General features: G+C 38.4%; 1 protein-coding gene across 10 annotated transcripts; it reads left to right on the top strand.

Moving 5' to 3' along the window:
• The first annotated feature begins 15701 nt into the window (after positions 1–15701).
• On the top strand, positions 15702–89355 carry ZBBX (zinc finger B-box domain containing). 10 transcript variants are annotated; one of them, XR_010071672.1, is made up of 31 exons: positions 15702–15794; positions 16321–16393; positions 18535–18600; positions 19323–19410; positions 20004–20117; positions 21666–21759; positions 24016–24064; positions 24222–24331; positions 30361–30474; positions 30977–31151; positions 31969–32089; positions 32650–32765; positions 32989–33092; positions 33412–33518; positions 34468–34499; positions 34869–35116; positions 35934–36090; positions 36647–36799; positions 37758–37994; positions 39617–39752; positions 40811–40882; positions 41425–41548; positions 42432–42565; positions 43044–43139; positions 51377–51505; positions 51588–51797; positions 53296–53371; positions 55963–56054; positions 81203–81371; positions 81944–83723; positions 88727–89355. XR_010071672.1 is itself a non-coding variant. In XM_063339177.1 (21 exons), the coding sequence occupies exons 4-20, from the start codon at positions 19343–19345 to the stop codon at positions 39716–39718; spliced, it is 2103 nt and encodes a 700-aa protein (XP_063195247.1). In that variant the 5' UTR covers positions 15702–15794; positions 16321–16393; positions 18535–18600; positions 19323–19342; the 3' UTR covers positions 39719–39752; positions 40811–41023. The 10 variants fall into 10 exon arrangements, 2 of the variants coding, with proteins under 2 accessions (XP_063195247.1, XP_063195246.1); XR_010071673.1 differs by having other exon boundaries at positions 30361–30525; positions 39666–39752; XR_010071671.1 differs by having other exon boundaries at positions 30361–30525; positions 41428–41548.
• Positions 89356–110131: the final 20776 nt, after the last annotated feature.

The following is a 110131-nucleotide window of genomic DNA, read 5'->3' as shown; positions in this document are numbered from 1 at the left end:
GTCTGAAGCTTGATCCTACATCTTGGAAGAATTTTTGCCGTTGGCTTCAGTCCAGGTCAAATCAAATCCTCAGGTGAGGATTTCCTGATGCGTAGTACGAGTGTGTTTGGTGCTGGCAGCCTTGCTGACAGTGGGAGGCGATGGCTGGAGACCTTCATCCTTGACCTTGACCGCTGTGCTGCCTTTCTCCAGCTCCAGCTTGCTCAGGGAAGCTGTAGCTACCCAGAACATCTCAAACGAAGGACTCCCTGTGAAGGGATTATGGCCACACATGCAGTTACCATCTGACATCCAGGATTACTCTGTCTACCAACTTCACCCATGAGCTCCTTGCTAAAACTACTGGGGGAATGAAACATTCGTCACTATCACAAGAGATTTCTGGTGTCAGCTTCTGGTCGTTTGTCAGAACTTGGCTGCAGCTCCGTTCTCTTCTCAGCCTTCCCTAATGAGTACTTTCAACTGTCTTGTTTCAGAAAAGTAAGACAGACAGTGAAAGATTAAAAAAAATATTCAAAAGGCAATTCTGTAGTTTTTGATAATACTTTTAAAATGTGTGCAACTATGGAAAAGATGAATTCATGTTTTTAAAAGCACGGGTATTTGCATGTCAAAACTTACGAAGGCAATAATGCTATTTTAATTACTTTTTATCATTCTAGTACAATCTTAACAAGTACAGTCACTGATTTACACTTAGAATAAAAACTCTACAGCATATTTAATGCTGCTTTGAACCACTGTTTCCTACCAGAGCCCTTTCTAGACTCTCCAAAATATTAACTTACCAAAGCATAACCTGGTTCTTATCATGTGTTCATAGACCAAAGGTCTACGATGCAAGTCTATTCGTTCAGGCTGGTGATTACTAGCTATCACAATTTGTTCCCCCGCTATTAGAAATACTTAAAGAGAGAAGTTGCGTTACACACCGTCTCTCTGGCTGCTGCCAAGCGTCCTGCAGTCAGTCTCTGGCCGAAAGGTCTCTTTTCAGGCTGCCTATTGATACAAGATGGCACAAGCAGAGCACTGGCATTGGGTGGCCGCAACACTAAATGAATTTCCTGCAAAGGCTGTAAAAATGACAACAGGAGAAGAATAGAATGAGTATGGAACTTGAGAGGAACAAAATACGCTCTAATAAACTGAACTACTGATTGACTGGCATAAAGCAGTTTAGCTGTAATGCTAGTGACATCAGTGGAGATGCTTTGGAACTGCAGTTGATTCAGGCTTCGAAAATAAAAATTAAAATCAAACTTGTAATCAATAAGTTGAAGACTTCAAAATATGAGCACTCTCAATAACAACAGTGAAAGCACACAAGTGGCTTAAAAAAAATCACCTGTACCTCTTACGTGCTACCCACACTGAAAAGCAAGCAGTCAAACACTATATTTTCAGGTCCTGGCATCAATTTATTAGAGAACCAAAATATCTCATTGGTACACGATCTTTAAATTGCTTTTTTTCATGTTTTGGTTTCAAAATCAATTTTATTCGGTATTACCCTTTGAAGAAACTCATAAGGTTAACAGACAGATTTGCCGTGCTTATGCTGAGCTGTGTTTTAATTTTTTTGAGTAGTCCCTGAGCCTGTTTGCGATGTTAAGTGCATTTTAGGGGTGGAATGAATTTGGTCATAAATCACTGCACATGTCTGAGCTGCAGAAGGATAGATTAGGTCTTAATGCTGAAGGGGTGGCTTCATTTTATTTTCCATCCTACACAAGCAGGGTCGATAGCAGCTTCAGTACCCATCAGGTTGTATTTATAGGAGGCTCTGAGTGGGGGCAGGATTTGAAGGGTTACCACGTCTGTCTTTCTGTTGTGTTGCTCATCTTGAGGGTCAGATCTGGGGTGCTTTTAGCTGGAGGTGTGTTGGTATGCAGGCAAAGTGCATTAAAAAAAAAAAAAAAGCAGGGAGAAAAAACAGAGGAAAAAAAAAGAGAGAGAGCATTTGTTATTGCTTTCTTTTCACACACTCTTCAGCCTTCACTACTTTGCCTGTATCCGGTAGCTTCCACCTGCTGTGGTTTGCCATAAAACAACAAGGCATCCTCTTTTGTGTGAACCTGACAAGGATGTTGCCAGTTTTCCCGGACATCTAATTTCCTTACCTATCACCTTTACAAAGATCATGCTAACGGGCTGTTTGGAAGGGGAGATCATTATTGATCTCTCTCAACTTTCTGTTTCATTGAAACAGGCCTCCAGGCATAAAGGCAACATTGAGAACATTCCAACTCGTTCACAAAGCAGCATCGGTGGCACCGTACCATGAGTTTCAGGGGATTATGGATGCGTTTTGTGGATGGCTAACAACGCGATCACACAGCTGCTTTATGTTGTTCAAATGAAGATGATACTAGTAACGTTTGGTTTGGGGGTGAGGAATTCTCCCGGTTCCAGCCACTTTTGTCTGTCACACCACCAAAAAAAAAAAAAAAAAAAAGATTTACATTTAATCTTGCCAATGTCCTCTACCTTTCAAGAAGGATTCATGGTGAAAGAATGGTATTGCCATAGCAACGAGGAATTTTTTCAGACGGCTATAAAACTGGTGAATTTCCAAGACACAAAAGCTTGTTCAGAGCCCAGAAGTACCTGGACAGAAAACAAAACAGATGGTAAATTCTTTACAGCTTTTGCAGAATAATTTTTTTGCCAGTTAGTCCCCACTTTCCCCTATGTCCTAAATGTTTGTTTTACAATGAATTTGTGATCCGTGACAGATTCAAGACTTTGCTCAGTGGAATTGGAAGTCAGCGCCACCGAAGCCTGTTCCCATGAACAGCTAATCTGTAAAGGACAGGAAAGCTGCTAAGCTGCTCTGAAAACATCAGCGATCTTCTTTAGATTCTCAGCCATCAGAAGCATTTAATACTGTTATACAGAATGATATTTTCTATACCTTAGGTATTGTGATATTGGGAATTCACCAAGCAAGAAGTCCCTGTCTTGTAAACGACTTCTAATGATGCACCTCGCCATTATGGCAAACTGAAATTTGACTCTTAGCAGGGAAATTTTGACTATATAACGGGTTTCAAACTCTGAAGGGTGGTGCGCTACTAACACATCTCTAAAAGGATACGTACTGCCATGTATTGCAAATTCTTGCCGTGAACGCAAGTTATATTCACATGTATCAATGCTTTGGCTCACACAAGAAAAGAAATTTTTTCTCCTGATAGAAGCGACAGACTTCTGTAGACACATGCCGTGTGGTACCTGCTTTTAGATTTTACTTTTGTTTAAAAGAGAATGGCTGATATTGTTGTGATCTTCTCATAGGAAATGACTGCAAATTTCATTACAACTCTTCCTCTGGGCAAATTAATAATACAAAAATAACTCTGGGTGCAGACTTTGGTCTGGTTAGACTTATTCTGGTGAGTTCTGCTTCCTAAGTGAGTGAAACAGTGTCAGCACAGAGGCTGCTCATGAGCAGCTTGAGCAAGAAAGAGTTCTCCACAACTGAGGCATCAATGTGACATTTTCCCCAGAGAATGAGAATACTATATATATATATATATAAAAATAATATGTGGCATCCTCCACATACATCAAATATTAATTATTGCCTTAATCACTTACCCATTACTAGACATAACTTTTTGCCTTTATTCTAGCCATTTTTATGACAATCATGGTAACTATCAGATTTTGCAACAGCCACAAAAGAGGAGTCCAGCTTACTCTTAACACATCTGCTTGGTGTAGAAGTGGTAGAAAAAAGGTATTACAGTTCAGCTGATTTGAGACTGACTTACTGAAATTCAGGAGGAAGAGGTAAAAATAAGTCTTCAGTTACGTAATGTATTTTCGGTATTGTACTTCTTTCCATCATCTTTTGTTGGTTTCCACTATGTAAAAATCGAAGGCTTAACATAAAGAAATCATGAGGATGTTCACGGTATCAAGCTCTCATCTTGCTTCTCATGATTTAATGGGAATTTTTCCATCGGTTTCGGTAAGCAGAAGATCCAGCTCCTCCTGGACTCATTGCCACCCATCCCAGTGAAGACAAGAACCCTGCTTGCTTGACTGCTGAATATTGCAGTCTGGGTACAAAAAATGTGAATAGTCCTTCAGTGCACAGCACCAGCAAGCCATGGGTTGCTGGGCCCTGACAGTTGGCACCACTTTTGTATTACACCTTGGGAATGTGAATTTTGCCTTTATTTCTGCCCTAGTTTTCTGGTGCTTAAGCTGCTCGTGAACTTGTTTTAACACAGAAGAAGTGATTTACTACATCTAGCAAGGATGCTAATAGGGAATTGGAGAGAACTTGACTTTATTTTTATGATGGAGTTTGCCAATATCACATTTAATTCTTAACCAGCACATTTCAGTTGTAAGCCATTGTTCTTGAGCATATCCATCGTCACTTAAATGGGCCATTTTAAATCTTCCATTTGCCAAATGCCTGCGGGGAAAGTAATAACTACACTTAAAGCAGAATATATTTACAATATGCCCTATGCGTAAGTTTTAAAATGAAATGCCACGTTTTGAGTGGAAAAAGTTACAGCCACCCACTATTTCAAGCCAATTGCTATCAATGATTATTTGTGCTAGGACCCTAAAAAAAAATGCATATTACGCAGCGTCCATATAAAGACTGAGGCAGATTTTCTTCCTTGTAATTGTTCATTTGTCTTTAACTTGTGATTTAACCAAGTATTTTACTAAGCTGTATCACTAGTCTTTGCTGCAGAATGAACTACACAACAGGAGCGATGGGACACATGTATCTTGGGTAGCTGATTTAAAAAAGGGAAAAATAAAAGTTACCTCTTCATTCAGTGGTGAAGACACTTATTCTTACAAAAGAACAAACCATAGGCTCCCATATATAGCAGAAGCCTATTAGGTTATTTTCTTTATTAGATTTAACTGATCTTCAGCTTCTCTTCCTTCTCACAGCAGTCCTTCTGATAAGATTATTCACTGTCTCTAACAGAATGAAGCACTAAAACAAACCAGTACTTATATTGGAATATTTTTCAGAAAGAATCCTAATTCCTTGTCCCAGTTTTCCTTGTTCTTCATCCAGAGACAGTTCAAGTCCCTTAGTACTACTGTACTAGTGTTTGGCACTGCTGAACTGAGGAATAGTAACCACGTTTCATTTCTTTATTTTACTACTGTAATGCAGCATTTTTGGGACTTTATGACAGCACCATACGATGGTAATCAACAAATGAGTGCTGAGGGGGAGACGGGAAATTCCCCACACCCTTTCACACTACCATTTTTAACAATATGCCTTTAATGAAAAAAAAATATTCTACTATATTATGATCTGTGTTGGATTTAAAATGTGAAAACTAAGATACTTCTTGAATTGCAGGTTTGAATCAATTGCAGATCATTTGTAGGAGATGCAAATGGATGTCATAAAAAGAAGAGAAATTCCTGTTTTTAATGATTACACAGTTGGCATTTTTATTGGAGTGTTTTCAGAAATGAATTATGGAGAGTCTCGCGTAATGATAGGCATTTAGAGAACTATGTAGGGTCTCTATGAAAGCGAGGAACTATATGAAGAATGTAATATCAGTAATTGTACCTTAAGTATAGTCGTTCACTACTGAACAAAAGCCGAATAAGCCCCAACACGTAGCACAAAAACAGTCAACTTGAGAGATGTGCATTCGTAGTTTAACCATATTACACATTATATATTTAGATTTTTCTTGTTGAAATAAATAATAACGGCAGGTAAGGTCAGCTTAATTGGTAAGAAAAATGGAATTGTTAATGTTCTGTGACATTACATTTCACTGTGGTATTTTCTAATGCCAAGGACATTTAATAGTTGATGAAAAACCAAAGTTCACAGTAATGATTAGCATTAAGTAATTTTTCCTTTGAACATGTAGGTTTAATGCTTTTTTTTGGGAATGCTGAAAAAACCTTTTAGATGACAAGGTGGAAGAGATATGGAATAATCACGTAAAGAGAGGAAGATGTAATTTTCTGACATTACAATCTAGTTATTAATAGTTAAGTATGGTTTTTATTCATTAAGTGTTAAAAGGATGAGAAAACTTGAATTTCAGAATAAAAATTCTGTTTCTCTAGCAGCTTATTCTTTGCCCATCCAATAATTGTCTCTTCATCTTAATACAACAATCACAAAGATGTATTTGAAATCCATATTGATTAATTCATGCAGACTGTGACTTGATATCTAATTCTTTCTTTTGTCAGCTTGCTGGAATTGGAAGAAAATGTCTGATCTTATTCCTCTGATGGAATGATTTTTACATGAATTTTAAAACAGTGAGATCTTCACTTGTATTTACTTGCAGGACTAATGTTTTGGTCTGTAACTCCGGCATGCCAGCAGAGATGATTAATTTCTATTGCTTTTGGGGACAAAAAAGGACTCCAGTGAAGCTCTTCTACAGTGAAGCTTTTTTTCGCCCCTTTTTTTCTTCTTTTGTTCTTAATACAACAGCTGTTTCATGCTTGCTTGTTTATGTGTTGAATTTTTAGACACAACTTGATTCTTTTTCTTCTTTATTTGTGGTATTGTCAGCAATTTCCTGATAGATATTCCATCTTGTCTTTTCTCGGTAATGATCCAATAACTAGAGTACAGAATTTACACTATAAAGACATTTTTGTTTATAGCCAAATATCTAACATATGCTAATTGCTTCATCTAAAATTCTGGTGGAGCCATGACCGAGGTTATAATTTGAACACAGATGTAGCAACCAGCCAACCCCTTATGTAGTTATAAGACAGTAAGTACTTTTGGGGGGGCTCTACTAGGATTTTACTTGGAGAGAGGGCTCACTTGTAGGGCACCAGTGTTCACAATTATCGTATTAAATTATGTCATTTAGTAAATAGTTTTCTGTGAAAAGCACAGGAAGAAATCTATTTAGTAAAGGCCTTTGGCATCTCTAGTGGTATTCAGGCAGAACTGAGATACCTATGTCCAAAATATTAATGTACAAACATGGAAAAAAGGTCGTTGACATTGATACTGAAGTTCCCTAAGCATCCCAGTTCAGTTCCTCCTCAGAGGTGTCCCAGTCTGATTATTTTGCTTTCACAATCACCTCGCATAACTGAGATCCAAAACCCATCTCCTTTTGAAGTTCTTAATCTCTTATTCATTATCAAAGCAGTCCCAATGAGAAAAAGAATAATAAAGGTGGTCACTTAAAAAGAGGCCAACAATGAAAAGAATAAAGCACAGAAAGAGCCTGAAGGAGACTGGAGAAAACCGACGTGCTAATAGGAGAGAGAAGGATGTTTCTATCTAAATTGCTAAGTATGGAAAAGAGAGTCTGCTGGCAGGTCAAAAACGTTCATTTGAGACCTCTTTGGTTGAGGTGATCAAGGGACAAAATTTTCCTCTTTTTGGATATGGAGCAGAGTATTTTGGAGCTGAATATATTCACACTTGTACTTCCTAAAATGAGAACAAGAAAGAAATTCTCACATACAATGAAAGAATTTGGACAATCATTGCTTTAGATCAGCTTCCTGAGATGCTTACCTCTCCCATTCATTGTGCACTGCATTTAGATAACTTATCCCGAGGTACAGATACTGCTCTAAGAGCCATGTGCTTAAAGGGAGGTAAGCATAGCTGTTATTAAATTGTTGGAGGGGAGAAATCTTTTCAAAGTTTAACTCTTGCAAATTTGTGTAGAACTAGCATAAGTCACTTCTCCAGACTTTCTGAATTTTGAAGGCCTGCTGCAAACAATTCAAGAATTAATTATAGAACTAGAAAAGTTGCAAAGATCTTTTATAATGGAAAGTTTCCCAGCAATTTAAACACAGGAATTGGGTAAGTTCTTTTTTTCACATAACAAAGACTTTGAAGATGCACAAATCAGTTTTGCTCCATCACCTTTTCTGACCCACCTAGCACCGATTTCAATGTCAATGACTGTCTGTTGATCACAGTGCTTTCTGCACAGCTTGTTAAAAGTTATTCAGCAAGTTAGAAATGACAGCAATATGACATGCGCTTCTAAGAGCTGATATCCCTACAAGCCCAGAAAAACAGGATCTGAGCTTTTGATTTTTCTGATTTCAATATGCCATCACAGTGGTTTAGCAACGAAAGGATTTTAATTCAAGCAGACCAAACCACCCTTATCAAATTTTGCACGTAGTCTGCTAAATATATAGGAGCTGGTACAAATGAACAGTAAAAATCTAGCAAAAGTTGGCAGGACTGCAGTCTTGCAAAGCCTAGCAAAAGTGAAACTGCAAACTTTTGCTAGGCAGAATTATTTTAATGATTATATTAAAACCCTTCTTTAGAGAAGCATGTCTCACTTTCCCCTGCAGACCTGCTGAATAAGCAGTATTTCCTCATATTTGTAAGCAATTCCAGTGAAAGTTCTTTAAAAGATGATTTGTTGGCATTCTGGCTGTAAAACTTGACTGTGATCTGCATTCCTTTTTGGGTCTTATTCTTTCACTTTTTTTATATATGTCAAATAGTTGAACTATTTCTACTAGAGCTATGGGAAATAATTTGGTGTTGCTGTTAAAGCTAATCATTATTCACATATAAACTGCCCGATTACTGTTTCTCATATCTAATTTTTGAAGAGAATATTGATGATGCCATAGAAGTACCTTGGCAAGGCTTTGAAGAAGCTCTACAAAGCTATTATAGAAATAAATTGCAAAACTGAGGTGCACTCACTAACCACGTGAAGTGAATGTCAATTTACAAAGTTCAGTTGAGGATTTCTTATTTTCAGTCTTTCTAGGAAGTTCATTCATTTTATTGTCAACAAAAATAATCTTAGACATACTATCTCCTGATTCCTGTTCTTCCTCATTCCAAAATGGAAAGAAGCTGAGACGACACAGTTGTGGCATTTGAAGGAAAAGAAGGAAAAGGTTATTAACCACTTCAAACATCAGAATTGCTCAGTTCAGTTTAGGTAAATGCTGCCCTAAAACAGCTAAGACCTGTATGAGACTTATATTAACAGCAAGTCATGGAAAGGCAGCAAGAGTCTTACAAAACGCTGTAGGAAAAGCAGCATTGAGAGACTTGGGGTATCAGGTAAGAAAAGTAGTGCTGTGAGTCTAAAGAAGAGAGGAATGGATGCAAAGTGAGTTTAGGCTCACATCTGTATAACCTTGGGCATTTAAAACTGTGTTATCATAAATCAGTAACTGGGGAGGAGAAGGAGCAAACCAAATTCAGCCCATCCTTCCGTAAAAACCCATCTGCCAATTCCCTGTCTACCCAGAAAAAAATTGCTGTCCATCTGTTTGAATACAGTACTGACATGGTAATCTTCAGGCTTGATGGCTACACCTCATGATGCACACGCTTGGAAAAAGCCACTGTTGGTACTAAACATGATGGCAAACCCCTCTCAGCCATGGCTATCACTGCGCTTATCTTGCCATCCTGCTCATCACACCGATTCTCTACTGAAAAGCCTTCAAGAAAAGGCTTTTCATATCCAAGCTCCTCAGAGTTTTGGGCATAAAAGCCCACGTTCACATGATGGTGAAGTTTTTGAGCAAAAGGGAAGGACGATCCAGGGCAGAGGTGGAAATTTAAGGGGGCTAAAATGTGGAATGCCTTCAAGGCAACGGTTGCCACCTGGCCTCACCCTGTGATCAGTGAGTAAATCTCTTATTTCTTCCACTGTAATTTCTGCATACAATCAAGAAGTTATGTTTTATCTTTCCTACAGTTTTGGAAAAAGTGCCATTTCCATTTTTAATAATGAATACACCTGAATGCTTTAACACTCTTTTTATATGACAAACCTATACGTCTAACCACCCAGACAAACAAATGATTAGACAAAGAACAGTTGTGTTGTCTTTGGCTATAAAACAGCTACTAAACGGTTAAGTCTTTATAATTTCTTAAGCCATTTTAGTACATCTAGAACTTAATTTGCCTTGTACAGACACTAGCAAAGGCTGCTGTTTTCCTTCTTCTGATCTTTTATTTTCTTGTATTTTCTTAGAGCTTTGCCATGAAAGCTACTTTAATCTTTGTAGATAAATCTTCAGGTTTCTGGCGTGGTTTTTTTTTTCCTCTTAAAGACTTCAGCTGTCTTAAGTCTTTCCATTTCATCATGTTTAAATATTTTAGACAATTTGAAGCCCTATTTATAAATGGATATGATTAAGATTAGGCCCTAATAAGTGCTAATCTTTCCCTCCAACCAGGGAGATAAAGCCTGTCTTAAACCTGAATGGCTTAAGACAAGTTCATTTTTTTTATCCTTACAAAGTGAACAAATAAAACACTATCCAGCAGCTGTATTCACTGGAACCACTAAAGATAATCCCTTCCGTTTATTACTGTAAAGTGCTTTCCTTTGTAGGTATCAGCTTGCTTTACCTTCAGATGTGTAGGCTGCAGATTATACAGCTGCCTGAAACATGGTAATGAAACCTGAAACTCGCCCGGTCTCGCAACAAACCTGAAACTTGGCTCCACTTTTTGATACTTCTGATTGAATTTTGGGTGAAGCAGGGCCACTAAAGGCATTAGTGTTTTTTCTTCAAGGCATTTCTAAGCACAAATTAATTGCCTAGTCTTTGCACCACTCCTCAAGGTGAACAATATCTCTTCTTGTCAGGTAAACTCCGATGCCTAGATCTGCGCTCCTCTGTGCAGTTTTGAGTTCGTTTCTGCGTGTGCTTAGCTGAGACCAAGGTTGAGCCCAAGGTTTTTAATAAAGCAAGGAGCTCTGCCTGAGCAAGGAAATCCCTATTTATGAAGAATGCTAAAAAATTATTGAACATGACAATGTAGCCCTGGAGTTCTGGGAAGCGTGAAGGACAGTTTTGGCAGTAACAAGAGACTTTGATCTCAGGGTTTCTACTGAATGACAGGCTGAAAAGCTGGAGTATTTTATGACACCGAGCACGAGCTTCAGCTCAGTGACCACAAGAGTCATGTAAAATCCTTGGATCACTGGTGGGTTTTCACCACCGTCTTCTTTGAACGTGCACCTTGCTTGGGTTTGTCTTCCCAGCAGACTCAACCAGCCCTGTCCTAGCAAGCAAAGGGGATTATGCTCTTCAGGGGTTGGCCTGCATTTGAATAGCTTTAATACTCCAGACCATCTTAAATGGGATCTGATGTAACTAAAAGTATAACATGCTTCACAGCTGATTGATTGGTGGCTTTCATTCCATATATGCATCTGCAGCCAAAAATGGTGGAGGAGGAGGGAAAACAAGGTTCTTGTTGTATGACAAAATGGAGGAAGTAATGCACAACTAATAACTAATGTGGTCTCCTCCCAAAGACTAAAAATACTCTGCTTTTATTGAAAGTGTATTAGTAGTGCGTGGTCAGGTAAGTAAAACCAATGTTATTTCCATTTCTTGCTTGATCACAAGAACAAGCTGTTCCAGAGCAAATTTAAAGTTCATTTCCTGCAAATACTGGTTTATAAGATTTTAAAACTGGCTTTTGGTAAATGTTCATGAAAGTGGAATTTGAACTGCATGAATGTTTGTGGAAAGTGAACAAAGGGAGCTTGAGGAAAAAAAAAGAATTATATTTTCTGTTCCTTCTTCATTTTCAGTATTAACGTAACTCATAGCTCTCCAACCACAGAAAGCTTGAAATGTCAGGTCTGAGACACCACTTTCACAGGAGAAAATGTCTCCTTATCAGTTTATCAGTCTCTGCTGTGGGCACACTGGTGCTACAGCCCACCGCAGACCCAGGAAGGATGGGGAGAGTGACTTTTCTGAAGAGGAGCCTCCTCTCCTCCTTTGGCAGGAGGCTGGATGGAAGTAAAATTGGCCAAATCAAGCCTCAGGGCCACAAACTGTACAGTAGTCATCTGTGTCAAGGGCTGAGCCTTATGGTATGCAAATGTGGTCAGGGAACATGATGCAGGGAGTTGACTAGGAAGGCCCAAATGTCTGGTCTTCATCTATCTGTAAACCGACCAGTACTGAACTCAACACACCCCCTTATTTTCCCATGCATCTTTCAGCTCTCCGTCTTTCACCTCTGCAATTAGGGGCTATGTCCTATCTACCTAAAGGTACAGAGGGAATCCATTTAAAAACTTTGCAGATTTTCAGAGTTCCTCAGTCCTGATCCAGTAAAAGCTACTTCCAGTTATTCCACATCAGGAATAAATAGCCTTTTATTTTGTTTGCACCTGAAGGTTGAAACAACTTTAAGGGACTGCAAATCAAAGGAGGAACGTGGGTTGGGACAAAACCCTAAAAGTCACTCTTGGCAAGGTTTTTGCCTCTGTGCTCAGGTCTTTTTTCTAACTGTAAATACAGGGTTTCAAAAACAGTTTAAAAATATTTTAATACGGACTGAATAGACAAACCCCACAAAGTTAACAAATCTGTTTTCCCTTGTTGTCAAGAGCAGTATGAGAACAAAGGTAGATAATGGCAACAGGAATAGCCTTAAAAAAGGCAGAAGGTTTATAACTTATAGCACAACTCCACCAGATGGATTTTAGTTGAATTTCAGTCATTTTTTTCCTTATAAACTTTATATTTACTTTCAAGAAAAGTCACTCTGGGAGAAATTAGGCATGCACTCCTTTATTTTGTGTGACCTACATTTGTGAAAGCTGATTGCAAAAATAAAAAATTATGTTTGATTATGAAAATCAGATCTAAGTAAATGAAACAAAAAATAGAACTGAACACCAGAGATGACACATAAAATGGCTGAAACTTAAATAATCTAATTAAAAATACGGTGATGTATAGAATGCCAGCATCAAATTCTGCATTACTTCATCTCCCATTTATGTAAATGGGAGCCTCATACAAAACAGGCTCTTGATGCTCTTCCAGCTAAAGCACTTGATCCAGAGCTCAGAAAGTCAGTATGAATCATTTAAGTTTTGGAAGTTAAATGCCAATTTTTCTGCAGAAAACTACCTTACATATAAACTAAAAGAAAAGTCCTGCATTTTCCTAGTGGAAACTTTGTAATTAGAAGTAGTCTTGAGTACTGTAACAATGATCGTGACATAATTTATCTAGAATAATGTATTACTTTTACATTTTATAAAGGTAACAGGTAACTATGCCATGTACAATGCCTTTCAGTAAGGCATTATTATAGAATATGTGATATGAAGAACTATATGTGGCTTCTAACAACATGGTTTTCCTACAGGAAAGAACATGTTTAAATGCTACAAAACAATGCTCCAGATAAGGTTCAGAATACACATCGGCTATTGCTAATGGCACAGTTACACTGTGGACACTGCTCTGCTCCCTCACAACAAAGACAGGGCAGAAGGATGCAGACATCAGGGTTTAAGACGATAGAGTCTCCTCTGTGTTCAGCTACTGGTTGTTTTTAAAGGTGAGGTTTGTGTAAACATCTTCTAAAAATAGTATTTTTTCCTGATGCCAATAAACAAGCACTTTTTATTCTGAAGTGCTTGTTTACTGCCAGGTAAGAGAGCCTCAGCTGGCTCCGGTTTACACAGTCTTTGGAATGACTTTATTAAAACAGATAATTTATTTCTACTTTTTCACCAAAACATTTTTGGTCAAACAGAAAACAACTCCAAATTTGTTTCCAAGAAGAGAGCATTAGGACATATTTTAGATTCATACACATTATGCAAACGATCGTTCCTACTCAAGATCAAAAAATCCATATGTGTTTCCACAGGCTCTCAACACAAATTGCCTGTCAGGGTAAAATCTTGAAAACTGTACTGTAACCAGGATGATGAAGGAAAATTACTGTCAGACAGATTATATAGTCAAGAAAAACTGTGCAAGTTATTTTGTGCCTCCTAGCTTGAATACATATGGGACAAATGCAAATGTTCCAAATGAAATACAGTTTAGAGTGCATAAATTTCAAACAGATAATAGTTTGCACTTATTAAAGCTTGGCTTGGATCATAAACAGAGTACTTTTTCCTGAAATGCCATCTTTTCTGTAAAGACTGTTTTTTCGCCTAAAGGAGCATCAATTATAAATAATGGTCTAGCCACCAAAATTGGAAGGGCTAGACTCAAAGCAAATAAACTGAAAAAATATGATTGATTAAAAAATTATTATCTTGCCATGCACTCTAGGTATCCTCTGAGGGAATGGTATGGGGGTTATTGCTTATTGGCAGATACAAAAATACCTGTTCTGGCATAGCCAAGAAGTGATGCGCAGATCTACAACTTCACATATCAACAGGGTAGGGTAGGCATAGATAGAGCTTTTCTGAAAAACTGAAAGTCACAGGGAAGCTCTACAGCTCCCTGGGTCCTGGGCACTAACTAAAGGTTAGCGTTAGCAGTGGATAACAGGATAACTTGTATGAAAAGCTATTTGAAACCTCCTTGCACTCGGCTAGGTTGACTTAGATTTCGCTGCGTAAAGCATGGCACTAAATCAGCAAGAAGAGTATATTGGTTCCCCCAGAGGCGAAGTTCTAAATAAATAATGAGTTAGAATGAAAACAGAGAAGATCCCAGATGCAAAGATAAACAGAGGCATGTTTTGCAGTGGCTTTGGGAATAGCGGTTGAAATGAGATGGGAAGACTTGCAGCAGAAGCCGTACGGGTGCTGGGGAGAGGACATGCCTTCCTTTTGCAGCACAGCCAGGCACCAGTTGGGTTTATCTACTGAAAGGCGGGTCCAAGCCAGCTCTAACTCGGCTGGTATGGGAGGACAGTCAGTGCAATCTGAGGCAATTCCCCTCTTGCCATGCTTTTCAGGGCATCCCCTACCGTTTGTGCTGGGGGAAGTGCACTTCACACAAAGATTACCCCATCTTTGGGGTAGCATGAAAACATCATCAGTAGCGTGAAAACACCAGCCACCTGTTTTTGTTTTCACTGTAGAAAAGCCTTTGCACTTACTGAGAGAGTCCAGTGGAGGGCTATGAAGATGCTTAGGGGCCTGGTGCGTCTCTCTTATGAGGAAAGGCTGAGAGATCTGGGCTTGTTTAGCCTGGAGAAGACAAGACAGAGGGGATCTCATTAATGCTTATCAGTATCTAAAGGGTGGGTCTCAAGATGGTGGAGCCAGACTCTTCTCAGTGGTGCCCAGTGACAGGACAAGGGGCAACAGGCACAAGCTGGAACACAGGAAATTCCATCTCAACATGAGGAAAAACTTCTTTGAGGGTGGCAGAGCCCTGGCACAGGCTGTCCAGAGAGGTGGTGGAGTCTCCTTCTCCGGATATATTCCAAACCCGCCTGGACGCCTTCCTGTGCCACCTGCTCTGGGTGACCCTGCTCTGGCAGGGGGATGGGACTAGATGATCTCCAGAGGTCCCTGTCAACCCCCTACCATTCTGTGATTTTGGGGGGGAAAAACCCCATAAAGTACATCCTTAAAACTTAAAAGTCAGGGGATATAAGTGCTGTAAATGCATTACTGAGTCTCAGGATTTTTGGAGGGCCTTGCTCTTGCCTTGGGGGCCTGATGGCCGTTGACGGTGCCTGTGGCAGCAGCAGCCGCAGTCCTACTTGATGCAGAGGGGCTCTGAGGGTCGGCTTTAAAGCCAGAGAGCGGGAAGCTGACGGGACCTGCCGGCCGGCGGGGGTTGGGAACGTCGAGGGCCTGGCTTTGCTCCTCAACCGGTCCCGGCGGAGACCCTCACGGCCCCCCCCCCCGCCGCACGGGTTGGTCTCTGCCACATCCCACCCCCCGCGGCCTCAAATGGACGCTTCCTCTCCCCGCGCCGCCTGCCGGTGACGCAGGCGCCGCCGCTGCCATGGCGACGGCGCGAGGCGGGCGGCGGCAGCGCTGAGGGGGAGCGGGGCCGAGCCGGAGCGATCCCCCGCGGGGGTGAGCCGCAGACCGACCCCGCGGCGGCAGCCCAGGGCACGTTGGGTCCGGCGGGACCCTGTCTTAGGGCGGGGGTGGGCGCGGCTGCGGCCAGGCGGGCCCCGGGGGCGGCCCCGCCATGGCGGGGTTCTCCTCAGGGCCGAAGGCTCCCGCCCGAGCAAGCGCGTCGCTCCCCGGGGGTTGCCGCCCGCCACGGTGGCGGCGCTGAGGGGCTGAGAGAATGTTTGGGGGCAGGTGCGAGTGCCCCCAGGTTCTGGCGGGAATACCCTCGGCACGTACCGTTACAGTTTGAATTTGTGCTCGTCCCCTACACTTTTCTCTTTATTTCCCGACCCTTCACGGCTTTCTGGTTTTAGGTTACGGTTCTTAGGCAGTTTCCTTCTTCCCTGTCCTTCCCGCCTTTCATCAGTCGTCTTGAAAAACACAGCCATCGGTAACAATACAAAAAAGCCCGCTGCTTTGTCAGGAGGGGTTTTTTTAATAACTTCTTTTATCTGCCCTTGTGCGTTGTTCTGTGTTTTTCTAGAGCTGTCGCCTGGACTGATTGAAACCTTTAAGCCTTGCTTAGCAGAGGCTAGAGTTTGGCAGAAGTATTAAAGGCAAGTACTGACTTTGCTCCATTTATTCACCTATTCTTATCCCTACCTGCCTCTTCATTTGCTCTGCTTCTGGGCAGTGCGTCTGCAGGAGTTCACAGGGCAACTACTGTAGCCATATAATGTGGATGATAAGGCATCTATCTCATGAAACAATAATGCGATGCTTTGTTTTTAAGTACACTGCGTGGAGAGACAGACAATTCTGCTAGTGTCTTTTGTGTTTGAAGTTATTTAAAATATAATTGAAATCACAGTTCTTTAAGCAGTGAAGATGCACAACTGGTAGAAATAGGTGTTGACTTCTCAGAGTCATTGAGACAATACATCTTTCCAGTGTGTGACAAAATTGCTAAGTATAGGAAAATAATTTGGGAAAAGTATCATTTAGCTGTTCTAATCTGGTTTTCAACATCTTACTTTGTGCGTGTGTATGGCATTAAACGTAGAAATGGATAATTTGTTTAAAAATAGAAAGCGCAGTTTGAAATGGGTGATGTCACAGATATTGGGGCATGGAGAATATAAATCTATCCCAAGAGACTGAGATTACATTAAAATACCTGACTGGTGGATTTAGACTAGCTGTGAGGAGTGGATTTACTAATTAGTGAAATGTTAAAAGGCATTGTTTGGAAGGACCAAAATTCTCGGTTGATGTAATGAACAGCAAACGGGTGGAGAGCAATGCTAGACAAAGTCTTCGTTACACTAAGAATTCTTCTTCAAAAGAAATAGTTTGGTTTGAATTATTGGTAAGTGGATAGGACTCAGTCTAGCATGAAATCCATGTTCAGGGTTATGATAATTGGATGTGAGCTATTACATATACAGTAGTATCCCTTTGGATTTTATGGGTTTATTGATGTGAGAAAGCTGTCAGAATTTAGTCTGCTCTAGTTAAACTCCTGTAGTTTGAAATAAACTGCAGCCATCTTCAGCTGTCTTTAAGTTATAAAGCTATCTTTAAATTGATTAGGAAGAAATTTGAGCTAAGCTGAGATATAGGTTATATGGGATTTGTGTTCATTTAGCTATGCAGACTTTAAAATTAAATTGACTTAAATTTCATTTAGCAGAAGCGGCATTTTTTGTTTTGTTCAGTTGCACTGTATATCCATTAGCAGCACAGTGGAATCTGCTAGAATGATGAAATTTGAGTACTCATGTAGAAGAGCAAGCAGAGAGGATGTGGATAATTAATGTTTGATTTATTTATGTTGATGAGTTGCTTTACTCTTTGCTTCACTGGAAAATTGTCTTATGTATTAGAAAGAGAAAAGGATTCATAGGTAACCAAAAAGCACACAGAAAAGGCAACTTTTGTCTGTATTTAAATTAGAAGTCTATTTGAGAAATAGAATTATGCTTGAATTCATGTATTAAATGAATTCATGTATTCTCTCAGAAAAATTCAGGCTTTTGCTTGCCTTCTGTCTATCTATATCACCTGTTATCTATAACTTGATGCTTTTTTTTTTTCACCTAGTAGTACTGTATTCCCAAAACTTTGTAGATGGTTTTATCTGTGATACTATCGCAACTTTTAAGTTACATCTTTAAATATTTGCTTCCAGTGCAATATGTTAAAGTTTATAAGAAAAATATCATTTATACTGTCCCTCCTTGAGCTTGGTAAGCTGACTTCAGTCATTTACCTCCATTTTTGCTATGAGGTAGTCTTTGGGCTACACCAAAACCAGTGTATTATCCCTACCTGTCTATATGCTCACTAGAACACGTTTGCCAAGAGAAGAACCTTCTTCTATTCTTAGTTAATAGAAACTTGTTTTATCTTGGAATGTGATTAAAAAAATAAGTGTTTTGAAATGGTAAGAAAGAATGGAGTACTTGGTTTTTCCATCACAGTAAGAAACGTGTTTTGTGCGCACATCTGACCTTTCTGTCAGCACTGAAACGTCATTGCTTTTAGGTTCTGTGGGACCAGATGTTTTAACTGTTCGTAATGTGCAATTGACGTGCGTTTTGCCTCATGGATGGAAGTATTATTTGGACACATTTTAACTGTATTAATGGTTATTTTCAGATTTATGTGCGAGCAGGCAGCTGAGCTTCTGCTCTTGAGCTCAGTTATACATTTGATGTCTTTCAAATACTACTCTTCTCCACATCATTTCATTTAGGTCCTGCTTTCAGCTGGAATCTAATAGCCAACAGTTGAAGAATAGTTTCCAAACATCCTGTCAGCTGTAAGTCTCTGGCCAGTAAAGTTTTTTTTCCTTTTCCATATGCATCCCAGCGGCACAAGTAAATGTTCAGCTTTGGCACTGTGCTTGACATTGATTGTTGGCATGTTTCTTACAGCAGCCTGCTTAGTCAGTACTAGTTATAATGCAAACATTCTAGTGCAGCGATGCTATGGATATTTAGCTCCAGTTTGGACTCTGCTGTATGAACTTGCTTGTTGGAAAAGTATTTTACAACCTGGGGAAAAAAAATTGTCTTTAAAATACCACTGTCTTGAAGTTTGAGGGTAGAGAATAATTCTGCTCTGCAAGTTATTGTATTCTTTTGCATCTATTTGTATATGACACAAGACATTTATTTATCTTTCCAAAACATTTGAGATGGTTTGACTTCGTAGCCATTGATACAATTTTCTCCTTCTCTGTGCTCTCTATGGGTCTGGATCAAGAAAGCTGTGTTTTATTTAATATTAAACTGCTTTCATCAAACTTTAGGGGACTGCCGAAATGAAACATACAAGTAAATCTTTTCCCAGGTATCATAACTGAAAGGAAAACTTTTTATTACATTTAAACGTAATTTAGAGTTGCTCTAGTGTTTTATTGGCACTTCATATAAACGAGTTCTGCATTCTATTTCCTTCCTTCTTTTACTGTTTTAATTTCAATCAAATTCCCATTTCAACAGGTTGCTAACTGTAGATCATTGAAATTCTTTTTTTTAGAAGAGATTATACTGGGAATCATGAACATCAATGCTTTTGTAATACTCCCAGGCTCAAAAACTGGAACCTCGGTGAGATTAAAGGCAAAGTAAGTGCATTTTATCTGATTTTGATAGAGGTGTTTTTTCATAATTTTTAATAAGTTTTAATGTAACATTAAGTAGAAGAGCTTATTTGTGTGTGAGCAAGAAAAATCATGATGTGGTTTTTTCCTAGTATTTTCCCTATGCTTTTATCCTTAAGCCTTTATTTTCTTAGGCTTTAATGTATTTTCTGAGTAAGTTATGGGTCTTATAATGCTGTATATCTAACGCATATACTTTGTAAACAAACAATACTAAGGGATTCACTGGGATAGTTGATTTGAATATATTTCATCAACAAAACTGTCTGAATGCAGACACAATTGTATCAATTTTATGTTGGCCACTCTAAAGCTTATATCTGAGTAGCCATATCACTGTCAGCATACCCCTCTGTAACGAGTTCTTGTGTCCAAGGAGTTTGCATCTGACCTGCCCTAAATTTTCCAGAACTGTTTTTGGTCTTGTTGGGAAATAGAAGAGTGACGTGCCTTTAATGACAAATTTTACAACTTTTTTTCTCGCTGCTTTAAACATCTTCAGGTGCTTTACTTTCATGTAATTTCTAATGAATATTTTACTACTTTAACTTCTCCAGAACTATCAGAGAACTGCAGTTGGAGAAAGTGCAGTTAGAAACAGAAAACAAAGAGATGGAGAAGAAGTTGCAGCAACTACGGTCAAACATGAGCAGAGAAAAAGAAGAGAGAAGGTAGGTTAAATTTCTATTTCAAAAAAAGGAATCCAATGAGATGCTCCCTCCACACCTCCTCCTGCCCCAGATGGGATCTCTTGAAAGTCTGGAATACACAATAGTGTTCAGTCTACTCTCTCCAATCTTTCTTCCCAATGTTAAACTTGCTACCCTATGACTTTCTTACTTTTAAACTCTCATGTGAATTTTTTTTTTTAAGGAGTAAGCTTTCAAATCCGTCTTGGCAGGAATATTCCTTCAGCGGCAGAGATCCCTTTTCCTCATTTATTCCCTCTTCCTTTTTCCCCTGTCTGACTGGATTTGTCACCTTAGTTTTAAAGCAGGAGACAGAAAGTAGTTTCTCTTGCACGATTTCTGTCTTATTTCTGACATTTTTAAAGAGGATGCTGTTCTTAATAGTGCTTTGATCCTGTTTTGTATGCATCTATGTAGCTTCTCAGACATTTTCTGCATGATGGAAGCATGGCTTGGAAACTAAGCATAATGTAATGAAACAAGTGCTAGGGTAGAAATTTCAATCTCAGCTCTGTTGCTGGCTCACTCTGAATTTTAGCAAATCTCTGAAACATCTGCTTCCATTTCTTTGTACTACTGCCTGACATGATTTTTCGCTGGAGATGCAAGTGCCTTGGATGCCTTAGTGCCTTAGTCTTGGTACTGCTAAGGGCCTGCTGTTTGCAGCTCTGTAAACTTTTGCGTGAGCTGTTGAGGCAGTGTTTTCCAAATAGCGTGTGGCACTTTTTTTCCCCCTATATTGTTCTCATGCAGTTGTTCTTGTATTGTTCTCATGGCCTTGTACCTGCAAACAATGATAACGTTGTTATGGTGAGTTCAAATGACAGGTATCATTGGTGTTTGCACCACTCATGGGAAGATCATCCCTCTTCCCTCCTACATGTTTTCCTTACCCTTTGTTTTGTATGCTTTAGTTTGTTTAGCTCTACGTTTGGTTTTCTGTAGAACAAAGTCAGTCAGTCATTTAAACACTTGCTAAATATTATGCAGTAGTGTATTATGCGGTGCGCTAAAGCTGAAAATCGCTGTTTAATCTCTTAGTCTTAAATTCTTCCCTGCTATCTTTCATGTTTGTCATAGTAGTCAATTTCAAAACCAATATTCACTGAAATCTTAATTGTAGGTATGTGTTCCTGGCTTATTAAAAGGTGATGCGTTATAGCTGTGCTGGATGAATGCCCCAGAGTAAATTGGGACAACAAAGAGTTATCTAACTTGTACTTCCGTTACATTTTTATTCTTCTAAAGCCAATCTTAGAGAATTGATGGTATTTTCTTACTTTTAAAGACATAGACCAATTTGATGGTCTAAAAATAAGTACTTTTTTATACATTTGATGTATTTACTACTACGAAAGTATATGTGAAGCAGGTTTCAATGGAAGGGAGATGTTTGTGTTTTGGGGAATTGATGATCCTATAGACAGGCATTTTATTTTCGTGATGCTCTGTTCATATTTAAAAACCTAAAGGAAAACCTTGCTTACAGAAGATGTAATTTGTAAGTTCTTTCTTGCTCTTGGTTTATAGGAAATCAAGTGCTTATCGTTGGAAGTCTGGACGGGCAGGACCAATGACCGTCCAAGCCCGAGTTTTGTCACAAAGCAAAGCAAGCAATAATAAGGTAGTAAACTATCAATATGTTTGCAGGTAAAGCTATTTAAAACAAAACAAGATTTAGAACATCTATGCTACAGAACATGGGAATTTTAAATACTTTAAAAGGTTAAGCACCTTCTGAGTAAAACTTCTGTTTGTTTATTTTCCCATGCCAAGCTTATGTTTCCCTTTGAGCTGGAGGAACATCAAGTTCTGTTTAGTGATCTGTTGTTTTTTTTAATTGCAATAGACAGTGAATTATAATTGCTTCTACAGTAAGTGTCTAATTTGGTAGCGATGGAAATCATTGGGAGCCTATCTTTCAAATGTCTAATGTCTGTTATGAATCTGAAATACAAGGTTTCAAGTTTTGAGTACAACTTCTCTATCTTCACAGATAAAAGCTATGAGAAGGGCACACAACATTAAAAAAGACTACACTTAAAGCTTTTTCTTTAACTCAGTCACTGTGTCATGGCATCTCCATTCACAGTAGAACTCCCATATGTCTCTGATTCATTCTCTTCCGTACACACATGCTTCTGCATGTCTTATAATCTTTCTTATGATGCTTCTGAATTTCTTTCAGTAAGTACAGAAGGAGACTGAGATCCCAATTTGCCACTTGGTCCACAGCAGCTGGAAAAGTCCTACATTCGTACCCTGAGGGCTGATGTTAGTCAGTCAAGTGTGGGTTAAACAGATTTTTGAAGCATTCTCTTGGACAAGGATTGGGCTCGGTCCATCCTCTTGGACTGAGATGGAATGCTTCTGAGTGATTTAAAGTGTGGATTAGGTGTATCAATTGACTCTCGTTTTATGACATCTTTGCTCAGTCCTAAAGGCGGATGTAGAACTTCCCTGTGAAGTGATTAAAAATTTTGTTCTCTTTTTAATATGTACACGATGGAGTATTTTTGCCTTATTTCCTTTTGGAAATGACTTGGGCAAGTTTGCTCAAACTCTCAAAAAATATTAAGGATAAGGTAGATGTGTGGGAATGGTAAAAGTCGGTCAAATTTGTAAGTAGCTGAAGAATGGACCGTGTAGGGAGTGTTATCACTTCCGACTATAATAACCTAGTCTTACTGTTTCATTCTGTGGTGAAATGAATTCATTGTTTTAATAGCTTAGGTTCTTGTCCTCGAGGCTTTATACATCATGGAAGCAAGCATTAGGTGTATCCATCGTGAAATAATGTTCACGACTGCTGTTACAATACCGATTGTGATAACAGAGCTTATGTTCTTTATTTGTTCAATGAATTAGTATGAAAAATCAGTAGGGGATCCCCAAATCCAAACTCATTCAACTTAGAGATATTTCCTCATTCCTTCCTTTAGCAGACATTGATGTGTCTGGAGAGGCATGCAAATTGGACTGAGTGGGACATAGAGAGTTTTCTTTTACGTTTTTGGTTTTTTATTTCTGGAAGCCAAGCTATGTATGCTATGTTGAAATGAGAGCTGTTAATTAAGAGAGAGCACTTGAAACTGGCTGAAATAAAACTTATGTAAGTCTGAAGAGAAAAACAAGACAGTGACAACTTCAGACTAAGCCATAGCAGTTGCTATTTGAAGTCTTTTGAAGCAGCAACAGTTTGGTGTGAAGGTCTTCTCAGCCAACATACTCACTTTCAATGAAATTGCCTAGTTGCCTGCGAGTAGAAGAGAGGATTGGAATGAAAAGGTTTCCTTTAACCCACCTCTTTCTCTTTCCCCTTCTCTGAGACAAGTAACTCAGAGCTGTTACTACTTCAAAGACTTCAGATTTCAGCAGTGATGGCAAAGCAGAAGATGCATGGGGCAGAATTTTCAAAAGGGCAAAATTAAAATTCCTGCAGATGCATAAGAGTGTGGGGGGTGAGATGCGAGGGTGCAGTGTGCACTGTTTGCAGGGAAAAACTGAGGAGCAAAATTGTTGAAAATGATTAGTTATTGGGGTTCTAGATCATAGAAGGGTAATGAGGAGTGTCCTCTAGACTTCACTGGTTGACATTTGAGCTTGAGTCACCATGGTTATGAAAGTTCTGCAGGTGTACGCTTGTGGAAAACCCTCGCTACGGACCTGGCTGGGCAAACAAGGACAGTGTCATTTCATGAATGGGGAGGGAAACTGATCACAGACTTAATGGCTGTCATGCACAATACGTGGAGTTTTCTCTTTACATACATGCTTAGCTGTTTTCCTAGAAAGAGTAACATTTTAGGTCTATAAAAGTTACACTTATATTTATTTTCTTTAGCACCTTATATATATATATAAATATTCTTCCACCTAGGTTTCTTCAGGAAAGGTGAAGTTGCAAATACTCAAAGAACAGATTCAAGGTAAAGGCATCTTTGTTAACTAAATAAAAACTCAGAAACTTCTGGTAGAGCATCTGGTTCTTGGAGGCTGCTGCAATTAAGCAATAAAGAAATCAGAGACCGGAGTACTTGGTTTGTTGTTTGTTTTTCTTTTTTTTTCTTTTTTTTTTTTTTTCAGATCCAGTGAAAGAAACACTTAAGCATGAAATGGCAAATGCTGTAGCTCATGAAAAATCTGAAGTGAAGGGGGTAGCATGTGGACTACATGAAATTAAGAGTGAGCTGCTGGTAAGGAAGTGGTTTAGAAATTAACTCTATAGCAACAGAATATAATGTGCATATATAGTAGCTTGTAGCAGTATCTAGACATATATATATATATAAAAATATAGTATAATATGTTGTAAAATGAATTACCTTGGGTTTATTCAGAGTGGAAGCTGTAAAGACAAGCTGTTTGACCTGGAATTCACTTTCAGGCACCTTCGTGAAGCGATCTGTATATGGAAATAGTATGCACATGCCTAAAACACAGGAGCGGCCTAAATCTGAGGTCAGCTTTCTGTACGTTAGTTTTTCTGTACGATGCAGCTGGATGATGGTAGTCTGTGGAAGTCAGCATATGAGCTGCCTCCGCCCCTTCCGTAACAAGGAATCATTTTGATGGCAGTATTGCCGCTTTGAAATCATGCGGTCAAGGAGCTCATTTGAGCTTTTAGCCTTAGCTATTCTGGTGAAGTTTTTTAATACATTGTTTTTCCAGTTTGTTCTGCTGGGAAAAATAAGACTTCTCTTAAGATGGTCAGCTTGAGGTGCCATATCAACTTAAAAACAGGAAAAAATTACTTACGTATTTGGGATTAATTTGATCCTACTTTATTTAAATATCTTATCTTGATGGAATTGAAATTAAAGTAATAGGGTTTTTTTTCACCTGTTTCCCAAAATGTATTGGTGATATCCACTTTAATTTTAGTATTTCTCTTTGTGATAACTATTTAGTGCACATAAATTTATATACTTATCTCCCTGAATGGCAGGGAAACAGATTAAATGGTTCTGTTATCAGAACTGTTACCAGTTCTTTAACAGAGAGTTTCTTTAAGCTGTATTTTTATTAATTTGCCCAGCATGTGACTGTGCCTGAAGAAGACTGATCTCTTACTTAAATAAAGAACACTGCCATATGATTAAAAGAAGATGTCTGTTTTCAGGCAAATAGGGCAAAATTGAGTGGCCTGTGAATATTTTGTAATTTTAAATACTTTGATAAGCACCAGGGTGCATTTTTAATTCTGATTGCTTTCTGAGCCGGCCCTTGCTGCCTATGGTAGAGTGGAAATTGCTGTCATCAACTATTAGGTCATTTATATTTAATGGAGAGATTTTTTGCCTTTTAACAAGTGTAAATAGGAAACCTAGCCTCCAAAATAGGATGTAGCCCCATAGTATTCTGGTTTTGAAGTAACCTGTGCAAATAGAGTAGAAAATAATATTTAATTAATAAATGCAGAAAATAACATTTTTATTCTCAAAAAGTAGCATCTCTCACAAAGATTCACCCCCAACACATGCCATGATATACTTGTATGGCGTTTATGGCAAAATGAGGAAGTTGGAGGTGCTAACGCTCAAACCCAAGGGAGCAGATACCGTGTTTGTGTGCGTTTTTCATGGTTTTCCCTGGAAAAGCGCAGCTTTCCCCGGGAGGAGCCGCCCGCCCCGCGCGGGGCCGCCGTGCCGGGTCCGGCCGCCAGGAGGCGCTGCGCCCCCGCGGGAGGCTCCCGCCGGGCCCGGCTCGGCCCTGCCCGCGCTCACCGGCGGCGGCTCCTCCCGGCACAGCGGCTCCTTTCCCCCGGGTGTTCAGGTCAGGCGTTTGGAGTAGGGGCTGGGCTAGAAATCGTCACTTCTGGGATGAACTGGCGCGCTCTGATGCTTTCTCCTTAACGCCTCCCCTTCCCCTTAGATGAAGCTGTGCTGCTGAGTACCTCATTCCTGACCGCAGGAAGGCTCGTAGGTCATGAACAGCACTTCTAAGAGTAGGGCAGAGCTGGTGGATAACAAGGCATTGTTTTCACAATGCTTAGGTGACAAAGGGATTACTTTCACACTATCACACGTGACTTTCAGTAGAAAGTTTTTTTAGTTAAAAAGTTTTCATAGAAGCAAATAGCACAGCTGTTTTATTGCAGTACATATTTGGGTTGATACGTGTTGGGGTTGTTCAGCCTGGAGAAGCGAAGGCTCCGGGGAGACCTTAGAGCCCCTTCCAGTCCCTAAAGGGCCTACAGGAGAGATGGGGACTCTTTGTCAGGGAGTGGAGCGATAGAACAAGGGGTAATAGTTTTAAACTGAAAGAGGGAAGATTTAGATTAGATATTAGGAAGAAATTCTTTACTGTGAGGGTTGCTGGCCCAGGTTGCCCAGAGAAGCTGAGGATGCTCCATCCCTGGAGGTGTTCAAGGCCAGGCTGTATGGGGCTTGGAGCAACCTGGGCTGGTGGGAGGTGTCCCTGCCCAGGGCAGGGGGGTTGGAACTAGATGATCTGTTCCCTTATGTCAGGGGAGGTTTGGATTGGATATTAGGAAACAGTTTTTCACTGAAAGGGTTATTAAACATTGGAATAGGCTGCCCAGGGAGGTGGTGGATTCACCATCCCTGGAGGTGTTTAAAAAAAGGGTAGATGTGGTACTTAGGGACATGATGGTTTTTGTCAGGGTAGGTTAATGGTTGGACTTGATGATCTTAAAGGTCCCTTCCAACCTCAGCAATTCTATGATTCTATGATTTAAGGTCTCTTTCAACCCAAACCATTCTATGATATTGAGAAACAAATCATGCTCTCTTTTCTTGTGCCTTGATGGATTTTATAGTTATGCGTGCCTCACGGAAAACTGAGTTAAATTGAACCAATAGTAGTGTTTTGTGGTTGGAGATCTGTAACTGGGTCAGGAGATTTTTACACAGGCTCTTTGAGTTATTATTATTGGTATATTGTTTGAGACTTTTCCAAATTGTTGGATGTCTAGTATTTTGGAAAAAAAAATTTGTAACTACTAAAAGGTGTTTGTTCATTTGTCAAAGGCAATTATATACCCTTGTGAGTATATTTAAGTCCATGTTATCTGCCACTTAAATATTGTTATAAGTAAGCTTGAAACTGTCTGAATTCCTATTTAGAATTATGTCTGTTCTGTCAGATGCCACTTTCAGCATTCCTGATTCTTTCATACTTGGATTCCACTCACAAAGGAATAAACTGTGATGAAAGTAAAATGTTTTACAGTACAGTGGAGACTTAAGTTGTGTGTAGTTTTATTATTCAGCTCAGTAATATTCACTTTCTAACATAAAACTTTGAGTCATATCTGTTATGAAACAATAAAAATTTTATAATTTTATAATTAGGGTAGTAAAGATTCCTCCTAGAATTATTGTATAACACTTAATTCTAACAAACTTAAGTTTCTCATGTGTTATATTTGATTGCATTTCATAAATTGGTTGTAACAAGTCTTTTTTTGCACCAAATTGTACGTGCATTTTGGATTTTAATTTTGGACAAAACCACTGTTTCTGTTCTAAGGTTATTCCAAATTTGATTTTGAGAAATGCTGTGATTTGCTTCTCTTAATACCTTTTCAAATATGTATTATTATGCTTGTTTTCATTTTCTTTCATTCCTATGTTAATGATAACTGCTTTATAGCTGGACTTAATGAATCAAAGAAAAGCGTGTCGGGAATTTTTTATGAAAAAATGTTTGGATTTCTATGTCAATGTTATGATTACAAAGACTCAAAGTTACTTTATTGTGAAACTGCAAGCTAACATAAATGTAGAAAATGAAGATAGGGCCTTGATTAAGTGTATGTTATTAAACTATGTCAGTTCTACCGTATGAGATTTTCTTGAAGGCAAATTTTACTTTTCGATAATGTCACTGGATATGTTATTCTGTTATCCCACTAAAATATATTTATCTCATTCATTCTTCCCAGAAATATAATCCTTTTAGTACTGTAGTAAATTGTCAAAACTACATCTTTGTAAATACATCTTTGTCAAAATGATCCTTGCTTGTAGTATATTAGTAGAAAGATTACATCATTTGATGGAAAAAAAAATTCAGGTGAGAATTTAAGGCAGTTACAGAAGGATACACCATCCTGTAAGTAACAAATAGCCAGCAATAAATCCTCTTTTTGGGATGATGTGTTATCCTGCGTTATGTAGTCGACATAAAAGTTTTTCCATGAGCTGTTTTGCATGGATATAAAAATATTTCACCAAACACATCTAAATGCAGGCTGTTTAGGATTTTTTTTTTTTAATAGACTGTAGCAGAACTTTTAAACCTAGAACTGAAAACTAGGTGGTAACAATAGTAACATAACAATGATAAATCTTGACAATTGTAGTGCATTCTCTTTTAGATGCACACATATATATTTAAAGCATTTATCTCATTTCTGGTGATAAACAAACTGGATTGAGATGTTGGAATTTATTGTGGGGGATTAAAGGCTGGTTCATTGGAAGAATACAAGAATTTAAACTGAGAATCATGGAATGCTGTGATTGCTCCATCTGCATCAGGATAATTCCACTTTAAGTTGTCTTGATTCTACCCCCCCCACACCCTTTCACTTATCTTATTCTCTCCAGTCCTACTCTGAAACTAATTGGAAACTTCCACTGTTATTAAAGGGAGCTAACAAAAGAGGGCAGAGAGAGATGCTAGCCATCAAAGTAGGAGAAAATTAGCATTGAGTTCAGCTGCTGGGAAGTTTAACACGAGGCTAAAACAAATAAGCTTTCCAAGTATGCTCTAAAATCAGTTTTGCAATTCTTGCGTAAGTATTTTGAAGCAATTCAGCAAAATCTCAATGAAGATGTTTATAGAAATAACACAGCAGGGTGAGCCTTTCAAGTATTGATCTGCTGTTACATACCGTGTGCCAGAGTACTGGAAGGAACCATGCATAATGCAACTATGCTTGCTCAAAGGGAGCAGATGTACGAAGCTACATCACTAAAATTATCTTCTTCGAAGGAACGTGACTTCTGCTGAATTCTACTGTAATGTTAAGATCATTTTGTTCATGTGGTGAAAAAGAAATCAACACAATCTTCAGCTATTTACTTTTGAATGCATGTGCCATAGGAAACAGAATAAGCCAAGGAGGGGGGCTGTTACGAGAGAAATTCCTCTTTTTCTCTTTATGTATGTACTTCTGTGATCTCTGTGTGTCGGTGTTGTTAGGGAATAAATATTTGCTATCAATTATGGATGATTATGGGCTATTAGGTTTGAGAAAAAAGACAAAGCATGTGTGTTATACAGTGAACTCTGGACCTTATTCACCCTGTATAGCAGTATAAGAATCAGAGGAAGACTGCAAAAGGCAAAAGTAATGGCTGTTTAAAGTGGTTAGTCTCCCTGCATTGCATGCTCGCTGGCATGTTACAAGTACCATTTAATGTGCAACAGCAACTGCAAAGTCACAGAGTTGATTAGAGTCTAGAGCAGGTGGAAAGGAGGAGATGTAAGTACATTCTGGTTTTGCTGCTTTGACTCTTTCCGATTACACTTTCTGCCTGTATCTTACTGCTCTTGTGTTTTCGTGGTAAGAATGTGTTCCTTACTTTAGGTTTTTGTAGACAAAAAATCTTTCCTTCTGGTCTCTGTGCATTGGGAGGGGGCACAGGGAAAGGATGAACATAATTTTTGTTTGCTTGTTTGTTTTTGCTTGATAATCATTCAAGAGTTGACAATCAAAACCTTCATATTACATTTCCACGGTAATTTTCTTTGTTCTAATGAAGGTTGCAAATCAGTAAAGTCCCAGTGTGAATAAAACTGTTATTCTTCTTCTGTAGCTATTTTCAAACTCATCTAGTTCATCATAGTAGGGACTTGCCTGGACTATTTTTTGTGTGTGAATGGGTATTCCAGTTAGTTCCTTAAATGAACATTTTCCTCCTGTTGACCTCTGCAGGTGTGCTTCTGTCTACTGAAAAGCTTCAGTAAGCAGAACTGCATTAATAAAGTACATAGCTCATAAATTTGTGTATATGATATGTGCTGCATTAAACACCTCACTTAGTCTGTCCTTTGTAGTACCTAATGGAATATTCAGATTATTGAATTTTTGCTCGCACACGTACATACTACTGATTATTGACATTATTATGTGTGTATTTCGCCATCGCTCTTCAATATGTGGTTACCTACCTGCTTTTAATATGGTATTTGGTGGAATGTTTGAGTGTGTTTATAATAAATTAATGGTTTCATAATGTTTCATTAACAGACAGAAGCTGATATACATGTTGGAAAATTGGAAGTCAATCACTTCATGAAGGAAGTAAATCTGAACGAATCGAAAATTAATCATGAGGAACAGAAAGTAAATAGCAAGCATCAGGTAACATCAGACAAGTTTTCATCTCTGCTAGCGTCAGTAGGCAGTGCTGAGGTAGCGTACAGTTCAGAAAAAAAATATTCTTCTTGTTGTTTTGGACATCTTCGATAGTGGCCTGAAGTTTTTACGCAGTGTGCCAAGTGTGAGATCAGACTTGCATCCACCCCTGTTCGTGTCTGTCGACATGATATCCATCCTGCACATGGGATGTGGCTACTGCTTTCTGCCTACTAAAAGCATTTAAGTTAAATGTGGGTTTTTGTGTGCTTGTACAAGCTTTTTTTGTTTTTCTCACTTTGCTCTCGATTGAACAGCGCAATTTAGTTGTGAGCAAGACCACATAAAAACTGAGTGATCTTCATTAGCAGGGTAGGTAGACTAAGCCCAGAAAACAGGGTGCTGTACTTCCGTAACTGATACCAAAAATGTTGTTGCTATTGTATGTAACAGGGGGGAGGATTGTCATCAGAAGCGTTCTATTAATTATGTTGTGGAACTGATTTAGGAACTGTCCTCAGAATCAACCTGTACAGGCCTTGAAAATCAGGATGGAGGATTATTACTAAATGGTACATTTAATGAGGAGGAATCTGCTAAGTCTTTTCAGGAAGCTTTGCTTCAATGGAGAAAAGGTAATCGTGATCACAGAGAACAACTGCATTCCAGTGAGGTCCTATCAGGTATGTTTTTTTTCCATTTTAATTGCATTTTAAAAACATTAGGAAACATCTTGGTGAGTTAGCAGACTTTTGATTAGTGAAGGTAGATGTTCTTTTAGAATATTAAATGGTTCTTAAGTTTCTCTCTGTGTTCCTTCATGAATTAACAACGATCTCTGAAGTTTTTATTAATAATGTGCAGATTAGTGTTTATCCCAATTCTTGTAATGAACTGTGGTGTTGGCCAGATTATTTAGCTTGTGTCTCTGTACTTTGCTGTGGCATTGTTTCTCACATGAGACTTTAATATGAACTATAATGCTTGAGCTTAATGTTACAGCTTTTAACTGAGAAAAGGGATGTGCATGGCTCAGGATTTTGTATGTTATATCCAACTATATTTTCTGCTTGCCTTCCATAGACTCTTAATATTTCTTTGTCCTGGTGAAAAGATGCAGTCAGTTGAAGTATGCATGGAAAAATATGAAAAAAACCCCTGTTGTCTGATTGGATTTGTGGAAGCTAGCCTCTTTCCTGTAGTCCATGGATGGTGTTTGTTCTTTGTGTGGTTTTTGTATAAAAAATATTATACTGATTTCTTTGTTTTCCTCTTTTTTTTTTCTTCTTTCCTGTGAAACGATGGGATAAGGTTTTACTGCCTACACCCACTGCTGTGTTGTGTAAATAGAATACTGCTGGCCATTTGAATTTTGGAATTATGCAAAGACTTAGCTAGGCATAGACTACTAATGCAACATTCATTCAAAAATAAGGTAGTTAAATGGCAAGTTTATAAATCTGAATAGCTGCATAAATCTGTTTTAAATAATTCCAATAGAATCTGTGGGAATTTGTGAGGTACAGACTGATCTTACTGTTATGAAGGAACCTGTCCAAATTGAATTCAAGAACGATGGCCTGAGCTACATGGAGAAACTCTTGCTTAAGAAATACAGAAGGTATTGTTGAAGTTGCTGGCACCAATGAAAGAAGTCAGAACTACTTAAAGGTTTCAATGGAATTTTTGTTACTGCTATTAAAATATTAGATATATTATCAAGAGTTAAGGTGACTGTATACAGTGTGCTTTACTTTGATACAATAACTGTTATAACCAGACTTGATGACTTAATATTCCAGAATTACTGCAGAGGGAGTAGTAGTTGGAAGGATTCTCTTTGCTATCAGTTTGTTGTAGTGTTTGAAGATTGGTAACGATACTTGACTGCTTGATTTGGGGCAGTTTGCTACAGGAGTTTTGTAGAGAAGAGGAAGTATGATCTTCAGGACACGTTTATAAACATTAGAGTTGGGCTGTTAGCCCTGAGGTGTGAGGTCATCTTAATGAAATTAAGAAGAGTTGCTGCTTTTAAGGAGCAGCTAATACTGCTGCGGTAAATAATGTGTGTGTGGTTTTGTTCGGGGTTTTTTTGTGGTTTTTTTTTTTGGAATGACTGATATTACAGAAATAAAAAAAAAAAAGATGACTTTTTAAGATTGGTTTCTCTTCCTTTTTTAGAACTCCTGTTGATCAAATTTCTGGTAGCTGCATTAAAGATTCAAGGCCTGCGCAAACACTAAGTGTACACCAGGCTGTGACTGGAGGAGATGATGAAGATGTCAATGACTTAACAGGTGTAAAAGATTTCTGTTTATTGAATCTAACTATTAAATACTTGAGATTTTTTTTTTTTGCTGGGATTGCTGAACAATTACATACTTAAGCGGTTTCTGCTTAAAGTAACAATAATGAAAGGAGAAATTTATGATATTTCATAATAAATAAAAAGTTTGCATTTGTATAACTGAATCTTGAACAGGAAAAAATGAAATGCATTAAATTAACTATATTTCGTAGTTGAAGAGGTGAGAAGATATTGGACATCTGTTTTCAGAGAGGAAGTACCCAACACTATTGCTGAAAGTTCAGAGTCATCTTTGAAAATTGAGTTCCTTGATGATGTAAGTCTGTAATAAAGAACTTCATGAATCTTCACAGTGATCCTAAGTGATTTGTTTAAATGTTGATCTGTTAAATATTTAAAGTGCCAACAGCTAAATAATTTTAATTTTAAAAGGTGTATTTTTTTCTTTTCCATACTAATGTGTAAAATTTATCTTTCCAAAGTTTCCCTGTAAATTTTTCCTCTTGTGTCCAGGGACCCTTACTATACAAAAACTAAACAAAAATAAAATGTGCAGACTTTTAATGACTTGAGTTAATGTGGTTATTTTAATTTTAATCTATTGCTGAATGTGGTTTCTTTTTTTTTTTAATTAGTCTTGTGGCAAGGACTTGGAAGAATCATCTAACTTTTTTTTGATGGAAGCTGGGACTATGGGAATGAATAAGCAAGGAAAAGGTGAACCACCGAAGCAGTTTGTAAGGTATTGGAAATGCAGAGATTGTTTGGAAGAGAAAAGGGAGTAAACCATCTTCTGACAGTTACACTTCTAAATAACATGTGCTTTTATTTGCAGGCAGTCGTACTTCATATGAATAGGGAGAATCCCTGATCGTAAATTGTTTTAAGGCATGGTTAAGATTCACGTCCTCTCATCCTTGGTGCAAGACACAGACTATGCTGGTGCCATGACACTTAGTTACTGCTTTCCCTTCCTTTACAATTCTTCCAAGATCCTGTCTGTGATTGCTGGTTTTGTGCTTGAAAGTTTTCATTTGAATGACCTAATGATTCGATGACTAATTTGTAAGAGTTTCCAAGAACAGTTTGGCAGTTAATGGGCATGTGGCATGTTTACCATTAAAGTTAGTGAACAGTAAGTCTCCGTCTTCGACTTTTTCAGCGAGCAGCCAAGATGTATTAATTACATGTAACTAGAGAGACATCACTCTGAAATTTCTCTATTTTGTTTGCTTAATCACTCCAATGTTAAACCATGTAAAATACATTTCTTTATGTGTTTACGCCCTGAATTATAGATAGCATTTCTCTTTTGTATGTTCTTATCTCAGTAGAAGCAGGGACTAGCATACAGGCAAGTTGATAATTGATCAGTGTTATGTACTTCTAAGGTACTCTCATTTGACTAGTTGTTTAACTCCAGGCAAAACGAAGAGTCCTAATAATTAATGGTACGTGTGCAATTCTTCTGATCTCCCAGAATTTATTTATGATTAGATGTGATCTGTTTTGTTATATTGTATTCTTCTAGTCTTTCCTCCTTCCTGGGTTTCAAAGTGGTCCATCAGTTGCAGATCAGAATGACACAGTACAAGACCTTTTGCAAAGAGAAGCTTGTAGGCCTAATGAGAAAGTCATTAAATGTCCACAGCTGATACTCAATATTTTTCTTCACCTCTTCCTCTTGACAGAAACCCCATTTCTTCTAAAGAAGTTTCTCAAGGTAAATTTTGAAAGTTATTAGTATGATGTACACAAGTGTATACAGTTATATCATTCTCATAAGGGATGTGGTAGTCAACTATGATGGTTGTCTAAAAAAAACAATGAAAGATTGTTAAATTATGTACCGTTCCCTGACCCATGCAGGTCCCTTGACCACAATTTGATGCGCTGCGTGAGCTATTTTGCTATTATAGGCATCTGCTGTGACAGTAATCTCAAAGCTGTGAGCTCATTTTATGGCTTAGGGATAATTTCAGTGGAGGTTTCATATTTTAAGTTCATGAAGAAAATACAGCAGACTTGCATGTTATAATTCATATTAATTTCCATTAAAAAAAATTATCCTATTTTCATTATTTGATTGTAGAAAAAATGGTTGACTGCAGCTGTCTTGGAAGAAACGCAGTGCAAAAGGAGGGTATTAAACTAAAGACTACGAGAAGATCACTTAGCTCCTGTGAACTACTTGAGAAGTTCTCTAAACCTACTGAACTAATAAGCAACAAGTATCTCCTTGAGACACAGCTGCAGAAAACCAATAAAGATTCACAAGAACTGGACGGTGTCTGCAGCAGTCAGAGTTTGGTTTTGCCTGTAATTACAAAGTGTTCATTGGTAAAATATTTTATCTTTGGTTGCTAAATAGATAAACTATGTTACTTAGCCTACTTTCCCAGTTTAGCACGAGGCAACGTACCATGTTCCTGAATCGGTTTAGAGATAGTGATAGTTATATGGTTACCATTAAATACTCTACAGCTTTTCCCCATTCTCCCCCAGGAGCCCCACCCCAAAGCAATTAAGAATACAGTTTCAATCAGGGGATTGTCACTGCCTACCGTATTTCATATGTAGGGAATGAAGGCCTCTGCTTTCCACTTTGTATTGTCAGTCTTCTATTGATGTTCAAAAAATAAAAACGAATGAAAGAACAGACAACAAAAAAAAATGTGTTGGGGGAGAAGGCAGCTCTTCCCATGTTAGTATCAAGGTCACTTCACCTCTCGACTGAATGACAAAAATTGTAGGTACTCTTATGTAACCTGAATTATTCAAATGTTGTTTTGCTGAAAATATAATTGAAAGCAAAAAAAATCAGGGAGGAAGTTGGGACATTATATTTGGAGTCATTGTTGAACAGTATTACTGTACATGATGTACACAAAGACAAGTGAAAACAAACCAAGACAAATTGCTTTTCATATCCACAGTGGAAGAATAGAGTCAAGCTCTCATGTCATTAGCAACTGAAGTTTATAGGATTTTAAAGCATATGTCATACAAAACCATTATCCTTATGAATATCTATTACACCAGGCTATCAGTATCATTCAAAGTTTTATGAACATTTTACTAATATAAACTTGCAAGAGCAATTTAGGAAGTTTCCTGTTTCTTTTCCTATATCTAATATATTTGGGTTTTATTCAAGTTACAGGATGTAGCCAAAAGGCAGAAATCTATTTCTACGCGGTATTGGGGACTTGAAGGTTTCTTTGTAGGTGCAAACTGTGAACAAGCAACGCTTGAAGCACATTCTCCGCTGTGTGCTGACTCTAGCCCTGTGGACAGTAGTATCCTGTTTCCAGGTAATGGTGTATGAATTAAGTCCTCAAACGATATATACATTTACCACCATTGTTGTAAGATGTCCTTATCTTTGTGTAACTTGGTTCTAGCTTACTTTTAGAAGTCACTTCAGGTAACAGTCATGCCAACACACACAACTGGTGCTGTGGAAGGATAAAATAAACTTACTACCATGAGGTAAATTACATAACATAATGCCATAGATTTATATGCTTCTTTATATCCCTGAGAATTTGGTTCCAGTAGGAATTTCAGCTTTTGTTTGTGCATAATGTAAATCACACACACAAAACATATCATTATCCTGTTGCTTTTAATGGTGTATATGAAACAACATGTGAAATGCTTGCTGAACATGAATGTTAATTTGATCGAGTATATCACTTGAATTTAAGTTTGTTAGTGTGTTAGATATGATTTTTTTTACATATGTGTAGAAAATTTGTTGTATGACTCCTTTAAATCACATACATTAAATGTAGCAAATAGAGTAACAGTAAATGCATATTAACACAAAACCTACAAATGATTTCCTCTAATACTTTTTTATTTCAGGAGATGGAAAGTGGGTTACTGAAAGGAGTTTAAGTGAATATGCTGATGACTCTGTAGTTCAAGGTGTCTTAGAAAGTCAGCTGAATAGACTTTCAAGTGGTTTGGAGACTCAAAATAGAATTTATCCTCTGGTAGAATGGAGGTCATACTCAGGTAAGGATAGAACAGCTTTGAGATCCTCCTCTAACAGGTTAATTTTTCGTACGTAAAAAGTAGAAGTGCTTGTGATGATTCTGCTGAATTCAGGTCATTTTTGTATCTTCGTCTATGTATTTGTATTTTGGGTGTATGGCATTGTTTTCATAAGAATGGTGTTTTTAGTTAAAAATTTCTCTTTACAGCTGTTACTAATAATGCTTTTTATTGTGCTTAGTTTCTACTCCTGCTTCTACCCTATTAATTCCCTCTTAGCTTGATTATTTACATAATAATTTTATCTAGAACAAGATTATGTATTACTGTGTGTTTTGCAGCATCTAGTACAATATGGTTTTGATCTAATAAAAGATTTCCTCATCCTACTGAAATAAGTCTTATTACGTGAATGATAAGAAAGAAGGAAACAAGTAATGCATAACTGCATATGCACTTTTTAGTTACTTTTCTCAATTTCAACTGTCTCCGTCTGAAGGAATGTACCTTACGTTATTTCTCATCTTAAGCAACCAGTTTGGCATTTTAATTTTAAAAACACTATGTTCAGAAATTGAAACTGTCAATTTGGTATCCCAGAAAAAAATCTGAAAGTGTCTATATTCTATTCATGTTGCCTTAAATTAAAAAAAAAAAAAAAGACAGAACCAAAGTTTTAAGCTTTCTACACACATTTTCAGTCTCTGCCCTGCCCCCAAATTTGTTCCATTGCACATAATATATAAATCAAATATTTTTTTTTCTGAAAAATGCCCCTAAGGTGTGAGGTGCTACTTCCCAATATAATTGTAACCCTCTTATTAAAATTTATTAATTCACAATCTTAAGCAAAATTAATAATCTGTTCAAATAAATTAATAATTTTAACTGCAGTTAATGTCATTAATGAGGTGAGATCAAATTCTCTTTGTGTAAAATCTTGAATTCTTAGTAGTTGTGACCTTTTCTGTTATTTCAGGGAATGATTCTAGAAGACCTTGGTCGACAAATGTGCTACACCATGAACTGACTGGAAAATGTCCAACAAACACCCAGCCAAGGCCAAAGAGTTCACCCATGCATATGTTAAGAGTTAACACTGAGATATCAAAACCCAAGTGCATTGATATAACTAAACAAGATGAGTATCTTTGGGAATATATTGCTGACCAAGAAGCCCTACTTATTCTGGAAAAAGAATTATTAAGTTATACAGGTAAGTGACAATACTGTTTGGTTTGGGTTTTTTTTTTTTTTCCCTCGTGTTTAGAAGTAACATAATGAAAACAAGTAGCTATTTCATTTGCCTTTTCAGATCTTAACTGATTTTGGTGCAAAAATGACCTAAACCATTTGGCGATACAAGACTTCTTTGTGGTTGAACAGTGATTTATTTCCGTTCAATCATACTTCAACTTACCCTTTATTTAGTAGAAGCAAAATGTTTTGTGCAACTTCTTTTTAACCCCGTACAATTTTCTTGAAATTTTACCTCTTGCATTTTTGCTGCAGAAATCTGCAAGACATGCTAGGTACTATTTCAGATCATGAATTTCATTTAAATAAGTATTCTTTGCTTGGATGTTTAATAATGAACACCCCAGGTGTAGTTAGAAGCTACATTTGATGCAAGGATAGCAAGAAGGGGGAAAGATGGACAGGAAACTTTATAAATCTGTCCTCACGAGAACTGCCACTAATAAAGCGTAATAAATACAGTATTAGCCCTCATTTTGGGTTTGACTCAACCCCCTTTCCTCTGCCTTTGAAGACCACCTCCTTGTTTTTTGGGAAGGTGGTGTGTGTGTGTGTGGGAACAGTGGCAGGCAGCCAAGGTCAGTTGATTACAGTTGAACAGAACGAGTGAGTTCTGGTTTTGTTCTTTCAATACTGGAAAAAAAGATTGGGATGCTTCTGCTCCATCTCAATGAGGAGATAGGTCAAGTGTCTAAACACTTTGTGCCATAAGCAGCCTTGATAAACTGCATCTCTTGGGCTTTAACTTGGTCCCTCCCTTCTGAGTTGCTATGGTGCGTTTAGACTGGCAGGTCTTGGCTGTGATGCATTTTCAGTAAACAAAAGTAGTCTGGATTCAAGAGCGTTCTATCTTGTAAAATGTTTTTTACCTTAGACTACACTGTATTTTTTTCATACAGCTCTTCTCTGAGGCTTCCAAATACCACGCTTCAGGACAGCTGTCCTTCCTTTTTTGATACGTACTCATCAAAACCCTTGTGTTTGGAAGAGTTCCTTTTGTTAATGCTTGAAGGATTAACATTGATGCTGAAATATGCTCAGAGAAGAGTAGGGAGGGAAGTTACTGTTGAACTGTCCCATTCTTTCTCTCCCTTTTTGTTCCAATTTCTTGGAATACTTTTCACTTATTTATAAGTGAATAGCAGAGAGATAGTTGGGAAACTAGTAACATGCATGTCTGTTGTATAAGGAGCACAGACTGTGATCCCAGTTGAGCATCTTTTTATATTGGTGGATGTGGGATATATCCTGTTGCTCCGTTTTAAATACATACTACCATTAGTCAGCTACCCAAGTTCTACATTTGCTGCTGTATTTTGAGTCGCATTGGTAATAGTGGGCCCTATTATATAAGGTTTCATACTCAACTGCCATAAACATCTTGGAAGCAAACCCTTTCCATGACTTCTAATGATACAGTAACTTATTGGAGGGTTTGTAGTGACATCCTTCATCAGCTAGAGTTGTTTTGAGACTTAATGGCAAGTTTTTGTCGATACTGTGGAATTCTTTGAAATTGATAGTGTAGATACTGCATTTTTTTGTTTACATGTGTTCCTGAAATGACCTAAAATACTTCAGGTCCTGAAAAACGTTACAGCTTAACTTCTGAAGATGTAACCTTCTCCAGCAGACGCTCAGAGAAGACATGTAGAAATACAACAGATTTCTGTAAAAACCTAGAAGTAAAAGACCAAAGCAGAGTTGATACTCTCAGGTAAGTTAAACTTGGTTTTATGATATTGTAAAATGCTCCATATGCCAAACATTTTGCCAGAACTGAAATAAAGACAGTCTTGACTTTATGATTGTGCTTTACACGCTGATTACAAATGTCAGCATGACCTATTTTGTATTTTGGTGTTCTAAGCCAGTGCTCCCAGGCAGCTCAGATTAAGAATTAGGTGATATATTTTTTTGTTGAGACTACAGATTTTGGGATTGTGGTGTTTTGGGTTTTTTTCATAGAATCGTAGAGTGGTTTGGGTTGGAAGGGACCTTAAAGATCATCCAGTTCCAACCCCTCTGCCGTGGGCAGGGACACCTCCCACTAGACCAGGTTGCTGTATTAGCTTTTGTTAATATACAGCACTGAGATTTATACAGTACGTCTATTAGAAATCGAAGTTCTTTGGTCGTAAGGTACCTTTAGAAAGGGCAGTTGTGAACAGGTGAGTCAATAAGATTTAACTCACCATCATCTATGATATATCTGTTATATTGCCTTGGAGACTAAGGAGGTGGCTGGAAACAAAGAATTTCCTTAAAGTTCTGTCTGTCATAGCTTTCATAATAATGATTTTGTAACTAGTAAGGGTCAGTCAGACGCTGCGAGGTTAACTACATGCTATGTGAATACAGGTGATCCAGAGATTTGTGGTTGTTTGGTTTATTGAGTTGTTTGTTTGTTTTTATAATTGTTCGTAATATTGAAATTGCAGGTCAGTAGAAAACTAAACGATATTTGCAAATAGTGCAGATAGTATAAATGAGACCCACTTTCTTAACTTACCTGTTCTAGGATCTATTAAAGCACAAAAGCGACAATGTTGTTTACTTCCTACTTGTTTAAGAGGTGAAAATGTACATGACACAAACTGAGGGGAAAAAATGAATATAGTAGCTACTAATGTATGTATACTTGCAAAATATAGAGCAAAAGTTATTTTCATGCCTTTTAGTTCCACGTGTGTGAACATATGTCACTAAAGCTTAAAGCAGAGTAGCCTGAGGAATTTGAGCTGCTGAAAATCACTGTGATATGTTTCTTTTAAGGGGCTGGGATGAAAGCCAAATGGACGATGAAGAAGAAATTCTGGAGGATAAGCAACAAGTTCTTGCATTACAGTGAGCATGCCAAGAACTTAATGCAATTTCTCTTTTTGCGCATCATACAAAACCAAGAAGCAGACAAAGAGGTGTCTTGAGAGCTGCTCAAGACTTTATTTATTAAGGATTACTTAGTAAAACTGTCAATAAAAATTCTTTAAAAAATCCCTTGATTTTTTTGCTTTTTTATTAGTATGAAGAAGTAACAGAATAAAAGAAAACTGGTCTTCTGCTATTATTTTCTAGGATTTTTTTATTCTTTAATTTTTATTCAATATGAGTTTCCTTGCCCACAGGTTGAATTTTATGTCTCCAAATGCAGTTTTACATTGCCAACCTGAGATGTAACGTGCAGGAAGTGTTAATGGAGTGTTCTTAAACGGGGGGGGTGTCTCAGTTTGGCCAAGTTTATATGGTGAGATGCATAGTAGAAAGTCTAATATACTTTACTCCATATCACATATTTTATCACTAAGGGAGTTTTGCCTTGCAGAACAGAAATCAAGTTTTACACAGTGTATTTTACTTCTACTACTACACTCCTTTCTTCTTAATTTCAGCAGGTAGCATAATACTAGCAGTAAACTTGGCTCCTTGTGCTCAGCATCAGAGAATCATGACCTTTAAGATCATCAAGTCAAACTGTTAACCTAGCACTGTCAAGTCCACCAGTAAACCATGTCCGTAAGTGCCACATTTACACGATGTCATCCACACATCCCCATGTACATCTACACATCTCCATCAACGGGAGGTCAGTTCTTTCTGCACTGTACTACTTCCACTGTTCCACTATGCCAGTTCAGAGTGATCTGTGTTCGGCATGCCCAGTTCAACTGTACTGAAGGTTGCCATCTTACATGTCTTTTAAGATTAAGAGAACGAAGAGGAATTACATTGAAAAGATGATCTTGGGTGGTTTCGATTTCACCAAACCATTTCAATTTCTCTATTTGATCATGACGAGGCCTCAACTGTACTTTCGAACTTGCTGCATCTGTGTTGTATAAAAAGGTTTCTTCTTCCTCTTCTCGCCCTTCCCAGTTAATGTAAGGTTAAATGCAATTAATGTAACACCAGTAAAAGGTCACTTGGCTGTTACATGCTGACATGGTACTTTAATGTAAAGAGAGTTTGGTGTCTTTCTGCTTTCTTTTTGAGGAGATGCTTAATTGTACCTAGTAGTTGAGTAGTTTTCTGTGGAGGTGGCAGGAAGTTACAGTTTTGAAATGATCTAAGTGGTGTCTTTTAGTAACATCTTTGGGATTCTCAGACGCAGCAGCAGGCTTCAGCTTTCTTTAAAGTTTTTTTCTTCATTGTGTTCTATTTGAATGTGGCGGACATTTTTTTTTCCTTCTTTTATTAGTTTCCTCCATTGTGTTTTTTAAGATGGTTTTTCAAAGCACCTTAAAAGTTCTACACACCCCCCAGCCCCACCCCTAACCCCGCTTTTGATCAAAAAAAAGTGTATCAAATTGCAGTCACAAAGATTTATGTCTCATTGTGTTGGGAAATTTTGGGATTAATTAAAAGCTTTTGTCTAACAATTGTTCTTAACCATTTACAGGTAAATCACCAGACAGGACTCTAAAATTATTGGAAATTTTCAAGTAGAAAGAGAAGCTTTATATCCTGTTTCACATCTTCCATCTCTGTTCCACAATTCTCTCATAACTGCTTTAAATGAGGAGTTTATAGCAGGTGAAATTCAGATTGCAACACTGTCTGTACTTTTGACCATTTTATCCATTTTATATTCAATGAAACACATGTTTACTTTGGTCATTTTTCACCACAGCAAGTGTGATCAAAACTTCATGTCAGATGCCTTTTATTAAAGTTCATGATTTCTATCACTAAATTTGTTAATTAGGAAATGTAGATAGTTTTAAGAAATTAATTTTGTTTATAGTCTCAAGTGTTTAGCGATGTCTTTGAGTGCTCATCTCGAAAACCTTGTGATTCTGTATTCAGAGGTGGCAAGTGACCTTCATTAATGTATTGGTGGAAACGTTCCAATGTATTATTTAGGTTCTGACAATTGAACACATACTTGTTTGTATTCTCCCTGTGCCGTAGGACTCTAATGTAGTATGCATTTGTTGTCTGTACCTCCCATCAGTTAAGTGCTAATATTAGACAACATAGACAGTAATCTTTTCAACAATTTCTATTACAGGAAAAGGTACTTCACTAACCCTAATTCATAAAAACCAGAGCCGTCGGGCTGAACAGACCATTGATTTGATTTCCTGCCTCATTTCTTGTCTTTAAGGTGAGGGCATATTTTCCACTTCAGTTTTCTTTATAGAGTTTACCGTATATTGATGTTTTATTACAGTAGTTCTTTGCCGGAAATACTAAGAATAAAATCAGAAAGCGGGTTTCTACTTTGTAGATTAAGGCCAGTGCTTTTCTCTCATGAATGTAACCTTTTCTTTCTGTTCGAGTTACTTTTCCAAATATTCCTGTTACACTCATTTCCCTTGCGCGGACAGGCTGACTGCTTCCATGCTGTTCCCAGCCCTTTTTAACTAGAACACCAATGAAGCAGGTGCATACTGTAGTGTGTGCCTAAAGCCCTCAACAGTCAGGTTAATCCTTTGTGTTTGTGCTTGTTGGAGATAACTAGAAAGTCACTAACTGTTTTCAACATCTGATTTTAACAGTTTTCCCTTCCCATCCCTCTTTCTTGAAAGAAAAAAAACATTTCTGATAACGCCTCTAACAAACTGTGGACTAAAAATAAGCTTACTTCACTGTATTAGTAATCTCTTTGGCTAGTCAGTGATGATTTAAATGCATTTCAGTTTTGTGTTCCTAGGTTTAACACACTTGAAGATAATCTTTCTTGAGTGGAATTTTTTTTTTGTCTTCACGACATAGCGGTGGAACTGATATCCTAACTAAAAGACCAAGAAGAATATTTGAACTGATGTAGTTCTGTGACATTTATCACTTGTTTTTCTGTTGCAAATAGAACAAATCTAGTGTTGAAAGCTTGCTGCTTATGATTATGGATGTGGTTTAATGTATTTCTGCCTTGATGCAAATGGTCATGTTTTGGTTTTCTTTTTTTAATGTTTTTATTTCCTCTTGTGCCTGTGGTAGGGATGTCTAGAGTTAAACCCGTGTCAAGGGACTTGCACAGAAAAATATTTTCTGTCCAATTACAGAAAAGGAGGGGGGAAAGAATGAAAGACCAGTTTATTTTTTTGAGCCTCTACTGTGAGTCTACACATCTTTTTGTGTACATTAACTTTCCATAATGTGATTTTTACAAAACATAAGCTCTGTGAATTGACTTGGTAATCAATTTGGATTTTGAAAGAGGATATCACGGTCGTCGTATACTAAAGTATTCCAGGATTCGTGTGGACACACCTAATTTTCAGTAGTCTGTCAGACTCTGCAGGTCTGCCTGACTCTGCAGGTCTGCCTCTTTTTTTTTTTTTTTTTTTTTTTTTTATTTTTAGCCTTTTTGAACATCGCCATTTTCTGCTTTCCAGCAACTCTCAGTATAATATACATCAATGTAAAAGACTGCTTGGTGGGCAGGTGGGCTTACTGTTTTTGGGGGTTATACAGTACAAGAATGGGTGAACCTGGCAAGGATTGATATACTGGAGAGATTTTGAGGTCTCCTTTGTTACCTTGTGAACAAATGTTTCCTTTCTCTCCTTTCAACTAAACAAAATACACAAGGCATGATTTTCCCATGTGATGTTTAAATATTCCAATGCTCAGCTTTTTTTCCCCATGGTTTTTTTAAGAGTTTGGTGTCAGACCCAGAAAAAATTTGACTCCACCGTTCTGCATAGAGACTTGTTGCATACATGCTTAGTGCCAGAGGATGGAATAACTTGGGAAGGATGAAAACCTAAGAAGTGTCTTGTGTCCATTGTCAAGCTTTATGACCTGTAGCAAGAGTAGACCTGTAGCTTTATGACCTGTACTTGTACAGTTTACATATCAGAGTGCTGCTGATCTATGCAGGATTAGCATATGGCAATAATCAGATGTTTCTAGATGCTTGGAGGAACTCTTGTGCTTCACCGAGATCATTTCCCTGTTCCTAATGGGGGATCTCTACCCATGTATTAATGTTTTGAACTTTACTAGACCCAGGTCATTACAGAATTCTTTCCTATCAGCCAGTATTTCTTTTTTCTTACACTCCAAACTGATGGTGCATCAAGTGGAGCTGTGTTCAGAAGAGTCCATCAAGACTCTTGTCTCATACTGTTCTCTTGAAATTACCTTTCCCACTTACCAGACTGACTGGTACCAATGGATGACTTCTACAGGCAAATCTAGCTGTTAGCAAATAAACAGGTATTTTTTCAGTCAGTTTCTGTATCCTGGTGTTTTAAATATTAATTCTTCCTCCAGCTTGCCGGAAGAGAAATATTTGGCATAATGATAAAGGAATCATGTGAAATTTGTGTTATTCCCAAGTGCTATAATTCCAAGACTTCCTTTTCCCCTTGTCTTTCACTAGGTATCTTAGTGCATTTCGGGGAAGGTCACAGAATCGCTGCTCAGGTATCATCACACTGGCACTATCCAGATTCTGATGTGTGCGTGTAGGTAATTGCTTAATGTGAAACAGCAATGTTTCCATGACCATTAATGAGCAAACTTACAGTGTAAAATGAATGTGCCTTGTTCTCAAAATACAGACAAACTTAACAGCTGTTAACTTCAGCTGAATGCTTGTTTCTAAAGCATTTACCTGGGAGTCCCTCAAATATTTTAATTGGCGGCCATTTGGCTGCCTGCCTGATAATGTCTGATTTATTTTTTTTTTTAATATATAGAAGAGGCAGTCATCCAAGGACTCAAGTTACAGAAACCATGTGAGGTGCTGTCTACTTCTGCTAATGTAGTTGGCTTTACACACAAAAATGTGTTAAAACTGGAAAATGAGAATTGAGATTTTCCTGTTCATGTTTCATTTCAACCAGTTCTGGCAATGAATGAATTGCACTGAAAACACTGTTCATGACTCTACGTGTGCTGGTACTGTAAAGGTCTCTGGTACATACTCTAAGACTCTTCCTTTAACAGAACAGAGCTCTGTTTTACTGTTTGAGTCTAACCTTTAATAGACTTTCAAATGCTGTCATTTGCTGCATCTCATTTGTAAAAATTAAGGGTTGTTCTTTCCTCCATCATAATATGGCTTACGTGCATCTCATTAAATTATCAGAAACACATAAACCCAATTAGTTTTAATTTATCCAGACCCTTTAGATCAGGGAAAAATACATCTGTCTCTTTCATTTGAAAAATGAATTCTGCAAATTGCAAGCCATCAACACAAGGGCATTTCTAAATTATTTTGGTCGAGAGAAGTGTTCCATGACTTTCTATTTAATTAGGATTAATTAGGTTGTTGAATATGCTTATGCTTTTTGTGAGGGAGGAAAACATGATAATCTACTTTATATTAATATTATGGATCAGTTAACAAGCACAAGAAATGGAAGCCTCAAAAAACCAAAACTAATTTTCCATATATTGAGGGATGTAAAGACCCTCCAAAAAAACCAACTCTATCATTGATTTCAGTAAAACGGAGGGATTTCAAATGCTAATTTCCAAAGGAATTAGAACAGTGATGTTAAGGAACAAATATTCATCAGAATATCTTCTCCTGTGGCTTTATTTTACTTCAGTAAAAAAATGGCACTTCCACAGGCTATTTGAGAAGCAGAGGTCAGGTTTTGGAGTCTGTATCAACAGGTCATTTCAGGTTCACTTCTGAGTGGTAGCTAATAAGGAAGACAAAGTGTGCAGTGGCAAGTGTGAAACCTTGGTGGGTTAGAATTAGATTCTGTATACTAGTTTAACTAAAAAGGCTGGAGGGAAAAAAAAAACCAACAACTCAAAAAACCCCTCAGCAAATCCTTCAGGATTTGACCCAATGTGTACATAAAACATTTATCTGAACCTAATGCAATAAGAATTAATATGGTAAAGAAAACAAACATAATTTTTAGGGTTTGGATTTTTTCTTTTTTTTTTTTTGTTTTTCCTGGCAGTGTTTCAGTTATGGTACTTCTACTTTTTTTTCCTAAAAATTGTTTTGAAAGAAGAAATAGTAAAACTCCATTAATTTCGTTTCATTTCCTTTTTCTGGTGTCTTTTGTGTGTTACGTTGACTACAGATTTGTCTATACAAGGTTGAAAATTCCTGATTAAAGGAATTCCTTACTCCTTGTGAGAGGACTTCCATGATTTTCTGCTGTAGTAAGTTTTTCTGTGCCATAAAATAATGGCAGTGGATGCAGGAACTCCCAAATAGGCAGTTGCTTAAAGATGTAGAAGTGATCTTTGTGAATTGGGAATTATGCTTGGTTCTACTTAACATTCTGTTTCTAACAATAAATGGCTGTAAATTGAGCAGTCTATTCTGTAGGAGGAACTCGATGTGATAAAGAAATGACTGAGTCGGTGGAACGAAAAACTGTCTATACTCCAACAAACCACGGAATACATTCTAGCAGGGCTTTCAACTTGGCCCAGTTTTTCTTCTTAGAAAACTATTTTGAGGGGAGAAAGAAGAGGGCAAAGTATTTCTCCATTTGTGTTGCTGGGAGAGCTTCAGAAGATTAACGACTCTATTTTAAAGGAGGATGCCTGTGTAATTTGGAAACCTGTATGAATGAGAAACAGGAGCTGGAGAAAGTGTAGGACAACCTTTGCTAGAGGTTTTGAACAAAATCGGTCCAAGTATTAGTTGGGGGAGAGGTATTTGTAGTCCTTCAATGGTTCTTTGAGTCTAAACCTCTGTTCTGGGTACGGATGGGTTTCTCTGCAGAAACCGTGTTTCCTTGCTTTGCGCCTGTGCTCCCTGTAGCTCTGTGCTCACACTTCCCACAGCAAAGTGAAATTACAATCTCGTCTGGGCAGGTGTATCTCAGAAGTGTGAGAGACTCCTTCTGTTGTGAAGGAGGCCAAGACCACAGGCCTGGAAGGAAATAGTCCCTGAGCCTGTGTCTGCCTGTGGCCTGGAGGTGGCACAGATTCACTGGTCAGGCTCAGAGAGCTCATCTATGGTAATCTCTAACCTTTTTTTACATATAGCGGCCCCTGATGTTGTGCACACAAACTATTTCTACCAATGCTGTTTCTGCACCAGAGCCCTGACAAAGCATTTTTTTTTTTTTATTGTAAGTTTGAATCACAGAAGAAAAGTTAACTGGATGTGGCTCTGTTTGAAAAATGTGAACACTTTTCTTAGTGTACTATGAAAATGTGGTCCCGAAAAAGTAATGCTCAGTTGCATCCTTTCTGTCTGGCTGCTGTAGCTTGCCAAACACATATACTTTCTCCACTACTATATTTCATTTTCCTATTTACTATATTACATTAGAATTACTATTAAATTATCAATTAGAGCAACCATGTGTTGCTTAAAACACAACTACTGCTCTTGGCATTATTTGCGTTTAGCTGTTAAAGTGCTGTAAAAATAGCTTTTATGATAACAGTTAGAACACCAGCTACCCAACAGAAGGAAGAGCGAGCTTTTTTTAAAAATCCCAGAAACTTCTGAGGCAAAGAGGTACCATACTATCTGTCCTCCTTAATTCCAGTCATTCCAAACTTTCACAGATTATTTCACTCTCGGCTAAGCTGTTCTTACACTGTTTTTTGGTGGTTGGTTTTTTTTTTTTCCCTTCCTCCCCCCATGGTTGTTAGTATATCTGTGAGAACATTACAAAAACGTGGTAATCAAGGTTAAAGCCTCATTCTGCTACACAATGTTCTTTGTAGGTGAGATGGCCTGGGCTTCAGAAAAGTTGGACCTCAGAAGTAAGCCAGAAAGGAGTGAGGAAACAGAATTAGGACTTTTTTTAGAATAGAAAGAGCTGCAGTTATAGATACAGCCTTTCCTCTCCTGCCCTCCCCCGCATTTTTTCTTATCTTCTAATTTTTGCATTTTTAAAGGTAACTTTGAGAGTCGCGTTCATTTAAAAGATGACAAGCTGGTTTTGTTGTGTAATTTTTTTGGAGAAGGTCAAAACAGGAGGAGAGAGAAGGACTCATTATTACCATTGGTAAAAAAGAAGAGAATATCCTCTCTTTCAGCACAGATTATGCAAATGGATTAATTTTGAATGATGAAATCTTGAGAACATCCAGGGTCAGCCTATCTGTTCTTAATACAGTCTGTGGGAGTTTTGCCAGTGAAAAAGCACATAATGTTCTTAGTCATATTTTTGCTTTCACTGTTTAAATGACTTTGCAATCCATTTCATAAAATGTACTAGGTAATGCAGTATCTTTCCCATCACTGTGATGGATTCCACTGCCTGCCTGAGCTACTGCATACTGGACTTCATCTGCTTTCACCTGAATCAGTCAATCTAGTGTACACTGTTGCTTGGAAAGAGGGGCTTGGGGTGTCAAACCCGTGTGCTGCCTATTAAGAGAAGAGCTCCTGGAAATGGTTTCCAAAGTCTTTTAACTGCAGTGAACTTTCTCAAGTGTAGGAGACAGCGTTCAGGCTAATAAACTGCCTGAGAAATACAGAGCTAAGGAAATAATTTTCCAAAAAATGTTCTAGTACAGAGAACGTATTCTGTGCCCAGTATGATCTGATGACTGGCTTGATTTCTGTGTAAGCTAAACATTTAAACCTTTTTAGATTACCCAATTTTTACAAACCCCTGTCCATTTTTTTTTTTATTTAAAGCTATGATATGACTTCTAAAATAATTCCCCAGACATGCAAAATTTCATCACTAGCACGTATTGTCATAGTAGGTGCTAAGATTTGTAGTCAAAAAGTTCTCACACTCTGCCATCTAAATTTCATGTGTTTATTTGCAGCACTTGCAAGATTAATGTGGAAGAGAATAAAATGTAGGAAGCCGTAGTATTTAATAAAAGCTTGGTTATAAATTAAACTTTTGCCCTTGTGGTGTAGCCAAGAGTGGGAAAACTAGACCTGAACATGAACAATTCTAATGATGTTCATGTGGCTCTATTTCCCTTTTCAAACTACTTGCTGTTGAATGCTTTGAAATGTCATGCCTTGTATGGGTTTGAGATGAGAATGGGGAAAGAAAAATTCGATTTTGATGGAGTACAGCACTAAACTTCAATTTCAATGTAGATATTAAGCAAGATAATTAGATTTTTTTAGTTTCCAAGCTGGAAAGCTTCATAGCCAATATGGAAAGACAATGTTAAATGAAACAGATTAGAATTTGCTCTGTTTATAGGAAATGCAGTAAGGCTAGAGGCTGTATCCTCCTTTGTATGGAGTATTTTTTGCTGCTTTACATTTTCAACAGAGGTATTGAAGCAACCGCAGGCATCTTCTGCTGTTTGTGTAAGAACTGGTTAGATCATGGAATTCTTTAGTGGGCTGAAGGTTTAAGAACTAATTGACCGTGACATTACTAGCCGGGCCAAAGTTAAGATAAAGTAACTAGCAGTAATGTTAAATAACATTCATAGTTATGAATGCTATTGTTGCTGAGTCAGCTTTAATTTTACTGGGAACTTTTTAGGCCTTGTTGGCAAGAACCTATTTGCATGGAAAATTTTTGAGATTAACAATATAATTTGTATTTAAAGGGTACTGGAAATCATCCAGGTATTTTACAAACTGCTTAAATGAATAAGGAGATTACTGTTCTAGGAGTTTACAGTTTAAAATGCTGCTCACTTTATCAAAAACCAATACAGAAATGTGATGATTACCCTTGATTTTTCTCTATATTGCGTTGGGAACATGAAGTATCTTTTCATAATATAACAGACGTTTATAACTTACAACACTTCAAAAGACAGTGTTTTATAGCTATATGCAGTACCATTCTGCAGTACAAATTAAAACTTGCTTAACTTAGATAAGCATCACCAAGTAACATTTCTTATGCTGCATGAGATGACTCTGTTCTGAAAGTCAAAATAGCTTTCTAGAGAATATTTTGGATGTTAATTTTTCTACCTGAATATATTTGGCAGTGTAATTCTGGGAAAGGTTATGAGTTTGCTTATATAACTTATGTGTATAACACTTGAATATACCAATAGTCTTAAAGTAAACCACTTTCCTCCCACTTCCTTGCAGCATTTTATACTGAAACATTAAAAGTTGGGGTCTTCACCTTCTACATTAATGTCTCTTGTATTTATATTATTCCTACAATGTAAAGCTGCAGAAATGAGAACTGAGTATCAGTACCAGGACCATGATTTATGGCATAGTGGGTAGGGAGTATCACGTATGCTTAGAAAATCCCACTACCCAAACTATTCACAACGCTGGGGTTTGGTTTCATTTACAGGACTTTGATCTGTCTGCAGGGTGTTTAGCATCACTGCTTTGTATGGCATCTACATTTACCAAGGCAGCTGAAGAATGATGAGGATGAGGTTTCTTTCCTGACAATTTTTTTAAACAAAATAGAATGCTTACTGCTCAACAAAAGCTTTTTTTCATTAAGTCAAATATCAGAAAAAGAAATAACTGTAGAGTTTTATTAGTTGCAGATAACTTGCCCAGGCAGCTGTACTCTCAGCATGTTGTCAAAATAAAACTTGTCTCAGAAGCCAAAGCAGCCTAGTAAGCTCATCAATTTAAAACACATGGCAAAAGTTATGGCCCACTCCAAGGTAAGAACGGTGTTCAGTACTTTGCCAAGGCGTCAGAAAATCACTGTCAGAGTAATGCAGTATTTTTCCTGCTTGGTGTTAGGGCTCCGTTACTGTATTCTGCTGTGCATTCTGGAAAGCAAGAAAACAATTGAGTGAGTGCCGTAATGTTTAGTAACAATTCATCTAGTGAAGGAAGATGAGTAGGGCCAGATGTCCTGTCCAGGAAGAATCTACTGGAAGGAGGAAGAGCTCCACTGGAAAACCTCTGAAGCCCTGATGGCAACTCCTTTGCATTCTTCCTCCAAAAGAGGTATCTTAATGATCTTTGAAAAGCCAAAAAAGACGAGCAGATTTGTTGCTCTTCTCTTGGGAGCCCCCAGTTCCGTTACCACCATCGTTGCCCCTGCGAGTTTGATGTGTGACTGTGTCCTGAAAGTCTTAGTTTCCATAATGGTTAACAGGCCTTAAATTAACAATGCCTTTTAAAAATGTTTTATAAATCTCTTAAAATGTCTCTGTATGAATGTGAATAAGCAAAGGAAGGGAGCTAAGCCTTGTGAGGCTAGGCATGAGCTTTGTTTCATGTGATAATGGTTGACTTGTCAATTTGGAGTGACTTCCAAAAGCACGGTTAGAGTTTCACATAATTGGGCAACAGGAATTGAGTCAAAATGAGAAGTTAAATATGGATATAGGCACAAACTCAAGAAATCAAACGGAATAAACTGAAGCACTTTTAGAAATTTTTCTGAAGGCAACAGTATAACAGCAGTATGCGTATCACTGGCAGTATTTGTTTTATGTATGGTGAGGCTAAATTGGGCATGAACGAATCCTCTACTGACAGAGCTTTCAAGTTTTCCAGTTTTCTGCAGGCTCTTGCTACCGTGTTGTAGCTCACGTTGCAGAGCATGGGTTGTGTGGTTGGACGAGTGACTCGTCCAGGAGTTCAACAGGTGCTCGAAGAAAAGTGTGCCACAAAGTGGTAAATGTCCTGATGTGTGCTGTTGCTATTTCTTCTTCATTAAGAAAAGGAGCATAATGTCTCCTTCCTTTGGTGATATCTGTTCTATACTTGACTCCTCATTTTGATTCAAATTCCGTTGTCTTATAACGTGAAGATCTCTCTGTGCTTTTAAAAGAAGTCACTCATAATTTACAAATCAGTTAAACATTTTTTTTCATGAATGACAACCAAGGATTTGTGCCTGCAAGTATCACTGCATGAAATGGGCTATTTAAAGCAAAATCTATTTGCTTCAGAGAGAAGAAAAATGCTCTGAATTTGAATGATGTGTCAAAATGTCAACCAAATTGTCATCCAAATGTGGCAGCTGTTCCATTCTTAGGTTCATGTTATATAAAAGATAACTGAGGAAAGCTCTAGCGGTTTTTATTTGTTTTATTTAGTGAAAGTATTTTTTTTTATTAGAAATGACTTTTTCAGTAATCCTCTTTGACAGAAAACGGCCAAACTTTTATCTAGCTTTCTGAATAAACTGCCTGTTTCCAAAATCTTCTGTGCAAAGTATTGTGGGTGTTGAACACCGTTAGACATCTAGGCCAGTTTCCACCCACATTCTTCTGTGCTTTCTTTTCATGTTCTCCAACTGCCCTTGCCCCCTTTTGTTCCAGTAGTGCTAATTAAGATGCAATATATTGCAAAGTAAAGCAAATAAACCGTTTCTGTGTAAACATTTGCAATTCCTTCTCCTCTTCCTTTATCTCCTGTTATAGGAGGCACCTACTGCTTGTTCCTCAAACTTTGCTTCATGTCCTTAATCTCTTCTTTTCCTTCCCCTTTCTAGCTGGTAGTGAACAAATGGAGAGGAGAGGAGACAAGAAAATGATGTGTCTTATTGCACAACAGAGTTAGTTTTAATGGTAAGTTTTGTGTTTCGGGCACCTGCTACAGAAATTTCTGGTCTCCAGGACTGATCTATTCCAGGCCTCTTCCCCTGCCCGACCACCCCCTCCACCCCAACCCTTGCTGCACTCAAAGGAGGGTTCTCCTGATTTTTTTCTTGATTCCCTATTGTTAAACAATGCCTTGACCTCTGTTCCTCAGCAGGTTCCTTGGCTTCAGCCTTTGTTTTGTTCATCAGTGTTCCTCTTTGGTAGGCAGCCCTCAGCAGGGATGTTGTTAGTACCTTCTAAACACTTTGTATAGATCTTGGGTCAGGAAACTCAAGTAATTGATTGCTATTCTTTTGTGTGTATGATGGTCAAGAACTAAAAGCTCCCACAAGATGCACACAATGTGATTCTTCCGTACCGATTCTAACTTCAGAAGATATGTGCGTTTCGATCAAATGAGAATGATTTACTTATTTTGGCTTATTAGAAACTTATCGTCCAATAGACAAAGCCCTATTAAAATCATCTTGGGTTCCAGGTTATTTTGTTTTTAGAAGATGAGGCGAGCAGGGAAAGGAACGATAGAAAGACAGAGTAGACTTAATTGTATTGATGCATAGAGTATGTGTATACGACTGTGAAACTAAGGAACTGTTGTATATTTTTTGATAGGGAAACTAGATTTAAAATGGAAAGATTACATATTGCCAAAGCAGCAATGTGTTTATAGATGCTTAACCTTACGTTCCTATGTTTTCAGAGGGTGCATGTATAAAAGCAGTGTAAATGGCGTAATAAAGGCAAATGATTTGTAGCAAGATCGTGGAATATATAGCAGCTTTAGTATTATGACTTTGGTCAGATTCCCTTATGATACCTACCTCACTTAACTCAGCTGGAAAGATGGCAAACAAGCTATGTCTTGTAGAAAAACAGGCGCCACATCTGTAGTTCATTTTTCTAGGTAAATGATATTGCAAACTGTGAGTTTTCTGTAGGGTTTGTTGAACTGAATTGACCTTTGTAACACAGCTTTATTCTCTTAGCAATCCTCAGGTTTTGAAACAAATCAATAAATTGAGCAGTAAGACTTCACAAAGACCAGATGGTCTTCACCCAGTACTTCTAAGGGAATTAAAATGCGAAATTACCAGACTGCTGCTGTGGTATACCACTTAAATCTGCCTCAGTGCAGAAGGAATGGCAGGGAGTAACTATTACACCAGCCTTTTTAGTGTTTTGGCGTGTAGCTGAAATCAAAGACAAGTAAGTCTGACTTAGTACAGCATAAGGAAAAAGTAAAGTAGTCAGAGGAATGGATAAACATATGTTGGAGAGTTATCACTGTAACTTCTGTGAAGATAAACAGTACCTGGAAGAAGTTAACAAGTATGTTGATGTGAGTGACAATTTACATATTGCGCATAGATTTTTTCCAAAAAGCCTCCTAAAATTGCAAAAAGCTTTTAGGCAATTGAACAAGCATCGGATTAAAGAGCAGGCCTTTTATGCATTTGTAACTTTTTTTTTTTTTTTTAAAAACGAACCGAAGAATGGGAGTGTATGTTTTCATGTGGAGGACTGAACTATGTAACAACTGTGGTCTGGAAAAAGAGGTAAAGAGGTGACAATTTGCTGTTGATACAAAATGACTCAGAATATTCTGATTAAAACCGACTGTGGAAGCTTACAGAAATGATTGGATGACAGAGGAAATTTGAATTACTGTCTGTGGCTGGGAAGGAACCGCAGTCAAAGTCATGGATGAGTTTTAAATTTGCTAGTTGGGAAACAGTCATTGTCTGTAGTTCCTTGAAAATGTTACCTGAATGGCAGTCAGGCTGCCACATATGTAGTTCTTTATGTAGATGCTAGTTATTGTTCAGTATGCAGTGGCACTCTTGATGCGATGGTAGGAGGAGGATTCAGGTTCCCTGCCTACTCTAGGAAAAAAATTCTCCATTGGAGGCCCTAGAAGCAGCAGTCCTGTATCAGCAAGTCTAATCCTTATTTTGCAGGCAGTATTGAATTTTTTCTCTTTTGGTTGCTTTTTGCTGTTGATACCGTTACTTGGGAGGTTATTCCAGAACCTCACTGCTCTAAGAGTCAAGTTGCAGCCGCCTTATTATTATACTGCAATCTCTCTATATATTATTAATTAATACTGCAATCTCTCTTCCCGATTACCTTTGATTTTATTTATTAATTTATTTGGCCATCAGAAATGTATTTGTTTTTAAATGGAGTTTTTAGTTTAGTGTTAGCATTTTTAGTTTAAATGGATTTTCTCTCTCCTTTAGTGTTTTTCTTTCCATTCATTCTGTCTGATGAAAGGCAGCAATTAAAAACCCAAAGACAGCAGTTTGCTAAACTGATTAAAGATAACACTCTCTTTCAAGAGAACCCCCTTGGTCCTCATAATAGCATATGACTAATTCACCTTTTTATGAATACAACTATGTTTGGTATCAAAGGTATGCTAGATACATTGTTTAGTAATGTAGTTAAATGGCCTAGAAGAGTTTAACGCAGCTGTCCACATGACGAAGCAAATGACTTCTGAGATTCTGTGACAACTGACTGTATAATGCTCATAAAATTCCTTATTTGTCGCATAGATGCAAAATCTGGCATTTGGCAGAGCCAGAAGAAAACATTTGGATGCTTTTGATCAAAGGTGCTTATGGAAAATTATACTGCAAAGCATCAAGTAAATGATAAGAATATATAATGACACAGTTTGGAAAGAATGAAGTTCTCATCAACAGAAGTTGTTAAATTTTGGGGTAAATTTGCTGGATAGTTTCTTAATTTCTTATTCCTCCAATAAAGCTTGATGCTTACATATAACATTTAAATAAGAAGCTTTAAATAATGGAGTTTTAAGACAGGCACTAAAGCCCAAGTTTATCTAAAATCAAGAAAAGTAGCTACAGGAGAATGGTCTTCTGTAGCATGTGACAAAGTAGTTTGTAAGATGCTAAGTGGGAGCTAAAAAATTTTCTCACTATCCAGTGTTCATCTTGATGCAAGGATAATTTCTTTTACCACTCGTTCACCAACTGGAAACACTCTGTGTCCAAGCTAGAGGAGTGTTTTATCTTACTTTGCTTTCTGAGGGCTGTATTATGTTGCAAATCTAAGGCTATTCAATAAATAATAAAGAATCTGTGTATTTTTCAGGCATGTAATTTCTGTAATTTCCTAAGCAAACATAACAATGGAGAGAACCTTCTCCCATTGAATAGAGAACAGTTAATCTTGCATTTGACAATTCTGTAATCTGATTTATATCCAGTTTACTGCTGGCCACCTGCAAACAATTTTTTTTTATTTTTTTTTTCGATCTTGAGAGCACTCATTTGTCTGTGAAGGATGGTTCCCTTGGACTGGCTCAGGATCTTGGGCCTGCCACAACAGCTGGGTGCTTAATTCAGACATTTGGAGTTACTGACTCTTGATTTTTTTGGTAGGGTTTTCAGGAGGCTTGTAGAATGGTTTAGAAGGAAAATTGCCTTTCGTGCTGTGGTGCTTGCTACCGTCATCTCCTGTGAAGGCAGTTATATCCCATTGCATGCAAAAGGAAAAGTAAAGTAACCTAAGTGGCTTGACTAGTCTTCTAGACACTAAAATAGAATCATAGAATGGATTGGGTTGGAAGGGACCATAAAGATCATCTAGTTCCCACCCCCCTGCCCTGGGCAGGGACACCTCCTACTAGACCAGGCTCTCAAAGCCTCGTCCAGCCTGGTCTTGAACACTTAATATTGTTTTCTTGTTTAGTAATTTAGACAAAATTTTTTCACTGGTTCCAGTTTTTAGGTGAAAGAATCTCTCCTGTAATGTGGTACAGATCAAATATTTACATTCTCTTTTTCCTTTGTTCACTGACTATCCAAGTCCCTGGAGTAGTAATGCCATCGCTATGCCTGTGATGCACAGCTCTGTTTTGCTTTTTCATCAGATTCAAACTATTCAGCTGCTTTTTCTTGCTCAGTGCTTGGCTAAGGTTGACTGTAACTGTGTAAAAGCAGTGGATCAAGGGAGATTATCCGAGATACTACAGACATTTCTCCTTCCTGTCTTGGTAGGGTGGCTTATTATTCATTTGAATAGCTTGCTTTATCAGGACCTTGTTGGACTCGGAACTCTTCTGAACTTACCTGTTATACTGGTGGCCAAAAATATTCTTCATTTGTGTGTACGTTTTTGGACTTCTCCTTTCAGGACCAAACACATCTTTCTGTAGATGAGTTTTAAGGCTTCTGGTTTGGCCTGTTGAGGTGTGTGGTGTGTCTCTGACTTTTGCCTTCTAAAAGCAGAGAAGATTTATGTCCAGTATGTAACATGAAATTCTGTGCAATATGTTCTATATGTTTAACACGATCATATGTCACAAATTGTCTTTGTCACTGTGTGACTATGTACCTGCTTCCATTTATAATGTAAACAGTGGATTTCAGAGGGCATTTAGAGTGAAATTTTTCAGAAGTGTTTGAAACAGATATTGCTCAGGGTAGTAGTTGTCTTTATCTAACGCTTCTTGAGTGTCTCAGTTCACATATTTAGATACAGTAGCTGGAGTAATAGTGAGGTGTCTGAGCAAGCAGAACTGTTGATAAAATTAAACTTTGAAGGTATTATTATAGCAGAAATCTAAATTCTACGCTCTTATTCCATGCACTGTTGTCCTGTCTGTGATGTGGTTGATGTTGTGTTTATATATGGGTAGCATATAAAGCAGAGGTTAAAAGCTATGCTCAGACTTCCCTGGAATGAAATTACTGTTCGGGAGTCCTTAGTTAAACATAGAGGGGGGACTTATATGTGCATTTTCTTTAGATCAGTGATGTGTATTTTAGAGTGTGTTTTGAATATTGGGATGGGACTTGAGACTGATTTGTGAAAAGAATATTAAGTAAAGGAAGGAACGTGAACTGTATTAAATAAGCCCGTTCCTATTTTGAACGATAAAAAGAACAGGAACTGGCTGAAATACTGCTCTGACACAAAAATTCACCACAGTCAGAAAGGGAAACCTGAAAGCCCTGTTACCAAACAAATCCACCAAGATGTTTTGCTTTGAGGGAAGATGAAATGATGCTGAAGACCAGAGGTGCCAATATTTTGGTTGCCATAAGTATGATCAGCCCTCTTCAGGCAGCCACTGTCCAAGGCTTACAAAATGAAGAGCAAAAGGAGGCAAATGAAAACAGGTGTAAAGCTCATTTTACAACAAAGACAGAGTCCTGAGAACGATGCTGTGGAAGTTCTCATTTCCTGTTGGATAACATGCTAAATTGCCATAAACAGACGCAGGTGTGATCAATTCAAAAGGTGCTACAAAAGAGCTGGGTGAGACATTCGGGATGAGACTTTCCCCTATTTATTTTATTGTTGCCACAGGATACTGCTTTAAAATACTACACAGTCTCTTTCCTGGCTACAGAGAAGGATTAGGAGAGGAGGAAACCTAATAACTGGCTCTTCACCAGCATGAGATGCATGGAACAAAATTAAAGCAGTCAGAAAAGATATTGGAAGCTAAAGCAGCAATACTTGTATGAGAGTTGAGCCACAAAGTAGGAGCCTCAAGGCAGCCCTTCTGTTTGATCCAAAATCAGTCACAGCTCTTCAGTTACTGAAGTAAATGAAAAATCCACTGACAGAGACAATACTGGCTGATGCGTGATGGACACCTGAGTGCTATCAGTGCTTTATCCACATCCATGCCTTGTAAGCGTCCACTCGGACACTTGACTGCTCTAGCTACAGCGATACAGATCTTTACGAATACCGTGATACAACTGCACTGAGGCATACGGGCAGACTGATGACGTAGGGCTTTCAAATATGGGAGGAATACTGGGCAGCACTGGCAGATAGCTGGAGAAGGAGGAGCCATCTCATTCCTCGTGCTAGGGCAAATGTCTGCCAAGTCACACCATGGCTCCAAAGGCAGCTTTTGGGGAATGCAGAGATAGTGAGATAATCAGGACAAGTTGTCTAGATGAGAGCTATCACTTTGGGTGAACTGGGGTTTTGGATTCCACAAAACCCACTTTTGCCTGATTTGCTATTTTTTATTTATTTTATTTTTTCTTTCTATGTCTGAGAGAATTGTTAAAATGAATTATATCATACAACAAACTTCGGAGGCCTAGGGCAACACTCGGGTTTTTAATATTTTGGCTGCAGTGTGTCTGTAATATGTAAAAGGACTCTTTCTAAACTGTGAATGTTTTATACACTTGCTGATAACAGAAATACCTCTGCTTCTGCTGTGCTGCCTCCACTGATACTGATGTTATTTGGTTTTCATTCACCCTAGCTCCAGTCAGTTATTATTGCTTAAGGGCTTGAAAGAGATGATTACTTAAGTCAGGGAGCAATTTAACGTAGGTGGAATGTGAGGAGCTTTCTAAGGAAGGAGATAATGGAGCTGGTTTTAACTCTTGCTGTACACAGCAAAAAATCTTGCCCGTCCTTCGCGGGAGGTGTCTGTCTCTGTGCATCTTGCTGATTTATTCCAACTTTTCCATTTCAGCTTGGGTAGGGAGTGAGGTGAAAGTAATCCTTATCTCTTATAGGGGTAACCACATCATTTCTTCCGTACTGTTTCTTTTCATTTATCATCTGCTTTATAAAGAACCATCTGTGAGTTTGAATAAACATTTAAGTGCAGGGAGTAGTAAAACAATGTTTTATGGGTGGTAACTCTTTTGTGACTGCTTGTATTTATATTCCGAGACTCACAGGGAACTCTGTACAGAGCCCTTCTGCTTCCAGCCTGGAGTGATCGCAGTCCTAAGACCTGTATCAAGCGCTGCTTAAAGTCCGTGTGGTCTGCTCGGATTAATGAGAGCGGCTGCTTTGGGCAAATAAATGTCATCTGTACAATTTAGCAAATACGTATGTCTAGGATAAGCAGCACAACTTGAGGTCAAGTTAATTGAGAAAACTCAAAAAAAAAAAGCATTTTATCCTAAAGGAGTAGGAATAGGTTAAGTGAATAGGAGTGAATAGAGGCAACTGCAAGAGCTTTTTGTTGTGTTGTACTTAGGTCCATGTCCAGGCATTTAGTCTTTGCTTCTGATTATATCCAGGTGTTGGATATGGGGGAGAAGAAACCTCCCTCAGTCTTTCCCACTCTGCTTGTGGAACTGTTATCAACTGACAAGCAAAATGTCCTTCTTGCACCCAGGATGCCTCTATTAACTGAGGCGGCTGGAAAAATCAATGCAACGGTAGATTCCTTGATCGGTCATACCTCCAGGGTGGGGTCATTCACGGCGATCCGTTGTCATGAGAATCTCTGAGCCCGGGCAAGAGGTTGGATATCACAAACACCTTTTCTGTTTCTGTGTGGTAGAATCTGTCTGTCTCATGGATATGCCAAAATGGTTATTGGTTCTACACATTGTATCTCTTTCATAAAATCTCACCCACTTAGGGGGAAGCGTGTGTTGTAGTTCTTAAAAAGCAGGAATATTGCGGATGTTGCATTTTTATCATGGAAAGCTTGGTACTACCCTCAGTACCAAATTTCCTCTCCATGAAAAATATACTAATTGCAATTTTATATTGGGAAAAGTAATAAAGGCTTTTTAAAATTGATTCAAGATTTTCTATCAAATCCTTTGAAGAAAGAGGCTTCTTCGTAGCAGCATGACATCAAAGGCTTCTATTTAACTCTTCATTAACTGCAATACCTAAAAGTGTTAAGGCCCATTGGGAAGAGAACAGGAAGACGAGGAGGATGTACTGCCAGAGCAGCCTGGACGGGGAAAAAAAAAAATCTCCTCTCCAAATATATCAGGATTTTTGTTGAAAAGGAAAATGAAAGTAGTGTTTAAAATGTCAGGCTTTGAGTGTTCAAAAATAAGATAATAAATGAATCAGAGTACTGAAAATGGCTTCTGACATTGGAGACAACGTCAACCTCAAAAGATACGGCATGACGTCCTAGAGCATTTCATTTTGAGTTATTAAAGGAAAAGAGGCCTAGAAAAAAGGCATATTTCTTCCTTCTGCAAAAGCAGAAGCAGTCTTGAGTACATTTGTAAGAGAAAACACACTGTGCAACAGCAGTGCAACAATATAAAACCAACAGGAGATTCTGAAGATGCTCCTTTTTGTAAATTCAGCAGTGCTAAAGGGGAAAAAAGTGCTGATACTTTGAAAACAGTCAAAATTACTGCCTCTGAACAAGTGTTAGCAAAATATATTCAGCAATTATAATAACCAGCTTTGCTTGGGAACTTGCTATTAGCGTGGTTTTCTGACATGACTACCATGAAAACATTTATAAATTGGGTCCTGAGAGATTGGCGTATGGTATTCAAAAGCTGCTGTGTTGGATTTTAAACAGTACGTATTGTATACATACATAAGTGTAGTTAGGTAACATTTCAAAATTATTTCTAATTCAAATTCTTCCTAGATCCCCCTTTTTAAATATGGTTTGTTTTTTTTTTCTGTAGGTGTCACTATAGCATAGCGGATAGAAAACGCTTCCCTTAATGAAAATGTAGAATACACACAGATCAGAAGCAAGCTGTAATCTGGGTTTACTGTGCTGTGGTTGTCATATCAACAACGAGGTTTCCCAGCAACTAAGAGAATAAATTATTTTATAGATTTATTTGCTTATCCTTTCTAATAATGATACTGGTGCAAGAGATTTTTTTTTCTCCCCTTTGTAATTATGTGGCAATTAAGAAAGGCTTCCAAAATCCTTTACATTTTGTCATTGTGTTAATACTGACAGTTGAAATGAATCTTGTTCATAAAATTGAAGCTGATAGAATTAATGGAGATTTTCCACTTGCACCAAAATGTAGCCATTTTATGTTGCAAAACTTTCTGTATTTCTACTTAACTGATTGCTGAGCGAAGTTATTAGTCTATATGGATTTGATGGTGGTGCTTTTCATGGCTATTCAAGACATAAACTTTGCTTGGCTCCCCTTTGTGTGTATTACTTGGTCTCTCTGCTTAGAGTATGAGCTTAGATAATTTCTTAAAGAAGTGTTGGACAGGGCTTACTGTTTTAAAGTGTGGCTGAAGGAGGTGCCTTGAGCCTGCCTCTTACAGCCAGTATTAATACATACTTCAATCTAAGTACAAATTCACATCTCCAAAGGGACAAATTGCTGGTAGTCAGGGGTAAAGGCGTGGCTGTGGAGAGAGTATTGGAAGCTGTAGTATTAGTCCTACCTTTCAAAAAGAATTCTACTTGTGATTTCTTCCTTAACCCAATGCTTGCGCGGCATCGAATATGTAAAACAGTAGTGACAGCAGACCTAGGGTCACCATTCCACCTTCTGGCAGGGTGTCCTAATCACAAAGCTTGCAGCATCATTGTGAATTTTACAGTTTTTCCTTGTGGCATGTTAATTTGGCATGATTTTGCAGAAGGATTTGCCTTCCTCTGCATTCTCCTACATGGCCTACTCTACAGGGTGCTCACTTGGGTATCGTCATCAGCCGTGAACATCGTGGTCTTGAATCCTCTCTGGAAGAAGATGGTATTGACCTGTTTTTCACTTCCCTGGAGGGCTATTCTAATTATTTAGCTATTATCTAATAATGTAGAAGTGATACTCTGGCAATCATTTAAAGCCAGTACAGTTCCTCTTGTCTATTAGCTGTGCTTGGAACACACTTAATAGATTGGGGTCTCAAGGGTGTTAAGAGGCCCTCTGCTTAATTAGAGACTTGGGATTTATGTGTCTGGCTCCTAAGAGTTGAATCCTTTAGATGCAACTTTAAAAGCTTTCAGGCAAAAGGGGAGATTTTACGAGTTTCTCACCTAGGCAACGAGTAAGAATGTGGGTTTTTTGGATGGTAGTTTTGATTTAAGCTCTAAGAATCTGTACAAAGCCTTTGGGAGCTTGCCTTTGCGCGCATACCTAATGGATCAAATTGCTAGAGATGCTGGGTTATCACACTGCCATGTGGTCTTAAATAAGAGCTGGAAACCAAGTTCTGGCCTTTAGCCTCTCAAGCGGTAGGTGTGTTAAAGAAAGATTTCTTGCACAGAAGCTGTCTTGGATTTCCACTCTGCTCAAATTACTGTGTAATTTATACCACACCTCCTAATAAACTCTCCCCCTGCTTCCTTAGAGAATACAGCACTTGAAGTTAATTAAATAGAGAAGCTATGTGAAGTTCAGAAGAAACTAGAGCAGCTCTGATTGTCTGACTGTAGGAGATCATCTCAAGTAGGCATTTGGGCACTTATTAGCAAATATTAAGAACCAGGGATTGTATGTGCTGTACACAATCTAAGGAGAGATCTTTGTCCACTTCTGGAGAGAAAAGAAAAAAGCGTTCAGTGAGCGGAGAGGAAAATAACCCACAACTGTTTGGTGAACAATCAAAAGAAATTTAATCTGTTTAATAGATTTACTAGCTCAGTTTGGGTATAAAAGTGAAGCTTTTCTTTCCATAGGACAGAGTCTTCCAAATGCATTGGCATAGAGTCTACTGGTTTACATTAATTTGAAACAGAATGTCTTCAGAAGATGCTGTGACGTAGTCATTCTTGGGAACAGAAGTCTCTACTTTCAGAAGAGCTGTCTCCCAGCCTTTCTCTAGCTTTAATGATCTACTGTTATTGAAGGAAATGGAATTAGTGTAATGCTTCTATAATCATTTGGCTAAGACGTGCAGATACACTGATAAAGGCAGGCTCATAAAACTATGGACAACTTTTCTGCAGTTTTGTGTGTTCCTGTGTGGTAAGCTGAGAGCATGACATATGTTTTAACTACTTCAGGCTGTTCCAGATAGTAATACTTTGATAAATCTGAACTCTTTATTTTAAGCAAACTTATATGGTGACTTGCTCCAGATACTGGTATACTGTGCCGGCTGTATCTATGGTAGCCTAACACTAAATGAAACTACTCGTAGGATGTTGGTTTAATGTGCAGTTTGCTATCATTATGTCCTGGTGGGGTTTTTTATTTGTCTTTTTTTACTCTTTGTACAAGTTTTATCACTCCATTGCCCTGTATGTGCCTGATATATTGTGTGTACGCTCTTGGGAGCTTCGGCTACTTGTTTCTTTCCCATGCCCCATCCTTGAGCCTCAAGCACTATCATAATAAATTGATTTAAAAGATTTGACGCTTTTATTGATTATCTCTTCTCCTCCCTTTTGGAACCTGTCCAAGGTTTATTCCATGGGGGGTTTTTTTTGTTGTTTTTTTTTTTTTTTTTCCTATCTGACCTTTTGGCATTTGTGGATCTTAGTTGCTATGTAGTTTACTAGTGAAATCCTAAGGCCCTTCTCAGTGTGTAGCCTCTACTCACTGTTCCTTCATGCTGGGGTTGTTTCTCTTAAGAGATGAGCCCTAGAATATAAATGAGTATAAATCCCCAGAAAGAAGAGGACACAATAATCTTCATAGTGGGAGAGAAGGTGTTGAAGTCTAATGATTAGCTTTAGGCACCTTCTGATAATTTCAAGGAACCAAGAGAAGTTTCTGAGTAATTCAGCTCAGCATCTCCTTCTGGGAGTTGTGTGATCACTTTCCTGTAAAATATAAGCTTTACAATATATATTTGATAGATGTGAATGTTTTTGAAGGACTAATAAGTAGCATTAATATTTACCGAAATTGTTCAGCTGCTTATTTTGTGTTAAAGCTTCGCTATCTGCGATTGTCTTTATAATAACTAATATATGAAGGAACCATGGTTTTGAGAGTCTGTTCTACTTAGCCAAAAGCAATGGAGTCATTTATTGTTGTCTAAGACTACTTCATCTCTGTTTGTCCCTATAAGACTCTAAATCACTGGTGGGGTAAAATCATTTATCATGAATATAAGAATAGAGTCTGCTGTTTCGCTAGCTGGGATAAAATTACCAGACTATTAGTTCTCATGCTTCAGGATATAAATAGATCATTAGATAGGTTCAGTGATTTTTCTTCCTGTACTAGCTAGATCCTTTATGTTTTTTGACAATATTAGATATTTCACTTGAAGCATGTGATATTAGCAAGTGCTGCAGACAAGTTAAAGCTAGTAGGCGTTTCTTGAACCTTCACGCTCCCAGGGCTACTTCATCAATCTCACATTCCTCCCTCCCTCGTTCTTTTTACTGTATCTTCCCACCAGATAAAAAGAAAGAAATTAAAAACGACGACAGATGAAAAAGGATGAAATTGTATACAGTGCATTGAAATTGCAGGCAGGATTCTCTACAGCACTTAATTTTCATACTTTTTTGGTGGAAAAGTCAAAAGTGGTAATTTTGAAGTAAGGATTTTGTTATAGAGGATATAGAATATTAATATAATATAGCAAGAAGAGAAGAAACTAAAAAATAGGAGAGGAAAGAGATGAATAATTTATAAGAAAACACTTCAACTCATTAAAATGGCCTGCCAGTCATGGAAACTTAAGATTTTTCTTGTTCAAGAAGAAAGCAGAACACATGCAAATGAACTTTTAAAAAGCTAATCAAATGAAACTTTTTCCCCTCTTTAAGTCTTCAGAAAGAGAAAAGTGTTAGTAAGATAGTTCAGATTAAAGTTTTTACTACAGTGATATTTACAATACGTACATTTCCTGGAACGGATCACTATGAGTAACTAAAACTGACGTTTAAAAAAGTGACTTCACTCCTTCAGTTTCCAGTGACAGATAAGTGAGTGATTGCAAAGGAATGACGGGCTTTTTTTTTTTTTTTTCTTCTACTCCAAACAGATTTGAATATGTGATCGGGAAGGGTAAGGGAAGAAACGTGGTTTTGCTGTATGCTGCTCCGTTTTAGGAGATGGTGGTCTTTTATGAAGACCTAGGAGGGAGTATTGGTGTAGCTGTTCTGTGTAGCAGTTTCTTTTAAGGCCGAGAGATTGGCCTTCCGCTGGGGTGGTGCTCTGTGTCTTTGCACTCTTCTGTTTTCCCCTTACAGTGTAGTTCCGATGGCGGCAGTAAGTTTCTCCAGGTGTTATCTTTTGCAAGAGACGTGTTGCCACAGAGCTAGAAGAAATGGTGGGGAGATGTGGCAGCTTTGCATAGATGGTTCCTATCTCAGAAAGCCCCAGGATTCAGAGTACTGCAAATCTTGGAACTTTGCAAGCCCAAAGTTTTCTATCTAAATTTACAGAAATCAGGGATTTCCATGGGGCATTCTTTATTTATAGAAAGGGTTTCTTTTTCTGAATAATTTTTAGGTCTTCATCACAAAAACAAAAACTTGAAACAAAACTTTTTTAACTATACATTTTTTTTTTTCCTTCAAATTTTGAAAAATGTCGTTGGTGATTCCTTTGGAATGGAAAACTCTTAAAGGATGGGGAGATGTAAGAGAAAGAGCGTGTAATTTCCCATCTTGCAATTCTAAGTCAATTACTTAAGGTTACCATCCCCGGTTTAGGACAGAGTGAATATAATCAAATTAGCATTTAAAGAAACCAGAGAATGGAGAGTAATGGTGGGGTTTTTTGTTTGTTTGCTTTGTTGTTGGGTTTTTTTTTTCCTGAAATAAACTGTCCCAGCTATTTCAACAGTAGTCCATTGGAATGAAAACTCATTATGACTTTCCACAAAAGAATGAATCAGTCTGCAATCAAAAAATGCAGTGCATCACACCACCATCTAGTGTTAGCTGGGTGAATGCCTGCGTAGTCTGTAGACAAGTTATCGTGTACACATTATTGCAAGTTCTAATAAAAGAACAAAGAACGCTGTAGTGAGGAACAGTAATAACCACATCATCTGATCTACTGTCTTGGGTTATGCAAGCAAAGCAAGCAAGGGAATGTGTTCTATGAAGGACCAAGGCACAAAGACCTTGAACGGAGCAGAGTTAAGGCAGCTAAAAGCAGTGTTTGATTTTGCAGCTCACAGTTTTCTAATGGGTGAGGTTTCAGATTTTTTTATTATTTTTGGTAATTCTTGAAATATTCCGTGAATGCATTTTGCTGATGTGACCCATCGACTTTTACCTTCCCTTAGCACATTTTTTTTCTACTTGCAATATGAAGTGCTGTGATGAAACAGATTAATAAGGCTGCTGTCCTGCAGTAATGCCAAACTATTAATCCTTTTGGCTTTTTTGACTGTTATTTCTAATTTTAAAAATAGTGTGGGTATCTTTTACTGTCTCTGTTGCCATCCAAGTAAATGCAGGGGGAAGTAAACCAAAAGAAGACCCTTCCTGTTTTGAAAAGAAATCTTCCAGCTCTTATTTGATCCATCTTTGCTATTGCAGTTTGCACTCAGCTTCTATCCATCACTTGAACTGGGTTATTTGTGTAACTGCTGTTCCTGGTTTTGCTCTACTCTTAGAGGGTTTTTTTATTTATTCTTGTCTTCCGAATGTTGTTCAAAAATGCCCTGAGGAATCATTCTTGTTGTTGAGATGGATACTTTGAGGATACTCCGTGTTTGTCTGGGTGTTGGACATAGAGCAATCTGATCCCTTATAACTGCTCTGCGGTAGCTTTAAGTGACCTGTTCAGCTCTGGAAGTCTTGGATGTGTCTGCCACGTGCATGCAGACTGTCTCTTGGAGCCACTGCAGTTCTGGCTGTTCAAGAAAGCATGAGACTTAACAGTGAATTCGTGCACATACAGCAAATCCAATGCATCTCCAAAGTGCTGGATTTACTGCACGGTGCAGAGCCGTGCTCTCTTCTGCATATATTTGTGCCCAGGAAATCTCAGACCAGAAATATAACAACCAGTCCTAGAGCTGAAGCTATTTCACTTACACAATGTCTCTTAGCAAATGAAAATACTTTAAAACATAAAACGGTTTATACGTAATTGCCTTCACTAAATATGCTCCTTTGACATAACATTTTTCTAGCTTTTGTGGCTTTGTTTTTCACTAGAGTATAACCGCTGGAAGAGCTAAACTCTTCCCTGTACACAGTCATTTGTTCTACTAGTTTAGAGAAAAATACGTGCAAAGGAGGGATGATAAATTGCAATGGAGACAGGTTTTTGCCTTGTGAATTTTTGACCAGCAAGTTGATGAATACTGACGATTAAAAGAACGATTACAACTATGTTGATTTAGAGTATAGGAAAATCCTGTTCAAGAGCGGAGCAGGTCACGCACAATTGACCTGGAACTATTCTTTGCACATTTAAGTGTGCACAGCCAGTTGGATCCTATTATTTTTCAAAGATATAGGATGTGCATTAACACTTGCTGTTTAGAAGGTGCCTTCAAAATGAATAAACAGCAACAGAAGTTTAATGTGTAACAATACACGATGCATTACCAGGGTCTTAAGTTCCAGCCTTGAGACTGGCAGTCAGCTCAGCTTTGCATGAGATGGGGAGATTAAAATTGTTCTCCGAAAACCAGCCTATGGCTGTCTCTGGGGGATATTGTGACCGTGGTTCATTTTAGCCGTGTGCTTAGGCAACCCAGCTCTCTGCTCTTGGCTCTGTTGTGTGGCACAATGAAACCGTGTCTTGCTGATTTCACACCTTTCAGGCATTACTAACAGGGTACAACATGATTTTATGTACTTTGTTTTCTTATCATACATGTCTTTAACTTGGAATAGAAAGACTCCTCTAAGATCAAAGATTTCTTTAGCTTCTTTACGAGCAGATGATAATTAATTGAAACCTAAATCCAACTCTGCAGTAATTCCAGATAAGCTAAAGACAAAGAAACAACAAAAACCCCTAAGGTACTCTATTTGTTTATCCATTGTCATGGTCTATTTTTAGCTTTAACAATGTTGATGATGTCCATCTTTTGAAAGTTTTTTGGATAATGCCTTACATCCAGCAACACATCTGAGATATATATATTTTTTTTTTCAATGAAGACAGGGGGCTATATTTTTAAATGTGCCATTCACTGTAATCTCTTGCGGTTGTGTGAAGAATTTATTTCCAAAATATGTGTTTGTAAAATATTTTTAAGGCTTACCATAAACTTGCTGTGATAAATGAAAGGCCCTAGACATCAGATTGATATATATGTGTGATGTTTTTATATGCATTTACACATTTTTTTAGCTAGAAATTTTAAGTCTTCTGTGCTGCTCTCTAAAACTTTCATAGATCTTTTATGTAAGAATAGTCAGCCAGATTTTCTTGTGGTTGTTTTTCTAAGCCTCGTTTTTTTGGTGGTTTTTTTTTGTTTTTGTTTTTTTTATTCCTACCAAAGGAAATATCTATCATTGTTACCAAGTATATAGAGGTTCACAAGAAAGCACTGTTCAAATCAAATTCAGAGTTCCTACTCCAGAAGCTGACTGGCTTCAGCAGGGCTCTGTGATGCTGCAAAAATCTTCTTGAACAAAATGGAAATAGGGGAGGAGTCACCTAGTTGGAAAAATTGAGAGTTCGGACACCACCAATTTCTTACAAGAAAGATGGTAGTATCCTTCACTCTTTCACTGCTGGAGGGCACAGAAGAAATCCTGGGTTGCAAATTTTCAGAACTGAAAATTTTGGAGGCTTTGTCTTCCATTGACAGAAGTGGAACAGGTTGTCAAAGAAGGCAACAAAGCCAGTTTAGAGGCACTGGTTGTGGTAATTCACATCCTCCCAACGGTCTCCCAAGGCCATGTACCTTGGTGGTTTGGTAGAGTGGTCTCGTACTGCTCCAGTGTATGACTGAAACCATACTTTGGCCCCAAAGTGATACCACTTCCAACTTTCTTGTTACCTCATTGCTAATATGATCTTACAGCTCTAGAAAAAAACTTGTCACGTCCAACTTTATGTGGCTTTCCTTCATCTTCTGTTGCTGGCAATAGCAACTCTCTCACTGTCTGCAGCTGCGAACTCAGCTTTTGTAATTTCTGATGATATTCTGATAAAAGTGGCATAAGTCATCGCGTTGAGAACTGCATATAAATACATCTTGACAGACGCTGGAGTTTTGGGAAGACTCAGAACTAGATATTCTGAACCTCTTTATGGGTCCTACGCTGACCTAGACCTAGGACCTTGATCCCTAGGTCTCCGGTGTAAATAACCTCTATAAAATGTGGCTGGTTCTACCACTTAGCTATTTTAGCTTCTGCTCTGATTTTTTATGTATTTGGTGTCTTGAGCACTGGATAATATTGTATGTATGTGAAACATTCCAATGTCTCAAGTCAGACCTCTTCAGGCAGACAGAAATTTATTACTTTTTTCACAGGGCGTTTTAAGCTCTGCTGTGCCTGGGCTAAATCACACAGCTAGTGGGATTTTTCGTCCACTTCTCCTCACCTCCCCTCAGATGAAAGGACAGATATACTGCTTTTATTCACAGACTGTGTATGTACTTGTATCGCGCCTTGGCTAACTTTTCCTTTTTCTTGGCTACAGCTCAAGCCCTTGAACTCCTGACACTGTTGTACCTTGCTGGATCCGTTTCAAGATTAAACTGCAGAATGTGTCGGCTTTTCAACAGGAGTAGGCTTTAAGTTTTACTCAGAGAACATGCTAGGAAGATGATTTACCTTCTGCCCTAATTATTTTCCTTCTCAAAACGTTTGTTATCGCAGCAATGGCAGAAATAACAAACGAGCAGCCACCAAATATAAACAGCTGAAGCTGAACAGTCAAAACAAATAGTCTCAGGCTGAACTTTATTGGTCTCAACAATTTAGCAAATACAAATAATGGTTTAAATGTGAAGATAGTAAATGTGGAACTGTGCCCAGTTTGCAAACACAAAGGTAGGCTTCTGTCCACCGCTCTGTTGTCAGGCAGCATTTGCTGGGTGAAAATCTATGTTTTTATCTCATTAGAGACACAGCCTGAGAAAGGATGTAAAGCTGAGACAGGAGGTCTGAGGTTAACTCAGTTTTTGTCCTCTGCCTGGGAACTGCTTGTCCTCTGCCTCGTGAGCGACCTTGGACCGCTGTGCTCTTCTCCTCACCTCCTGCGGGTGGTGGCCAGGCGCTTCTTCCTCCTCAGGAGGAGGCTGGTTCCTGCAGTAGATTTTTGTAAGGGCTGGAAAGGCTCCCCAGATAGCTTAGCCTTGAGGGCCTGCCTTCATTAATGAGTGTCTTTGTTAATATGTCTGCCTTAGTGGCCACACGCAGAGGTCTCCTACTTTTTACTTCAACTACAGTTCGAGAAAGGCTCCTTCTGCAGGTCTTGTGCCTCTCTCCTTGGTCAAAGAGAGGCTTGGACTACATTTGTGTAATAACAGTCCTTTTATATGGCATAACAAGTTTGGAGCGGGGTGAAAATATGTTTTTTTCTAAAAGTGATTTTGGCTTAATAACTACATTTCCAAGTTGTTATAGGTTTTGCACGTCAGACGTTCTGAGGGCTTAGATGAAGCAGTGGTTTAAAAGTCTGAAAGAGACACTCCGAGCACTTTGGCGTTCCATTTCTCCCCTTTTTTTACAGGGAAGTGGCTCTTTCTGCTTTGCTCTATTGGTCTCAGTGCTGTTCATGTGATTTAAAGGTGAGCGAGACAGTGTGCATGACACACACCTGGGTGTTAACGGTACTTTGAATTTGGCCTTTCAACTCCCTCCAGAGGCTTCTCAAGAGAGTCAGAGTTTTGCTTCTCTCTGAGCTAGGACTGCGTTTATGTGGGAATTAGGTGCTTAGATGTTTGGCTTCTGAATGCGTAGATGAACCTATACTTGGGTGCTAATGGAGAACTGCATTGCAAAAGTACCGGTTGTTTTTTTATTGCTTCGAGGCCATCCTTGCTTTGGAGAACAGACGGTCCTGTTTATTTTTGGTATCTGAGGTATAGCATGTTGGATATTGTATGGAATACAGGTAGTCTGGATTTCAGTGTGTCCTACAATGCTAGAAGTCAACACTGATTATTTGTAATCATGGGCCAGACTGGAACTAGAGAATTAGAGGAAAACTGATAAAGAATTAACAAAATTGTCTGTGATAACACCTGGGTTGATAGTGCTAAAGAATTTAGGTTAATAAGATCTGCCTGTTGTTTTACCTAGTTTTAATCCAAATTGTTGTGTGTTTGGTGAATACACTGCTGAGCTTCGCAGTCCCTTCTTCAGGCACCAAAACGGGTTAAGAAACCCCAAGAACATTCTGCTAAATGTATTAGGCCGTATTCATTGATATGCTCTGGCTACTCTGCGATGCTCCGGTGATGCAAAGCAGCCGTAAACCTGGATTAGTGCAGTGGAGCAGTGGGAGACATCGGTAAAGAAACAGGATGACTGGAGTTTGCTGTGATATTTGTTATTCTCTGAGATTCATATCTAACATGTATCAATTGACCAACTTGATAAAATTATAATTTAATGCAGTTCAATTCTCCCAGGAGTCATGAATGTAATAAAATTATGATTTTTTTTTTTTAAGAGACATGGGGGGAGACATAGGGGTAAATCTTCGTCTGTTTTAATTAGTTATTACTCATAGTCTTAAAGGACCTGCCTGAAAGATGAAAATGCCTTCCTCTGTACCTCCATACTTTTGCCCAAACAGAAAGGAGATGAGAGAACAAGAAGGAGCATTTCCTACGTATTCACGGAAAGGAGGAGTAAGGTTTTTTTGATTGTTTAAAAAGTTGTATTCATTTAGAGTCAAAGGGTACAAAGAAAGAAAAGAGTTGGCTCTCAAAGTTTGAGATCAACCTTAAGGTCTGTGATCACCACCTTTGACTAAATTGGGAGGGTAGTAGGAGTACCTCGTCTTGCAGTATTAGACTGTCACAATGCCTACTATAAAATAGTGAGCAGCTGACGTTAAACAGATAGTAAAATGGAAAGCTTTATTTCTAAACTCTTAAAATTATATATGAACCCATTCTAAGAAGAAAACAGAGTATGCATTGCAGGAGAAAGATAAGGCTAGTCTTACTTCTCCCCAGTACAACACAATGTTTTATACCATCATTTTCTCCTTATTATATTTTATTTGCACTCTATTGCAGCATAATGAACTAAATCTTGGGGGACATAAAAGTTCCAGAAATGTCTAATAACCCACTTCTCTTGTGTTAAACATGGTATAAGTTAACTGAGCCAAAGTAGTTAATATTTTGTTTTCTTTATGTCTGTAACTATCAACCCTACTTTTACAGTTAGGCACTGCTTTTATGTCCAAAGAAAAAAAAAACATTAATAGAAGACAGAATTTAATAACTTTAACTACAGAGTAAACACATGACCCCAGTCTCTCTTGCTTTTATTCTTTGACGGCTTTCCAGTACAAAATTGATGCTATCTCAGATGAAACTTCCTGAGCATTAGAATCAAGCTTACAGCGATGAATTTGACAACTTCCCCCATGTCCCACTGGAGCAAATATATGTAGACTCAATGTGTGCGCCCTTCCGCTTTTTTGTTGAGTTTTGGAGAAATACCGAGGTTTTGAATTTGTATAATTTAAAGGTGATCCACGTGGAAATTAAGATTAATTACTTTGTTTCTTATGCTACGTTTATTCTTCTTGACTAACTACTGGGTCAGATTCGATGTTGAGCTCTTCAGAGCTGGGCTTTGAGAAGTGGAGATGTACAATCTAATAGTGTCTGTAGTTTTTTATGTTCATTCTTTTTCTCTTTGTATTCAAAGCATCACTAAGGGCTTGTTTATATGCATTACTGTACCTCTTTAAATTAAGATGTAATTGAAAATCAGTTTCATTAAACTAGTCCAATTGGCTGCGCAGCCACTCTTATTTCATCATAAACTAAGTTTATTCCAGGTTAGTGGAAATCAGCTAGGAACATTGTTAGCTTAAAATGTAATAATCCATTAAATTAGACTAAAATTGAAGACATCCTCACAGGAGTTTGCGCTGGAATATACTCACTTAAATTAGCAAGAGCAAGTTTATGTGTACGCGAGGAATTAGAAATGAAATCAGGCACCTACTTTGATAAATTCCATCGCCTGGGAGCAGTCAATATCTCGGAGGAATCGGCGTGCAGGGAAAGGAGAGTGAGTCCCTTTGCCTGACCAGTGCGAGTGGTCATGGTGTATGTGAGGACTAAATCTTTGTAGGCTGTTTATTTCCCCGCTGCTTTCGGCTTGGTGTAGTCAGTAAACGTGCCGCGGTGGGTTTAACAGCAATGACTTGTAACGCTGGTTCGGACGGCACTGGTCCTGCGCAAAGCAGGGGGTGTATTATTTGTAGCAGGGTGCTTCTCTCCTCGGGGTGAACTGCCTCCTGCGCCTGAATTTGTTCTTTCAACTCCGTAACAGGTGTTACCATTGCATGGCGTTGCATTGGGCGGTGTCGAAGTACCCAGAGGTGCTCCAGACGTTTCCTCCGGATTTTCCCCCCTGACACTTAGCCAGGCTGCAGTCCTGCCTACCCCGTCCTCAGCCAGGCAAGAGCAGCGCTGTGTCTCCTCAGTTCCCGTGCCATTCATTCGAGACCTAGAGCCGGGAAGAAAAGATCATTTCCTTCTGTGGATCAGCTAGTAGATTTTGGTGCTTGATTTTTTCATAGCTCACTCCATCTCTCTCATATTTGCAGATATAATGGGGAGAGTGGATGGAGAGGGAGAGCAATACTAGGAGTGGTGTTTCTGCATGAGGAACAAGCTGTGTTTTGTTGCTGTTCTGCAGGATTTTTAGGAGGGAAATATGCAGGTGCAAAATGGTAAAAATAACCTACGCTCTATATCTGGAAAGTTTATAACACCATCTGTGCTTTGGCACAGCTCTCACAGCAGAGGAATGCTGGGCTGCCTCCCTACTACTGGTGATTTCTCTTACTGAGTTGCCACTTCAAAAAAAAAAAATCTGTCCAGTAATATTTACTGAATTATTGACTAAAATTTTCTTTTGTTACTTGAAATGAATGTGCGAAAGATGATGCGTTTTTAGCGTCTGTACTTTTCGTCTGCCTAATTTAGGTTCACATTATTCTTTCACTTCAGCTGAACTTCTGCAGAGACAAAGAAAGAGGGGCAGAGGAAGGGGCAGCCTCTTTAGCCTCTAATTGAGGTTCCTGCAGCTGATTCGATACTTACAGAGCTCTACACGGTGCCCGACAGTAAAGGATTGCTTTGGGAGCACTGTGGCAGTGATTCCCTTCCCAGCAGGAGGGCTTTCGCCCATTTTAACTTCATTCTTTCCATTGCAAAATTGGAGGGGTGATGGGGAAGGTAGCTGTTCGTATCTTCAGTTGGCATCGCGGAAGCGCTGTCCTCTTAAGAGCACTAATAAAGCCAATCAAAGTAGGTATTATTGTCTTATGCTTACAGCAGGTAATATGCACCAAACCTCCGCGATCATCCCGAGGGCAGCTGCTTGGTGCCAGATTGATATTAAACAAGCAGGAACTAAAGGAAAAACTAAGTGTTTCGTTTGGGTATTTTGTTTTAAATTTCTTATGGTTCCATGTCAACACCAGTGAGGACGCCCAAACAGCTTTTTCCTAAAATTTATTTTTTTTTTTTCCTGTGAAAAAACAGAAGAGCCATTTAGGCTTCGGTCACTCCCATTGCTTATGTGCCGAGCGTGGTTTGCATCAGAATAGGTATTTTTCCTTTTTTACCTATAAATTCATTTGCATAATATTCATCAGTATGCAAGTTGGGGCCTGACTTGTACTGGTGGAAGGATTCCTGATATGTGAAAAGATACCTCAGGTGTTTGGTTTATCGTTCAGGCAATAAGTACATGAAGGTACAGTTTGTTAATTTTATAGTATACACCATGTCAGTTCCACAATCTTTATCATATGTAGGAAGGGCTTTATGAAATTTGTACCTTGAAGGAGTATTACTTGGTCATCAGCAACACTGAAGTATTGGAATAAGAGACTTCTTTTAAAATACAAAAAGAAACCAGTAGCAATTTCAAGATGAAATTGAATCAAGGTTCTTCATGCACAAACTCGCAAACTTTGTGAATACGTCAGTGTATGCTCCTACATTTTATATCTCCCAGCTGTCTTAAAAAAATAAGCATTAAAAAACAAAACAAAACAAACCACAAACAAACCATTTCCCATATAGTTCATGGCAGGTTCTGGAAAAGGGAACCTTGAATCTAGCAGTTTCTGAATTCCTGTAGGATTTTGTCTGAGGTGAGCTAAAGCATGTCGTGGGCAAGAGAGTAGATCTACAAGGATCCACCGGCTTGGTTGGAAAGCAAATATGATGAAGGTGGGATCCCGAATGACTCCGTTTGCCTGAGAGGCTTACTGTGGGCAAAATGTTTGCTAGGAATGGTTTGGTGGGTTTAATATTCCTAAATCATTATTTACAAAGGAAAGCCAAATTGATTTTGTGCTTAAATTGCCCGAAGAATAAATGATGTGTTAGGTTGAGTTTTGGAACTTTTGTGAACTTTGAATAAATTGTAGCTGGAAATCCAGATATTTTTTTTTATTTTATTTTTAAGAAATGGGAGTTTACTGACAGACTGCCTGCTGTTTCATTGACTTCTTTCGCTTTTAATTTTAAAACGTAGCTAGCTCTCAAATGTCCACAGCTCCTCAAGGAGAATGTACGTTGGTGTTATATATCTCTAGGTGCCTATATTATTTTAGGGAGGCCTTAGTGAGCTAAACTGTTTTTTACTGATCAGTTGTGTGCAGCTTTTGAATTTTTATTTATTGTTTTTGTGGACCTTCAATGTATTTTGAGCTGCTAGACAGAAAAGATGATATCTTTGTGTATTCTCCCTTGTAGGCACCGATTCTGAAAACCTGTAAGTGTTGTCTTAAAACAATAGCTTGTGTGCAGGAGGCGAGCAAGCACTGGCTTGTGTAGAAGCTATTAAGGACATGTCTTAAGGTAGAGAAACTATAACATTGCGTACATATACTTGATTAGATAGTGTATTTGAAGTTGCTGTAGCTTGTATGTATGTATATATTTTGGTATGAAGATTGCTAGCCACACAAGAACAAAAACATATATTGTGTTCAGTAGTGTGATCGCTATCAAATTATAGATTATATTATATATTATTATCACTTGTTGAGTCCCAGTTCACATGATTCCTATTTGTATGTAAAAAAAAGAAAAAGAAAAGTGGAGTGCAAGGTTCTGAATGCTTTGAAAGTGAGATTGACTTGGCACTGTAGCCCGGGCCCTCGTATTTGAGCCTTTAAGTGATGCACTTACTTAGTGCTTTTGTGTGGACGTTCATTTGTTTCTGAGAGAGGCAAGACAAACTCAGAATGTACAAGCACTGTGGACTGACTGCTGCTCTTTACGTGATGTAATCCTGGGAACACCATAAACAAGTGCAAGCAGGGTTTTGGTTCTTACTTCAAAAGATAAAAAAAAAAAAAAATTGCTTTTTTTTTTTCCCCCCTTCTGATTTTCTCGCTGCTGAAGACAATAGGGAAATATGTGGCAGGACAGATTATCCAGAACAGTTTGTTCTTTCTACTTCTTTATTTCATTTTTCTACAATGTGCTGTAAAAAACACAAAGTACCATTCCTGCCTCAGAACGCAGAAGGCCGTGAAACTAATGTCGTGAGGAAGCAGGGAAACCATAGGCTGTGGTTCTCTCGGGGATTACAAAGTGAGACCTGAACTTGAAATCCTCACATAAAGGAGATGTGCTTCATGGCACATTTAAACTTCTGGTAGTTTAACCCTCTCCCTACCACAACACAAGAAATTCCTTGGCTACTTAATAGAGCAGCAAGTAATACAGGACAGTCTTGGCACCAGTCAAATGTTTTGATTTGGTACTGAATTTTTCCTCATATTGTTTAGATTTTGGGACATTGAATTTAAAGAACCATTTCTTTTGAAAAACAACAATATGTGCTTATCACTGTTTTGCTGCTAAAGGATCAAACGCTGATTTAATTCTAGAGCCCATGAATCTAACTTACTCTTGCTTGACTTTGCAGCAGTCTTACAGAATTTTTTCTTAATAAAGGTGTTCTGTATCTATTTTACATTTCCTCATTAACATTGTCTGTATTTGTTTTTTTCCATCTTGTGTGAGAACTGTTTAGACCTGGTAGACTTTGTAGATAAAAAAAAAAAATTGGATAAAATCCTGTTCTGTGGTGTCCCCTTCCTTGGACCTCTGTGGAAGTAACATGAAAATAGAATCATGGGATCGTACACTGTGACCCTTCATGAGACTAAGTGACCAGAACATCTCCGAGATATCTTTTTATGAATTTTTGCATACAGTGTTCTCTGTTGTCTAAACATCTTTGCACATTTGTAATGCTAATAAGGGGACATGATGGATGAAATTGAAATATGCTGCAGTTTTCCATCTCTGTTCAGTCAGTCTAATTCTATTAGGAAATCTGTGGCTAATTCTACGTTGCCTCAGAGAGGTAATACGGCTTGCAGAAGAGAGTGAACTTTTAGAACTACTGGAAAGTGTCATGGACCCAAAGCTGTAAGGTTTTTCTGTTTTGTTTTATAAAATGTTTAAAGCCAGACAGATACCTCAGAGGTCTGGGCTACTTGTTCACCTGGAGTGTATGACTTGGCTGGCTCTAAACCAATTCATCTAGTCAAAAGCTAGTCTTGGATTATATTTTCATATTTCAGTTAGACATTAGTGCTGTTTGGTAAGGTTTTATTGGTGCATGACAGGCGATAAAGAAAAACTCCACTTTCCACAAACACAGGAACTAGAAAGACTGCCTCTGCCTGTTGAATGACACATCAGGCTGGAGGGAGGAATAGATTCTGTCTGGATGTGTCACTGGATAACCAGCTGGGAAACACCACCAGTATTGTAGGATAGAAACAGTTTCAAATGAATTGAAAGGTAATCAGCGTTTTTTGGGTTTTTTTCTCCTTTTTTCCCCTGTTTCTTCTTTTACATGGTTTCTTAGAGAATGAATTTCACTAAACGATTCATTTTTGACCTTAATGAAGAACCATCGAAATTCCTAGTGTCACCATTTCTAGAGAATTTTACTTGTAAAGGACTGTTGTTCTCATCTCTGATGAGTATGTTCTGGCACAAATTCGTTTTCATCTTTGCACTGCAAGACTGTGGAGAAGCAGCTCTGCTGTAATTTGAAGGTGTTGCCAGAAAATGGTAGGCTTTTACTATGGGTCTTGCACTTTTAAATTCTGGGTATTTGGAGACTGACGGAAAGCCAAATTACAGTCAGCTCGCCTTTCACTGAACGCCTCAATCACTCCAGAAAATGGAACTGCTTAAGGAAAGCTTCAGAATTAGAATTCCATTATTATTATTATGGACTTGCATCTCCATTGTGATCAACTGTCTTCTGTTGAATGTACGTAGCCATTTGCTTTGTTTCTGTGCTTTATCAGGAACGAATGCAGGTGTGTTCAAAGTATGGTATGGGTGACCACATCATGTAGTAACATTTGCATGATGTAGGTGTAAGCCTCTCATTTTTGTAGCTGAGTTATTTTCAATTAGAGATTTCCTTTCCTTAGAAACATTATGCCCATGTGGTTATTATGAATGCTTAATAGAAATCATAGTAATTTAAAGATATTGTCAGCCAGACTGTTCCCATTTACCATCCAAGCTGGAGGTAGTGTGCTGTTTGTTTTGCAGAGTTCAACAGCTGTCTTAAGATCTTGTCCTACTGTGTATTTTTTTTTTTAATCAAGTGTGCATTTTAAGACTTCTACTTGTCAAGGTTTGTCTTTGTTGCTATTCTGGTTAAGTTGTTTATTTTTGCAAAATAGCTGATACCTGGTTGATTTATTAGATGTGCGGTCAGCTCAGCTGCTTATCCTATTAACTAGTCATGTCTTAAATTTATTTGACGGTGTTAAAAGTGGGAAAATGGAAGCGATTCCATCCATTCACGTCAATTTCTACAGTAGCAAGAGCTGAACTGGGGCTTACAGGATAATTTTTGTCCCCTCAATATGAAAATGTCATCCTGTCATGCAGGTGAGCTTTAAGAATTCAGACATCTCTGGGCAGTGCTAGTGTACGCGTGGGCAGGTAGTAAATAAAGGCAGGTCTGAGTTATTTGGTTAAAGCGAGAACTGCGTTGAGGTACTAGCAGATGTACCCAGTTGTGGGTATAACATGAAAAAAACCCTTAATGTAACTTAGTCAAAACAAGGAATTCGGGTTTTGCCGAGCCCTACAAGCAGTAATGAAGAGAAAAACCCAGTCCCTTACGCTAGAGGCGAACTCTGAACCGGCTGCCAGAGCCACACGCTGGAAGGGTTTAGTGCCAAGCTGCTTACGCTGAACTGAAAAATCTCCAGTAGTTGCCTGGGCTGTCTTAGAGCATGTCGTTAAACCTCTCCTTATTGAGCAAATAACAGCTGAACATGCACTAGAAAATGCTAATTGGGCACTGCATTGCTATGGTTTGAGCTGCAGAGAGACATCAATAAGATAAGCCAAACCAAGTGAATTATATTACTAGACTCCACAGTTCAATCAGGACAATTGGCATCTTTTTTATTAGAAAATTTGGCTGAATCAATGAAACAGGCAGTTCAATCAACAGATTATGAATCTCAATTCCCAAGGTATATGGAAAAGCAACTACTGCTTCAATGTATGCGATCTGATCGTGAAAGTATAGAAACATTTATTGAACCAGTAAAGTATGTACTTGAAAATGGAACGACTTCTGTCTTAAATGGTATCTCGTAACATGAGGTTCAATAAAACACTTATGCTGTACGAATCCTAATGATGATTGTGTATCTCTGAGCTGTTTTCTAGCTGGTTTATGTTCTCAAGTTGGTGCAGACAACTATACAGAAAAACACCGAAGACTATCATTTAAGTAAATATGTTTTCATCACAGCATGATAAATGAAATCCTTTTGAAGATACTTTGTACTTGAATACTTTTAAAGGGCAAGAAGGTCTTATCCACAATTTTAGAAGAGTGTGAGGCTGGACATGATAAGATGTGATTTCATTTATATTGAATTTGTATTATATATTTATTTTGTATATATAGATTTAATTTGTAATGTATATTTATTTTGTACATCGTATTAACTTCAGATTTAATTTGGTCAAGAAGCAAGGAAGACAAGTATCGCAAACTTCTTCAGTTTGATGCCTGTGTTAGCAGCTGGGAGGCAGAGTTCTCTGATGGGACTTGCAACTGTCAGTCTTAAGATGTAGCTCTTCTCCGTTCTGCTGGTTATGGCATGTTTTGTGAAATCTCTTGGTAAGTTCCTTCTCTGTTCCTCCCCTTCTGTTTTTTCACGATCTTTTGGCGTTTCTGGCCTTGATTGCAGGACTTTTTTGCGTGTGCGTGTGACATACAGGTGGAATTGTCATATGAATAATTATTTATTGCTTAAATGTGAGTTATTACAAACAGTTGTTCCATAACTGAGTGTTCATTGTACTATCTAAAGCTTCCATCTTTATCAGTGGTACTTGGAATGGTTTCTCCATGGCATTTTACAGTACGTTCACTGATCAGAAGGATTTTTAGATGACTAAAGCCTTCCCATACAGTTTGTGCAGTTGTGCACTGTTAAGCCATGCTACCAAATTGGTGAAGTATTCAGTTTATTTTTTACAGGAGTTGAATACAAACAATTTTCACTTGTGAACGGGATTTCTTCTTACTCTGTTTTTTTTTTTTTTACATAGCAGAAATTTTTTCTAGACTTCTTATACCCGTATCATAATTGTAGTGAAAAAGATATGGAATTACCTGGAAAGAATTAATGACAAAATAAATTTAAATAATAGCCACAATTGTTCATATTTCTTCTTGTTTCTGTATAGGAGCTGAAAACTGCAACTTTTAAATATGCATCTAAAGATGTCCATTGCTAATTTTATCATGTGTAAGATGGACTGAGAAAATCAACAAGCAGTTGGGCTGTACAGTCTCTCTCTCATTAATACATTTTGTCTCCTGGGATGGTTTACCCAGAGGATGTATCAAGATAAGTGTTGCAATATATTTACATTGACAAGAAAACTCTGTTAAGAAAACGACTTTATTTGTGTGTATATATATATACACACACAGACTTAAAAAATACATGTGCATAAAAATAGTAAAATGTATATGCTGGTTTGAATTGGTGACATATGTTAGGATTGTACATGTGTATCTATAAGGGGTGTGTGTGTGTCTGTTGAAATATATATTACTTCTGAAAAGCTTTAAAAAGCTACTTCTTACCTCTCATTCTTACCTCAATTCCCAGTATGCCTCTTCAATCTCAGTGTTTTAGTTTCTTGCCTGTTAACTTAATTTTCTATGTATCAGAGACTTCTGCATTCTGGCAAAATAGTAGGCAAAGCAATGAAACTCCATAAACACCACCGTTTCCCGTATCCTAATATTTTAAAAAATTATCTCCTGCAGTATAGTGCCAGATTGAGATTGGGATTAATTCTCGTGGTAAATGCATCCTAAAAAAACCCAGAGAGTAACCATGAATAAACAATTTTTTGAAAGTAATGTCTATGTAAATTATGATTCCTCACCTCGGCAGGTCCCTGCTCTGTTACTTTTTTGTTAGAGAAGCTATTTTTAACAGGTTTTAATTTCCTATAATTTGCCACTTCCCGGTAAGTCTATGAAGTACACAAGAACAGACATATAGGAGGATTTTTCTGTCTCGTCCAATGGAGTTCCTAATTCAGATATGGACGGGAAGTAAAGATGTATGGTGTGTTTGACTGTTATTAAGTCTTATTTTCTGGCATTTTTTGGGAAGCAGAGATCACCCAAGATCTCAGTCCCTCACCTTCTCAAGCTTAGGAGGAGAGGGAAAGGAAGTGCACATCATGAAAACAATCAACAAATAGCACTCTCAATGTCTCAGCAAAACATTCTCTTAATAGCATGATTGTTAATAAATTATGAGAATTGTTGGGGGGTTTTATATTTTAGACTTCCCGTTCCAAGGGGAGCTGGAAATCCTCATTTTGAATTGAACAAGAAAGTTTTATGCAGTGTGGCTGAGGGTCCAGTTTCTCATAAGCTTGCATACCTACCTCCGGTTGTGGTTGCCACTTTGAAACGGATACAGGGCTGAGGGATATCTTTGCTGAGGAGTTGCAATGAATATCCGTAGAAATTTAATCCTCCGTTAATATTGGATTTTGAAAATGGCTCTAGAAATAGATTCAAAATTAAAGGTAATATCATTCCGAAAGCTCAAACATTGAGAGCCACTCTTTAGATGTGGCCATAAATTCAGTATTCAAATCAGTTTCATACTGTTATTGCTGTTTCTAGGTGAAAGACTATAATAGCAAAAAATAGGGAATTATTCAAATCTTTAAGATTGCTAAATATTTATCCTAGAGACAAACTTGTCATTAAACTGAAAGCTAAACATTTTAAATGTGCTGCTAGATGTTGAAGTAAGCGTTGAAGTAGTTGGTTTGCTCACTTCTGCCATTGTCTGCTCTTTTAGAATCCTGCTCGTTGGAAGAGTGGGGGTGAATTAAAATAGGAATAACTTAGCTCCGCAGTATTTTGTTCCTTACTGTTCAGTGGCTTTGCTGCTTACCATTGTGGAGATCAACTATACCCCTGGTTCAGGTAGGCGCAACTTGTTAAAGTTAGTGATAGTTGTGACTGGCACCAGAAATGGATTAAAATTCCTGTGCTAAGGGTCTTTAAGTTAAAGATTACTACTCAAGTTATCTGCTGAAGGAAGTTATTTATTACAAGCGGGAACAGAACCATGTTCTTGAAGTTGTTATTTTAAGCAGTAGGAAACTGTGTTGAAATGTTTTTAAAGAACTTTCTCACGTTACCATTTATCCTTGTATTGCACATTAGAATACACGTTTCTGTTAATTCAAGTTGTATTTTAATAGTCCTCTTATCTGAATGAACTTTGAGATGACAGTTACATTTTCAAAACTGATTATATACTCCAGTCTTTTGTTCCTTTACTCCCAGAACCAGCAACGGGTGTTCTCTTTGGGAAGGATGATTTTCCAGCCTTTACTCTAATAGTTCAGTCTTCTCCATTTGTCTCCTTTTCACTCATTTCCTGTGTAGTTCTAAATCTTATCCATCCTTTAAAGTTCAGTGCGAGTTCCTGAAAACTTTTTCTGCAACTTTAGAGTTGTATCCTCAAAGAGTTTTCTCCCACAGACTTCTCCTCAGGTTTTCCTACTTTGCTTTCCTTTTTCTGCTCTATTCTTCCTCTTTTCCATTTTATCCTCCTACCTTTGAGCTGAGCAGCAAATATCCTTATGATATTTACAGGAGAAGTAATATTTGGACAGTTCTTTGTTTGGTATTTCCATTGGAAATATCACAAGCAGTCATGTTTCCATGATATTTCCATTGACATTAACTTCAGAACGACTTCCTTTAATCAGGCTTAGGGGGGAAGAAGCTTCATATTCATTGCCAGCTTTGTGTGTTTGCTCTCTCTCTTGTAAAATAATTTGGTAAATGAACGGGGAGGAAAAGATCACAATCAGTTGGTTTGTCTTTATTCAGATTGAAAACTAAAGCAAACGTAACTTCTGCAGCTACATAATGTTCATGTACAGGAAGAATATGTTGAAGTGATTTAAATATTTATATCTATAAAAGCTTAAGCTGCTGAAAGAATACATTAAAGAGAAGACATATGCTAAGGTTTGAAAACTAACAAATTATTTCATTTACCAAGAAATTTTAATTGTTGTCCAGATATGAGATGCCTTATTTTAAGGGCTGACTTGTATAGGTTAATTATTCAGAGCTTTCTGAATAATTAGACTATTTCATTTGGGGAAAGCAAAAATCATTAGTTATAATTTAAAATTTTATTCATAGATCTGTATTGTACTACGAGGGCATTTTTTTTTTGTTTGTCTTAATAAAAAGGTGTATGAAATCGGAATTGTTAGATGGGCAGAAATGGAAAAGACGCAGTAGAAATCTTCCATGACCCATGCTGTTTTCGCTTCAGTTACAGGAAAATGCTGACGTTGTTATCCAGCTGTGTGCTGATCAGTGTAGTTCCCCAAACATCAGTCTCCTTGAACATACAGCTCCTGATTTTTGCCGCCTCATACTCCGCATTTATTGAGCTTGGTATTTGTGGACTTTTCTACCTGTGGTCCTTAAACATACTTCTGAGTCAAAACCCCACGATGTAACCACAGGTTGCATTTACCAGAGTCTCTTATAGTCAGGTCATTTCATGACAGCAGGTAATGGTAAAAATAAGGTGGAGAAATATCTGGGAACCTGTTACAGCTGGTAGCACTTAATTTTATTGATGGTAATCAACTTATGCCATAAATTCAACTAATACAAGGTATGTCATGGTATTCTGAATGAGAATTCTACTTTAAAAAAAAAAAAAGAAACAAAACGCCCACTTGAAATAAAATGTTGAATTTAATGGTGAGAAAGTTATCTTGTATTAGGACAAAATATTAGTTTTAATTCTGCAGAAAAATTAAATAGATTGTATTGGACAAGAAATGAGAGTAATTAACTTCTGCATTTAAAACGTACAGCTGCAGTGCACGATGCCTGGAAGAATGGTTTTGTGGAGTTAGTCAGGAGACCAGCGTTCTGTTCTTGGCATTTTCACAAAATTGCTGAATTTCTGTCAGTCAGTCATTTAATCTCTATAGTTAAGTAAAATAACTTCTCTACTTCACGGGGAATATGAAATGAATATTAAATTAATGATTGTGGGGTGCCAGGAGTAATGTTGGCTGTACAAATGTTTAGCTAAATCAATGCTTTAGGATGCACATTTGCATAAAACCATACTAGAAAATTAGTTAGAGTCAGCCGTGCAGCCTGTTTTAGACTCTGGGTAATATTTTACCTTAATTTGCACCTGGCAGGAGTTATAGGCACAAATGGATTGGAAGTTGGCTGAAATATCGCCCAGTTTAAATAGAAGATGCATCTTCTCATAGCAGGTGCTCAGGCAGATCCCAGTGAATCGGAATACTGAGCTATACAGTCAATTTGAAGTTCCTCAGATTCTTCTCATTGACTTTGTCGGGTTTTTGGTTGCTTGTTTGGGAATACTAGTGTCCTCTGATGAATACTAGTGTCCTCTGTCCTCTAGCTAACAACATAACCCTATTTTTTCCCCCAGCATCCTGAAATATGAATTCAATATGGTGGAGAAAAAAATAGAATAGAAAGGAAGATTAAAGTATCTTGCGGTATTGAAACTCTGAGGTCTTTTGCAGGACAGGAGTTCCAAGGTGGTGGTGGTGTTGTTTTGTTTTTGGTTTTTTTTTTTTTTAAGCAGCTTTGGAATTTTGCTTTGACTTTTACGTAGTATTTTTGAAGCTCCTTAGAATCCTCAGAAATCCAACAGTTCACATGAATACCTAGCCATTGCAAGGAATGTCTGAGGGAGGCTGCTACGGAGCAGGAACGCTGTTTTTCCAGAGTGTAGTTAGGAAAATGTCATTAGATAAGTGAGAAGATGAGGATCTTTTTGAAGCCTAAGATGAGGATCTTTTTGAAGCTCCTACTAAGGAGCTGTGAAAGCTTTGGCTGAAGATCCTTCTGACTCTGAGATGCTTCTGCCTCTTTAGCAAACTTACTTTGCATCTTTTTATGCAAAACATGGTGTCTTTACATTAACATTCTGCAATGTTCTGATATGCTTTTAAATCAATTTTTTAATGAGAAGATAATTATGTTCCTATACATTTAATGTGACAGATCCGACTGAAGTTGGCTAGCGGTTCCAAAAATTCCTTAGGAACCTGCATGCAACCCGCAGTCCTCCTTTTGTGAGAAAAGCCATCCGTATTATTAGCTCAGATGATTTTATGTTTATTTTTTCTTCTTGTTAATTCAGCCGCCCTTAATGATGAAATAAGCCCCCATATTTGCTCTTCAAGATGCGTTGCAGCGTCTTACCTGCTTCTTGCCTGTCAGCTGTCTTTCAGGCTTGTTTTTTTAATGTTGCCATTAACCAGTGTGTTGAACGGTGAGAAATTATAAATCTGTGAATCAATTTTCAGGTAATCTTTCCTGAGCGCTTTATTGGCAGCATAATATGATTCAGAATCAGAAAAACCCTGTGAAAGTCATAGGTGATGGGAACCATGTTTATTCATCAGAAACACAAATGTCAGCAGCAGGAGGACTATTTTAAACACTCCATCTCTCTTGACAAAGTTGTGACAGCCATGCCAGGTTCATGAAACCTGTAAACTCACAGGACAGCTTAATTAAAGACCAAGAAGATTTGTATTTGAGAGGAAGAAAAAGTAGTGACTGATCCAACTGAAAATCAGAGGTGTGGATAAGCTGAATATAATGCTTTGACAAGGTACTCTGAATTTAGTCCTTTATTTTTTTCTTAACCCTTGCAGTCTTCTGTCAATCACTTCTCCACCTTGTACTTCTGCACACAAGAACGAGATTTTCATGTAGTTTGATTTCTGTTTAACACATCTGCAAACAGACAGTGTTGCTACAGTACAATTCTTCCCTTGGGATTAACTCCAATAAAACTGAAGAGATCAAGGTCATCTAAAGAGCTTGTGCTCTCCCTTTGGAGGTACTTTGTAGACTACTATCATAAATTTTAAACTTCTGACTGGAAGGATGCCCAGCTTGAGGATCACTCAAGTCTTTGAGTGATCAGATTAGTTTACGTTAGAATTTCTTTTCACCAAAAAAAAAAAAAAGTGCTGGAAGCTGTAATTTAGGCATTTGTTTAATTAAAACGGTATTTCAGTGAATACTTTTTTTTTCCAGAAAAATGAAGAAATGACAAAAATAAAATCATATAAGATGTAACTTAAGAAGGAGGAAAAAAAAATAATAATCTAGCACAGCAGTGTAACAGGATTTCCTTATCAATCCCTTTCCAGATGCAGGAACTGTCATTTAGGCCATGCCAGTGACTGGTCTCATGCCAACCTAATACAAGTTGGTTCCACTTGTCACCCTTTCAATTTCCCAGCTGGACTCAGTTTTAAAGGGCATATTAGCATTATCACAGTAATCTTTAAGATGTGGATTGGTTTTACTTTTAAATCTGTTTTGTTTCTAAGTCATATTAGTGGAAAAAATAATGAAATGCTGGAAAGATAAAAGGAGTATTATTATTTTTGTACAGTATCGGAACTTGTGCTCCCAACGCATTCTCTTCTTCTTTCAAAAGAACGTGGAATGTCTTGTCCAACACGTGATGGTAGAAAGCACTTGCTTTCTACCGTGCTGGAGAATCCGGTTTGCAGTCAGAAATTCAAGTAATATATATCCCCGGTTATTAAAATAATATTAATTCAGTTATCTGAAAAATGTCATTCCCTATTTTATTTTTTTTCAAAATTTTACACTCTGGAATAGTGGAAAATAATGAAAATTGAAAAGCAATGGCTGTCTAAATACTCTTAAGAAAAGAAAATGAGTTTATATAAATACCTAAGTAACAGAAGGTATCCTCTGCTTTTCCACTATCCTGTCTCTTTTATAAATTCTGTCTAAAATTAATTTTGTTAGGCTTTTTGTACTACCTTTTTGAAATTGCAGTGTCGGGGAGGTCTTGTTGGTAGTGAGGTTCCATTCAGGTAATATATTTGCTCTTCTTTCTTCAGTTCTTACTGAGATAATGAACGGGAATCTTTTGCTTACCCAGAGGCGTTATTAGAGGTATTATTCACAAATATCAAGGCTTGAAGTGTAAAAGAGAAACTGAAAATAACACCGGAGACAGGAAGTCGCATTTGAAAAGAAATGTTGAAGGGAGAAGACAACCATCAGGAAAATTGCTACTGCCAGAGCGGTTCAGTGGAAGGATGCTCTGTGAATGCCGCTAGAAAGGAGTGATGTCCCCCGTTTGTTCTCTCCGATAAGGTGGATGAGATGATGTTTAAACTAAAGGCTGCTGGAGGAGTGGGTGTAACGAGGTGGAGGTTACACTGGGGTGAGAAATACAACTTTTAATTGCGGCAAAGTAGCCCCATGAAAGTCAGCAGTCGAATAAAAGTTGGAAGGGAAGAAAAGCACCTGCCTCCAGTTAAACAGACGCCGATAAAAAGTAAACCTGCTACAGTCTGTGCTCTGTGCGTTCCTCTGAAGTGCTGGAATGCGGGGAAAATCACAGCCCAAAGGGTTCACTCATCCTCAGTCGGTCTTGCCCTTGTAAATATGGAGGAAACAGTTGAATTCCACAGAAACTGCTGGAAAACTGGATTTAATTTCTGTCATTATTTGGGGTTCTATGTTTTAGTCCGTTCTGTATTGGAGTTAATGTTATAAATACAAGACTTTAATCTTTCCTGCCTCTTCTGTCATTTCCCCTTTCTTTTATTCTTTTTTTCCCCTTGTATCAAAATGTTCTGTTCCCACCCCTTATAAAATATCCTCTTCTGCTAATTATTTTATAGCTGAATAGGCTCCCGGGCTAGCTGACAATGCAGCTCCATGAAGTCTTTCCCCTGCGCGGTGCAGGATGGTGAGAAGTAGTTGGGAAGGGAGGAGGATGCTGACCTCTCCAGCCGATGCAGGTGGTATTGCTGCTCCATTTCCAACCACAGACTCACCCTCCCACAGCTTCCCTTCAGGCGTTCCCTTCTTCCCCTCCTCTGGGCATCAATCGCTGATTCTTTCTGAAAGCGGTGCTTTTCTTGGCAAGAAAACAGCTCATTGCTTTCTCTATTTTAACCTTTCCTGTCACTTTCCAGATCATTTAATGGTGTTGAATTCTATTTCATCTGTCTATCCACGTATGAAATTATCTAGCTAAAGGGTGCTATTTTTTCTACTCTGTTGTATCATTATACTTTACCAATAAGTACCTTGAATTCAGCAGAATTTTGCCAGTAAGATACTAGGGCTAGTGAATATTGGTGGTATTTAGTCTTATTTTCACTTGACTAAATGTAAAGAAACTGAATTCCTAGAAAACGGATAGGAAATCTGCTGGTTATCTCTACAGTATTGATTGGCATCTGATCAAAAATATTCAACTTCAATTACTATTACTTCTAAAAGCTTTTTTTTTTAAAAATTTTCAGTTTTCCCCTCCAAGAAGTATGAGAAATGTGAAATTAAGATTAATAGAATTATAGAGGTGCTTGATAAAAATATTACACGGTTACTCATTATTAAAGTTACAGGTGCAAATTCTGTTCCCATCAAAGATTATGCTTCAGCTTAATTAATTTTAATTTATGGAGTGTGCTGGATGGTACTGCTTGAGTGGGCATATGTTTGCTTAGCAGTATTACCTCCTAATGCCCCTCTGGAAGATGATGATCTGAACGGTTTTGCATTGTCACACACAACTTTTCCAGGCAATACTGGCAAAATTAATTTCAAAGCGCTAGTCACTTTAATCTGAAGGCACTCTTCTGTTTTTTGAGCAACCGTATTAACCTGCCTCAAAGACAAAAATCAGCGTATCTGTTATCGTATTTGAGCAATGCACTATGAGTATGTGCCAGTAGTTTCCACAGAGTCAATTTCATATTGCCTTGATTGCATTTGAATGCGACTTGTTCTCCTGAGAGCCTGCTTGGATTAGTTTTATGATAATTCTCATATCTTACACCTAGCCTATGAAAGGTGAAATTCCCCGTCGCTGGGCAGGTTGATGCACCCTGTATTTCCAGGAGAGAGCTCCTGTTCATTAAGTTGCACACAAACCACTGTACTGGGAGCAAGCCTTTTTTCCTCAGCTCAGCCCTGCAGTACATGATCATTAATTTCATGGAATATCTTACCAAAGTAACCATCAGTCCTCTGTATCAGGCAGCAGAATCTAGTTTTGTCTGCAGCTTTCATGTTTCCGATCCCTATCACATTACTCAGCACATAAGCTTTCCTTTATGTTCTGGAGCCATATGTGATCCTCTTTATTTCTCCTTAGCTTTCAGAAGGATTTCTTCTAGATGTGGGGCAATACGACATGAGACTGAACTGAGCTGTGTTACGGACTGCGGAGCAGGAGAACACTTGAGGGGTGCGTGGGTGGGGAAAGGAGACACGTGCGTGCTGGTTCTGAGCATTACTGTACCTCCCTCTAGCTCCTGAGATGTGTGGAGCGTTGCCCATAGCAGATGATAATAGACTGAGCATTTGGCTCGATAGAGGTGCCTGCTTTCTTGAGAAGTGCTGGGGGTTGTTGCTTTGCTCTCTTCAACTACAGTTTAAATGTGGCAGTGCTGCCCTCTGGGCAGAAGCTTGGAGATTGCTGCAGTGATTTTGCGTTGGGGGTCAAAAAGAGAGGAATGGCTCCATCTCTCTTGAGGTGCCCACTTTTATGTGCACACTGGATGAGTGACTTTCTTTTTATTGTTATTTTAATGTTTATTCTTCTATTTGCTTTCTCGTTACAATAATGAACAATTAATAGTAATAATTTGCTTTGTTGCACAAGATGAAGTAGTGTCATCCAAAGATGTGCATTTTCTCAGTACAACCTCTGTTGGATTCACAAGTGTTGCTTTTTGGTTGGCTTGAAGTTTTGCTGAGAGTAAGATAACTTCAGGTCTACTTATCCTCCCACCAGACAGCTGACAGCAGCTTTAGCAGATGCTGAAGTGTCTTCTCCAAATATCGTCTGCTGGAAAGAGAGTGACTTCTCCCTTTCCATTTTCCTCCACGCCCTAAGGGAAGCTAGAAGTCCTAGAAAAGACCACAGAATACCTAGAGTGTTCTGCAGTCTAAAGCGTAGTTGGAGATGTATAGAAAAGCATCGGTTAGCTGTGAGAAGAGAAATTTAAAAAGGCTAGCGCTTCGGTCCTTTTATCCAAAGTTCGTAATTAGAGTTTGTTTCTGGGGTCCCCATCCTGTGAAAGTTTTAAGAAGCGGTTCTCAGTTCGGATCCTCCCCTTCTGTTTGTCAGTCGGATATGTCAGACAGCTCACCGGTTACAAAAGCCAAAAAATCCAGCTGTGAAGGAGAGCCTGGCCGTGCTTATCTCACCGTGTGCTTTTTTAACTCTGTCGGGCTCGTGCTGTTGGAGTTGTTTGAATAATAGCATCAGGATGGCTGAGTTGGTGCCCCAATTTCTGCCTTTCTCCACTCCAAACCTAATGAATGACATTAAGCTCACAAAGGAGGACAGATCTAAGGGCCCGATGGCGGTGAGTTCACTAGCTTAGGGGACTGTAATTGTTGCGGTTCAAAATGCTATCGTATATCACGCTACTGGTAATTTGAAGTAGTGGATTTGCTGCTGGCCAGTGGCAAACTGCTTTGGGTGTTGAATAGCAGCTTCTTATCTCCAGATTCGCAGATGGGGTTGTGGATGTCCCACTTCTGATGGTTAGCATTGAATAGCAAGTTTTGTAAATGATTCTTGGCAGGAGCACTTATTACATTTCTATTGAGATTTATCTCCACAGCTGAGTTTTCCTTTGCTTTTTTCTCTCTACCATGCAATTAAACGGGTGACCATCCTATGCAGAAGGAAATGCTTCTATTAAAGATAAAAAGAACTGAGAGTGAAGCCAGCCACACGCCGCACTGGATTTTAAGCCAGCTTTACTTCAGTTTTCAGAAGAAATGAAAAAAAAATGCATGTATGATACATATTCCTGGTCTCTGAGATACCACACATAATATTTTCATAAAACACATGCTCATAACTGTATTACGTTCTTATATCAACCTTTTGAACTGGAAAAATGTTCTTTCTCTAAAAGGAAAAAATGTTCTCAGTTTCTAACATTAGGTAATGAGAGCATATCTGTTGCTTTGCTGACAGCAGTAAATATTTCCCGTGGTGTTCTTTATTGCCATTTTAATGGCAGTACTCCCAAAGCTGACTAGACACTGCATTTTGTTTTACAAGAAACTATTCTGAGAGATACACTATTGATGGGAGCACGCTGCTATATTTGACAAACTTATCATAATGTGTCTGTGAATCCATATTTTCTTAAACAGTTTTGAAAGTATAAACCTTCGGAAATAAATAAACAAAACTGAATATAATATTTTCTTAAACTGTTTTGAAAAGATAAGTATTTGGAAATAAACAAAGAGACCTGAATATAATTCAAACTATGCTTCTACCCACAGATGACGTGTCCTTAGTTTTTTGCTAAGCAAAGATTTAAAAAATGAGAAATCTGACTAAGGAGCATGTTTTCAAATCCCTGGAGGACTCGCTATGGACTTTCCTTGCTTTTGCGGAGAATGGGGAAGTTTGCAAGCTGGTTTGGAGTTCTGAATTTGTGAGTGTGGGATTTTTTTTTTCTTTTTTTTTTTTTTTTTTTTTAACTGTTGTGAACTGGAGCAATTGAAGTTAAACAAGTCATTCCAAGATGCGTTGCTTCATTTGGGAAAAATGTATAAATCAAAAAAGCCGTTGTGCTGCTTTTCCTGTGAGACTTGCAGCCACATAAGTTATCACTAGGCACATTATGATGGCTTTCTTTGATGCTACTAAATACTTATTTACTAAATACTTATTTCTACACAAGTCTTTTTGATAGCCTATGATATATTTAGGCAAAGGTTAGACACGTTGCCCATGGAAATCAACTGCTGTTGATAAAAGCAGACCATTAGGGCTTTTTCTGATTTTTTTTTCATATTTATTATCCATTATGAACACACAACTTTGTAGTTAAAATATTTCATCTGTGCTCATCAGAAATCTGAACTCTTCTGTGACTCCTATGTAATTTGCCAATAGGTGGCATGAGTGCATTACTAAGGTTTACAGGTATAAACTGCAAATAACCGTTTATATTTAACTTTCTAAAGATGCAGCAGAAGGCACCGTGTCTCATGTTCGCAGTCACCGATTCCCAGACGGTAACAACTGGCTGAAATCTGCAGTCTGAGTGATGCACGCTGCCGATGATGAATTAAGTATTTTTGTTAGGGAACTGTCAAAAAACGACAAAGTTAATGCATAATGGCTGTGTGAAGAAGAAATAACCTGAAATCTACTACAACAACCACACAGCAGCATGGCAAAAAAAATAGGGGAGTGGGGGGGTGGGCATTAGTTTAGGGCTAGTCTCAAATAAAAAACAAACAAAACCAGAAAAAAGCTCAAACTGCTTTAATAGAGGCCGGGTCCAAAACCTGCTTAATGTTGATGCAGCTGAAAAAAAAAAAAAAAAGGGAAAACCAAGTTTATTTGTTTTTCTTAAGTTATGTAACAGTTTGAAAATAAATCTCTCCTGAGCATAGGTAGTAGGAGTGAATTAAGAGGAGCTATGTGATAGAATAGTGATATTTTAGCGGGGAGCAGTGCAAGTGGTGTGGTAACTTATATGGAATTGCTACCGGTGCAATCCCACCTCGGTTACCTGCAGACTTGAATCCCGTCTGATGCCTCTCCCGTCCCCAGCCTCGCCTGGTGGCCCTGAGGAAACCTCACCCTGAAGATCTGGCGATCAAAGCAGTTCGCTGTCCCCTTCTGCCCTAAGCATCAGCGCAACACTGACCTCAAGCCAGTAGTTTCAAGTTGGCACACAGCTTTCTAAGTTTGTAAGTAGAATTAAGAAAACACTCACTTAGAACTAACATAAGCAGAGTGAAATATTTGCCTTTTCTAAACAATAAAAAATTGATTGGTTCCCCCCCCCACCCCGAACTTTCTCAAGCATTTGCTGGCTGTGATTTATACGGTTTGGATAACTTTCTAAATGTGATTTATGGGTCGAAGAGCAGTTGTGTGACTGCAAAAATTCTCCTTTGAAATTCTTCACAACGCATTATACAAGTGGTCAATTAGATGGTTATCACTATCCGGCTGCCGTTGAAGCTTATGAATTGATTTGTGGTGTAAGAATATGAACAAAGTGCTTGGGAAGTGCCCATGTAATGATTTTGATCCTTGTGTGGATGCTGCATTTCTTCACAGACCAGGTAATTATCCTGTATTGGTTGATTCGCAGCGTGTGAGTGAGACAGGGAAATTCTGTGAATTAGAGCAGATGTGGGTATATTTTAGCCCACTTTTGTCATATTTATGAACTGACAGCCTTCAGAATGGCAGCATCTTCTCAATCTGTGTGTTCTCTTTTTCCTTCTTGGAATATAACTATCAGAATAGGATTCAACTTCTCATAGAAGTTTCATATAATACTCCTTAGAGGACAGGAGTTTGATTTTTATTTTAATCGCATTTTTTGGAGGCACCAGGGTCTAGACTTCTGCTGCTCTGCATGGAGGTCTTCCTGTCCATTCTCTTTACTCAGGATTGGTATTACTAATCGAGTAATTACCAATTCCTCAGTCCGTTGGTTACTTGCAGGTTGTTGCTGGGTAGGAGGAATTGGCGTGGATGGGGCTGTTTAAGGCTAAGTGTTAGATCTGTGTTAGCTATACAACACACAGAAGCTGGATGTTCCTCTGTTTCTAACTGCATTTTTCCATGCCTTTAGGGAGAGACACGACACTGCAGAAGAAAGATGTTGCTTAGATGTTTCCATTCCCTCTCCTCTCCTTATTGCCTTTAAGTCATGCAGATCCCAGACTGTAAAAATCACCAAATAATTGGTGTCCACCAGTCTGAAGAAGTGAGTTAGGCAGAGACTATCAAGGCTTAACATTTGGCACTCTTCTCTATTGAGCTTCTGCCATAAAATGTGTATGATAGCCGAGAAATACAGCGTCTGAAAATATTTCATCAAAGGCTGAATATATGAGAGACGAGACTGAATAAGTTAACAGGAGTACCCAGTCGGTTTTTGACAGCCGCATGAGTTTGAAGTGAGAGGTGTATTTCAAAAGCACTAATTTGTAGTCTCTCCTCTTGTGAGACCCAGAGTTTTTCCAGAAGAATCACAGAAGAATGACCTAACTCTCATATTCTCAACGCTGGCTTGTTAGGTTGTCTTTGGGAAGAGCATGGCACCGCTCTCGACACAGATGGTAACAAGGGTGGTTTGTGGGTGCTTTGTGTCCAAATGTTGCTAACGTTAGAGTAGACTGAACTAGAAGAAAAAATGCCCACAAGGACTTCAGAAACATTTCCATAATACAGACAAAATTTCAGTCTCCGTGTGATGGAAATAGCACTACAAGGAATATGAATTACCGTCATTCATGCCAGTGGGATGCTGATTTTTGAAGGCTAAGCACTGAGTTTAATTTTTTTCTATTTTTGTCAGTTTAGCATGAGGATTTTCAGACACGGTTTTGAAAAAGGGAAATGTTCATGAAGTTTCTAATCAAGAAGTAAATAAAACTGTAATAAAAACAAGCTTGCTAGAGATCATTATTCTGGGCTTGTGGTCAGTATTTAGTCTTAAAGACTTTCAGCTTTTGCTCTCCTGCCCCTAAAAGCCTTGCAGGAGGGGCAAGATAGCAGAGAGCTAGATAGTTCTGCAGAGCACTGTGTTTTCTCTAAGGTACCATGCAAAATGAACTTCAGTGAGACACAGGTTGGTTCAACTAACATTTTGAGTCACTGAGTTTCGTTGTTTTTTTCCTTTTTTTTTATTTTTTGGTTTTTTTTTTGTCCTTGGAAATTATCTACAACTTTGTTTTATTTCATTTTTAGGTAAGGTGATTTGAGCTATAGGATGCCTGATTTACATGGCTAGTACTGTTGAATTAAGAGAACTCTATAATCCATAGAATCTGAAATGTTTTTTTCTTAGTTTTTTTGCTCAACGAAGAAGCTTATGTCAATTAAGCTCAAAAAAAAGTTAGTTAAAATGTATCCTGATGTGTCTTGTCTTTACAATAGCAGCATCTGTTTACATGGAGGCAAAATGTAATATATTTGGAGGACTATTTAAATTGGTGGTAAAACTGTGTTCGACTTTCTCCTTTAACCAAAATTCTTTGTTCTTCATCATGTCTGATGCAGAAAAGTTAAATGTGAATCATAAATTGATTCCCTTGGCTAAAGAGCGGAATAATTCCATTTTGTTTTTCAGCCCTTGTTTCAGATAACAGCTTCTCATTAGCAGTGGAACAGAGAAATGTTGCTGTGTGCTAGGGTGGGAGAGATGTTGGTCCGAGCTTCTGCAGGGGCGTACGATCTGAAAGCAGATGGCTTTGTGCTGCCTAACAGAAGGCCACGCTCCACTGGGATTAGAGTGATATGGGGAATTTGTGGGCCAAGCTCGGGCTTTCTTTGGTGGGCAAAGTAGATTAATCTCAGTTGCCAGGTGCCGAAGAATCTTGGAGGGCTTCCTTTATACCTGCTTAGATGTCCCGTCCAAGGGGCCATCTGCCTCCAGAAGAGAATTCAGACCTCAGTGTTGACTATGTTGAGGATTATATCTGGCCTTTTGTAATATATACTGGACAGAAAGAAATTGGGGACCTTCTGTTTCCCATCTAGTCAGCACTTAGACTGTAGATGCAGCCATAATGGCAAGCTGGTGTTTTGGATGATATCAGTAAACATACTGTTATTTGCTTTTTCCAACCTTTCCATCAACTCTGCTATTTTTCTTGGTAAGAAGTTCATGTAATTTCATAACATGGAGAATAGAATCCAATACATGAAATATTCCTTCTGTTAATGATACTGAAACGTTGTGCTGCTGCATTTTGCAGGACCTCTTGCAATTATTTTACTTCTGTTACACATGAGCTTGACCCCTACCTGTTTCTAGCTGATGTAGTGTTGGTGCCTTCAACAGCCGCGTGATGTCAGTTTATACCACCTCAATCCCTGGCCCATGGACCAAGCCCATTCATGCAGTGGAAAAACACTGGCATGAGCCCCAAACCACAGGTTTGGCCCGCAGGCAGTAAAGGCAATGTAAGACACTCCCAGCAAAATCAGTGCCTGGGAGACAAAACTTGACACCCAGAGTCTTCTGTGCCTGTCACCTTCCTCGGAAGGGGCAATGTGAGTTAGTCCAGCACCTACCACAGGGCACAGGCTGATCTTCATGGCAGTGCTGAGCATCCCCAGGGAGCGACGGGGTTGCGCCCGAATGGGAAGCATCTCCCTGCATGAAAAAACAGTGGCATCGCGTGACCTGGCGCTTGGAAAAACAAAGCGAAGCAGGGATTTTATTTGTCTAGGCTAAGCCTCCTGCTGCAAATTTATAGGCTTTTTAACTTGCTGTGCTACCTGTCAGTCTCAGAACAGATGCACAGCCTTCAGGCTCTCGGAGCTTGCCAGCAACTGGCATCCTGCTGGGAACTGTAGGAGGACTTTCAGTATGAAGCAGGGCAACCTAATAATAGCACAAGAATACATCGAAGCAATGCTCGCACAAAGAAGTAGAAAAGGGTAACCTGTAGTTCTGCTTTTTTTCAGCCAGTAGAAGGATGTACAGGGGGAAACTGTAGGCCACTGACATGAGCGCTTGCTTGGCAGCAGGATGCTGAATACCTTGGCCAGAATAACCAGATGTTTGAATTTTCCCAAAGCTGAAAGAAGCCACAGATATGTAAAAATAAGCTTTTCTAAGCAGGCGTGCTTCTCAGGCAGTTCAAAATTTACTGGGTCTAACTTACTATTTGAGTAAAAATGGAGGGTTAGAAAACTATACCTGTTTGAAACATGCATTTTTATTTTTCTTGGTATTGTAACTGTAAATTTCATGGTTCTTTACCGTAAAAGTTCCAAAGGGTTCAGTTCGGTTGCCCGGTTGGAAGCCACGTGTTATTTGAATGAGGGACGCTGCATGGGGCTGCCGGATACGGTGTGGGGCTGTTGATAGACCATTTCTTTCTGGTACTTCAGCAGGAGTCCTACCTCTGTGATACCATAGGATATCTTACGTGGCCATAAAGGTGCATGTGTCAGCAACTAAACCAAGCCCTGGTATTCCATAATGAAAGGCTGGCTAAAGCGTAGGAGACTGTGACACTGGGCTGAGAAGCATCTTCTGGTGTGATGTGCTTGGCAGATGTAGCGACCAACTAGGTTTTTTTGTTCAGGACACGGCTGGGGGGTACAGCTGCTCTAGACTTTCATTTTCCGCCAAGAATGAAAAAAAAGAAATAATATTGAGATTAGAATTGACAAGACATGAGAAAAGAGAAATCATTATTAATATAAACATAAGAACACTTTAATTTTGGCATTTCAAGGAATAATGGGGATTCTTGATCAGAAACACCATCTGCCAAGGCAGAATTTCCCTCAGCTGGTTATGGTAAATTGAGCAATGGTAAATTGTTCTTTATTTCTGTTTCTGGAAGGAAACCCACAAGTTATTCACTTGTAAATATTATGCCTAAATCTCTCAAAGCCATTCCTGCTCCTTCTTACCTCCTAGCATCCTTTGTATTAGGGAAGAACTAGAACAAGTTTATTTTTCCAGAACTGGAGGAAAAGTCCTGTCTCCTGTGAGCTAGAGTGGAAGTGGGAATGAAAAGGTTGCTTTGGACAGAGCAGCATTGAGATAAAGTCCAAAAATCCGCCCCATCCACGATGACTGATTTCCAGTTTCAGTGGAGACAAACCATTTAGGAAAACACCACTAACAGTGCTCAACAGTAGTCTTGGACTGCGGCTTTCTCCTTTTGGGAATTTTGGTCAGGAATTGATGAAAATGTATGGGGAAAATGTCCGAAAAGGCTTTTAATGTTGAGAGTGAGAAACTATGTGCTGACGCTGTGGTTCTTAAGCTTCAACACATGTGTGTTCCCATCTTCCTTGGTGGGACCTAAGTCTTCTAGAACCTCAAACGGCAGTTTTGGAATGCTATTACAAAGACAACTGTTTGGTGTTTTTTGGTTGCCTTTTTTTTTTTTTTAAAGTTACTAATGCTACTTTCTGCAGCTTTCTCTCACACCAGAGAACTGGATTTGGTGAAAAATATCCCCCTGTATGCTTGTGGGGGGAAAAAAATAGTCTCCTCAGTATTTTCAAGGCCAATTAATTTTTTAATTAACAAAAGTATACTTGAAAATATAAAACATTCATTTGTGGAAATTGGTCTGTTCCCAGTTATTGCTGGATTAGTTTGGCAAGTCATATATTTAAAAGTAGAAAATGAAATTCTCATGCATAAAGATAAATTGTTTAACTTCCATGGAAGTCTTTAAACTAATTCTTTTTACTTTAGATTTCGTTGTATTTTGTTGTGTTTAGATATGTGCCATTTCGATTGTTGTGATTAAAAAGTATAATTAGTTTGAAACACAGTTTCATTATGGCTTTCAGTGCTTGATTCAAAATAACTTATAATTTCCGTCAATTTCTTCAGCATTTTTCCTAAATGGATATTAGTTCGACTCCTGCAAAATAATCAGGCACAATCGCAACAACAGGAATGTGCAAGCACGTGCTTATTGTGTGAAGTTAAAATAATATAAAAGTATTGAGTGGTGGTTTAGTTCACTTGTAAATGGAAAGAATAATGAAAATGTTTTGTGATTTGCAAACGTTCACTTATTTTTTTCTAGAATTTGTTCTATTTGTATTGTCACTAGTGTAGAAAAAAAATATTTTAACTTATGCTACCAAAATTAACGTCAAAACTATTTGACATTCATAGGTAGATAATTTTGTGCTTCTTTGAACGTGGTCTGTAGGATTAGCCCCTGGATATTACATTAGTTTCACTTTTCAGGAATTAATTTTTCTATAGAAACTCTTACAGTGACTTCACAATAATGGTAGTCATAAAATTTCCAGCTTTTTTTTTTGATTGTAGAGTTGTCATTGAGCTGCGTGAAACAGCTCATGTTCCACAGGAAAATCTGGGAGGCTTCTACTTGAAATGGGTTTTGCGAAAAGTGAAGTTGTATTTCGTGAGGAGTGTCTTAGTTCTTTTCAGAGGGATTTTGATGTGTTGAAGATCTGATGTATTTTCCCCAATATGGTTTCTTAGCTTCGCATATTTAGAGAGGAAAAGAGAAAGAGTAGTTTGCATTTAAGTTATAAAGGGGAAAGAAAAAAAAAAAAAGGACTAAATCTTGAAACAAATGCATGATCAATAACTAAGACAAAAAATTAACTAAAATTTGGAAGAATTTCACATTCTATTAATACCCCTTTAATTTATAGATTCCTCTGAAAAGCTCTCAGTGGGTCTGTGCTGCTGTTGTAAATGTACGTCACCAAAATCTTATCAACTTGTTTTCAGCATGGTCCCCCAATGCCACTGTGCCGAGGCACAAAGGGGTGACTTGCTTTGTCTGAGAGCCAGGGGACAAAGAGCTCTACGCGATGTGCCCTGCCCTGATTTGCAAAACGAGGTTGAAAAACAAGCACGGTGATAATGCAGGCGTAAAAAAAACCAACAAAACAAAACAAAAACGAAACCAAAAAATCCTAACCCTGTTGCGTTTAATGAACAATGCTTAAATTATAGCAGAGTCATTCCTTTATTGCATCTGCGATGTCATATTTATCGCATCATCTTTATGGTTTTGTAATTAAGGATTCATTGCGGTTTCCACTGTACATCCAGTTATTCAGGAGTTCATACATCAGCCCACTTAATTTGTCACGTGTTGAAACTTGGCAAATAAATTGTCACTCTGTATGCAAATTGTCATGGGTTTTTTAATGGCTTCAATTGGTTAAGCCTTTTTAAGCTATGGTGACGAAAAAACACACAAAGGGCCAGACCGAAAAAGTATGTAGGTGACAAAAATCCTCAACCCTGACAAAAATTTGTTACCTACAAGCCGTGGAATTCAAAATCGCAACCTGAGCCCTCAGCTTGGACACTGCGTGTCTCCAGAAATACCTCTTTTCTTTGCCTAATCGTTGTCTTTGCTCCAGAGATGTGCAGGACTGTGGGTCTTCATGTGGTGGCACCCGGGGCTCTGAAGGGCTGGATCTGAGTGCCCTCCCTCGAGTCGGATGTATCCGCACGAGCAGACCTAAGCAGGAAAGCTTTGTGAGTGCTTTGTAATTAAAAAAATACCTGTTCCAGTAAAGGGAAGATCTGATTTGGATCTCCCTTTCTAGTCTGAGGGATATGAACTTCTGTCTCGCTGTTTTAAAAGAGTATTTAATTATTAGGCTGTACATGATGCTGGTGCAGAGAAAGTGAAGTTCCGTACGTATCTGGTGTTGAAACCATGCACTGTCTATGGGAGTTGATTCGATCAGGAGACAGGCAAGCAGAGCGCCTGGTTTGATAACGTAGTAGTTATGGACAAAGGACACAGCTGGGTGGGGAGGTCACGGGTTTCACAGTTGCCTGCAGTACACCGTTGTATTTTTTAAGGACTTGATACGTACAGATAACCTAGATTTATATCTCCATGTGATTGCCAAATATCTACCTCTGCAGCCAGACGCCTTGATAAACTTTCTTTAAGCTCTTGTCATACAAAAAGTGCAGAGCACAAAGAACATCGCATATCTCTGCCTGCCAAACATACCCTTGGCAAGCTGTCTCTTGAACGATTCTGATTCGCTTCCATTTAATTAATGAACACTTCCCTGTTTTGTGATTATTGTCCTTGCCTGAAGTTGTTCCCATTATAGAGATGAATAAATAGTTCTCGACATCAGTTTCTACCTAATTTGTTACACTATCAGGGACCTGTAACTTGTCCTTGCGTTTAGTCCCTACTAATTCTGCCTCATCTTGGTTCTTTGTATTTGTCTTTTATATGATTTCTGTTTTGTCCTTCACAGTTTAAAAAAAAAAAAACCAAAAAAAAAAAAAAACCAAAAAAGAAAAACAAAAACCTTATCACTGGTATTCTTTTATTGCTATTATAAATACCTTTCATCTTTCTTTTTTGTCATGGAACGTATTTCCTTGGCTGAGGCAGGAGGTCTCTTCTCTCCTCATTCCAGTACCATTTTCAGGAGCTCCTTGTGCCACGTAAACATGTGAAAGGAAGAGCATAAATTATCACAGACATTTTCTGAGTACAGGAAAGGAATTTTCTACTCATTCTCCCATTTTGCTGCGAATTTCATCTGTTTGTGCCTCGTTTACTTTCCTTTGAAGGTTTTCAGTGAAGTTAGGTTGTAAGGCAGGCCTTTGGTAAGCGGAGGTCTCGAGTATGGTGTGAGCAGGCTTCGGGCTGGGGATGCTCTAGGAAAAAATATCAAACCCAGCCTGTGATTTCCCTGTCATTCCGTATGAGGAATACCAAAGAGAGTAGGGGGACTTCTGTGTTGGCTGAAGGAAGTCTCTGGGGGCTGCTCAATGAGTGGTTGCCAACAGCAAGCAGATCTGAGCGGTATTTTCCATTTGTAAATTATCAATAATTCAGTGGATCCGTTCAATATATAAATTATTCACAAAGAAAACAGCAGGTTCTAACCATCTCCAAATTAATGCCTTCCTGGCATTTGGTGGGCTGGCTAACACACAATAATTGCTTTGGCACATGCCATGCTGTCCTGTGAATTTCACGACTACACGGCTCTCCTGTAATAGCTGTTATCCAGAAGGCAATACAAATTAGCCACCTTTTTGGTAAGCGGTGCTTTAAACCGTATGTCACCATAAATACCTCGCCTACCCGATAGCTCTCCGTCTGCGTGCGTTATTAGAAGGGTGGCGTTTCCTGGGTTTGCCTCTCCGGTTGCGCTACATGGTCCGAAGCAAATTGTCAGCATGGCGCTCCCAGCTGCTCCCAGCGCGTCGCCATAAATGATAGATGAGCGCGACATTCCCTGGGTTTGAGCGCGACGCAAGCGCAGTACTTCTGGGCTTGTTTACGTGGCCCTTTGAAAACTGTGGAGATATTACTGGAGTGGGTGAAGTGGTTCAAATACCTCCCCCACCAACCCAAAAAAAAAAAAAAAATATTCCCAGCAGGAGCTTTCTTTCCCGCTTGATTTGAATGTTTGAATTTGGATACATCGATGTGTTTGGTTTTGTTTATTCAGTGCACACAATTCATTCCCCTTTAGCCTGCATATATTATTTTAGGGAGAGGGAAAGTAAAACTTATTTGAATGAGAACAGTCCTTGGTAATGTGACCAGTTTGGTGCCAAGGGCTGGCAGGGAGCAGACTCCTGGGCATCTTAAAGCTTCGTGAAGACAAAAAGAGGTCGCGTTAAATAAACGTGTGTACCGTGTACGCTTTCTCTGCAGGGCTGGTTGCAGTTTTCATAATACTGAAAAACTGTGAAAAACTAACGGGAAAGAGTAGTTGTGAGTTATCCGAAATTAGAACAACTTTTGTCTGAACATCTTCAAATCTTCCTGAGCTGAGATTTGATTCAAAATCTCCAGGTGCCCTCTCTTCTTATAATGGAGTTTAAGCCCACACTGGGGCTGGCAAATTAGACATTGGGGTTTGAATTTTCCATTTTGAGCCCATCTTCTCTTGGGAACAGGCTTGTTGGTCCTGGCATATACTAACAGATTGCAGTGCTAGGGTGGCAGTTTGAAGTATAATTTATCTTTTTGAATAAAAATGTCTTTAGAAGAGAGAGACGAGCTGTTCCTCTCTCCTCTGGATACAGCAGTTTTATCAGTCTAAACTATTTCAGTTCACTCACATATTAAGAAAACATTATTTTACAGAGACATAGTGATTAAACAAAGTAAAAATTCCTGTTGTTTGAAGTGATAATTAATATACTTTAAAAAGAGACTCGATCATAAGAGGGTAATAAAATAAGATTATGAATTCAGCAGTTTCTTTGAGGAAGTTGGTCTTTTTGGGGCCTTCGTGAGAGATGGGCTTAATCTCCTCCCAAACTTTTCTAATAGGTCCTTTCCAGTGGGGAAGCGGTGGGTGCAGCTGCAGGAATGTTCACCCTTCCATCAGGAGTCAGGTTTTGAAGCGAAGGTGCCCGTCATCCTTAGAGTGCTGTGGTCAACATTATGGAGCGGTCTTGGAATGTGTCAACTAGTATAAAAAATTCATCGTGAAGTTCCAGCGATCCGGTTCATTGCTCTGTCACTGTATATCATCCTGCATTTCTCCCTTGCTTTATGGAAACTATTTTGCCTTGAAATATTACATTTTTTTTATGTCTGAAATCGTATTTCTGGTGCTGATGGTCAGAGGTTCCCAGAGAGAGGAATGCAATGTTCTTTTGTAGACTGCAATATATTTAGGTCTTTGTTAGGGAAGCTTTGGTACAGCTTCAAAATCTAAGGATAGCAGTTGTTAAAATCTTCAGAGTACACGGACAAGATCCTGTGCCTCTTAATAAAGTCTAGTATATGAAAAGAACGAAGAATGAAAAGTACCCTGTTTCTAGTTTAATGCATAGTCTGGTTTGCAAAAAATGGTAATGTCTTAACTATGGAATTGCAAGGCATCAAAGCAGTTCAGTATGATTTTTTTATTATTATTATTATTTATAAAATTGGGTAGTGGATTTTGAGTACAGGTTTTTTTAATATTTATTGCTTTGATTTCATAACTGTTAGAAATGGCATATTTTTTTTTCATTCAGACTTTCAGTTACCACTTTTAGTTGGTTAATCCTCGCTTTAGTAATTATCTGTGCAGAGTTCAAACTTATCTTCTTAAATATTACTGTGATCTTTTTGACAATATGTGGCATTAAAACATTTCCGTAGCCATCTCAGGTGATGTCATGAAATACTGGGGTTTGAAGTGAAGCTGTGACAAAGAGAACAAAGACTTTGAGGAAACCTTTCTGTCACCTTGATGTTATTCCTTAGCATTTTTTTGCAGAGGCATAATTAAAACTCTAAGTTTGTACATGCTCTGCTAGGGAAGGGTTTTTTTTTTAAAATCTGATCTTGTAATATCCTCTCAGCATGTATTTTTAATAATTCTTTCCATGTTATTTCAGTTTATTTTTCTATGAAATATCATATTATTTTATTTTTATTTTTTTGGAAGCCCAGAATTTCTTTTTTTTCCTTTGTAAAATGGAGGGGGAAAAAAAAAAAAGAGAAAGAGAAGCTCCAAACTGCTGTTTATGTGGAAAATATGCAAAGTGAACAGCAGACAGTTGAACGCTCCATTAACTCCGGTTTTCTTTTGAATTTATTACTTCTCCCAAAATCAGTAGACTGAGGTCTTCTAACTGTCACCCTGCATCAGGATCATTCCATAAATCTAAGCATGATGAGACGCGAACTTTGGTTTCATGCCACTATTATAGTTGGAGCTAAAGTCTGCTCTTCTTCTGAGGTAGTTCCTGCTCCGTGGCAGGGTAAGTGATAAGACAGGATCGGTAGATCAAAAAAGTTGAGCTTTTCACAGATTTGCTGGCTTGAGAGTTCATTGCATACTAAATGGAGCCCACCAAGCTTTACTGAGTGCTTCCTGCATCAATTCTGTGTCTCACAGATGAACTGGAACCTCAAAAAGATATCAAATATGTAATTTAAAGATTTCAAAGTGAGAGACAGTCTGCAGCAGCCTTGACTATTAGTTACCCTTACTATCAAAAATTTATACTTTAGCTCACATTTCTCTAGATACAAGTTTTGGTCTATAAGTTTTTTTCATTCTTTTTGGTTGTCTTTAAGCAATCCACAGTCAGAAATCTTAAGCTTCACGGAATATGAACTTGCATGGTTCACTAGAAATAAAATAAGGTGCCGACTGTTTCTCTCAGTAGCTGTTTTCATTGTAGTCAAATTTTTAAGCCTCCACTGGCAGGGGAGAAATGGTAAGTGTTATACTAGTAGCATAATTGTGCGTGTTGATCGCTTGTCACATGTAAAAAATATTAATTGTCATTATCGTTATCACAGGTCTTCAGATTTTGAAGCGAACAAAGCTGATGGGCGCAAAGCGGAGCTGAATTTCGACAGAGGTCACCTGCAACATGTTAGTATATTCATGTAGAAACGCTCAGGCCAGTTGTGCCTCAACTCTGTTTGATGCCTGGAGACCCACTGACCCCACAGTAAGGGAAAATGAACTGAGTATTAGAAATCACATGTTGAACACATGGGAGAATTCGTCAGCTGTTTATAATGTGACATCAACTAAGTCGTTTGCAGATTATGGGTATTCAGAGAGGCGAGGGCGTTCTGGAGACGTTGCTTTTCTTCTAAGATTTATTTTTTTTATGCATTGGGAAAAGGTGACTGAAATGAGCAATAATATTATTTAGAATTAGTTACAAAGACTTACAATTCAAATTGTGCCGTTAGTGTCTTAATCTTACTGTGCCATTGCATGAATTCAGTCTGGCTGTTCCATGGCTTGGTGAGTTCGGCGTATAACGTGGTGGGAGGAAAAGTTACCTGCATGGGTTGGTTCAACTATGCGACTTACTTCTGGAAACTGCCTCTTGAACAGAATTTAAATTTAGAGAAAACAATCTTAAGAGGCAGATTAAAGAGGGGTGCTGGATAGGAGTCATTTCTCTTTGTCCAAGGGGAAGGTAAAAAGGGTCTCTCCCAGTCTGCACTGGTGGTGGCGGGAGCTGCAGCCAGGGTTCGCTGTACCCAGTTCAGGAGATGCGGTAAGTGTCGGAGGCACCAAAGGGGTTGGGGGTAGTGGGCTGCCCAGTGCCTCAGTGCATCTGTGCTGCTTAGTGGCAGAGTTAGTCTGGTTTGGAGTACTTTATTGTAAGTGTCAAATAACACCACCGTCTTCTGAGGTCACCTATTTTTAATCGGCAAGGCTTGCCTCAGTGGATAGTCTTTAAAAACAGTCGCGGAAAGTACGTTAAAAAGAAGCCAGTTAAATCCTCTGCCGTGACTGACTGATTTTACTGATGCCTAGAACCAACCAGAGCTTTACAGTCTCTCTTATCAGTGAATAATTCATGTCCTATGAGTGAAAAACCCAACAAAACTAAACCAAGATGTGCAAATATCTGTCTTAAGACTTTAACAGCTCATCTTTTGGATAAGACTATTATAAAGTCATTTGGAGGAAGAAGCTCATACATAAAAATGAATGTTGCCATGCAACAAGTGCTAAAGAAAGAACCACAAGATTTAAGCCTTAATTAATTTTCCATAGCAGCTGGGAACATTCAGGAATAAGGAAATTCAGGAGCACCAGTGTTAATTAAGCCTGATTTGCTACAAATCTGTGGCTTGTAGTTGATGACTTTGACGTCTGAGAGCGTGTAAAGTCCAACTGATACTTTTACACGATCGTAACATGGAAGGGCAGGCTCTCCCATGAAACTTCCTTAGCATCGGATAAAATGTGTATGTAGGCTACAGCCTAAGTTGAGTGTATGCGTTTGCTATTGCATAAATGCTTCTTGACTATAAATTTGTTGGAACTTAATTATCTCTGAGGTCTCCGTCATCTCTGTTCAATTTGTGTCACTATCTTGTAATGAGACCCGCAAAAGCAGATGACCTGAGATGACGTGCAGGGTTTGGGCTCCATAGGGATGAAACGAACCAGCATAAGACTGGTGTTTGTATGAGGGCACAGCTGAATGGAGGTTTGCAAATCCTGGTGTCGTACCGGCTAAAAAGAATGTCTGTGATGTTTTACTATTTAGGCGACAGAATCCTCTGCTTCTCTGATTCGTTAGAACTAATTTGTCAAGCTGTGGTGCATTAAGCAGAGATTTGCATGGTAGAGAAATTGAAGAGATATTGAAAGACTCAAGTTAAACCTGTTACTTTCTCTTTTTGTGATTCAGCTCCCTGTAGATAAAACTTGATGTATCCATTGGGTGAAAGGCAAGCAAACCGGAGCCTCTTGGTGGAAGTCTCAAATGTTAGGGTGAGTTGTTGACCATAAAAGCATTTAGGTATAAACATGAATACCTTTCATTTAGCGATACATTCTCAGCCTCTTAAACTCCTACAGAGAGAAGCTGAAGCATGCATGACCAGCATCGTCCTGTTGTTTCCCCATGAAATTGATGTAGCGTGTACAAACAGAGGTTTTGGGTATTGGTGGCATTCAGTAGGAAATACTATTGCAATTAGATCCCACCTTCCTGTGGCATGGTGTTTTTCTCATTGAAGGAACTAATCTTGGCCTCACAGAATTCAAATGATTAAGAAGAGCTGAGTTCTCTCCAAGCTGCTGAAATTTTTGCTAATTTTTGAGTGCTTTTCAAATGATCTGTGGAAAAGATGAGCATAAAGGTTAGCAAAGTTATGCTCCATGGCTGTGATGCAAAGGGCAGGTTTCTAGTCTAGCAGGTGCTGAAGCAAGTAGAAACATCCTATTTCAGAAGCTGACACAATTATGGATTAGATATTAGAGAACATTGAGTTCATATCTGTATTTCGCTCTCCTGTTCCACCCCAACTGCCTTTGCCTATTGTTACAAAAACTCGCTGGTTTCAAGTGACTGGTGAAAGTACTTCTGAGTTCAGATGGCAGTGGACAGAGCGGGACTGAGTCACTGTCGCTTTTGACCTTCAAAGGCTTTTCATGTTTGCTGTCAACAAACATGATGCTTGCTTGCTGAAAAAGGAGAGAAACTGTGCTTCCTTATCTTACACACCAGGAAACAATATTAGCCCTGATGACACACCCACTTACACTGCTATCTTTTTCAGTATCACATTTTGCCCATCATATTTCCAGTAACAAAATGTATTACATGCTGCTATGTTGACTGTGACTTTAGAGGAAGTTTGAACAGTAATCGCCAGGGGTACAACTCACTTGGATATGATTCAAAACGTACAGCTCAGAGATTAATAGATAACATAAAATAAAATTACAGATCAATGTGGCAAAGGATCATTCTAATGTGTTTGTAATCATTTTCTCATCCATTGGCTGTGCTATCTCCCTTACATATTGACAGGGCTGCTTATCTAGAGGTGCTGCGGCAACTCTCTGAACGTTTTATCACCTCCTTTCAAAGTGGAGTCAATTACAAGTCTAGATTAAAATAGTGATGTACTTCAGGGAGTAAAAATGATATCCTGTTATGTGTTTTCTGAAGTTGCTGGTAGGGCCTAGCTGATGAGTCATAACTCAAAGCTTAATGAAATTAATAGAACGCCTTTGGAGTAGATCTCATCTTGGGGTGGGGGAGGATGCGGCTCCTCCTGTACTGAGGATCAGTGACTTCACCTGCAAGAGGAGGAGGGACTGTGGCGTGTGCATGTGTGTCTACATACATGTGTGTGAGAGAGACTGAGAGCCCTGTGTAACTCAAAAGACAAGAAATCACAATGACAGAGGGTGCAGTTTTTTCCCCTTCATAGGGACAGAGAAGACCTGTGCGCACCTCTCGCAGTTCAGGTTCGTTCTTTCTGCTTTCTTGCAAGTCCCTCTACCCTGCCGTGCTAGT

This window comes from Chroicocephalus ridibundus, chromosome 6, assembly GCF_963924245.1.
Source record: "Chroicocephalus ridibundus chromosome 6, bChrRid1.1, whole genome shotgun sequence".
Classification (NCBI taxonomy): Eukaryota; Metazoa; Chordata; class Aves; order Charadriiformes; family Laridae; genus Chroicocephalus; species Chroicocephalus ridibundus.
This window is presented reverse-complemented; position numbering and strand designations above follow the sequence as displayed.

Coding starts and splice junctions, on each gene's coding strand:
- ZBBX (XM_063339176.1), top strand. CDS start 19,343: ATGAACATCAATGCTTTTGTAATACTCCCAGGCTCAAAAACTGGAACC. Junction 24,065..24,221: donor ACTCAAAGAACAGATTCAAG/GTAAAGGCATCT, acceptor TTTTTTTTTCAG/ATCCAGTGAAAGAAACACTT. Junction 32,090..32,649: donor TTGCTTAAGAAATACAGAAG/GTATTGTTGAAG, acceptor TTCCTTTTTTAG/AACTCCTGTTGATCAAATTT.